We start from the raw sequence: 144,179 nt of genomic DNA, 5'->3' as shown, positions 1-144,179 counted from the left end.
AGGTCATTCAATCATCCAAACTGTTGGTGCTGCAACTACTGAAAAGGCAGCTACCCCTTTTCAGGAACCATAATTGTGTCTTGCGTCTGAATAGATACCACACCGTTGTGGTTGCAGCTACAGTACTGCTGTCTGTATCGCTGAGGCACGAAAGCCCTACCACCAACGGCAAGGTCCTTGCTTAGTGTGTATGTGGGGGGGGGGGGGGGTTGATGTTGTTTCACCAACTACGGCGGGCATTAATTTCTAGTTTCCCATACATACATCTCCGACAACAGTTTTAACTGCCACATCCTGAAGATAGTTGTTTTTCCGTTGCTCTGTTTTCGAGTTGAACAGGAAAGAAAATTACTAGTAGTAGTACAATATACGTACACTACTGGCCATTTAAATTGCTACACCAAAAAGAAATGCAGATGATAAACGGGCATTCATTGGACAAATATATTATACTAGAACTGACATGTGATTACATTTTCACGCAGTTTGGGAGCATAGATCCTGAGAAATCAATACCCAGAGCAACCACCTCTGGCCGTAATAACGGCCTTGATACCGCTGGGTATTGAGTCAGACAGAGATTGGATGGCGTGTTCAGGTACAGCTGCCTATGCAGCTTCAACACGATACCACAGTTCATCAAGAGTAGTGACGCGTATTGCGACAATCCAGTTCATCGGTCACCATTGACCAGACATTTTCAATTGGTAAGAGATCTGGAGAATGTGCTGGCAAGGGCAGCAGTCGAACATTTTCCTTATCCAGAAAGTCCCGTACAGGACCTGCAACATGCGGTCGTGCATTATCCTGCTGAAATGTAGGGTTGTGCAGGGATCGAATGATGGGTAGAGACACGGGTCGTAACACATCTGAAATACAACGTCGACTGTTCAAAGTGCCGTCAATGCGAATAAGAGGTGACCGAGAAGTGTAACCAGGGGCACCCCATACCATCACGCAGGGTGATACGCCAGTAGGGCGATGACGAATAGACTCTTCCAACGTGCGTTCACCGCGATGTCGCCAAACACGGATGCGACCATAATGATGCTGTAAACAGAACCTGTATTCATCCGAAAAAATGACGTTTTGCCATTCGTGCACCCAAGTGCGTCGTTGAGTACACAATCGCAGGCACTCTTGTTTGTGATGCAGCGTCAAGGGTAACCGCAGTCATTGGTCTCCGAGCTGATAGTCAATGCCTTTGAAATCGTAGTCGAACTGTTCGTGCAGATGTTTGTTGTCTTGCAAACGTCCCCAGCTGTTGACTCAAGGATCGAGACGTGGCTACACGGTCCGTTACAGCCATGTGGATAAGATGCCTGTCATCTCGACTGCTAGTGATAAGAGGCCGTTGGGATCCAGCACGGCGTTCCGTATTAGCCTCCTGAACCCATCGATTCCATATTCTGCTAACAGTCACTGGATCTCGACCAACGCGAGCAACAATGTCGAGATACGGTAAACCGCAATCGCGATAGGCTACAATCCGACCTTTATCAAAGTTGGAAACGTGATGGTACGCATTCTCCTCCTTACATGAGGCATCGAAACAACGTTTCACCAGGCAAAGCCGGTCAACTGCTGTTTGTGTATGAGAAATCGGTTGGAAACTTTCCTCATGTCAGCACATTGTAGGTGTTGCCACTGCCGCCAACCTTGTGTGAATGCTCTGTGAAGCTAATCATTTGAATATGACGGCATCTTCTTCCTGACGGTTAAATTTCGGGTCTGTAGCACGTCATCTTCGTGGTGTAGAAATTTTAATGGCCAGTAGTGTACGTAAATTGTATATTTAGAAAGATTGGTGAGCGTTGTGGTCAGTAAAGGTCGATATGTTTTGATCCAACTGAACATAAAACGATTGACAATGTATTTCATATGGTAGCATTCTCAAAGGCAAATTAAAACGGGACGTCAAACTCAATGTTTCTCGTCATGTACGGCGCAAATTCTCTTGCAGAAATGTAAACCAACGGTGGCTTGTCATGACGGGTAACAAAACGGGGCGTAGAATATCGTCGACCATGTCTGCGCTGTAAGGGTGGCGCGGATGATATGAAATGGTACACCAGATCATCTCTCCTTGTTCTCCAGCTGTACGGTGGGCGACAATCACGTTGGTATGCAACAATTCACCGGGGATCTCCAGACACGTTTTCTGGCCTTCGGGGTCATTTCGAAGCCTTAATTCATCACTTAAGACTACTCCAGTGAAAGAGATTTCAGGTCGAATGTGCTCGACACCACTGTAAATGGACTTCTTGTTGTATACAGGTAAATGTATTCGGCATAAATGGCTCCTTGACCTCACCCCCGTTTCTGTAAGCCGCCTACTAACGACGGTGATAATGATGAATCCGTGGCTCTGAGGGCTTCTCTGATGATTGCTCGGTCCTTAAGTCCTGTCGTCTCTCCACGCCAGCCGCTTCCATCTTGACGCTGTGTTCGGCCAGGCTTTCGCTATTCCTGGCAACATCGCTGAGTACTGGTATCGCTCCTGTTCAGAATTGGAGCGATTCGGCGATTACTCCACCGGCTTCTTTGAGCCCAACTAAATGTCCTCTCTCAGATGCTGTTTCAGTTTTTCACGCGCCTGTTCAAGAGTCATAATTACTGTCCCAATGAATACGCGAAATAAAATTCACAAAGACTTTGTGCCCTGGTATCGACATGTCCCTTGTTTATTAGCATTGTCAGCTGCGCGATGAAGCTGCACTGCAGCACCGGACATTCATCTACTGGCCTCCAAAATCTACAGTTTTGCATTTTCCGTCGGTACCTGTGTGGATATCAGTTTGTGATCAATTTTCATAGCTCCTTCTTGGTGAGTCGTGTTTTCTATTTTATTTTTTATTCTAGTGTGTAAGCAAAAACGTTACAAAGAACAGCAAGTGAACCGTTTGTGAAATGTGATTGAGAGATGCCACTAACTCTAAGATTTTAATATTGTCCAATTTATTGAATATGTATTCGAAATGTAAACTTTGCGTCTAAGTCCCCAATGGGCTCAAATTTCTCCCGTGCTCTAATTTAACGACAAATACAATGAAACATCAGCATGTTTGACTTACAATTTCCTGTAGAGTCATCTATCTTTAAGGAGATGTCCCACGTGTCAGCCTAGACTCTTAATGTATCACCGTACTCGTCTTTGCAGTAAATTATGTATTCATTCAAACACCTCCGGTCAGTTTGTGCTGCTTGACGAGACTGTACAATTCGCTTTTCCAGTACTTCAATCGTATCTACAGAAATATTATACACGTCATTTTAGGGATGGTTCCAGAATAAAGTAGAGATGAGATTGCCCTGGAGGACAATGCACAGGTCCTATTTGACCTATCCACCTCAATGCGTTAGACGTCATTTTACTTCGGAAGCAGTGCCCCGTCATGAGGCAATACATTCAACTAACGCTGACCATTGATAGCACTTGAGAAAAATCGAATGTGGACTTAACCTGAGAGTTTACATTAGAAATAAATTTGTATCAAGTGTTATAATATTTCATACTGAAGTCAGTGGTGGTTCGTAACCACATATTCTCACGTCCGGCAGCTGTATGAATGCATTGTAACTGATTTACTCTGACACCAGCAGATCCAGCAGAAGCGCACTGGAAAAGTAACCAAAACGTTGGTGATAATATTTGCAATATCTTTATTGTTATTTTAGCATAATTTCTTCCATATTACTAGAAAAACTAATAATACGTAAATCCTGGTTATTGCTACATAAAAACATCCTATCAGGGAGTAGTGCCATTTCCATGACTCTGTTGATATTTAATGGCACGATGAACAAGAACAGTATTGCGCATTTTTAGCAAACTTTGCAGTTATGATTAATTTCCGTGTCGATCTAATACACTTACAATTTAATATATCAGATTAGTCTAAAATCTCAGTGCGTAGCTATTGGCCCAGTCGCATCAATGATTGCCATTTTGTATTACTACATTTCCATAACAATGGTGTAGCTGCTAACTCACTAATTAACGCATACACGGAAATTTTTCGGAGGAGCTCAACTTAGACGAAATGTGGCGGCTATCTTTCTTACGGCAGAGTGTCCTGTCGCACAAACGGAGACAAAACCAACGTCGGACTGAACGGTGATTTTCCCCTGCACTCGCGTAGAAAAGATAGAAGTTATTTTGCTTAGTCCGATAGCTGGACTTGCAATAATTTACGAGTAACATGTGTGGTTTTCACTTTGTAGCTGCTAACTCACTAATTAACGCATACACGGAAATTTTTCGGAGGAGCTCAACTTAGACGAAATGTGGCGGCTATCTTTCTTACGGCAGAGTGTCCTGTCGCACAAACGGAGACAAAACCAACGTCGGACTGAACGGTGATTTTCCCCTGCACTCGCGTAGAAAAGATAGAAGTTATTTTGCTTAGTCCGATAGCTGGACTTGCAATAATTTACGAGTAACATGTGTGGTTTTCACTTTGTTTGCGTTCATCGAGATGATGGTTCGGGCTTGCGATTTGCGTATAATTGGGTTTAGGGTACTGTTTCTGAACGCTGAAGTTGGACTTAGATTCCACTGCAAGCGGCTCTGGTGAATTTTTTGGCTGATTTGCACATATTTTACTGTCGACTGTCACCTAGACCCCGACAGAAAGCATTAATCAGCATTTTATTTGTTTCGATGGCTAGCCGTGAACTTATTAACTACTTACCACTCACTCCGCCTTCAGGCTACGAGTGACCTACCGGGACCATCCGACCGCCGTGTGGAAGGTGCGGATAGGAGGGGCGTGGGTTCAGCACACCGGTCTCCTGGTCGTTATGATGGTATTCTTGACCGAAACCGCTACTATTCAGTCGAGTAACTCCTCAATTGGCATCACGAGGCTGTGTGCACCCCGAAAAATGGCAACAGCGTATGGCGGCCTGGATGGTCACCCATCCAAGTGCCGACAACGCCCGACAGCGCTTAACTTCGGCGATCTCACGGGAACCGGTGTGTCCACTGCGGCAAGGCCATTGCCTTAACTACTTACCAGCCTTCATTTATTTCCTAAAATTTTATATAGGGAGTTTGCCTGCCGCTACATTGTGCGAAAGATAACTTTTCGAAAGATTACCGGAGTTTGTAGTTTCCATCAGTCTTGGTGCTGTGTCGTCCCAGTAAGAGACAGCCAGGTCAAAAGCACCACGGGCAAAAAGATGGGAGCTGGTTGGTGTCATAGAGATTGTGCGAGTTTTCATCAGAGCCACGGGTGGCGCTGATGATGAAGATATCCACTTCGCCTCGGCCAGTTTCCAGCCGAGTACAATCCGCCAATGACCGGAAAACAACGGACACAAGCCTACTCGGAAGAGAAAAGAGCATCTCTCGCCCACTTGGTTGTACATCATCGTCCAGTGCTGACTTAGGGAATGTCGTGTAGTGAATCCTTATAAGTGGACAGATAGTTGTTGTAAATTGCATTTGCTGTGTACTGTGAAGTTTACTTAAGATTATTTGCACTTAGCGATTGGGGGCTCTTTTGGCGCTGTATTACATGCTGTGTTGCAGTCTTCACTATTCGACAAGTCCCAAAGATGAGTAAGCGTGTTTAACTCATTTGTGTGACTTTGTTACTAATTTGTTGGAGTGTTATAGAATCTTCATTCTCCTATCCTGTTACCTAAACCTGCGGCATAGCTGTGTCATAGTGGCAGGGAGAAATTGTCTTACCGGTGTGCTGCACCAGAAACCGTATCACGAACTCCCATTCTCGGCCTGCTGTAACAACAATGGACACTCGGCCTCCATAGCAGTAGCAACGAGGCTTTTACGAAACTTAGAAGTTATATGAACAGTCATTGTGGTTGTTGTGGTCTTCAGTCCAGAGACTGGTTTGATGCAGCTCTCCATGCTACTCTATCCTGTGCAAGCTTCTTCATCTCTCAGTACCTACTGCAACCTACATCCTTCTGAATCTGCTTAGTGTATTCATCTCTTTGTCTCCCTCTACGACTTTTACCCTCCACGGTGCCGTCCAATACTAAATTGGTGATCCCTTGATGCCTCAGAACATGCCCTACCAACCGATCCCTTCTTCTAGTCAAGTTGTGCCACAAATTTCTCTTTTCTCCAATTCTGTTCAAAGCCTCCTCCTTAGTTATGTGATCCACCCATCTAATCTTCAGCATTCTTCTGTAGCACCACATTTCGAAAGCTTCTATTCTCTTCTTGTCCAAACTATTTATCGTCCATGTTTCACTTCCATACATGGCTACACTCCATACAAATACTTTCAGAAACGACTTCCTGGAACTTAAATCTATACTCCACGTTAACAAATTTCTCTTCTTAAGAAATGCTTTCGTTGCCATTGCCAGTCTACATTTTATATCCTCTCTACTTCGACCATCGTCAGTTATTTTGCTCCCCAAATAACAAAACTCATCTACCGCTTTAAGTGTCTCATTTCCTAATCTAATTCCCACAGCATCACCCGATTTTCTTCGACTACATTCCATTATCCACGTTTTGGTTTTGTTGATGTTCATCTTATATCCTCCTTTCAAGACACTGTCCATTCCGTTCAAATGCTCTTCCAGATCCTGTGCTGTCTCTGACAGAATTACAATGTCATCGACGAACCTCAAAGTTCTTATTTCTTCTCCATGGATGTTTCCACCTGGTTAATGCCTAGCAAATAACTACCTCTCTGGTTAATACAATTATGAGTAATTCATTTCGTAGTTTTAGTTACTAACACACTCTAGTAGGAAAGTAGGCTGCAGAAGACATCATCATCCTCGAGGAAGACAACGAGAGTCGCCGTTTTTAATTTACATCCCCTCATTTTTTTGCCGTTTCTGATTGCATAATTCTAAAGGGCAGTGCTCATTTTTTGTCTAGTGCTGTCGAGCTGCCAGAAACCTTAAAGATCTTCTGTACCAGTGGCACAGGCCTCGCCTGTTTATACCGACGAGTCGTCGAAGTATATTAATTCCGCGCTATTGTCCGCCGTTTGCTCTCGAACAGATAATCTAAACTTGGCCGCATCGCACGCCCGTTTCGCTGGAGAGAACGTCCCCACAACGAGAAGGGCATCGGGCTTGTTGGCGGCCTGCCCAGGGCCGTTTCTGCGGTGAGAGCACTTCCGCAGAGTCAGCTGTTGGGGGGCGCTCAGTCAGCTGATGGCCTCCCGGGCCTGCGTGGGAGTAACGATCGCGTCACTACCACCTCCGCGTTGGCGAGACGGCGCCCACGCACGCTTATCCAGCGCCGCTCAGCGATCAAACTTTCCGGGCGGAGCAGCCACCGCTGTTTTCGCCGGCGCCAAATGCCAACTTACGACGCATGCAGGCACCAGGCGATCGCCGGCAAATGACGTGGCCTACCGCCAGTGGTCGTGTTCTTCCAGGATTACCTCTAACTCCGGCAACCCGCGAAGCCATCGCACAAGTATTCCAAACCACAGGAGACCCTTAAGGATGGTGATAGAGCATGCGTAGCAGCACCGTACTCTCAAGCGAAAATATGAATGTCATCGCCAAACTCAGAAGTTACCATACAATGAGACAATCATACTACCTTCAATATTATACGGGAGTTCTTCGTGGGGCAGAAGCTGCCCATCAAAAGTAAAGGTGTTTCAGGTAATGCCAAACAGATGTCTTCGGCTAGTGTTGAAGGTGCCATGTTGGACCATAACAGACGAAATACATGAAGAAACTACACATGCCTACTTTTAGCAACATCATACGAGATCCACTCCAAAAGAAGTGCACACTATGTCTTTAAAAAAATCCATCTTTTACTCTACATGTTTGAAAGTCTTACAGCGTGTAGATACATCCTTTAGGAACAATATTTTCATTTCTAAAAATATTTTCCTACCCTCTCAACTGCCTTACACCGTCTTGGAACCAGCACCTGTATACCTGCACGGTAAAATTCTGGACCAACCTGTTGGAGCCACTGTTTGACAGCGTGCACAAGGGAGTCATCATCTTCAAACCTTGTTCCGCGAGGAGAGTCTTTTAGTTTCCCCAAGAGATGATAGTCACATGGAGCCAGGTCAGGACTGTAAGGCGGGTGTTTCAGTGTTGTCCATCCGAGTTTTGTGATCACTTCTATGGTTTTTTGAGCCACTGTCAACATCATGGGAACCCACCTGGCACAAACCATTTTTAACGCCAACACTTTCAGTATTCTGCAAACGCTTCCTTCCACTACCCCAACGTAGCGTGACAATTCGTTCACTGTGATGCGACTGTCAGCAGTCACCAATTCGTTAACTCTCTGCACATTGTCTGCCGCTGCGAGAACAATCCCCGCTTTCATCACGTAACCTGCTTGCCCATCGACTAACTGTACTGGGATCGACAGCAGCATCTCCATACGCCTTTTTCTACCTCTTGTTGATGTTTCCCACTGTCTCGTTTTCACAGGACAGGAATTCTATGACAGCACGTTGCTTCTGACGAAAGTCAGGTGTAGCATCCATCTTGAAGACATGCTGTGACGGCGCACTCACGGGAACAGGTTGAACTAAGTTTGAAAACAAGCGGGAAGGATGTATCTACACACTGTAAAACTTTCACACATAAAGAATCGAAACTGTATTTTTACAAATATAGTGTGCATTTCTTTTGGAGTGAGCGTCATACAACAACGTACAACAAACTAGTGGCAAAGTGAAATTGCTGATACCGACGTCAAGACACATGGAACACACTGTCTGTCACCATTAACCATGAACGCTGGCATAGGGTGAGTGCCCCACGATCAATAATGGAGAACTCCTTATAGGACATATAGGAATATTCGCCATCTCAACAAGGCAAAACGATTGAGCCCACGTCCTCTTAAAGAGAGACAGGATGTGAAATTATTAAAAGACCAGAAAAGAAGAAGGCCAGTTGTCAAAGAAGAAGTACTTGTGACCGACATTTACAACAAAAATAAAGAAAGGTAATAGCAACGGTATGCGATAAGACTTTGCTTCATATTCGCACACAACGATTACCAAAACAGCGGCAGGCCTGTGGAGAGCGCTTTGTCAAGGGCGCAGATTTCTCAGTGGTTTAAGACATTTGTCAGCTGATGATCAACGTCCCAGTGGGTGGCCTACACTTTCAAGATCTGATGCAAATGTAGATAGAGTGCGGGATATCGTGCGTGCACGTCATTGGTTGATAGAATGATTGAGGCAAAGTTGATTTTGAGTCACTGAGTCACACAGATGTTTATCAGATGCTGACCACTAAACAGGGGACGAGACACATCTGCTAAAACGTGTTCCCAAAAATCTCACACACGGCCAGCAGGATATGGGGAGGTAGAGGTGCAACGACTTTCTGGAACCCAATGAAAATGATACGAATTTTCTGGTACACGTTATTACCGGTGACGAGACTTTGGTGTTTGAGTATGATCCAAAAATCAAACGTGGTGGCACATCCAAGCTCTCCTACGTAAAAAAGGAAAGCATGAATGCGGAACCAAAGATTACATACATGCTGATACACTTTTTTAATAGCAAAGGAATCATTCATATTTACATCAGCGCCAAGAGGTTAATCAACACTTTTACTATAGCTCATGTTCCTGGTGCTAAGAAGGCGAGTACACCGTTTGTTGTACATTTGTATGAGCTTCAAATGGGAGTGACTGCAGTAATGGGTAGAAACTGAGACTGCTGTGTACAGATGCGAGCTGAGTTCGCGATCCTCTCTCACAGCTCCAGGCTGCGTTGGCTTCTGTCAGACTGCTTGTGGCTGCTGCCAAGGGTCGTCACTGTGGGGGGTCGGACACAGGGACGCTAGACTCGTCCGGCACGTCCCATGTGTCCCCCATTGGGTCCACTACTGTGGCTGACCCGGGTACTGCCTGCACTGAGGTTGACCCCTCACTTGTGGTTGAGTGGGAGATCATTCCAAAGTCTGGCAGGCAGCGAAAAACTTTCCGAGAGGCCGATCATAGGGCCTCTGCAGTACGTTTGACGAACAGGTCTCGGGCGTTATCTGTGGCTATCCATGTCTCTGAACTGGATTCAATCATCCACACTGTTCCAGAGGAAGCTTCTCGGCCAGCAAAGTCTGGGCATACACAGAATTAGGGTTGCCTGGTAGTTGGGAGCTCCAACGTTAGGCGCATAATGGCGCCACTTAGGAGCATGGGTGCAAAGGAGGGGAAGGAAGCCAGTGTGCACTCCATGTGCATACTGTGGGGAGTCATTCTGGATGTGGAAAGACTGCTTCTGGATGCTATGAAGAGTACAGGGTGCAGCCAACAGCAGGTAGTGGCTCATGTCGGTTCTAATGACGTTTTTCGCTTTGTATCTGAGATGATTCTCTCTGGTTTTGGATGGCTAGCGGAAACGGTAAAGACTGCCAGTCTTGCTTGTGCTCACCGTCTGCAGCATCGTCGATAGAACCTACTGTGGTTCTTTAGTGCAGAGCCGAGTGGAGGTTCTGAATCAGAGACTCAGGATCGTTCTGTGCCCGTGTAGGCTACAGATTCCTTGACTTGCGCCATCAGGTGGTTGGTTTCCGCGTTCGGCTTAATAGGTCAGGAGTCCTCTATGCACAGGAACCGGCTACAAGGGTAGCGGAGGCTGTGTGGACGGACCTGGACGGTTTTTTTAGGTTAGAGGGCCTCAGGGAACCACAGAAAGGGCGTCCGTCTAAAAGGAGGCAGGTAAAACACAGCAAGTTAGTTTTAGAAACGATCGGTATTGTAGTTGTAAATTGTCGTAGCTTTGTTGGAAAAGAAACAGAGTTCCAAGCCCTAGTAGAAGGAAGTGTTTCTCAAACAGTTATAGGTACGGAAAGCTGGCTAAATCCGGAAATAAGTTCAGCAGAAATTTTTCCTAATGATCTAATAGCATTCAGAAAAGATAGATTAAATACAGTTGGTGGTGGAGTATTAACTGCTGTCAGAAGTAATTTGCCTTGTGGTGAAATTGAAGTAGGTAATTCCTGTGAAGTAGTACGGGTAGAGGTTATACTTGGCAATCGGACTAAGCTATAAATATAAATTGGGTCGCTTTATGTACCCCCCCCCCCCCCCCCGACCGAGAAGATATAGTTGCTGAACACTTCAAAGAAAACTTGAATCTCATTTCAAATAGGTACCCCACTCATACAATTATAGTCGGTGGTGACTTTAATCTACCCAAGATAAGCTAGAAAAATTATACGTTTAAAGCCGACCATAACGAAACTCTGCAGAAAACTAAGAGAGATCCTGGTAATACATAAAGCATACCGGCGATAGCAAAAAAAAAAAAAGGCTCAAATGGCTCTGAGCACTATGGGACTCCACTGCTGTGGTCATCAGTCCCCTAGAACTTAGAACTGCTTAAACCTAACTAACCTAAGGACATCACACACATCCATGCCCGAGGCACGATTCGAACCTGCGACCGTAGCAGTCGCACGGTTCCGGACTGCGCGCCTAGAACCGCGAGACCACCGCGGCCGGCCCGGCGATAACAACGGCGAAGTCACTGATGAAAGTGCCACTAAAGCAGAGTTATTAAACACTGTTTTCCGAAACTCCTTCACCAAAGAAGACGAAGTGAATATTCCTGAATTCCAATCAAGAACAACAGCCAAGATGGGAAACATAGAAACAGATGTCATCGCTGTCCTAAAGCAGCTTAAATCACTTAATAAAGGCAAGGCTTCCGGTAGAGATTGTATACCAGTCAGGTGCCTCTCAGAGTATGTCGATACAACAGCTCCATATTAATAAAATATACAGGGTGTTACAACAAGGTACGACCAAACTTTCAGGAAACATTCCTCACTCACAAATAAAAAAAAGATGTTATGTGGACATGTGTCCGGAAACGCTTAATTTCCATTTTAGTTTCTTCCACCTAAGATCAATGGAGCACGTTATCATGATTTCATACGGGATACTCTGTCTGTGCTGCTAGAACATGTGCCTTTACAAGTACGACACAACATGTTGTTCATGTATGATGGAGCTCCTGCACATTTCAGTCGAAGTGTTCGTACGCTTCTCAACAACAGATTCGGTGACCCATGGATTGGTAGAGACGGACCAATTCCATGGCCTCCACGCTCTCCTGACCTCAACCCTCTTGACTTTCATTTATGGGGCATTTGAAAGTTCTTGTCTACGCAACCCCGCTACCAAATGTAGAGACTCTTCGTGCTCGTATTTTGGACGGCTGTGATAAAATACGCCAGTCTCCAGGGCTGCATCAGCGCATCAGGGATTCCGTGCGACGGAGGGTGGATGCATGTGTCCTCGCTAACGGAGGACATTTTGAACATTTCCTGTAACAAAGTGTTTGAAGTCACGCGGGTACGTTCTGTTGCTGTATGTTTCCATTTCATGATTAATGTGATTTGAAGAGAAGTAATAAAATGAGCTCCAACATGGAAAGTAAGCGTTTCCGGACACATGTCCACATTACATATTTTCTTACTTTGTGTGTAAGGAATGTTTCCTGAAAGTTTGGCCTTACCTTTTTGTAACACCCTGTATACAACCACTCGCTCTCAGAAAGATTCACACCTAAAGACTGGAAAATTGCTCAAGTCACATCAAAGCCCAAAAGGGAAGTAGTAATAATCTGCTGCACTACAGGCCCATATCACTAACGTCAATTTGCAGTAGGGTTTTGGAACATATACTGTATTCGAATACTGTATTCGAACATTACTAAGTACCTCGATCAAAACGATTTATTGACAAGTAGTCAGCACGGATTCAGAAAATATCGTTCTTGCGAAACACTACTAGCTCTTTATACTCATGAAGTAATGAGTACTATCGACAGGGGACGTCAAATTGATTCCATATTTTTAGATTTCCAGAAGGTTTCCGACACCGTTCCTCACAAGCGTTTTCTAACCAAACTACGTGCCTACGGAATATCGCCTCAGTTATGCGACTGGATTAGTAATTTCCTGTCAGAGAGGTCAGAGTTCGTAGTAATAGAGGGAAAGTCATTGAGAAAAACAGAAGTAATATCCGGCGTTCCTCAAAGAACTGTTATAGGCCCTCTATTGTTCCTGATCTATATTAACAACATAGGAGACAATCTGAGTAGCCGTCTTAGATTGTTTGCAGACGATACTGTCATTTACCGTCTTGTAAAGTCATCAGATGATCAAAACGACTTGCAAAATGATTTAGATATCTGTATGGTGCGGAAAGTGGCAATTGACCCTGAATAAGGGAAAGTGAAGTTATTCACATGAGAGGCAGAACACTTAGAAGGTGCAACAGATCTACTAAAGAGACTGCTTACACTACACTTGTCCGCCCTATTCTGGAGTATTTCTGTGCGGTGTGGGATCTGCATCAGATGAGACTGACGGAGGACATCGAAAAACTACAAAGAAGGGTAGCTCGTTTTGCATTATCGCAAAGTAGGGCAGATAGTGGTACAGACATGATACGTGAATTAGAGTGGCAATCAGTAAAGCAAAGGACTTTTTTTGTTGCTACGGAATCTTCACATCAGCAGTTTTGTGCTCCGATTGCGAAAACATTTTTTTGGCACCCGCCGACGTAGGGAGAAATGACCATCACGATAAAAGAAGAGAAATCAGCGCTGGCACAGAAAAATTTATGTGCTCGTTTTCCCCACGCACCGTTCGAGAGTAATCATGTAGATGCATATGTAGATGTATTCTGGAAAGATTAGGCAAGAGGGTCTTGCATGTGAGGCCAAATATGGAAAACAACCACGTTTTGCATCATGACAGTGTTCCTTGTCATACAGAAGCTTCACTAAACCCTTGTTTGGGCACTAAGAACAGTCTTGTGTTTCCTCAGCCTCCTGATTCGCCCAACCTATAACTTTTTTTTCATTTTTCCGAGATTTTTCATATTACCGGCTTTGCCAAGCAGATGTAATCCCATACTATCAAATCAGGTGGTGTACCTGTATGATGAGCCTTCACACACTGTCATGTCCCTCATTATGCTGTACGCAAAACTTCGTCACACATGGAAAGATTGCCGGAAGTATGGCCGCCCTGCTAAGAATATGCTGCGCTTCACACGACGACACTGCTCTGTTCACAAGGATGCTTGTCTTCTGCTGCAGAAACGCCCATTTTTTGACTGAGGATGAGTTTCGCGGCTGTATTATTCTGCTCACCCGAGATAACTGCACGTATGTACTCTCGGTGCGCTGGTTGTGTGGAACTGTTGATATTCAGCATGGCTTTCAGTATGGGTCTCCTGGATTCGTCGACAGTTGTCTATACGTTCGTTATGGTGGAAAGATAAACTGCAATTCCCATAGTTCATGATCTTACCACTGTCAAAATCAGACACTTCCTGGTCAGCGTTACTCCTTCTTACGTATGGCTCAAACAACCAATATTAATATGCGTTTTCTTAACTAAAAACCACTGTATAATCGTTTCATTGATGCAGAATGCCTATAGCGTTAATTCTTCCTGCGCTGTGTGGTTGCACTGAAGTGATAATCACTTGAATACCGAACTGTACTAATTTGACACGTGTTCAGTACTATCTCCATGGCGGTGCAATTACGAACGTCAGCTGTTTATATACACCTGTCGGTTAAACCGGTCGGGACTGGTTAAACTAATAGTTAATGTCTTAATGTACCAGTGGGTGTGCGATATAGTCTTCATTTTTATCTTCATCGTGTACCGAGAAAGGATACTTTGTGTATTAGGGTAAAAGGATTCACTATACTGCTAGTAAATAAGTTTCTTTGTAGACCAGTTCAGGAACACTGCAGCTCCATTTCAGTGGAAACAATTCGTCTGAAGCAATAGCAATCGTATAACAAAGACATATACCGATCGGTAGCCACCAGAAAGATTATTGTTACGTATAAAAATGGCATAAAAATATCCAGTTACACACATTTTTCACTCTGCATTGGAATCCGCTGATCCTGTAGCTGTAACTGCTTTTGCAGGTCGCGGCTCATAATCGTCAGCGAAGCGAGTAAAATTCTTTTCAATTCCGAACCACGTCATGTTACAGTGTCCAAGAAAAGTTTATTGAAAATATGTGAATTAACTACATTTAGAATGGGTATCGGAGATGAAATCACAGCCAGCTGCTAGGCCACCATGCAGTGGAGCATCTCCTGAAGACAATGAAACATTTGAGGGTCGCTTCCCACGATATCTACACTTCTGATCTATGTTTCATACCTTGGCTCATTCTCTGCAAATCCATCAACCTAGTTACCTCCTTTCTGGCCACTATGAAACAAATATACTCATCTTAGTTCTAAAGAAGAATACTCCATATGCATTATTCCTTCTCACATAATTACAATAACTGTAACAGTTCTGACAACTGAAACTGGAGATTAAATATTGCAAAATATATAACAGTGGTATATGCTGCAATAAGGAACCATCATCACAGTACTAGAAATAATAAAACACTACCTAAATTAATTCTGTTTAACACTCGCGGCTCACCATACCCATGACCCTACCCAACTACGTCGTACAAGGAGTGACAATTTTAAAGTGAATTTCCACAAATTCTAAAATATTGCTCTTTTTTAAAACTTCAGTACTCAACAGCATTAAGAGACTAATAGTACCTGACTCAGTTCAAAATTCCAAGATTTTACACAAACAAAATGAAGAAACAGGTCTTTGATCCCAAGAACATCTCCATAATCTTCAAAAGCACAGGAATTAAAATAAATTACGTAGGGTTGTCCACCGAAACAAATACAATCAGCCAAATAATTTAAAATGCATAACAGGCTCAAAATACGCTGTTCACTAAGCTAGATGGCAAAACTGTAATGAGTCAACACCATATACTCAGAAACAGACGAAATAGAACAACAAAACTCAGTAAGCACGCAATACTGAGTGGTCATTAGACTAGAAACATGTGGACACAGGATAACTCTGCTCTCTATCAGCACACTGCCAACTGCGCTGGGGAGATAGTTAACAATCCCTTGCAGCATAAGTTTAGAAAAGCACTGTACGATAACACACAAAGCCCAATACGCCGTCTGAAATTTGCCTTCCAGGAACATGCAAGAAGGACGGCTCCGTGGCAAGCAACACTGGGAGTGCCGTGTCACAACAGTTCGTCCAGCACACTCTTCTTAACGTTTTCGACGCAACCATAGCGGCCCATGCACGCGGTGAAATCCACTCACCCCACTCCTTCGGCGGTGCCTCCAGGTTGCGCTATCTTGGTCACAAAGTGGCTTGTGCTATTTCTCTAATTACTATGACTGAACGATGGCCCACATATTAACAATTAAATACTCAGTTCAAAAGCTTTTCTTTTGTGGCAGTTAGACAAAGACAAGATGCAAAGTAAAAGAAATAAACATAAAGGTAAAAAGGTAGATTTAGATCTATGGATCGTACTTGTGCGACACTGAAAGCTTACAATCAATGTTGTAACACCAAACCCGTCACTTATCTGGTTTTGGCGTGTGTTCACCCCAGCTAAATGACTAACAGATCAACAGAGAGTGCAAAACTACCGCAATATCGGATAACCCAAAGAAAGTAATAAGCCGCTGTGACTCGATGTTATATTCAGCTATTGAACACCAGATGCAAATGTTGAACATAAAATTTACTAAAAAAGTGACTTGGGATTTCAACTACTTGATCCAATCATTACATTACATGACTCTCCTAACGGGCAGTGGAAATAAATTGCGTTTAGATGAGGTAAATCGCGATAAATCAAAATTAATTCCTATCGACTGACCCAGGTGTAATGGGAAGTGGGAGGAGAATTCCACAATACACGGCCCATGAAATCCTCACAGAAACTTTGCCGACGTGATCCAACAAATTAATCAGTGCCTAACTCAAGCCAGAGTGGGTGCAATATCACCGAATTGAGCGTGGTGGGGCGTCGTCGTTGTGCGGACATCGGCTGGCCTCGTTTTGCTGCAAGGCTGTGCTCATCTGTTCACTCCTAACTATCTTGCTCAGTACATAGCTGGACCAAAACTTTCTATTAAGCTCAATCGTTCTGTTTGCTAAGTCCTAAACTGCAGAGATGCTCACTCTACTTCAGGCAAGCTGAGTAAAGAACGCCATGTCCACACTCTAGGCAAGACGGGAATGGAAGACCTCTACGGAGACTTCTGCAAGTCTGCTCTTCACATCGATTTCCCCTCCAGCAAAATCACTTACCCCAATTGCAGCACAAGACACGTTAATTGTGTGTCGCTTCCCAGAGCCTGCTCTGGGAAGTGAAGAAATTCCCACAAAATTTCCCTTCCTCTCAACTTCTCCTATTTAGCTCATCCCAGGCCACCCATCAAGATTAGCGTCTGCACAAAACACCAATTTTTCCGGAATTCTGAGTCCCAGGAGTGTACATCAAATTCATTGGTCCTACATTCCCATCAGAGGCCAGCGTATTTCATTCTGTCACTCTTCACCTGATTTACTTCTGACTCTGTGGACCGTAAATTCAGTGTGAATTTGCTATAGTCATGAACACACGTATTTTGGCCTCTGTTGGACTCTCCACTGTAGCTTTGCGTGGCTTCCTCGCATGTTTCACTGAAAACGGGATGATGGACATTTATCAACAGGTGTACAAGTTCTTCATCTGCTTCCTTGTACACCAGCATGGGGTCAACCACCCACTCACTGTCACTCATGATAAGGCAGCTGGAGGCCGCGCCCTGTTACCGCTTTCTCAGAGCTTGAGCCACTTTAAGCTTCCCTTCGCCGCTCCCCAGCCGGCCACAGTCAACTCTGAATACTTCCCTGGGATAAACTAGCCTGCAGTAAATCGACGTGTTTCTACATAGTTTTCATGTCATGCGAATTACTTTAAAACCATCACCCAAGATTAATTATTCCAATACATCCATACTATACACTCTACAACATACATTGGGCCTTGTCAGTCATTTTTGTTCAGCCCTACTGTTCGCTCAACGTGAGTTAGGTGATCTTTAATGACTTCAGGTAAGGGGCATAGTTCTTGCCATCTTGCAATGTGAATTACCAGTTGTGACTTATGACAGTGAAACATGGACTTTTAATGCCAAAAGTATTCAGACTGAAAGTTTCCCAGTGAACACTGAATACACTGATGCAGAGAATTGTTAGAATGCTCAGGAATACAAAAAGGTGGAACAATCCACGGGTAGAGTGGCAGATGTAACTACTACCATAGTGAAAAAGGAGGATTGTCAGCTCGCCATAATCGCAAAGTAACATCATCTGATTTCCCATAACATATACCCCATCCATATTCGACTTTTTTTTAGTCATGTCTTCTTCCTGGTTTAATAAGGTCCTCCACGAATTCCTCTCCCGTGTCAACCTCTTGGCCTCAGAGTAGCACTTGCAACCTATTTCCTCAATAATTTGCTCGATGTGTTGCACTCTCTTCTTCTTTTAGAGTTTTCAGTCTCTACAGCTTCATGGAAGGTACCATGGAAGTCATCCACTGATCTTGTAGCAGATGTCCTACCACCCTGTTCCTTCTTTTTGTCAGTGTTTTCCGCATATTCCTTTCTTCACCGATTCTGTGGGGAATCCTCTAATTTCTTAGCTCAAAAGTCCACCTACTTTTCAACATTCTTCTGTAGCATCACATCTCAAATCTTCAATTTCTTTGTGTTCTGGTTTTTGCCGAAGTCCGTGTTTCACTACTCTATAAGGCTGTGCTCCACAAGTATATTCTCAAAAATTTCGTCCTCAGTTTAACGCCTATGTTTGATACGACCGTGCTACTCTGCTCTTCACGTTCTTGCTCTGTCAGTCATGGGTTATTTTGCCTCTCGCTGTTTTCGGTTCTGTTGCTTTTCATTACATTTGTATTTCTTCGAATTACTCTCAAGATATATTGTATACTGATGAGACGGTTCGCTCCATTCAGCACATCCTGTAATTCTTCTTCACTTTCACTGAGAATAGGAATGTCAGGAGCAAAACTTACCACTGATATCGTTTCACCTTGAATTTTAATCCCACTCGTGAATGTTTCTTTTATTTTGTCATAGGTGCTTCGATGTATGTTTTGAACAATAGGGCAAAAGATTACATCCCCGTCTTACATTTTTGTTAATTGAATAAGTATTATATTCGATTTTATATCTCCCTCAACTTCAAATAGCAAATGAGATATTCACCGCTGGTGGACAGGGCTGCACATTTCAATATCAACATTACGCCCTCCATAATCTCAGCAAAAAACGTCTGCGTTTATGTAGACGTATGAGTAAATTGCGCCCTGGAACAAGTAATGAGTTCCGCAAAATTTGCAGAACAGTGTCACCCACGAGAGTGTAAGGTAAATAGTCGGAAATAGCGAGTCCTGGTTTAACGCAAACACAGTGGGCACAACAGCAACAAGTTCCCTGTGCAGCCTTTTGTGTGCTCTTTGATTGCTTGCGGCAAGTGAAACGTTGGTATTGATCCTCTGCAATTGCTTATACGCGTGCGGGAGCAAACACACGCTAAAATTCACTGGATTGTTGCTGTAAGTGATGGAACAGTGGTTTGGGAATGAAGTACAGTAACATGGAGAGGTGCTAAAGTAAAATCTCTATCTACTCTGTCCGGTTTCATTTGTGAAAATCCGTAACTGTTCTTCAGACTCTCGTTCACTCCACAATGTTTTAAATTCTATCATCTGGTTGTAGTTATATCCGTAGTTAGTGGACACTCAATATATCCACGATTCGTTCGACGAGACTTTGCAGAGTCGTTTTTGTTTTTGGGGATGAAGCTTCGACAAGTAAATTATATCTCAAAAATGGTCATGCAGCAGAAGAACAGTACGCATTTACCAACGTAATGTAATCACCAAATGAATGAGCTACATACCAAAACTATAAATCACTGTAGACATATCTAAAGCCAATGCTTAGATTTCCCATCTTGTCACTATTCTGTCGTCGATTACATTGTCAGTGTATGTTTTTAGACTGTAAGGAGACAGCGACGAGCGTCTTCCCAAATAATACTGTGGCCGTCATTTCCTCAATATATCAAGTTATTACACTTAGAAACTGAGCAGATTAGTGGCACATCTGCCACTGAGTGCCTCTTTGATGCAAAATGTTTCGCCCTCGCTGGCTGAAATCGGAGGAGCGAGGAGGGCGAGTTAACTGGCGGAGCCGGCCGCGGTGGTCTCACGGTTCTAGGCGCTCAGTCCGGAACCGTGCGACTGCTACGGTCGCAGGTTCGAATCCTGCCTCGGGCATGGATGTGTGTGATGTCCTTAGGTTAGTTAGGTTTAATTAGTTCTAAGTTCTAGGCGACTGATGACCTCAGACGTTAAGTCGCATAGTGTTCAGAGCCATTTGAACCATTTTTAACTGGCGGATCTCGCTGCAGCAAGACGATTGGTGTCCGCTGGCTTCACGAAGTGTTGGTGGCATGGAAGTTTCTTGTCTGAGTTGGTTTCGACATACGTCAGCGCTTCCCCAGATTTGATGGCGTAATCTGCTTGTGGAGATGTCTGATAACTGTGGCCTCAGGCGGAGATTATTGGTCTTACTTGAGGGAGCAATATGGTGACAGATCTACGTCCAGCAAAATAGGGATGCGGTACGTCAACTTGTATGTTCCTACGGCCTATACATAGGCCTTGTTCAATGCCCGTCTGCTTTTACGGTTGCTCTAGTCGCGGTTTATACCAGTACTGGACAAATTATTCCACTTTTTAGATTCTTGCCTTCGAACGGTTGTGACTGCACCGCTGAATAGATTGTACTGGTAGCAGGTGTTGTTAGTGTACAACTTCAGCTCGTGTTTGATGCCACCACAGCTTTTCTGAGTGTTATGAATGCCACAAGCCACTCCTCGGCGGGCTCATAGTGCATGTAGTATTTTGTGTGCGGCACAAGCACGGCGAGTCTGAAAGACTGCATTGGCGAGCATACCGTGCAGATGTACACAGAAAGTCGTTTTTGCGTCTTCATTGTTAAATTAACTGGAAATTTACAGAAGTGACTGCCGTTAGCATCTAACGTGTTTTGATCAAACTCTGTACGCTGATACTCGTAGGACCTTCTGTAAAAGCAGTGATGTTACACGATTACGTAACTTGAAACAGAGACAGCTTTGACATTACTGCAGTAAATTAATTTAAGGAAGAAGTCATCCTCGTCAATACTGCCATTGTAATTGTCATACGTTTTGGTAATTTCCTGTGGCTATCAGCTGTTAGTGGTGTTTCTTTCAAGGAATTATGATTATTTCCAGGTTAACGAAAGATATGTGTCTCATACTAGGTGTTCTTCAATGGGCGTTTAGTGAATGTTCTCAGTACAGTGAACTGACGCCATTTGCCACGGGGTGGCGAGTGGTGGCTGTTAACGTTACCGGCTCTACTGCTGACTGAGGCGTCTCGGCTGTTTTAACCGAGCTTCGATCATATGAAACGACATTACTGATTGTTAAGCCTTTGTTATTTTATCGAAAGCTTTTAATTATTTTCACTGTTATTTGAATGTAGGACAACTTAAAGGACTTGCTTTTCTTGCGTGCAACGTGTGCAAATAGTGTTACCCAAACTTTGATTTTTCATTAATATCTCATCGGTTACAGAACTTGAAGTCTGCTACACTGTCTGAGTTGTTTAAATTTTATTGTTATTTGTAAAGTCTCCTCACCAGAAAATTTTAGGAAACCTGAAGACTAAAAGGTATCAGTTGTAGTTTTGAGTTCAAGATCTCTGTGAATTGTTTTAATCTAATGTTTCCTTTATTCGTCGGCTTGGACATAAACCTGAGAAGAGTGTACTTAACGTAGATGGTTAATAATTTATTGTCTGTGATTCTCTTGTTAATGGTTAGTTTTACTAAATATTTGAAAGTCTAAGTCTGCCTTTTAATATCCAGTAGTCGCTCCAACTAGTCCTTTGATACACAAAGTTACGTATTGTATAAGAAATCGGTTATGTAAATGAAATTACAACATAATTTCCACCTATAAAATTCAGTTGCAATGAAGGTGTAATAAACAGTAGCAAAAGAGTTGCATCGCTTTGAGAAGTAGCAACTCAAGGAAGTCTGAATAAAATATGTGGACAGGCAAGTAATTTTTTTGAATATGTGGTAAGTTCTTATGGGACCAAACTGTTAAGTTCATTGGTCCCTAGGCTTACACACTACTTAATCTATCTTATACTAAATTACGCTAAGGACAACTCACACACCCATGCCCGAGGGAGGACTCGAGTCTCCTACCGAGGGACGGTAAATTCAATAGTCTGGTGTAAAAGATATGGTGTAAAAGAGGAGAGAAAGAAAGATATAACTGGTAGTGGAATCATGACAAAAAAAATGTAGTAAGAAAGTAGTACGCCTAAGATCCATTTAACACGTTATATTAATAACCATGAAAGATGGAGATACGCTTAGAAAGAAAAGATGGAACAGCATAGAATAATATTTCCTCATTGTTAAGTACTACAGGTATAGAGATAAAATAAACAAGAATGTAGAACAAAAACGACCCGAGCTAGGAAAAACTTAAATCAAATTTTTCGAAGAAACCACCGAAAAACTAAATGAAAATGGTCTGCCAGGATGCGTCCACTATGTAACACTATGCACCTCCATGCTATGTACACGAAGAGTATGTACATCTACTTAAAAGTATTTCACTGTTAAACTCAGGGCCTCTGCGAGAACATGACCATCAAAGGGTTCGTGAGTCTGCATGAAATAGTGGCACCAGTACAAGGGTAAAACTTTGACATAGTTTTGGAAGACATGTAATGGAACAAGAAAGAAGGTATGAATAATATTCCTTAGAAATTTCTAAATGAATTGATTGAAACTGCAACCAACAATTATACAAATAATTATATAGGTACTCTGAGATTACAGACGTATCATTGGATTTGTGGAAAAGTACCCTAATCACAATCTCCTAGGATAAAGATAAATGTGAGAACGGAAAATTAGCTTTACAGCTCATGCAGCCAAGTAACTGATGAGAACGGTAGGTCCTATAATAGTGAAGCTGGATTAGAATAAAAAGGTAACGAAAGTTTGACGTAATAATTATTTATAAGTGAAGTGCGATGGCGACAGAAACATGGCCTTCGGTCAGGTAAGTACTGAGTCATCGACATTCATCGTATAGGGGTACAACTTAGGAGCAGGCGTAATAGGAAGTTAGTAAAGTTTCTGAGACACAAAATAAAGAATTACTACAGTTGTACATATTAAATGCTTACCAGCTGCGCAGATGACGCAGAGACTGCATGCATGATGAAAGAGCACAAATTATTGAGCTCGTTAAAAGAGAGCTGCAGTATGACAGTCGGAAAATAAGGAAAAGGGAAAATAGCAGGGTGGTATGAAATTGATTGTTTAAGGAGACGAAAATTTGATTGTAATGACGGACTGGAATTTGATATAATCAAAGGAAGAAAAATGGTAGTGGAGCGTGGACTGAGGGAAATGAATGAAACAAGAAGCCACCAGGAAGAAAGTTGCGTGGATCACATTTCCATTATTGCTAATTTTTGGTTTAAGAACCGAGAAATACTTTTGTGGTTACGGAAGAGACCTGAAGACATCGGAGTATTTCATGTAGTTTACACAGTGCTAAGACAGAGAGCCTGAAAAATGCATTTTAAAAAAAATGTATTTCGCATTTGCTACTGTCTCCAGTGTCAGCATTTTTAGCACTCGCATTGCGGAGACGATTGTAACATCGGTGGTCTCCCTGTTGTCCGCATTATGCGGAAATCTTAATTTTCAGTAATTATTTGGGAAACAGAGTAACGTAAAGCGCACAGAGAGTTATATTATTATTTCACAGGAGTTCTAAGATCTGACTGCCACAAATATTTTTCTACGAATGTATAGAACTGATGTAAGTGAAAAGTCCAGAATCGATAACGACTTGGCTCAAAGCTTAAGGTTAAATAACTAATTTTCAATTTATGCTGGTGTAAGAGTGAAAGATATTGTATCTTAATAACATTAATGATATATGAAGGATATTTTGCAGTTCTGAAACTATGTTTTATGGTGTCTAATCCGCACTTTATGCCCACGTAGCTACAGCTACCTAACGTTGCGAGTTTGTTTTTCTTGCGTAGACAGACTAAATTATTTTCACTTGTACAAGAATATTTTTAAAGACTTAACCTCCAGTTACTTTCAATGGAAAAAGTACTGAATACAAATGTGGACAGATAAGATTTCCGTGGCCTACGCATTATGCAAAAATCTACTAACAAGAACCCAAGCAATTACTTTCACGTTCATAGACGAAGCATTAAACTTTCGGATTTTGAAGAGTATACAGCCTCTAAACATTTGTAACGTACACCACTTCCAAAAATATTTGGTGTCCATAACAATAATAATTTCTCCTTCCAAAAGACACTAACTAAATAACAAACAAACAAAAGTAGTAAGATTTTCCATTAAGACACTACAACGACATTTCCCTAATCTGGCTGCTGCCAGTCTCTGATCAGTGGTATGACGCAGCAGAATGTTGCAGAGAGTCCGTCACTTGTTCCCCGATGGCTGGCTCAGATGTGAAGGGGTTGCCATGTGCTTGGTACACGTCTTCCTTGTGGTGGTCAGACGCGATCGCCTGGGAACTTGACAGCAAGTACTTCTACTCTCAAGTTCCCACGTACTCCCACACCGGCCCTCTGTAACATCCGAGTGTCCCACAAACTTTGATATTGCACGTTTCGACCAGATGGCCTTCTGGAGACCCACAATGACCCAAAATGTAGATCTATTTTAAGCTATGTCAGCTGCTGGTAACCCTGTCTCAGACAGTAACGCGGGATTTCCATGTCCTTCGCCGTGATCTCTCATCGTCTGGCTTTTCACGACCCTTATATACACTATGTCATCAGACGTATCCGGAGACCCCAAAAAATATACGTTTTTCATGCAATTTTGTCGTATGATGACATGAGGAACAGCGTGGCTGTTGTTTGCAGGCAAATGTTGGTGGTTTAGGACAGCAACCAGCCACAAATTTACTTTCAGTTTCTTTAATTAAAAGGGTACCCTCACTGGTTTCGAATCGTTGTGATTCATCCTCAGACGGTTTACACACTTTCTTTATAACATGTGGTGTGTTTTTTACAGATTAATTGCCCTAAAATATAAATAATACATAATTATAAACATGCCACAAACAGATGGTTGCGTTACAGATTTTCGTTGCATGTGACTTACGGTTTGGAGTGTTTGTTCTCATAACGTTCATCCAACAGAAGTGAATACATTCCGACTGCATTCTTATTGTTATACACGTAAATTGTTCTCACTGAACACTTCAGATTTGTCTTAAATATGCTACTCTCCCATACATAGGCCCACTTTCATACCAAATAGCAAACTTCTTTAAAAAGTAAAATATAACAACCGGCTGTTCCACAAATAATAAATTACAACAAAAAGTAATCCATGATGCAAATACCTCCAAGAGTCCCTGCCGTCAATCAGGAATATACAAACTCAAATGCGATACATGCCCAAAATTCTACATTGGACAGACAGACAGAGGTTTTGAAATTATGTGTAAAGAACACACTGATGCTTTAATACTTGGTAACTTAAACAAATCCGCATTTGCAACCCATATTGCTGAAGAAAACCATTCAGTGAGAAACAATGAGGCCATCTTAAAAATTTTACAACTAGCAGAAAAAGGAGCCAATATAATTTTATCAGAAAAAATAGAAATACATTCACATACAAAAACAGCACCCCAGACTATATCTTTAATGAACAAACGGCGTTAGCTAACTCCCCTTCCTGAAAAATTTCCAAATATTATTTTCCAACCTCCAAGGCAAATAATTTTAGTACGCTTATGTGCAGATCAAGTAGCAAATTTATATGTTACTATAATTCTCATGATGCTAAATATAGTTAAATAATGCACTACGTTACCTATACATTACTATAAAAAGACTTTATAATTCATGTAACAATATCAACTCAAAAAATCAGTGTCTCTGTACTAGTGTAAAAGACATTACAGATGCGTAAATGAATATATGATACTTTCCAAACATAGGACATCATCGTCAAATGTTACGATATATCAAAGCATCTATGATACTCATATGTTTGTAAGCTCTTAGTATGTATCAAAACCGACATTCCACGTGTCACATGCAACGAAACTCTGTAACGCAACCGTATGTGCGTGTGGCATGTTTATAATTATGTATTATATATATTTTAGGGTAATGAATCTGTAAAAAACACGCCACATGTCATAAAGAAAGCGTGTAAACCGTCTGAGGATGAATCACAACGATTCGGCACTCTTTGAATAAAGGAACTGAAAGTAAATTTGTGGCTGGTTTGCTGTTCCAACACCATCAATATACGTTTTTCATATTACGTGTATTGCCACCTACATCCAGGTACTTCACATCAGCGATCTCAGTAGTCATTAGACATCGTGAGGGAGCAGGATGGGGCGGTCCACGGAACTCACGGACATTGAACGTGGCCAAGTGATTGGTTGTCACTTCCGTCATTCGTCTGTAAGCGAGATTTCCAGCTCCCAGACATCCCTAGGTGCAATGTCTCCGATGTGATAGTGAAGTGGAAACGTGAAGGGACATGTAAACCGCAAAAGCATACAGGCCGACCTCGTCTGTTGACTGAGAGAGACCGCCGACAGTTGAAGAGGGTCGCAATTTGTGATAGGCAGACATCTATCCAGACCATCACACAGGAGGTAAGATAACTTGGATTTCAAGGTCGAGCGTCTGCTCGTAAGCCACACATCACGACGAACGACGCCTCGCTGGGTGTAAGCAGCGTAAACATTGGACGATTGAACAGTGGAAAAACGTTGGGTGGAGTGACGGATCACGGTACACAATGTGGCAATCCGATGGCAGATTGTGGGTATGGTGAATGCCCCGTGAACATCATCCGCCAGCGTGCGTAGTGCCACCAGTAAAAATCGGAGGTGGTGGTGTTATGGTGTGGTCGTGTTTTTCATAGAGGGGTTTGCACCCTTGTTGTTTTGCCTGGTACTATCACAGCACAGGCCTACATCGTTGTTTTAAGCACCTTCTTGCTTCCCATTGTTGCAAAGAAATTCGGCAATGGCGATTGCATCTTTCAACACGATCGAGCACGTGTTCATAATGCACCTCCTTTGCCGGAGTCGTTACACGACAATAACGTCGCTGTAATAGACTGGCCTGCACGGAGTCCTGACTTGAGCCCTATAGAACACCTTTGAGATCTTTTGGAACGCCGGCTTCCTGCCAGGCCTCACCGACCGACATCGATACCTCTCCTCAGTGCACCACTCTGTGAAGAATGGGCTGCCATTCCGCCAGAAACCTTCCAGGACTGGTTGGACGTATGCCTGCGATAGTTGAAGCTATGATCAAGGCTAAGTGTGGGCCAACACCATACTGAATTCCAGCATTACCTATGGAGGGTTCCACGAAATTGCAAGTCATTTTCAACCAGATGTCCAGTTACTTTGTTCATATAGTGTATATCCAACCAGAGTAAACAAAAATGGTTCAAAAGGCTGTGAGCACTATGGGAATTAACTTCTCAGGTCATCAGTCCCCTAGAACTTAGAACTACTTAAACCTAACTAACCTAGGGACATCACACACATCCATGCCAGAGACAGGATTCGAACCTGCGACCGTAGCTGTGGCACGGTTCCAGATTGTAGGGCCTACAACCGCCCCGATACTCCGGCCGGTCCAGATTTAACATTAAGGCAAACAATGGACAACACTACTGCAATGTGGAGGCCGTTTTACCTGTCACAGAGAATTGCAACTCTAATTATTTACATAGCCAGTGACGGTGCCTATTTGTGAGAAATTACCTTGGCAACCGAACATGTCTTCCTAGTGATTTATTTTCTATTCTGGCGTTATACCCCAGGCCCGGCCATAGCATACCGAAAATCACCTGGGCCATGTGTGTGAGCCGGCCGGAGTGTCCGTGTGGTTCTAGGCACTACAGTCTGGAACCGAGCGACCACTACGGTCGCACGTACGAATCCTGCCTCGAGCATGGATGTGTGTGATGTCCTTAGTTAGGTTTAAGGAGTTCTAAGTTCTAGGCGTCTGATGACCTCAGAAGTTAAGTCGCATAGTGCTCAGAGCCATTTGAACCATGTGTTCGAATGACGTGCGGGCCAACGATCAGCCATCCCGGCTTTGCTCGTTCCTTGCGAGAACTACTTTGTACAGCACATGTCATTTAATACTACTGCTGTGTGGTATTTTTCGGTCGGTACAACACCTTTCACTTCGGCAGAATCGAGGTGCCCACACTGTGTACTCTTTGTTATTTGTTTCATGTTACGAAGGACGTTCACAGGTCCAGTGGCTGTTCGCACACAAAAAGAGCAGTATACCGATGTATGGTCATATGCCTTTAAAACGGAGTGGGAATGGTTCAAATGGCTCTGAGCACTATGGGACTCAACTGCTGTGGTCATCAGTCCCTAGAACTTAGAACTACTTAAACCTAACTAACCTAAGTACATCACACATATCCATGCCCGAGGCAGGATTCGAACCTGCAACCGTAGCAGTCGCACGGTTGCCGCCGGCAATGACAGAAGAGAGTGATTAGAATTTTCACTGTACATTGTTTAGTTGCGTAATGACACGTAATGCATATTTGCTATGGGCGCCATTGCAATTCCATGAAGGTTTTTAAAAATTATGTTGACAATGAAAAAGCAATAAATTACGACGATCGACGGGCGGGATTCATTGTATTGTACATTAAGAACAACTTTATGCTACATTTGCAGGCATGCAGAGCGAGAAGAAATTCGTCGTGTGGATAGTAATATTTCTGAAGTCGCACGCAATTTTCGATGAAACTGAACGAAGAGTATGGAGTCCTCATATACACTCCTGGAAATTGAAATAAGAACACCGTGAATTCATTGTCCCAGGAAGGGGAAACTTTATTGACACATTCCTGGGGTCAGATACATCACATGATCACACTGACAGAACCACAGGCACATAGACACAGGCTACAGAGCATGCACAATGTCGGCACTTGTACAGTGTATATCCACCTTTCGCAGCAATGCAGGCTGCTATTCTCCCATGGAGACGATCGTAGAGATGCTGGATGTAGTCCTGTGGAACGGCTTTCCATGCCATTTCCACCTGGCGCCTCAGTTGGACCAGCGTTCGTGCTGGACGTGCAGACCGCGTGAGACGACGCTTCATCCAGTCCCAAACATACTCAATGGGGGACAGATCCGGAGATCTTGCTGGCCAGGGTAGTTGACTTACACCTTCTAGAGCACGTTGGGTGGCACGGGATACATGCGGACGTGCACTGTCCTGTTGGAAGAGCAAGTTCCCTTGCCGGTCTAGGAATGGTAGAACGATGGGTTCGATGACGGTTTGGATGTACCGTGCACTATTCAGTGTCCCCTCGACGATCACCAGAGGTGTACGGCCAGCGTAGGAGATCGCTCCCCACACCATGATGCAGGGGGCTGGCCCTGTGTGCCTCGGTCGTATGCAGTCCTCATTGTGGCGCTCACCTGCACGGCGCCAAACACGCATACGACCATCATTGGCACCAATGCAGAAGCGACTCTCATCGCTGAAGACGACACGTCTCCATTCGTCCCTCCATTCACGCCTGTAGCGATACCACTGGAAGCGGGCTGCACGATGTTTGGGCGTGAGCGGAAGACGGCCTAACGGTGTGCGGGACCGTAGCCCAGCTTCATGGAGACGGTTGCGAATGGTCCTCGCCGATACCCCAGGAGAAACAGTGTCCCTAATTTGCTGGGAAGTGGCGGTGCGGTCCCCTACGGCACTGCATAGGATCCTACGGTCTTGGCGTGCATCCGTGCTTCGCTGCGGTCCGGTGCCAGGTCGACGGGCACGTGCACCTTCCGACGACCACTGGGGACAACATCGATGTACTGTGGAGACCTCACGCCCCACGTGTTGAGAAATTCGGCGGTACGTCCACCCGGCCTCCCGCATGCCCACTATACGCCCTCGCCCAAAGTCCGTCAACTGCACATACGGTTCACGTCCACGCTGTCGCGGCATGCTACCAGTGTTAAAGACTGCGATGGAGCTCCGTATGCCACGGCAAACTGGCTGACACTGACGGCGGCGGTGCACAAATGCTGCGCAGCTAGCGCCATTCGACGGCCAACACCGCGGTTCCCGGTGTGTCCGCTGTGCCGTGCGTGTGATCATTGCTTGTACAGCCCTCTCGCAGTGTCCGGAGCAAGTATGGTGGGTCTGACACACCGGTGTCAATGTGTTCTTTTTTCCATTTCCAGTAGTGTATTACTGCGAAGTACACTGGTTAAGTAAGGCGGCGTGCCTGGAAAGATTTTTTGATTTAAAACAAGCTCGTGTGGAATTTAATCCGTCCAGATAGCTGAGTGCTCACCTCGGCGGTCTGTCACGCTAAGGGGCCCGGGTTCGATTCCTGGCTGAGTTGGAGATTTTTCTCCGCTGAGGGACTGGGTGTTGTGTTTACCTCATTATCATTTCATCATCATCAGTGGAAGGCAACGGAAAACCGCAACTAGAATCATTTCCCTAGAGACTCATGCGGTTGACCTCTCTGCCGACGCTTCCCCCATGTCAAGACCTGCCGTAAGGCAGAACACAAAGAGTAACGCAACTACACACTGCCCGCATTGTGACACTTCAGTGTTAGAAAAAATTCCTTCATGATTTAATGCGGATATGTTTCCAAAAAGAAAAAAAAAAATGCGTTATAGAAAGGCCACGTTCTGACAAACACTGTCTAGTTCCCTAAACTCTGACGTTAATGAACGTGTAAAGTTTGAATAACCCATTGTGATATAGAAAGAATTACAAGGACAGTTTCTTAAATCTATTCAGGAGACTGCCAATCTTACATCTGTTTTCGAGCCGTTTCCCAAACTGTTTGCCGTTTCATTTGAAAACGCCCCTGTGCATGTGCAGATGGAACTGACCGACCTGGAATGTATTTCCCATTTTAATGACGAATCACATTTTCTCTACGTCCACATCGTTTTTCTCAGATAGACTTTCCACATCTTCAAAAAGTGCTACAATATTTCGATCAAGATTTGTGCGTGAAAGAGATTTTTTTATTATGAAACTACATAAGCCACGAATATATGGTAGGCTGAGTAAGAAATCTTAGAAATTGCGTCTGTCTGTGTACCGACAGTTTGTACCACCAAAAATAATTAAATAATAAGGAAAATATGTGTCTTTTGTGATGTATGTTGTTGTGAACGGTTAAATACGAAACCAAGTCGTATGAGGTGTGACTGCACTGCCATTTGAATGAGGCGCGTTCGTACTTCCCCCCTCCTCCCACTTCTCGCACTGTATCAGCGCACCTTGATGATGGGGAAACGTGCAGAGTGGCTGAGCGCTATGGTACTCGTGTCAAACAGAATTTTAGGCCTCCTTTTGTGTATGCTGTAAAACATGAAGCTTAACACAATGGCTTCCTGTGTCCTGTCTGTAATGTTGGTACCATCTAACCCTCCTCCTACATTAAGCTGATAATATTTATTGACCTGATAGTACATAAGATTGAAATTATCCGAAAATAATATAAATCATGAATTTAAAAGACTGTGAATGTTTTAAGAACACTTTGCTACATTGGTAGATATTCTGAACATACACTGTACTTTCATGGACCGGTTATTCACCACACGGCTTATTGCCACAAGTAAAGTACATTTGCTACGCCAGTGTTTCCATACGATGAAATACAATTCCACAGTGGGACAATTCGCTCTTGCGTTGTAAGCTGCTTCCAGGAACGAAAACAAGCGGAGGAAGCATTAAGGCTGGTGCTCCGCCCCACGGTCAACAAACAGTCGGCAAGCGCTCCCCGAGGTGACATCTGCGGCACAACGAGCACTGAACTGCCGTGACTGGTCTGTGGAGATTTTCCTTATCGTGATGAAGCACTCAACGAGGCGGCATTTTTCCTCGACCTCCTTTTCCTTCCTCTGCCTGTGGGCCCGGCGGCGTCATACATCAGCGGCTTAGGTCAGCTATTATCTGCACCGCAGGGACGCCGCGCCCAGGGGACGATGCGGAACCACTTTTTGCCGTGTAGCTTGTGTGAATTTGTCGGATTCTGCAGTAGTCGGTTGCTGCATGGCAGCATTAAACCTCAGTGTTTCCAAATTTTTCAGGTACATCTCATTCATAAATAAAATTACAAGGAGGTTGCGTCTACAGGTCCTAACTTCTAAGCATTATTTGATGTGTTGCGGATGATTCATAGTGTACTAATGTGTTACCGGGAAGCTGTGGGTTCCCCTGTTAACGAACCTAAATTTCTTTAATTTGAGAGTCATCGTCACTAAGTGAAATATACGTTTTCGAACGACATTTTATGATCACTGCCCACTGCGAGATAAAGTTCCACCTGGCGGCATTGCTGGGACGTGGCGCAGTAAGCAAAGTATACACTGTGATTCCATGATGATGGAGAACTGGGGAATGGTAAATGGTTGCTTGGTTGGCTTAAAGATTAAAGGGACCAAACTACAAAGTTCACCTGTCCCTTCTTTCATAAACACACTGAGCATATTTAAACCATTGACCAGTCAGGCTGAGCACTAAAGAAAATAATAATAATAATAAATAAATAAATCCGGGAGAAGAAAAGCCCCAAGGTCAACAGTAGGGCAACATGGAAAATGGAGCACAACATATAGAAGAAAGGCAGATAGAATTAAAACTGTACAGCAGAGAACGGTAACTGGCTGATCACGAAAATAAAAGGATGAGCCAGCCACTCTGCAAACGTTAAAACCGCCAGGCTGGAAGACTACGGTGGAGTCGAATTACAACACAAAACAAAGTAAAATATACACCAAAAAAGAGGGCGACAAAATAAAATTAGACTGACCTATAAAAGCCGCTTGCGCGAATTAAGCTTAAAACCCGATATGCCTAGACACACTGTCACCTAAAAGAGATGATAAATCGCCTAGGAGATTAAAAGTTCGCCTGAGGCCGATTAAAAGAGGACATTCCAACAACGTGTGGGCCACCGTCATGTTTCAATGAGGGGTGTTCTCTCGACGCAGCAGATGACCAATACGGAGCCTACAGACAACAACAGAATGCCTGCGAGAGTCCCACATGGAGGACCGCTACACAGGCGTGGTCTCCTTTACTCGCCGCAGCTTGTTGGGTGCAGACAGAGTGCGCCATTCGTCTCCCCACTTCCCACGTCCAAACGGCGCAACACCGATCGAAGATCAGTTGCCGGGAGGCCGATCTCCAGAATCAGTTTGCGGGTAGCCTCTTTGGCTAACTTGTCGGCGAGTTCGTTTCCCGCTATTCCAACGTGTACCGAGGCCCATATGGACACTACCGAATGTCAACGCTGTTCAAGAGCGTGAACGGACTCCTGGGTGGCAACAACAATGGGATGGCGTGGGTAGCACTGGTCAAGAGCCTGCAGACTACTGAGAGAGTCACTGCAAATGACGAAGGACTCTCCAGTGCTGGTACAAGTACGCTCAAGGGCACGGCAAATGGCTGTTATTAAAAGAGGACATTCCAGCAACATGTGGGCCTCCGTCATGTTTCAATGAGGCGTGTTCTCTCGACGCAGCAGATGACCAATGCGGAACCTACAGACAACAACAGAATCCCTGCGAGAGTCCCTCATGGAGGACCCCCACACAGTCGTGGTCTCCTTTACTCGCCGCAGCTTGTTGGGTGCAGACAGAGTGCGCCATTCGTCTCCCCACACCCCAAAGACCAGACGGCGCAACACCGATCGAAGATCAGTTGCCGGGATGCCGATCTCCAGCGTCAGTTTGTGGGTAGCCTCTTTGGCTAACTTGTCGGCAAGTTCGTTTCCCGCTATCCCAACGTGTGCCGAGGCCCATATGAACACTACCGAATGTCCACGCTGTTCAAGAGCGTGAACGGACTCCTGGGTGGCAACAACAATGGGATGGCGTGGGTAGCACTGGTCAAGAGCCTGCAGACTACTGAGAGAGTCACTGCAAATGACGAAGGACTCTCCAGTGCTGGTACGAATACGCTCAAGGGCACGGAAAATGGCTGTTAGCTCTGCGGTGTAAACACTGCAGCCTTCCGGCGAGGAGCGCTGGTCTACATAGTCCGCATGAGCATGAGCGAACCCCACACAGCCATCAACCATCGAGCCATCGGTATAGATGATCTCCGAGTCACGAGATGCGTCTAGTCTAGGAGAGCAAGAAATTGGCGGAGCAAGACTGCAGGAGGAACTGAATCCTTTTGCAATCGTGAGAGGTCCAGCCGAAGTTGCGGCCGACGAATACACAAAGGTGGTGTATCAACTTGAGGTAAGGAATGTTTTTGCATCATTAGTATTCTGACTTGATGCGGCTCATCACTAATACCCCTCTTGTCCCAACGTCTTCATATCAGAGTAGCACTTGCAACCTATGTCCTCAATTATTTGCTGGATGTTTCAATATCTGTCTTCTACTACAGTATGACCCTCTACAGCTTCCTCTAGGATCACATAAGTTATCCCCTGATGTCTTAACAGAAGTCCAGTCATTCTGTCCATTTTTCTTGTCAGTGTTTTCCATGTATTCCTTTCCTCGCTGATTCTGCGGAGAATCCCTCATTTCTTACCTTATCAATACACCTAATTTCCAACACTCTTCTGTAGCACCTCATCCCAAAGTCATCGATTCTCTTCTGTTCCGGTTTTCCCACAGCCCATGCCCCACTGCTATACAATTCTGTGCTCTAAAAGTACATCCTCAAAAATTTCTTTCTCAAGTTAAAACCTATGTTTGATACTAACAGTTTTCTCTTGGTCACGAATACACTTTTTGCCATTGCTAGCCTGCTTTTCGTGTCTTCTTTGCTCCGTCCGACATTGGTTATTTTGCTGCCTAGGTGGTAGAATTCCTTTGCTTCATCTACTTCCTGTCCTTCAGTCCTGATGTTAAGTTTCTCGCTGTTTTCATTTCTGTTCTCATTACTTTCGCCTTTCTTTGATTTACTTTCAGCCCGCATTCTGTTCTAATTAGAGGGTTCATTCCACTCAACAGATCCTGAAATTATTTTTCACTTTCACTGTAGGTAGCAATGTCATCGCCGACCGGTGTGGCCAAGCGGTTCTAGGCGCTTCAGTCTGGAACCGCGCGACGGCTACGGTCGCAGGTTCGAATCCTGCCTCGGGCATGGGTGTCTATGTGGTCCTTGGGTTAGTTAGGTTTAAGTAGTTCTAAATTCTACGTTACTGACGACCTCAGATGTTAAGTCCCATAGTGCTCAGAGCCATTTGAACCAATGTCATCAGCGGATCTTATTATTGTTATCTCTACACCCTTAACTTTAATACCACCCTTGAAACTTTCTTTTATTTCCCTCTTCGCTTCTTCCGTTTATAGATTGAAAAGTAGGGGCGAAAGACTACTCCCCTCTCTTACATCCTTCTTAACTCGAGCACTTTGTACTCGGTATTCCACTCGGACTGCTACCTCTTGATTCTTGTGCATATTGTATCTACATCTAAATCTACATCCTTTCTCCGCAAGCCACCTGACGGTGTGTGGCGGAGGGTACCCTGCGTATTTCTATCTCCCTTCTATTCCAGTCTCGTATTTTTCGTGGATAGAAGGATTGTCGGTATGCTTCTGTGTGGGCTCTAATCTCTCTGATTTTATCCTCATGGTCTCTTCGCGAGATATAAGTAGGAGGGAGCAATATACTGCTTGACTCTTCGGTGAAGGTATGTTCTCAAAACTTCAACAAAACCCCTTGCCGAGCTACTGAGCGTCTCTCCTGCAGAGTCTTCCACTGGAGTTTATCTATCATCTCCGTAACGGTTTCGCGATTACTAAATGATACTGTAACGAAGAGTTTGACAGAGCACTGAAAGACCTGAGTCGAAACAAGACCCCCGGAGTAGACAACATTCCATTAGAACTACTGACGGCCTTGGGACAACCAGTCCTGACAAAACTCTACCAGCTGGTGAGCAAGATGTATGAGACAGGCGAAATACCCTCAGACTTCAAGAAGGATATAATAATTCCAATCCCAAAGAAAGCAGGTGCTGACAGATGTGAAAATTACCGAACTATCAGTTTAATAAGCCACGGCTGCAAAATACTAATGCGAATTCTTTACAGACGAATGGAAAAACTGGTAGATGCAGACCTCGGGGAGGATCAGTTTGGATTCCGTCGAAATGTTGGAACACGCGAGGCAATACTGACCTTACGACTTACCTTAGAAGAAAGATTAAGAAAAGGCAAACCTACGTTTCTAGCATTTGTAGACTTAGAGAAAGCTTTTGACAATGTTGACTGGAATACTCTCTTTAAAATTCTGCAGGTGGCAGGGGTACAATACAGGGAGCGAAAGGCTATTTATAATTTGTACAGAAACCAGATGGAAGTCATAAGAGTCGAGGGGCATGAAAGGGAAGCAGTGGTTGGGAAAGGAGTGAGACAGGGTTGTAGCCTCTCCCCGATGTTATTCAATCTGTATATTGAGCAAGCAGTAAAGGAAACAAAAGAAAAATTTGGAGTAGGTATTAAAATTCATGGAGACGAAGTAAAAACTTTGAGGTTCGCCGATGACATTGTAATTCTGTCAGAGACGGCAAGGGACTTGGAAGAGCAGTTGAACGGAATGGACAGTGTCTTGAAAGGAGGATATAAGATGAACATCAACAAAAGCAAAACGAGAATAATGGAATGTAGTCAAATTAAATCGGGTGATGCTGAGGGAATTAGATTAGGAAATGAGACACTTAAAGTAATAAAGGAGTTTTGCTATTTAGGAAGTAAAAAACTGATGATGGTCGAAGTAGAGAGGATATAAAATGTAGACTGGCAATGGAAAGGAAAGCGTTTCTGAAGAAGAGAAATTAGTTAACATCGAATATAGATTTATGTATCAGGAAGTCGTTTCTGAAAGTATTTGTTTGGAGTGTAGCCATGTATGGAAGTGAAACATGGACGATAACTAGTTTGGACAAGAAGAGAATAGAAGCTTTCGAAATGTGGTGCTACAGAAGAATACTGAAGATAAGGTGGATAGATCACGTAACTAATGAGGAGGTATTGAATAGGATTGGGGAGAAGAGAAGTTTGTGGCACAACTTGACTAGAAGAAGGGATCGGTTGGTAGGACATGTTTTGAGGCATCAAGGGATCACAAATTTAGCATTGGAGGGCAGCGTGGAGGGTAAAAATCGTAGAGGGAGACCGAGAGATGAGTACACTAAGCAGATTCAGAAGGATGTAGGTTGCAGTAGGTACTGGGAGATGAGGCAGCTTGTACAGGATAGAGTAGCATGGAGACCTGCATCAAACCAGTCTCAGGACTGAAGACGACAACAACAACAACAACTGTAACGAAGCGTGCTGCTCTCCGTTGGATCTTCTCTATCTCTTCTTTCAACCCTATCTGTTACGGATCCCACACTGCTGTGCAGTATTCAAGCAGTGGGCGAACGAGCGTACTGTAACCTACTTCCTTTGTTTTCGGATTGCATTTCCTTAGGATTCTTCCAATGAAGCTCAGTCTGGCATCTGCGTTACCGAGGATCAATTTTATATGTTTATTCCATTTTAAATCACTCCTAATGCGTACTCCCAGATAATTTATGGAATTAACTGCTTCCAGTTGCTGACCTGCTATTTTGTAGCTAAATGATAAGGGAACTACCTTTCTATGCATTCGCAGCACATTGCACATGTCTACATTGAGATTCAATTGCCATTTCCTGCACCATGCGTCAATTCACTGCAGATCTCCTACATTTCAGTACAATTTTCCATTGTTGCAACCTCTCGATACACCACAGCATCATCTGCAAACAGCCTCAGTGAACTTCCGATGTCATCCACAAGGTCATTTATGTGTATTGTGAATAGCAACGGTTCTATGACACGCCCCTGTGGCACACCTGAAATCACTCTTACTTCGGAAGACTTCTCTCCATTGAGAACGACTTGCTGCGTTCTGTTATCTAGGAACTCATCAATCCAACCACACAATTGGTCTGAAGGTCCATGTGCTCTTACTTTGTTCATTAAACGGCTGTGGGGAACTGTATCGAACGCCTTGCGGAAGGCAAGAAAAACGGCATCTACCTGAGAACCCGTGTCTATGGCCCTCTGAGTCTCGTGGACGAATAGCGCGAGCTGGGTTTCACACGACCGTCTTTTTCGAAACCCATGCTGATTCCTACAGAGTAGATTTCTTGTCTCCAGAAAAGTCATTATACTCGAACATTATACTTGTTCCAAAATTCTACAACTGATTGACGTTAGAGATATAGATTTATAGTTGTGAACATCTGTTCGACGTCCCTTCGTGAAACGGGGATGACCTGTGCCCTTTTCCAAACCTTTGAAACGCCTCGTTCTTCTAGAGGCCCGCGGTACACCGCTGCAAGAAGGGGGGCAAGTTCCTTCGCGTACTGTTTGTAAAATCGAACTGATATCCCATCAGGTCCAGCGGCCTTTCCTCTTTTGAGCGATTTTAATTGTTTCTCTATCCTTCTGTCGCCTATTTCGATATCTACCATTTTGTCATATGTGCGACAATCTAGAGAAGTTACACTGCCGTCTTCCTCTGTCAGACAGCTTTGGAAAAAGACATTTAGTATTTCGGCCTTTACTCTTTCATCCTCTGTCTTAGTACCATTTTGGTCACAGAGTGTCTGGACATTTTGTTTTGATCCATCTACCGCTTTGACATCAGACCAAAATTTCTTAGGATTTTCTGCCAAGTCAGTACATAGAACTTTACTTTCCAATTCATTGATCGCCTCTCGCATAGCCCTCCTCACACTACATTTCGCTACACGTAATTTTTGTTTGTCTGCAAGACTTTGGCTATGTTCATGTTTGCTGCGAAGTTCCCTTTGCTTCCGCAGCAGTTTTCTATCTCGGTTGTGGTACCACGGTGGCTCTTTTCCATCTCTTACGATCTTGCTTGGCACATACTCATGTAACGCATATTGTACGATGGTTTTGAACTTAGTCCACTGATCATCAACACTCTCTGTACTTGAGACAAAACTTTTGTGTTGAGCCGTCAGGTACTCTGTAATCTGCTTTTTTGTAGCTCTTGCTAAACAGAAAAATCTTCCTACCTTTTTAAATATTTCTATTTACGGCTGAAATCATCGATGCAGTAACCGCTTTCTGAACGCTGATTCCCTGTTCTGCGTTAACTGTTTCTGTTTTTCACCAGAAGGTCTAATATGTTATCGCCACGAGTCGGTTGTCTGTTTAACTGCTCAAGATAATTTTCAGATAAAGCACTTTAAAAAATTTCACTGGTTTCTTTGTCCCTGCCATCCGTTATGAACGTTTGAGTCTCCCAGTCTATATCCGGCAAATTAAAATCTCCACCCAGAACTATAACATGGTGGGGAAACCTACTCAAAATATTTTCCAAATTATTCTTCAGGTGCTCAGTCACAACAGCTAATGAGCCAGGGGGCCTATAGAGACATCCAATTACCATGTCTGAGCCTGCTTTAACCGTGACCTTCACCCAAATGATTTCACATTTCCAATCTCCGTCAATTTCCTTCGATACTATTGCATTTCTTATCGCTATAAACACGCCTTACCGTTCACTGTCCAGCCTGTCTCTGTGGAATACATTCCAATCTGAGTTTAGGATTTCATTACTGTTTACGTCTGGTTTCAGCCAACTTTCGGTCCCTAGTACTATATGGGCGTTGTGACCGTTTATTAATGGGAGCAGTTGTGCGCCCTTTCTATAGACGCTCCAGCAGTTAACTATTAGCACATTAATATTGTTATTCCCTGTTGCATTTTGCCTACTGGTACCTTGCCGCTTCTCAGGAGGCGTCTTGTCGGGCCTAGGGAGGGTATTCTCTAACCTAAAAAACCCACATGTGCACTCCACACGTACTCCGCTACCATTGCAGCCGCTTCCGGCGTGTAGTGCACGCCTGACCTATTCAGGGCACCCGATAGCGGAGGTCGAGAAATTTGCACCCCCAGTTCTCCGCAGAGTCGTCTGAGCCTCCGGTTAAAGACTTTCACTCTGAATTAAACCAGAGGACCGCAATCGGTTCTGGGAACGATACTACAAATAGTTAGCTCTGATTCCACCCCGCGAGCGAGGCTTTCCGCCTTCACCAACTCCGCCAACCGCCTGTACGAACTGAGGACGACCTCTGAACCCAGACGGCAGGAGTCATTGGCGCCGAGATGAGCAACAACAGTCGGGTGCACCCAGTGCTCTCTATCGTCGCCGCCAGGGCCTCCTCCACATCTCGGATGAGACCCCCTGGCAAGCAGACAGAGTGAACACTGGCCTTCCTCCCCGACCTTTCCGCTATTTCCCTAAGGGGCTCCATCACCCGCCTAACGTTGGAGCTCTCAATAACTAATAAACCCCTCCCCCCGTGTGCCTGCTTGGACCTTGTTGAACGAGGGGCCACATGTCCACTCACAGGCAGAGCGGGCGATGCCACGCGGCCAGCCTCCACATTGACCCTCCGCCCCGTGCGCCGCGAACGCCGCTGAACCCGCCACTCCCCTTGGGGAGAGGGTGGCCCAACTGCGCCCGGTACCCGCGAAGATGTCTCGACAGCAGGGACAGTGGGTGAAGAATGTAAACCCTCGGGTGTACCATGCGACGCAACAGACTCCCCACTGCCGCTACACTCCGAGGCCGCATCCTGAAGACGGCTGACTGCGGCCATCAACACATTCAGTTATTCGCGAACACTGGCCAGCTCCTCCTGCGTCGGTACACAGCAGTCACACACCTTATCCATCCTAAGAACTGTAGAGAGTTAATCAACTTTTAGCTAGACTGCTAATTCACTCAAGGCGGCTGATTGATGACTGAACTGTGGTTTCTAGCCACATCTTGTAGAAAACAATGAAAATAGCACTACCTGTCTCTGGACTGTACTGAAACAAACACTAGCATTACTGGCACTATGGTTGACTAAAGAGACTCTCTTTGACTGTATTCAAAACAAACACGAAATCTATGGAACACTATTAATAACGCTCGACAATTAAAGCTTCCTAAAAGCAAAAACACACGGAAGAAGAAGTGACATGCAAGAAAAATACAGTTAATACTTAAATTAAGGTAGATCGCTGCACAGCAGACGTGAAGCAGAAGGCTTTCAATAAAGCTTATCCCGATTAGTCTCAGAAGAACTTACACCATTTTACATTGTCGCACACTTTTTACCGGAAGACAATCCAATGAACATGTCTTGATTTTTCTTCAGTCTTGCTTGCATCATCGACCGCAACTTCGGAACTCCCTTTCTGGTGCCTTTACCTTTCTTAAATGCAACTTGATCGTCATCTAACAGGTCCTCAATTTTATTTTCCATTATTATTAGTCCTGTAGTCAATTGGATGTATGAGCTGTGAAGCTGACCGTGCGGTAATTCTCGCACTTGTCTGATCTTGTAATCTTTGGAATTTCGTGGGTGACATTCTTCCGAAAGTCGCAAGATATATCGCCAGTCACATACAGTCTCGATCTACACGCAAACGTGAACAGCCATTTTGTTACTAATTCCCCCAAGAAAAGTTATCTGCGTCATCTGTCTTATTTCATCGTAAGTCGTACATAGCTCTCTTAATTTCTGATTCTACTACTGCATCCCCTATTTCCTCCCTGTAGACTCCTTGTTCTTCTTCTATCACATCATCATACAGGTCTCACCTCGCAGCGACCTCCAGTGTTCTCTTTCCACCTATACGATCTCCTTTCTGAATCTGACAGTTTAATTCCAATTGCTCTCTTAATGTTACCACCCATGTTTATAGCTTCACCGAAGGTTCGTTTGACTTTTCCATATGCTGAGTCAGTCTTTCCGACACTCACTTCTTTTCAGATTTTTTGACATTTATCATACAAACTATTTTGCCTTAGCTTTTCAGCACTTCCTACTAATATCATTCCTAGGTGACTTGTATTTCTGTATACTTGAATTTTCCTGAACATTTTTGCATTTTTTTCGTTCGTCGATCAGCTGATGTATTTCTTCTGTTATTAATGGTTTCCTCGCAGTTACCTTCCTTGTAGGTAAATACACTCCTGGAAATGGAAAAAAACAACACATTGACACCGGTGTGTCAGACCCACCATACTTGCTCCGGACATTGCGAGAGGGCTGTACAAGCAATGATCACACGCACGGCATAGCGGACACACCAGGAACCGCGGTGTTGGCCGTCGAATGGCGCTAGCTGCGCAGCATTTGTGCACCGCCGCCGTCAGTGTCAGCCAGTTTGCCGTGGCATACGGAGCTCCATCGCAGTCTTTAACACTGGTAGCAAGCCGCGACAGCGTGGACGTGAACCGTATGTGCAGTTGACGGACTTTGAGCGAGGGCGTATAGTGGGCATGCGGGAGACCTAGTGGACGTACCGCCGAATTGCTCAACACGTGGGGCGTGAGGTCTCCACAGTACATCGATGTTGTTGCCAGTGGTCGGCGGAAGGTGCACGTGCCCGTCGACCTGGGACCGGACGTCAGCGACGCACGGATGCACGCCAAGACCGTAGGATCCTACGCAATGCCGTAGGGGACCGCACCGCCAGTTCCCAGCAAATTAGGGACACTGTTGCTCCTGGGGTATCGGCGAGGACCATTCGCAACCGTCTCCATGAAGCTGGGCTACGGTCCCGCACACCGTTAGGCTGTCTTCCGCTCACGCCCCAACATCGTGCAGCCCGCCTCCAGTGGTGTCGCGACAGGCGTGAATGGAGGGACGAATGGAGACGTGTCGTCTTCAGCGATGAGAGTCGCTTCTGCCTTGTTGCCAATGATGGTCGTATGCGTGTTTGGCGCCGTGCAGGTGAGCGCCACAATGAGGACTGCGTACGACCGAGGCACACAGGGCCAACACCCGGCATCATGGTGTGGGGAGCGATCTCCTACACTGGCCGTACACCTCTGGTGATCGTCGAGGGGACACTGAATAGTGCACGGTACAACCAAACCGTCAGCGAACCCATCGTTCTACCATTCCTAGACCGGCAAGGGAACTTGCTCTTCCAACAGGACAATGCACGTCCGCATGTATCCCGTGCCACCCAACGTGCTCTAGAAGGTGTAAGTCAACTACCCTGGCCAGCAAGATCTCCGGATCTGTCCCCCATTGAACATGTTTGGGACTGGATGAAGCGTCGTCTCACGCGGTCTGCACGTCCAGCACGAACGCTGGTCCAACTGAGGCGCCAGGTGGAAATGGCATGGCAAGCCGTTCCACAGGACTACATCCAGCATCTCTACGATCGTCTCCATGGGAGAATAGCAGCCTGAATTGCTGCGAAAGGTGGATATACACTGTACTAGTGCCGACATTGTGCATGCTCTGTTGCCTGTGTCTATGTGCCTGTGGTTCTGTCAGTGTGATCATGTGATGTATCTGACCCCAAGAATGTGCCAATAAAGTTTCCCCTTCCTGGGACAATGAATTCACGGTGTTCTTATTCCAATTTCCAGGAGTGTATTTCTTTCAACTTCTGTGATTGCCCTTGATAGAGATAGGCTACAATCCGACCTTTATCAAACGTGATGGTACCCATTTCTCCTTCTTTCACGAAGCATCACAACAGCGTTTCACCAGGCAACGCCGGTAAACAGCTGTTTGTGTATGAGAAATCGGGTGGAAACTTTCCTTATGTCAGCACGTTATAGGTGTTGCCTCCGGCGCCAACCTCGTGTGAATGCTTTGAAAAGCTAATCATTTGCATATCACAGCATCTTCTTCCTGTCGGTTAAATTTCATATCTGTAGCATCTCATCTTCGTGGTGTAGCAATTTTAATGTCCAGTAGTGTATGTGGAATCGGTCGTCAGAACAGAGAGAAAGAAAATAAAACAATAAAAGTGGGAAAAATTTCCGATACAAATGAAGTATGATGAAATGAGCAAGAAACTACAGCTTTCAAGATGTTGGCACAATTTAATAAAGACAAAAAAGTATGGCTTAAATTAAGACCTTTCCAGAAAATGAGTAGTTGGATTATTCTCAATGTTTGTGGCAGTTTGTGAGGAAAATGTTAAAAATTCAGTTAGGGACAAGCTTGTTGATCTTCTTTTAATGGAATAACTATAGGCTACGTTAAAGTCATTAAATCTCATTGTGGAATTACTTAAATATGCGACGGACCTTTTAATCTTAAAATTCATAAATTTTGTAAAACTTACAGCTGTTACACCATTATTTAGAAAAGAATAGGGCCACAGGATATGTGGTAATTATCGAGTTACTAGACTTCCGACCTGTTGATAACAGATATATATATATATATATATATATATATATATATATATATATATATATATATATATATATATATATATTTCGCGATTACAGGCCCCGCAGACCATCCGCTGCACCCACAAACTGCTTCCATTCCTTCCTGTTGTGTGTCCGGTTCCTCCAGGTTTCTTCAATTCCCAAGGCTGCTAGGTCCTCCGACACGTTGTCTATTCAGCGCTGCCTTGGTCGTTCAATGGGGCGTTTGGTGTTTGGTTTCCCCGCTAGTGCCATCTTCGCCTGTCTTCTGTCTAGCATACGAACTACATGGCCCACCCATTGTATTCCTTTGCTCTTTATCTTCTGTGGGATAATTGGTTGTCGCATCAGAATGTATATTTCCTCGTTTTTTCTCCTCCTCCATTCTCCGTTATCTAAAACTGGTCCCCATATCTTCCTCATTACTCTTCATTCAAATATTAATAGTTTTTCCCTTTCTCGCATAGTCATGCTTCATGCTACTGAACCGTACATTACTGATGGGCATATCACTGTATTGTAGATTTTATTTTAGTGTTCACTGAGATCGATTTAGAGCCAAGCGTCTCTCTGAGTGAATGCATGCATTTCGTTCTCACTGCTGTTCTTTCCTTGTTGCCCGTGGTAAACCCACTATTTGAACTGGTCTACTCTCTTGAACCGCTTGCCATCTGTCTCAAGACATTCTACCTGCTCTTGTTTTCTTCCTAATTGCATGAGCTCTGTTTTGTCTAGATTCACTTTGAGCCTCACCTTATGTGCATTATTGTCCATTTTCTGGTACATTTCTTTCAACTCGTGCTTTGATTCACTTAATAATACTATGTCATCTGCATATGTGAGACAATTCAAGTTACCGTCCATCTCTACTCTGGCCCACTCCTGTTTTCTACACTCTTTTATTAGTTTCTCTAAGCTGACATTGAACAGAAGAAATGAGGGAGCATCCCCTTGTCTGAGGCCTGTCTCAGTCTCGAATGCTTCTGATGTGGCTCCCCGGAAACGTACTGCTGCCTTTGACCCTTCCACACAAGCTTGCACCATTCTCACAAGCTTCTCAGGGATTCTGAAGTCCCGCATCATAATTAATTAAAGAGATTATCAAAAGGTATTTTACAGAAGAACGGAATGGTTTCGGATAGTAAGGCAGTGTTTTTCCAGTCTGCCATATTACTGAAAAACACGAAGAATACAAAACTTCCTGGCAGATTAAAACTGTGTGCCCGACCGAGACTCGAACTCGGGACCTTTGCCTTTCGCGGGCAAGTGCTCTACAATCTGAGCTACCGAAGCACGACTGACTCCCGGTACTCACAGCTTTACTTCTGCCAGTACCTCGTCTCCTACCTTCCAAACTTTTCAGAAGCTCTCCTGCGAACCTAGCAGAACTAGCACTCCTGAAAGAAAGGATATTGCGGAGGCATGGCTTAGCCAAAGCCTGGGAGATGTTTCCAGTATTGCTAGGTTCGCAACATATCTCCCTCCCTCTCTCTCTCTCTCTCTCTCTCTCTCTCTCTCTCTCTCTTTTTGTCATCAGTCTACTGACTGGATTGATGCGGCCCACCACGAATTCCTTTCCTGTCCTAACCTCTTCATCTCAGAGTAGCACTTGCAACCTACGTCCTCAATTATTTACTTGACGTATTCCAATCCCTGTCTTCCTCTACAGTTTTTGCGCTCTACAGCTCCCTCTAGTACCATGGAAGTCATTCCCTCATGTCTTAGCAAATGTCCTATCACCCTGTCCCTTCTCCTTATCAGTTTTTTCCGCATATTCTTTTCCTCTCCGATTCTGCGTAGAACCTCCTCATTCCTTACCCTATCAGTCCACCTAATTTTCAACATCCGTCTATACCACCACATCTCAAGTGCTTCGATTCTCTTCTGTTCCGGTTTTCCCACAGTCCATGTTTCACTACCATACTATGCCGTGCTCCAGACGTACATCCTAAGAAATTTCTTCCTCAAATTAAGGCCGGTATTTGATATTAGTAGACTTCTCTTGGCCAGAAATGCCTTTTTCGCCATAGCGAGTCTGCTTTTGATGTCCTCCTTGCTCCGTCCGTCATTGGTTATTTTACTGCCTAGAAAGCAGAATTCCTTAACTTCATTGACTTTGTGACCATCAATCCTGATGTTAAGTTTCTCGCTGTTCTCATTTCTACTACTTCTCATTACCTTCGTCTTTCTCCGATTTACTCTCAAACCATACTCTGTACTCATTAGACCATTCCGTTCACCAGATCATTTAATCCTTCTTCACTTTCACTCAGGATAGCAATGTCATCAGCGAAGCGTATCATTGATATCCTTTCACCTTGTATTTTAATTCCACTCCTGAACCTTTCTTTTGTTTCCATCATTGCTTGCTCGATGTACAGATTGAAGAGTAGGGGCGAAAGGCTACAGCCTTGTCTTAATCCCTTCTTAATACGAGCACTTCGTTCTTGATCGTCCACTCTTATTATTCCCTCTTGGTTGTTGTACATATTGTATATGACCCGTCTCTTCCTAAAGCTTACCCCCACTTTTTTCAGAATCTCGAACAGCTTGCACCATTTTATATTGTCGAACGCATTTTCCAGATCGACAAATCCTATGAACGTGTGTTGATTTTTCTTCAGCCCTGCTTCCATTATTAGCCGTAACGTCAGAATTGCCTCTCTCGTGCCTTTACTTTTCCTAAAGCCAAACTGATCGTCACCTAGCGCATTATCAATTTCTTTTCCATTCTTCTGCATATTATTCTTGTAAGCAGCTTCGATGCATGAGCTGTTAAGCTGATTGTGCGATAATTCTCGCACTTGTCAGCTCTTGCCATCTTCGGAATTGCGTGGATGATGCTTTTCCGAAAGTCAGATGGTATGTCGCCAGACTCGTATATTCTACACAACAACGTGAATAGTCGTTTTGTTGCCACTTCGCCTAATGATTTTAGAAATTCTGATGGAATGTTATCTATCCCCTCTGCCTTATTTGACCGTAAGTCCTCCAAAGCTCTTTTAAATTCCGATTCTAATACTGGATCCCCTATCTCTTCTAAATCGACTCCTGTTTCTTCATCTGTCACATCAGACAAATCTTCACCCTCACAGAGGCTTTCAATGTATTCCTTCCACCTATCTACTCTCTCCTCTTCATTTAACAGTGGAATTCCCTTTGCACTCTTAATGTTACCACAGTTGCTTTTAATGTCACCAAAGTTTGTTTTGACTTTCCTGTATGCTGAGTCTGTCCTTCCGACAATCATATCTTTTTCGATGTCTTCACATTTTTCCTGCAACCATTTCGTCTAAGCTTCCCTGCATTCCTATTTATTTCATTCCTCAGCGACTTGTATTTCTGTATTCCTGATTTTCCCGGAACATGTTTGTACTTCCTCCTTTCATCAATCAACTGAAGTATTTCTTCTGTTACCCATGGTGCATTCGCAGCTACCCTCTTTGTACCTATGTTTTCCTTCCCAACTTCTGTGATGGCCCTTTTTAGAGATGTCTATTCCTCTTCAGCTGTGTTTCCTACTGCGCTATTCCTTATTGCTGTATTTATAGCGTTAGAGAACTTCAAACGTATCTCGTCGTTCCTTAGAACTTCCGTATCCCACTTCTTAGCGTATTGATTCTTCCTGACTAATGTCTTGAACTTCAGCCCACTCTTCATCACTACTATATTGTGATCTGAGTCTATATCTGCTCCTGGTTACGCATTACAATCCAGTATCTGATTTCGGAATCTCTGTCTGACCATGATGTAATCTAATTGAAATCTTCCCGTATCTCCAGGCCTTTTCCAAGTATACCTCCTCCTCTTGTGATTCTTGAACAGGGTATTCGCTATTACTAGCTGAAACTTGTTACAGATCTCAATTAGTCTTTCTACTCTTTCATTCCTTGTCCCAAGCCCATATTCTCCTCCAACCTTTTCTTCTACTCCTTCCCCTACAACTGCAGTCCAGTCGCCCATGAGTATTAGATTTTCGTCCCCCTTTACATACTGCATTACCCTTTCAATATCCTCATACAGTTTCTCCATCTGTTCTTCTTCAGCTTGCGACGTCGGCATGTATACCTGAACTATCGTTGTCGGTGTTGGTCTGCTGTCGATTCTGATTAGAACAACCCGGTCACTGAGCTGTTCACAGTAACAGATCCTCTGGCCTACCTCCCTATTCATAACGAATCCTGCACCTGTTATACCATTTTCTGCTGCTGTTTATATTACCCGATACTCATCTGACCAGAAATCCTTGTCTTCCTTCCACTTCACTTCAGTGACCCCTACTATACCTAGATTGAGCCTTTGCATTTCCCTTTTCAGATTTTCTAGTTTTCCTACCACGTTCTAGTTTCTGACATTCCACGCCCCGACTCGTAGAACATTATCCTTTCGTTGATTATTCAATCTTTTTCTCATGGTAACCTCCCCCTTGGCAGTCCCCTCCCGTAGATCCGAATGGGGGACTATTCCAAAACTTTTGCCAATGGAGATATCATCATGACACTTCTTCAACTACAGGCCACATGTCTTGTGGATACACGTTACGTGTCTTTAATGCAGTGGTTTCCATTGCCATCTGCATCCTCATGTCGTTTATCATTGCTGATTCGTCCGCCTTTAGGGGCAATTTCCCACCCCTAGGACAAGAGAGTGCCCTGAACCTCTATCCGCTCCTCCGCCCTCTTTGACAAGGCCGTTGGAAGAGTGAGGCTGACTTCTTATGGCGGAAGTATTCGGCCACCAATGATGATTATTTATCAAAATTTAGGCCCGGGACCGAAGAAGTTTTGATTATGAATCAAGGACGCTACCTTTTTTTTTAAAATCTCATTTTGTTCGCTGTTGTTCGTTGCATCTGCTCGGGGCGGACGTCGTAAGACAACCATTTATGTTCGTTTTTTTTTAATCGATTGACTCAGTTTTTTTTATTACAGAGGGCGCGTAACCCTCTGATCGAACACGCTGAGCTACCGTGCCGGCTGTCCCCTAGACCACGGGTACAGAAGTATCTAAAATTCATCAAAAAACGGTAATCCATGGTTACCAAGTCTGATGGTTTCTTTATAAGACATTGGCATTCAACGGTGACGAGAATTTAAGAGTGAAAATAATAATCGAACGATAAATCGCTAAAATCCCGGTAATACAAGAAAATATTCTTACACAGCTGCTAAATTCGATCCCGTATATTACATCTAAAGACCTAGAATTCACAACGCCAACATTTCAACGGTAAGAGGCCTCTCAGAAAAATCAGGAAAGAGACAGTACTATTGTGTTTAGTAATGTAGCGCCAGTATCAGTTCTAGTTAACAGGTTATAGACGATGACTGACAGCCAGTCAACGAAGGACGATTGAATCAGCAAAGATTATACTCTCAAGGTCACTAGCTGGTTACAAAATCATAAAGCGGTGAAAGAACAGGGAAATTAGAAATGAAGTGGACGTTGAAAATATGTTCCAGAAAATAGGAAAGTACAGAAAGAAATGGTATGAAAGGATTCAAAGTGTGTCAGAAGAACGAATATTTAAATAATATAGAAATATGTGTCTCAACGGTATGTAAATATTGAACACCTTCAGAAGAGGTGGGACGGTCAATTACAGTCTACTTCACATTGGACCAGGCAAGAATGCGTAACCTGGTTACGAAGAGCTCATCTGTAAGCAACGGTAAGCAACATGTTGGTTGGTTTGAGAAATTTCACAGAAAAGTTTCGATGATAGCGAATAAATAAGATATTTCAAGTAAATCCACTGACATTTCTTAAAATCGAAAATTCTGTCTAAAATTTTATTCTTAACTATAGGCCTACGTCACTGGGAACTTAACGTGGCCTACATGTAAACTTTGTGGATTGACTTACCACTATTTACTTGCTGGGCGAGTTAACGAAACATCACAACAATACATTTATCAATGACCCGAATCATTTTAGCTTATGATTATAAGATTTAAATTTAGAATTTTTGCAGTGATAAAGAATGAAAAGTTCAAATGTTAACTAGTATTTAGCACAAAATACAAAGAAGTGACAAAAGTCATCGTGCCGTGCCCGAAAGGCAGGGCGTTGGTAAAGCTACCATTTTACTTAGGTCCTTCATGTGAAAAGATTTCCGAAGTGATTGTGGCCATAATATGGAAACTAAGAGACTTTGAACGCGGAATGATACTTGGAGCTAGACGCATAGGACACAACTTAGTATTACTTACTTTCTCAAGCAGTTATTCACATCTACGTGGTTAGCCACAGCTTTTGAAGTGTTTTGCATTATAGAACATATTCAGGATCTTTGAGTCTTAATTATACACACCGTCCTCGTATGTGTACCAATCGTACCAGAAAAATATTTTCCTGACGTGACACCTGCACACGTTAGTGCAGTTGGCAATCATGTTTTTGACACAGGAAACTCTCTGTATACACGTCCCTCGACAAAGTTGTCATTAATGAGAATCTGAAATCAGAGATAGAGTTCCCTTTTCTCTTTTTATCTGGAACTATCAGATTATATGAATAAAGCACACCACACGCCATGAGATACGTATAACAACACGATTTCTCGAGTGTCCCTTAAGCTGTCCTGGTGACTCACTCCGTGGGACTTCCGCCTTCCACCATACTGCGAAGCTTGGAATGAGGAATCTGGCATGTCAGATTTTTCCAGCTTGGAGAGGAATAGCCGAGTCGCAATCTCGTTTTACGTCACAGAACTTCTACATCTACATCTACATTTATACTCCGCAAGCCACCCAACGGTGTGTGGCGGAGGGCACTTTACGTGCCACTGTCATGACCTCCCTTTCCTGTTCCAGTCGTGTATGGTTCGCGGGAAGAACGACTGCCGGAAAGCTTCCGTGCGCGCTCGATTCACTCTAATTTTACATTCGTGGTCTCCTCTGGAGGTATAAGTAGGGGGAAGCAATATATTCGATACCTCATCCAGAAACGCACCCTCTCGAAACCTGGACAGCAAGCTGCACCGCGATGCAGAGCGCCTTTCTTGAGGAGTCTGCCACGTGAATTTGCTAAACATCTCCGTAACGATATCACGCTTACCAAATGACCCTGTGACGAAACGTGCCGCTCTTCTTTGGATCTTCTCTATCTCCTCCGTCAACTCGACATGGTACGGATCCCACACTGATGAGCAATACTCAGGTATAGGTCGAACAAGTGTTTTGTAAGTCACCTCCTTTGTTGATGGACAACATTTTCTAAGGACTCTCCAAATGAATCACAACCTGGTACCACCTTACCAACAATTAATTTTATATCATCATTCCACTTCAAATCGCTCCGCACGCATACTCCCAGATATTTTACAGAAGTAACTGCTACCAGTGTTTGTTCCGCTGTCATATAATCATACAATAAAGGATCCTTCTTTCTATGTATTCGCAATACATTACATTTGTCTATGTTAAGGGTCAGTTGCACTCCCTGCACCAGGTGCCTATCCGCTGCAGATCTTCCTGCATTTCGCTGCAATTTTCTAATGCTGCAACTTCTCTGTATGCTACAGCATCATCCGCGAAAAGCAGCATGGAGCTTCCTACACTATCTACTAGGTCATTTACATATATTGCGAAAAGCAATGGTCCCATAACACTCCCCTGTGGCACGCCAGAGGTTATCTTAACGTCTGTAGACGTCTCTCCATTGAGAACAACAGGCTGTGTTCTGTTTGCTAAAAACTCTTCAATCCATCCACACAGCTGGTCTGATATTCCGTAGGGTATTACTTTGTTTATCAGGCGACTGAGCGGAACTGTATCGAACGCCTTCCGGAAGTCGAGGAAAATAGTATCTACCTGGGAGCCTGTATCTAATATTTTCTGGGGCTCATGAACAAATAAAGCGAGTTGGGTGTCATACGATCGAAGTTTCAGGAAACCATGTTGATTCCTACAGAATAGATTCTGGGTTTCCATAAACGACATGGTAGGCGAGCAAAAAACGTGTTCTAAAATTCTACAACAGATCGACGTCAGAGATATAGGTCTATCGTTTTGCACTTCTGGTCGACGACCCTTCTTGAAGACTGGGACTACCTATGCTCTTTTCCAATCATTTGGAACCTTCCGTTCCTCTATAGACTTGCGGTACACGGCTGTTAGAAGGAGGGAAAGCTCTTTCGCGTACTCTGTGTAGAATCGAATTGATATCCCGTCAGGTCCAGTGGACTTTCCTCTGTTGAGTGATTCCGGTTGCTTTTCTATTCCTTGGGCATTTATTTCGATGTCAGCCATTTTTTCGTTCGTGCGAGGATCTAGAGAAGGAACTGCAATGCGGTCTTCCTGTGTGAAACAGTTTTGGAAAAAGGTGTTTAGTATTTCAGCATTACGCGTGTCATGCTTTGTTTCAATGCAATCATCATCAGGGAGTGTCTGGATATGCTGTTTTGAGAGACTTACTGATTTGACGTAAGATCAGAACTTCCTAGGATTTTCTGTCAAGTCGGTACATAGAATTTCGAATTTACTGAATGCTTCACGCATAGCCTTCCTTACGCTAACTTTGACATCGTTTAGCTTCTGTTTGTCTGAAAGTTCTCGGCTGCGTTTAAACTTGCAGTGAAGCTCTCTTTGCTTTCGCAGTAGTTTCCTAACTTTGTTGTTGAAGCATGGTGGGTTTTTCCCGTACCTCACAGTTTTACTCGGCACATATCTGTCTAAAACGCATTTTACGATTGCCTTGACCTTTTTCCATAAACACTCAACATTGTTAGTGTCGGAACAGAAATTTTCGTTTTGATCTGTTAGGTAGTTGTGTTGTATGGAGTTAAACTTCATATTTGGTGTGTTTGTTTCACCACAGAGGGCAACGTTCAAGTATAAACTGTTTCCAAGCATCAGAAAATTGAGGATCTCTATAAAACCTTTCAGTTTAGCCACGATCTGTAATAATTAAAAGATTGGAAGCTACATATCGGAAAGTACAGGCTTCCTGTGTTTAGTGTTTCTACTAACTTGCTGCTATGTAAGTATATCGTTATAGTACTACAACACAATGGTGACCGATCAAAAGCCCGTCGTTTTGATACAGTTCATCATAGTTAAATATCAGATAATGATATTTGCAAATACAGACTTCAACTGATGTACACCATACCTCGAGATCTGGAGGCCATCGTAAAGTCGTAGGTGAACTGATTGCGTCTTTACCTATGAAGAGAAATGTCGCAGGTTCCTGTCTAGCTACTGACACTTTTTTCTTAACCTTTTGTTTTCTAAAAGTTTCTGGGTCTTTCTTATTAATTTGACACAGATATTACCAGCAGTATTCAATGTTGTTTATTACAAAAACATATTTTCTGCAATTCTTGTTGCAGACATCGACTGGAATGTTTCGCCAGTCACGTAGCTACCAGCCTGTTAAAAAGTAAAAACAAGTTACGCGCTGGAAGTTTTTTCACTTACTCAACTTTGTGTAAAATACTAAGTATTTGTTTTATGGACTACCTCATATTTGTATCTAGTCACTATATATTCTTTTCAACGGCGATGAGCAGCTTCAAAAGTGTCTCTTCTTCCATTCACATGAAATCACGAAACGAAACTCGATCTTGAATTCTATGTGGTAATTTACGTCACTTCAGACTAGTGGTAGTCCAAATCTTCAAATGTGTGTAAAATCTTATGGGACTTAACTGCTAAGGTCATCAGTCCCTAAGGTTACACACAACTTAACCTAAATTATCCTAAGGACAGACACACACACCCATGCCCGAGGGAGGACTCGAACCTCCGCCTGGACTAGCCGGACCTAGTGGTAGTCAGTGCACCGTCGAGAAAATGCGTATTATGCATGCGCAAACTAACATTAGACACAGTAACTATATTCAGTCTAAAATCATAAATGAGACGTAGATTCAGTTGCGTTAACGCATAAATTCTACTTCTATATATGTCAGATCGCTGTATAGCTTTATTCACTGTTCAAGTCTCCTTCGATTCCAGAATATTTATCGCTTTTTCCTCCGCTTTCCTTTGACAATCGCTAACAGAGTTATTGCACCTATTTTAGGCGTGTCTGTTTTCTTAAAGAGACTGTGTGATTTGCGTTCCAGGCTCCTAACCAGATGCCTCAGACTGCGGCTAGTGAGCGCTGACGGGGCAAATCACGTTAACCAGCTAGTCCGGTGTGCCGACGGAAATATAGGAGTATTTGCACTCTTACATCGGCCAAAAATCAAAATGGTTAAGTTACTTTAAATCTGTTCAAGATGTTATTCCTTAAGGTCAATTAAGTGCCTGTGTTTTGGCAGCCAGAACCTTCATCTACACTGTGCCACTTACTGCAAAGTCAGTCGCAAAACAGACATACTGAGATATACATGTACTTATCCATGCGTTATAGTTTATGATACTTGTTTCTCTGCTGCTATGGTTAAGTTTAAATGCAAACACCTATTGAATACGTGGATGAAAGGTATATACTTTATCTTATCACATACCTCTATAGTTTCATTGTTAAAATTGTACGTTAACAGAAAGTATTTCTATGGATATTTTTGCTACCTAGAAATCTTGAGATTTCAGTGTCTTAGGTTAACGGTCGTGTCTTGTCAGCTATAGTTCTTTTACCGTCATGGAATACAGATCAGGAACAATTGTTTAACTTAGTAACATTCTCCGCCCTCATACACAGTTCTGTTTTTATTCATTCAAAGTGTAATATTAAATTATTCAAACTATTGCAATGTTTCATTTATTCTGTTGTTAATTCCTTGAGAACAATCAAGAGATTTGCAAGAAGAGATTTGTACGATATTTTGAATCCAGGAAGTGATTTCTAACAGCAATGGCAATGGTATTGAAAAATTTGAGGTCATTGTTCGCGTAATTGCATAAATGTACACACATTTGTATGGTTGGTATCCTATGTCACCAACTCTTCATAAAAATTTAATGCATGGAGCTGAAGCCATATCTAAAGTAGTTCTCCTTGTAGGAGAATTGTTGGAGGAGGCACCTCAGGTCCATAAAAAGCACGTACGGGAATACAGAATAAATTTTGTTCGTAAATTTTCACATATAGATTGTACAGACATGTACTAGGCAGACTGTTACTAAGTTCAGACCCATATGTACGTTGTAGTGGACCAAAGAATCATACAAAAAGTGTCGCATTTTCGTAGGAGTCTATTAGTCTAACGGTCGCAAACCGTCTTTGCCTCTAGAAGAAAATGACAGCGACGAAGCGATAGAGTAAGACAAAGATGACGAAGAGGACTATGATCAAAAGTTTGAAACCGAATAAAAATATTCTAATACTAAGTATGTCAAGCTTGTATAACTTGTAAATAAACATATAATTGCGGTCAAACAATGTATTTTCTTTGTTCTCATTGCGAAAAAAGTATAAAGTTTTTGATCGGGTTTGAGTGCGAATGCTCCTACGTGGCGACTGCATTGTGTCTCGTCAGACGGGAAATGGCGTCCGCGTTCACGTCAGCATTACCTGCCTCGTCCCATGTGAGGACGGACTATTCTCTGCAGCTGAAATCTTATTATTATGACGGAATGTATTGGAAGGTTGTAGGTACCCCTATAAGCGTGTTGTCAGCACTGCAAGTCGATGTAGGATGCCACACTATTCATTCTCATGGCATTTGATTTAACTGCCGACATTATGAAAACGTAGTAAATAAAGGTTAAAGATGAGTGTGTCGGATGAGGTGATGAGAAATGAAACAGAGGGAAAAATTTTATATATTTCCCACTGCCTTTCTTTAGTATAGGAATAGCTGTGTTCCATTCGTCGGTACAGGACAGTTCATTCATCACATACTTAAAAACTGTGGAATCAAATTTATGTTACTTAGGAATAAGTTAAATAAATGCGAAATATAAAGTTTATGGGAAAATTCTTAATCAAAGGATACAAACTATTGCTGATGCAAAAATCTAGAAGAAAAATCTGGCTTCATAAAGGGACGTTCGTGTAATAACAAAACATTAATAACAAGACAAATTATTGAAAAAATCGGGATTTTTGGCTTAAAAACGTATTTAGCCTTTATTGATTTTGAGGAAGGCTTTTGATACGATAAAAAGACACTTTTATAAAACATCTTCTTAATAACGCAAAGAGCCTATATGTAAAAGCAAAAACAGTTAAATTCAGGTTCGAAAATGTCAGATAAAATTTTAATAAATTTAGCTGTTCTACAATGGTGCAGTCTCTCACCTACTTTACTTAAGTTACGTATTGACGACCTAGTTATGATGTGGAAAGGTGATGTACACTTAGGAATCAAAACAGCGTCCAGCTTACCATCATTCTCTTATATGTTAATGACCAGATAATTATGCAAGGAACAGATGATAATTTACAAAGAGAAATATACAGATCGAACCAAAATGCAATATATATTATTACTTAGCTATATCTACCTCCCTCCATGAACCATGGACCTTGCCGTTGGTGGGGAGGCTTGCGTGCCTCAGCGATACAGATAGCCGTACCGTAGGTGCAACCACAACGGAGGGGTATCTGTTGAGAGGCCAGACAAACGTGTGCTTCCTGAAGAGGGGCAGCAGCCTTTTCAAGTAGTTGCAGGGGCAACAGTCTGGATGATTGACTGAACTGGCCTTGTAACATTAACCAAGACGGCCTTGCTGTGCTGGAACTGCGAACGGCTGAAACAAGGGGAAACTACGGCCGTAATCTTTCCCAAGGGCATGCAGCTTTACTGTATGATTAAATGATGATGGCGCCCTCTTGGGTAAAATATTCCGGAGGTAAAATAGTCCCCCATTCGGATCTCCAGGCGGGGACTACTCAAGAGGACGTCGTTACCAAGAGAAAGAAAACTGGCGTTCTACGGATCGGAGCGTGGAATGTCAGATCCCTTAATCGGGCAGGTACGTTAGGAAATTTAAAAAGGGAAATGGATAAGTTAAAGTTAGATATAGTGGGAGCTAATGAAGTGCGGTGGCAGGAGGAACAAGACTTTTGGTCAGGTGACTACAGGATTATAAACACAAAATCAAATAGGGGTAATGCAGGAGTAGATTTAATAATGAATAGGAATGCGGGTAAGCTACTACAAACGGCATAGTGAATGCATTATTGTGGCCAAGATAGATACGAAGCCCACACCTACTACAGTAGTACAAGTTTATATGCCAACTAGCTCTGCAGATGACGAAGAAATTGAAGAAATGCATGATCAAATAAAAGAAATTATTCAGATAGTGAAGGGTGACGAAAATTTAATAGTCATGGGTGCCTGGAATTCGGTAGTAGGAAAAGGGAGAAAAGGAAACGTAGTAGGTGAATATGAACTGGGGCAAAGAAATGAAAGAGGAAGCCACCTGGTAGAATTCTGCACAAAGCACAACTTAATCATAGCTAACACTTGGTTCAAGAAACATAAAAGAAGGCTGTATACATGGAGGAAGCCTGGAGATACTGACAGGTTTCAGATAGATTATATAATGGTAAGACAGAGCTTTAGGAACCAGGTTTTAAATTGTAAGACATTTCCAGGGGCAGATGTGGACACTGACCACAATCTATTGGTTATGACATGTAGATTAAAACTAAAGAAACTGCAAAAATGTGGGAATTTAAGGAGATGGGGCCTGGATAAACTAAAATACCAGAAGTTGTACAGAGTTTCAGGGCGAGCATAAGGGAGCAATTGATAGGAATGGGGAAAAGAAATACGGTAGAAGAAGAATGGGTAGATTTGAGGGATGAAGTAGTGAAGGCAGTAGAGGATCAAGTAGGTAAAAAGATAAAGGCTAGTAGAAATCCTTGGGTAACAGAAGAAATATTGAATTTAATTGATGAAAGGAGAAAATATAAAAATGCAGTAAATGAAGCGGGCAAAAAGGAATACAGACGTCTCAAAAATGAGATCGACAGGAAGTGGAAAATGGCTAAGCAGGGATGGCTAGAGCACACATGTAAGGATGTAGCGGCTTATCTCACTAGGGGTAAGATAGATACTGCCTACAGGAAAATTAAAGAGACCTTTGGAGATAAGAGAACCACTTGTCTGAACATCAAGCGCTCAGATGGAAACCCAGTTCTAAGCATAGAAGGGAAAGCAGATAGGTGGAAGGAGTATATACTGGGTCTATACATTGGCGATGTACTTGAGGACAATATAATGGAAATGGAAGAGGATGTAGATGAAGATGAAATGGGAGATACGATACTGGGTGAAGAGTTTGACAGAGCACTGAAAGACCTGAGTCGAAACAAGGCCCTGGAGTACATTGCATTGGAACTACTGACGGTCTTGGGAGAGCCAGCCCTGACAAAACTCAACCATCTGGTGAGCAAGATGTATGAGACAGGCGAAATACCCTCAGACTTCAACAAGAATATAAAAATTCCAATCCCAAAGAAAGCAGATGTTGACAGATGTGAAAAAAACCGAACTGTCAGTTTAATAAGTCACAGCTGCAAAATACTAACGCTAATTCTTTATAGATGAATAGATAAATTACTACGAGGCGACCTCGGGGAAGATCAGTTTGGATTCCGTAGAAATGTTGGAACACGTGAGGCAATACGGTCCCTACAACTTATCTTAGAAGCTAGATTAAGGAAGGGCAAACCTACGTTTCTAGCATTTGTAGACTTAGAGAAAGCTTTTGACAATGTTGACTGGAATACTCTCTTTCAAATTCTTAAAGGTGCAGGGGCAAAATGCAGGGAGCGAAAGGCTATTTACAATTTGTACAGAAACCAGATGGCAGTTATTAGAGTCGAGGGACATGAAAGGGAAGCAGTGGTTGGGAAGGGAGTGAGACAGGGTTGCAGTCTCTCCCCGATGTTACTGAGTCGGTATTTTGAGCAAGCAGTGAAGGAAACAAAAGAAAAATTCGGAGTAGGCATTAAAATCCATGGAGAAGAAATAAAAATGTTGAGGTTCGATGATGACATCGTAATTCTGTCAGAGACAGCAGAGGACGTGGAAGAGCAGTTGAACGGAATAGATAGTGTCTTGAAAGGAGGATATAAGAAGAACAGCAACAAATGCAAAACGAGAATAATGGAATGTAGTCGAATAAAGTCGGGTGATGCTGAGGGAATTAGATTAGGAAATGAGACAATTAAAGTAGTAAAGGAGTTAGGCTATTTGGGGAGCAAAATAACTGATGATGGTCGAATTAGAGAGGATATAAAATGTAGACTGGCAATGGCAAGGAAAGCTTTTATGAAGAAGAGAAATTTGTTAACATCGAATATAGATTCAAGTGTCAGGAAGTCATTTCTGAATGTATGGAAGTGAAACATTTATGATAACTAGTTTGGACAAGAAGAGACAGAATATTTCGAAATGTTGTACTACAGCAGAAAGCGGTAGATTAGATAGGCAGATTACACAACTAACGAGGAGGTATTGAACTGAATTGGGGAGAAGAGGAGTTTGTGGCACAACTTGACTAGATGAAGGGATCGGTTGGTAGGAAATGTTCTGAGGCATCAAGGAATCACCAATGTAGTATTAGAGGGCAGCGTGGAGGGTGAAAATCGTAGAGGAAGACCAAGAGATGACTACTCTAAGCAGATGAGAAGGATGTAGGTGGCAGTAGGTACTGGGAGATGAAGAAGCTTGCACAAGATAGAGTAGCATGGAGAGCTGCATCAAACCAGTCTCAGGACTGAAGATCACAACAACAACAGCTATATCTACAAGTAAATCAAAGATAATGAGTCGCAAAGAGAAGAGTCCAGTCAAATCGAAGATAACAATAACTGAGAAAATTTTAGAACAAGTATCCCACTGCAATTATACAATGTCATATTGGTTTTAACTACAACAGAGACATTGAGAGGAAGGTTAATAAATTTCAAGCTATCTGCGCCACAATTGCATGAACTTTTGGATGAAAAACAAGAAATGAAATACAAATGAAATTCTACAAGACTGTGACTGTACCTATTCTTGTATATAGTTCCAAATCACGGACAGTAACAAAAAAGGAATGTCACGTATACAAGCAGCAGAGATGAAGATCATGAGAGATGTTAAAGGGACCCGGAACGTCCTATACCTCCAATGTTAAATGTAAGGAACATTTTCTTTTGAACTATTAACACCAGAATGATGAAACTTTTACAGTATAATATTACATATATTTAATACCATGTACCATATGTATTTTAATTTATTGATGTTTTTTGGAAGATATTAATTATTTTGTTACTGAAAGTAATTGACACATTTTTTGCCATAGTATCTTTGAAATAAAATCTTTTATCAATTATGTATCACAAAAAGGCTACGGTACAAAGTGTATATTGGCACTGTCTACATTCCTTGAAAATTTCAAGTCTTTATCTCTAATAGTCTAGCAGAAAATGTTCCTTATATGGCAAAAAATTGGACTTGTGGAAAACGAGTTTCAAAGTTTCACTAACATTTTAGTGGAGCCCAGCACCACAAGAGTGGTTTTCACTGTCACTAGACATCTCCCCATCTAGCCTTCTTTTCACACCTTTCATTCTTTGTCTGGCTTGCCTCTCACACTCCTTTTCTTTCCTTTCAGCATTCCGTTTCCTCTCATTGTCTATTGACATCATTGCACTCACCATGTACTTTCCGGGCATCACACCCAACTTCTGCAGCGCATTGCACTTTATAATGTCGCCTTTGTTGTACGTAGCAATGGCATCATATACTAAAAAATGAAGGGTATGAATTTCCACAAACACATTTTTTGGGATTCTGGTCCAAATTACACTATTCATACTCCCATTTTGAATTTGTGTACGTCCATTGAGACATTTTTTCAAAAGTTCAGTTGCAGAAAGATCTCTGAAAATTGTTTTTATAGCCTTCATGACAGTTTCTGGTAGACTCTGATGATGCTTGTATACACTTTCAGATCCCTGATATCTGTTGTACTTGCACCAGGAACTGGGTCCCTGTGTCCATCGTCCATGTAGTGCTTCCTCGTCAGTCGATAAGGTGTCGTAGTAACGTGGCATTACAGCCTTTTCCATTGCACTAACACTGTGAGTATTTTGTCTTATTGCCTGTCCATGACCTCTGTTGATTGCCTCTGTTGATTGCCTCGTCTGTCAATCTTTTAGCTCCACCCAAAGGTTTTCCATCACTGAGTACTTGGCCTCTCATTGTGGTCTTCAGTCGACGCTGCCTTGTTCCCAATACGTTTCTGAATGTGACCTATGCACTCCTATTTAGTAATGGTAACATCATTTCCATAAGGTTTCAGCTCAGATACAGCACCAAAAGACTTCAATCACCATCACCCAGGAACTGTAGGTATCCGACCTTGTACCACAGAAGAGAGCGACTGAAAATGTCTTTCACACCGGAAACTTGCATAGCCCCACTGTAATTCCTTCAATAATTTTCTGCATGCTCATCCTTCACTCTTGTAGGACACCTACAGCGCTTGGATCTAATTACAACATCTGTAACTTTCGTAGTATCAGCACTTGTTGCCGTTATTACCCAATTATGTGAAGTGTGCCCGTGCTTCTGCCACGTACCATCTAGTGCGACAGTCAGGTCCCAAGGACTCGGAACATCTGGAATTTCTTCATTCACCGCCACAGCCTTCTCCACTGCTTATTTCAAGGATTCTTGGGCAATATCTTCAACACAGGATCCAACAACTAAGTTATATTTTGAGAATTTCGTTGGTGGTGGTGGTAGATTCATTACACCACAAAACGTTTGACCAGCAGAGTATTCCTTACCGATTGACCTTAGAGCATAAATATATCTAATATTTACACCATATTACTTGTTTTTCTCACTATCAGTTTCACCTTGCCCTATTTCGACATATTCTGAGTAATGACAACTAGTACAATGGAGACAGATTTCTGCTGCAAGTTCTATGTGTCGCTTGCCATTGACTGACACACTCAATTTGCAACATTCCTTACACAGTACTGAACTCTCAATCACCTTTGAGAGCAATGAAATGTTAATTATTTCGTGCACATTTTCCTCACTACACTTCTCCAGTAAACTGCAGTATTTTTTAGTTGATCCATGGAACTTCTTGCTTGTGCTAGAGACAGCCGTAGATTTCACTTCATGAATAACCTCACTATTTTCAGAATCATTTCCCAAGGTCGCAAAAATTGTCACAGTTCCACTAGTGTACCTCGGAGGAGGCTTCTTGCTCTTGTAAAGACTGTTGCTAAATCGAGGTATAATTGATAAGTTCCAGTTACGCAATAGAAATACAACAAAAATCGTGCAATAACCACCAAATGCTCAATGTAAACAACAGTACCCAAAGACTACAATACGCAGACAAAACAAAGTATTGAAAAACGATGTTTTCAATGAACATGTATCCATGGAAATTCAATGTCACGACATGCCCTCTACAGCACATTATTGAAAATAATATTTCAACACTTGGGGTTAAGCTACAGGTAAGATTTATATGTCATTTTAAAGAGGAAGATCTGTAGTATTTTATTTCACAATGAACTGAAAACCCAAAATTTCATCATTTTTAGGTTCCCTTAAAGGCTTCATAAATTGATAAAATGAGGAATGAAACATTAAGATCAGATTTAAGAGTCTTTACAATTAATGCAGGGTAGAAGAGAACTCATTGAAAATGACTACGTTAGAATGAAAGAAAGTAAATTACCAAAAAACGTGATGAATTATCTGCTGACTCGAAAGAAAGAACCAGGTAGACGTCGTAAGAGATGTATGGATGACAGAGACCGGATCAGGTGATTACAACACCTAATCCTTGGAAGGAGATGAATTTCACATTGGATTTTGCAGGGTCTTCGGCAACTGCATCTCTGAAACTAAGAGCAACGATAGAAATAAAGTGGGGCGTCGCATGGCGCCGGTGGGCGCGCTTGCGTCAGCACGCCGTGGGTCGCCTCATCTGCGGATGACCGCCGCTCGGCGTCGATTGATTAACCGGCGGCGTCGGCGTCGGCGTCGGCGTCGGCACCTACGGCCGCAGACGCAGCCGCAGGCAGACGCGGACACGTGCCCCTCTGACGTCAGCCGGTGCCTCCCGCAGACGTCGGGCGTTTCCACTCGTTGGCAGAGGCCGCTATTTTTGCTGTGGTCGTTGGCCGTCGCGCCGCTGCGTCGCACGTTGCCATTACCGCGAGCTCGTTAAGATTCGTACGTCAGCACTCCATTCATACGGCGCGCTCTCTGCCGCGCCGTCCCTCTCCAACCGACTACCCTCTACGTAATTATCTCAATTTCAAGTTTTACATTACTTGGGGGAATTTTTGTCGCTCTGCTTTCTTTTATTTCTTTTTCGTCTCCCTCTACATTTTTTTTCTGCAGAACCTTAAATCTTTTCCTTTTCAATCGACAGGAGACCAATGTAACTTTAGCCCATGGTCTCATTACAATACAAGGTATCATCACAATCTATACAGGATGGTCCATTGATAGTAACCGGGCCTAATATCTCACGAAAGAAGCACGAAACGAAACAACTACAAAGAACGAAACTCGTCTAGCTTGAAGGGAGAAAGAAGATGGTGATATGGTTGGCCCGCTAGATGGCGCTGCCATAGGTCAAACGCATATCAACTTCGTTTTTTAAATACGAACCCCCATTTTTATTACATATTCGTGTAGTACGGAAATAAATATGAATGTTAAATTAGGGTTACTTTTTTCACTTTGTGATACATGGCGCTGTAATAGTTACAAACATATAAGTACGTGGTATCACGTAACATTCCGCCAGTGCGGACTGTATTTGCTTCGTGATACATTACCCGTATTAAAATGGACCGTTTACCAATTGCGGAAGAGGTCGATATCGTGTTGATGTATGGCTATTGTGATCAAAATGCCCGACGGGCGTATGCTATGAATGGTACTCGGTATCCTGGACGACATCATCCAAGTGTCTGGACCGACGCCGGATAGTTACGTTATTTAAGGAAACAGGAAGCGTTCAGCCACATTTGAAACGTCAACCACGACCCGCAACAAATGATGATGCCCAAGTAGGTGGTTTAATTGCTGTCGCGGCTAATCCGCCCATCGGTAGCAGCCAAATTGCGCGAGAATTGGGAATCTCAAAACCGTCGGTGTTGAGAATGCTACATCAACATCGATTGCACCCTTACCATTTTTGTATGCACCAGTAATTGCATGGGGACGACTATGAACGTTGTGTACAGTTCTGCCAATGGGCAGGGCCGATGACAGATTTTTTGCACGCGTTCTATTTAGCGACGAAGCGTCATTCACCAACAGCGGTAACGTAATATGCACTATTGGGCAATGGAAAATCCACGATGGCTGCTACAAGTGGATCATCAGCGACCTAGACGGGTTGATGCACGGTGCGGCACTATGGGAGGAAGGATGATTAACACGCATTTTGTCGATGGCATCTAAATGGTGCAAGGTATGCTGATTTCCTACGTAATGTTCTATTGATGTTACTACCAGATGTTTCACTGCATCACATAATGGCTATGTACTTCCAAAATTATGGATGTCCGGCACGTAGCTCGCGTGCGTTTGAAGCGGTATTGAATAGCATATTTCATGACAGGTGGATTGGTCGTCGAAGCACCATACCATGGCTCGGACGTTTACCGGATCTGATGTCCCCGGATTTCTTTCTGTGGGGAAATTTGAAGGATATTTGCTATCGTGGTCCACAGACAACGCCTGATAACATGCGTGAGCGCATTGTCAACGCATGTGCGAACATTACGGAAGGCGAACTACTCGCTGTTGAGAGGAATGTCGTTACACGTATTGCCAAATGCATTGAGGTTGACGCACATCATTTTGAGCATTTATTGCATTAATGTGGTATTTACGGGTAATCACGCTGTAACAGCATGCGTTCTCAGAAATGATAAGTTCTCAAATGTACATGTGTGACATTGGAACAACAGAAAAAAATGTTCAAACGTATCTACGTTCTGTATTTTAATTTAAAAAACCTACCTTTTACCAACTGTTCGTCTAAAATTGTTAGCCATATGTTTGTTACTATTACAGCGCCACCAATCGCAAAGTGAAAAAAGTGGTCCAACTAAAACATTCATATTTCTTTTACGTACTACACGAATATGTAATAAACAACGGGGTTCTTATTTTAAAAAACACAGCTGATAACCGTTTGACCTACGGCAGCGTCATCTAGCGGGCCAACCATAGCGCCATCTGGTTTCCCTCTTCAAGTTAGACAAGTTTCGTTCTTTGTAGTTTTTTGTTTGACGCTTAATTCGTGAGATATTTGGCACGTTCACGATCAATGGACCACCCAGTATATGTAAAGAAGTGTGTCCGTTTGTTTGTTTGATTGTAATTCATACAAAGCTACAAATTTAATTTTGCACACTTTACCTCCAGAGCAAGAGAAAGGTTAATGTCCACATAAGATTTCGTAATCTAACTGAAAACACGTATGTTGTAACATATTAAGGGGACAGGTTCATACCAAAAATCTTTAAAAGTTCTTGACTCATTTACTTTAAATTTCTACCCAATCCCCTAATGAAGATTTCGGATAAAGCTACGTTTTAATATGCAAAATATATAAATGTAAACTGTTAAAAGAAGAGAAGTTGTTACCAAACACGTCGAAAAGTACTTGGATCCTACAAAAATGTGCTTGGCCAGTGCCCGTAAAAATTGTCTGTTCAGGCCAAAGAATGATGAAAATCAATGACAAATTGAATGCCTAACAAACGAAATATATCTTAGTAAACTGACTGCAGTTACCATCGCGATAATAAATTACAACAGCATTATCTATCTTGAACATAGTACCACCGGACGTCACTAGCCCAACAGACGTGCGAAATCTCGAGAATTTAACACAAACATAATTTTAAACTCTTATTTAGTCATTAGTTGCCAATCTTACATATGACATACATCCTACAAGAGATTTTAGTCTGTGTCTCATCGTTATTTTTGATAATTAAAATTCGCAGTTCCATACAAACGCCAAGGCAGAACGTGGATATAGTACCAACAAAAGTCATTAGATAGTGGAATCATCAAAAAATAGAACAGAACCCGAGATTTCCCGAGTAGTGACATAAACTGTACGAGCAGTTCGAGTCGTGCTCAAACATCGCCCCACTTGAATCAGTGAAAACTGTACTGAAACAATAGAAGTCACATTAAAGCGATTGCAGTTTCCCACATGGCTTCCATTTGCTTTGAGTTTCGACTAGGTACACAGATAATCACTTTGTAAGGCAGTTATTAAACATACCGGGAAATGCCGCGCACTGCAGTTGGCAAATTAATAATAATCAAACGCAGTGAACGGTAGTGTAAATAATCGTTACAAGATCCTGGTGAAAAGCAATCCCTACAATTTCTTTTTATGTGAAAACTCTAAAAGCTTTTTAAGTAAGACCAATGCTATTTGTATTGAACATCTGTATCCTTAATGCCAACATATTTGCAGCCCTCAGCCCCTCGAAAACTCCGAATTGTAGCTTGTAACGCGGCGGAGTGTAACGTAACTATGTCGTTGCGTGAGAAACAGTGAGTTCTAATGAAGTTTCGGATTCGAAGAGTTGGTACACATATGGACCACCTTTTCCTTCATGATGACAAAGCCAGAGCACATACAACAGCTGAAACGTCAGCAACAATGTGCCGCCTTAGAATTACTCTCATAATCGATCTTTCTCCTTAGAGTCAAGACCTGGCCTCTTTTGATTTTATTTCAAAATAAAATCTTCACCGTTCGGTTTCAACAAACTGTTCTTTCGTTGAGAGAAGTGTGTTTGTCGCTAGTAGGAATAAATATGTAAATATGAAGAATAAAGACGTAGTATGTTAATAAAGTATATTTTATGTAAAAACCTTTAAGAATTATCACATAAAAATTTCGGAGACACTACTTTTCAGCACCCCTGCGTTTTGTAATGGAATATAAAATATTGATGTTCCACAATAATATTTAATTTATATAGTATTGTGACCTAGGTTGCGGCTTTCCACGCCATCGTCAGACAACCCCCATGGACTGGCGGAATGGGTTACACACTGAGGTGACGAAAGTCATCCGCTCAGCGATAGACTTAAATACAGGTCGTTACAAGAAATGAAAACGCTTCATTGCGTCGAAACGGGTAGTGACAAAATAAAACAAAATCACAGGGACGGCTTTACGTGTTTTTATTTCTTGCCACGATAGTAAACGGCTGTCGTTCCAGAGACAGCCGGCGGAAACGATGATCATACGAAAGCTTATATATAGATGGGGGTAATATTGCGTGTACAAGGTATAAAGGGGAGTGCATTGGTTGAGTTGTCATTTGTACTCAGGTGATTCATGTGACAAAGTTTCAGACGTGATTATGGACGCATAACTGGATTTAACAGACCTTGAAGGCGAGATGGTAGTTGGAGCTACACGAATGGGAAATTCCACTTCGGAAATCGTTAGGGAATTCAATATCCGAGATCTACAGTTTCCAGAGTGTGCCGACAATTCAAACTGTCAGGGATTACCTCGCACCGTGGATAACGCAATGGCCGACAGACTTCACTTAACGGCCAGCCGGGGTGGCCGAGAGGTTCTAGGCGCTACAGTCCGGAGCTACGGGACCGCTACGGTCGCAGGTTCGAATCCTGCCTCGGGCATGGATGTGTGATGTCCTTAGTTAGGTTTAAGTAGTTCTAGGACTGATGACCTCAGAAGTTAAGTCCCATAGTGCTCAGAGCCATTTGAACCATTTTGTTCACTTAACGACACATGGCAGCAGTGTTTGCCTAGAATTGTCAATGCTAACAGACAAGCAGCACTCTATAAAATGACCCAGAAAACACTGTGGGACGTACGATAAACGTAAGCCCCTAGGACGGTGCTGCGACATATGGCGTTAATGGCCTATGGTAGCAGACGACCGACGCATGTGTCTTTGCTAACAGCACGACATCGCCTGCAACGCCTCTCCTGGGCTCGTTACAACATGTTGTTGCTTAGACGAGTGGAAAACGGTGGTCTGATCAGCTGAATATTGATTTCAGTTGATAAGAGCTGATGATAGGGGTCGAGTGTGGCGCCGACTCCACGAAGCCATGAACCCAAGCCATCAATGAGGCACTGTGCAAGCTGGTGGCGCCTCCATAATGATGCAGGATATGTTTACACAGGACGGAGTGAGTTCTCTTTATGTCCGACTACTTGGAGACTATTTGGAGTCACTCTTGGACTTTAATGAAATTTTAATGGCTGACAATGCACAAGCTCACTGGGCCTTATTGCTTGCGACTGGTTTGTCGAACACTCTGAACTATTAGAGGGAATGGTTTGGCCACCCAGGTCGCCCGACAGGAATCCCATCGAACATTTGTGGGACATAATCGAAAGGACAGTTCGTCCACAAGATCCTGCACCGACAACATTTCGCAGTTGTGGACAACTATAGGGGCAGCATGACTCAATATTTCTTACGTTGGACTTCAAGCGACGTGAGTCCATGTCAAGTCGAGTTGCTTTACTGCTTCGGAAAAAAGGAAGTACGAGACGATATTAGGTGGTATCGCACTACTTTTGTCACCTCAGTGTAAAGTTAGAAGTATTAAGAACATAAATAATGTCAGAGTGCAAAATAAAGTGTTGTAATATTATTGTATTGAAGTTTCAAAGTCTTCCACAGGTTAAAACACTTCCTATACATTGACACTACTAATTTAAACATTGTAACTACAAACAATATTAAAATATGAAACTTCCTGGCAGATTAAAACTGTGTGCCTGACTAATACTCGAACTCTGGCCTTTGCCTTTCGCAGGCAAATGCTCTTCCAACTGAGCTACTCAAGCACGACTCACGCCCCGTCCTCAGAGCTTTGGTTCTGCCAGTACCTCGTCTCCTACATTCCAAAGTGGGCGTGAGTCGTGTTTGGGTAGCTCAGTTGGTAGAGCACTTCATCGCGAGAGGCAAAGGTCCCGAGCTTGAGTCTCGGTCCGGCACACAGTTTTAATCTGCCAGGAAGCTTCATATCAGCGCACACTCGCTGCAGAGTGAAAATCTCATTCTGAAAATATTAATACATTTTATTTCTTTCTTTCCATGTTCAGCAGACGTATATCTTATAATGGTCTCATGTTGCTTTTAGGTGTTACTTTTTTCATTTATACTATTACAATTTCGGTGGTTACGCTACTTTCAAGCACCTACACAATATACTGAAGCGCCAAGAAAACTCGTTTAGGCATGCGTATTCAAATACAAACACATGCAAACAGGCAGTATACGACACTGCGGTCGCCAACCCCTATATAAGACAACAAGTGTCTGACTCAGTTGTTAGATCGGTTACTGCTACTACAATAGCAGATTATCATGATGTAATTGAGTTTAAATGTGGTGTTATAGTCGGCGCTCGAGCAATGGGATACAGCATCTCCGAGGTAGCGATGAAGTGAGGATTTTTTCCCGTACGAACATTTCAAGAGTGTACCGCAAATATCAGGAATCCGGTAAAACATCAAATCTCCGACGTCATTGCGGCCAGAAAAAGATCTTGCAAGAACGGAGACGATTGGAGAGAATCGTTCAACATGACGGAAGTGCAACCCACATTTCAATGCTCGACCATTAACAAGTGCCAACCTGCGAACCAGTCAACGAAACGCCATTGATGTGGGCTATCGGAGCCGAAGGGCAACTCGTGTACCCTCGATTACTGCCCAACACAAAGCTTTACGCCTCGCCTGGGCCCGTTGTTACCTGCATTATCGGACTTTTGACGATGGAAACATGCCGCCTCGTCGGGCGAGTCTCGTCTCAAATTGTATCGAGCGTTTGGACGTCTACGGTTATGGAGGCAATCTCATGAATCCTTGGACCCTGCATGTCAGCACGGGACTGTTCAAGCTGGTGGTGTCTCTGTAATTGTGTGGGGCGTGTACAGCTGTAGTGATATGGGACGCCACATATGTCTAGATACGAACCTTGACAGGTGACACGTACATGAGCATCCTGTCTAACCACCTGGACCCATTCATGTCCACTGTGTATTCCGACGTACTTGGGCAATTCCAGCAGGACAATTCGACACCCCACACGTCCAGATTGCTACAGAGTAGCTCCAAGAACACTTCTAATCCAAACCCTTACGCTATTCACCAAGGTCCCCAGACACGAACATTATGGAACATACCTGGGATGCCATGCAACGTGCTATTCAGAAGAGATCCCCAACCCTCCTACTCTTACTGATTTATAGTCACCACTACATGATACATTGTGTCAATTCCGTCCAGCACTACTTCAGACGTTAGTCGAGTCCATGCCACGTCAAACTCTAGCACTTCTGCGTGATCGCGGAGCCCTACACGATATTAGGCAGGTGTATTAGTTTCTTTGGCTCTTCAGTGTATAATTCAGCGTACTGAGAACGGTCTAATCTGGGATTAACAATGCGTACAACAAATTTTTCAGTTTCTTGACATTCAAAGATTTACAAGGCTTTTACATATAGATTGAGCTTTCGGGCAAAATTACAACATAATATGAATTTACATCGATGAGTAACCAGCAAGAGCAGATTTTAACGTTTTGTACATTATATTATGTTTTTTTATCAAAAAAAATTATTGTATGTTGTAACCACATGAATTAGCCGCCTATTTATGCACCTCACACAGAAACTTTTTGTTATTACTTCATTACGTCTTGGGAACGTTGTACTTTTCCCTTCTTGTTTGTTTCATCATCCATTTTTTTTTGTTTGCAAGCACTGGTCTTTTAGCTGGAGGTCGTTGGTATTCATCTTCTTGTGTCGTTATCTTCGCCAATCCGTGTTTGACCGATTTGGGTAGGCACGTTGTCGCTGCTGTCTTGTGTATAAATGGTTGTATTATCTGAACTTCTGGTTCTCATAGGAACAGTCTAGTGGCCCTAAAATGTTCTCATTATTTCTGGTAAATATTATTTAGCATTTATTCCAGAAATGTCCAGAATACGGAAAACGCACCGGACCACCGTCTTGTTTTCCTTGACATGAAGTAGGTGGAGCACATTCCATTCAGTGTATCGACTCCTGTTTTTATGAAAAGGTGATAGTTTCAACCTTTTTTTATCTCTGCTGTCAATTGATCTATTTTATTACTGCAGGACGTAGGTGGAAGAAATACGACGTTTATGTTCTTTTTTTTGGCGCATGCAAGACATAACAGTAATCACTGTGTATTTCAGTTCTCAATATGTTTATGTTAGTCTATGTACGGAAGGAATATTCAACGAAAGTAGGAAATTTATTTAAGAAGAATGTATAATAATGCCTTCGCTCGCTAAAAAAGATTGTGACTGAAGAATTTTTTTTCGTACTTCCAATGTGGTGAGTAGTCGTATCCAAACTACAAAATGGCGGTAAAACAAGATTTAATAAAATTTGTTCTTGCCATTGCATTAAAGTCAGTCTTCTGGAACATCATGAATAATAAACGGCTCCACATTTGCAATAGGATACGTAATAAAGTATAGAGTGGTCCCATCTTTCTAACAACGAACTTTCGAAAAGCTCAAAAACTGAAATATCTCAGAGAATAGAACAAATGAACTAATTAAAGACTGTTGCCACAACTAAAATTTTTGGATAGCTTACCAATGCTGAAAGAACAATTAAAACAAAAAAAAATAGCTGCCAACAAATGCAAAAATTTGATGATTCGGGCGTTCCATGCGGCTTGGCCTGCGTGTAGCTTAATTGGGATCCAAACAGGCAGGTTAGGTAGTGTCTGGTGGAATCATCTCACAGAAATAACCACCCATGGTATGGTACGTCGGACAGACCTAGCGTGGTTTTAAGGCCCTTTTCCATGAGCCTTTGGGCCAATGGTGTGCTGGTCCCCAATCTGCACATCGGAAAATACGATTCACAAGCAACACAAAATTACACACAAAACAATGTTTGCGTGGTTCAGGGACAGGTGGCGCGCAGAGATTCCCTACCTTAGATTAACTGTGCCGACAGAAAGGGCATCGAACCACAAAGTAAAATAAAGATAAATTTGGCAGGTCGCGAAAACAGCTGACAGCATAGGATGGGCTACAACCTAGGAAGGAGAGGCAGCCTCTACAGGTAAATACTTTCCGATACTGAATGAGTGATAAACAGAACGGACTAAGAGCATATATGAAAGAGTCATCATGTTAAGTTTCAGCTGTTTGAGAAAGACGGATACGTAAACAACGTGTTGACGATAAATAATCCAAGACTCTTAACGTCTTTGATCCATGCAAAGAGAATGTGAAAACCAATTTATTCCATATTTTCCGTATTTAAAATAAGTAGCAAGTAAAGGACTCGGAGTAAGATATTAAATTCAGATTGCTGGAATAAGAGAGGAGGGTATTGGAGGGGAATGTGAAATTCCTCTCTAATTGGAATCTGTCTCTACGTTAGGGACAATCGTGTGGGGAAACAGTGCGAGTCACACTCTAACATGACTGACCCAGTTAAGCGTCCACACTATGCATTGTTAGTGTAGTGGTTGCTGAAGATGATTTGAATTTCGCCATTTAAATTGCAGTCCTCAAAGTCCAATAATATGGAGGCTGTGATGACCATCGTCAGTAACACACTATAGTTTGCCCAGATTCCAGACGGTGGTGCGACACGTCACCACCCCCTTGCCATCTGTTTGCGCTAACGTGTGACTCTACATATACTATGCACTTACATTAAAGGCATAAAACGTTCAAAGTTGCACGGTAATGAATAGCCCAAAATGAAAAAAATGCTATTTTATTAATAATTCCAGAATTAGTCGAGCAACAATCCGATTTTTTAAAATTTAGCGAATGGATAAAACTGACACACAGTTAAAACACATAAAATGTATAATTCTGCAAAACTAAAACACAGGATCCAGAAATTAATATTCAAGTTTTTAATCCGTTCAAGGGCTGCCTCTGTCACTTCAAAGATATATACTATATTTCCAGGATTAGCTCGTTTGCTACAGCTTTTTAAATTGCGTTTGATGACCTGAGTTTGTTGTTACACACACATTAAGAAGATGAAGAATATTCACATCGGCGGAGGTTTTCTGCATAGATGCCACGGCCTGAACGAATCCTTTTAATTTCCTTAAATGTACTCCGCTGTAATTGAGTGCCGTTCGGTCTAGTAGCAGGCCTTATGAGGTCAGTTCTACTCCACATTTCTGATTATTTTCTGCTGTTCTTGAAATCCATTGCTTGCTGCGTTCCTGTCAATACAATAGATAACTACGTGGGTTTCAATCAGCTCATTCTAAGGTCAATGTATTAGGAGTTGGTAACTTTTAATTAATTTTCATATTCCTTGAGAAGGGCATTCTATCTTTGAAGCTCTGGTGGCACAATATGGCTTAGAGTTGGTAACCAATGAAGAGGATTAGATGTGATGCAGTCTCTTATTATCCTCATTGTTGAATTTAACGGAACACTGATTGTTCTAATATGTGAACTATTAAACCATACTACTGCACAGAATTCAGCAGGACAGTAAATGATTCCTAAGGAATAAGATCGTAGTGTTTTAGATCTTGCACCCCATGAATTACCACCCAGATCCTTTATGATGTTATTTCGCAATCTCATCTTTGCGGAGGTGTTTTCTATGTGTTTCTTGTTTGACAAGGTTCTGTTAAGAGTAATTGCCAAGTATTTAGAGAAGTCTTGGTAACAGAGGATTTAACTATTAAAGGTGACAACGGGTTTCGCGTTGGCTATGAAAGCAATTAACTTCGGGCTTTGATGGATTTTGTGTTAAGCTCTACTATTTGATGTATTCATGCATTTTTGAATGACAAGGCCAAATCTTTCGCATAAACGAACATCCTCGACTCTGTTTCAATGAGATCATACATATATAAGCTAAACAGAATTGGTGCCAAAACTGAACCCCAGAGAAAAAAATTATTAAGTTTCATCTACGTTGATTCCATAGGACGAGTTGGAAGTATGTCTCAGGTAACTAGCTGTTTACGATATGCACCTATAAGTTCAACAAATTGTATAATGAAGGGACACTCCCAAGACTACTCACAATTTACCCAAATCGTTAGTGAAATTGAGACAAAAAATAAAGAAATAATAAAGATAACAATTACACTGAAAGAGGAGCTGAGATCATGCCATTAATTACACGACTGAAACTTCCTGGCCGATTAAAACTGTGTGCCGGACCGAGACTCGAACTCTGGACCTTCGCCTTCAGAGGGTAAGCGCTCTACCAACTGAGCTTCCCAAGCACGACTCAGGACCCGTCCTCACAGCTTTACTTCTGCCAGTACCTCGTCTCCTACCTTCCAAACCTTACAGAAGCTCGCCTGCGAAACTTACACAATTCATTATAAAACACGAAAATAGGAATGTTTGGTATTTCGTCTTTGATGGTTGGAAGTATGAGTTAGTGACATATCTGACTTAATCCCATTTTCTTTTTGATTATAAATTTTATTTTGAACAACATAAATGTTTTCATATTATCTTTGACCTTACAGTAACTATTGAACACAGAATGATCAATTCCGACATTATGATCACTTACAGTTCCGGATGCTACGGCGATGGATTCTGAGCCTTATGATGACAGAAACAGGTTGTGTGGAAGGATGTTTCAACATAGCTGCTGAGTGCGTTTCCAACAAGACATTCTTTAAAAAGTAATATTGTTTTATTTCTACGGTTGACAGTTGAAGTGGTTCAAAAGGCTCTGAACACTATGGTACTTAACTTCTGAGGTCATTAGTCCCCTAGAACTTAGAACTTCTTAAACCTAACTAACCAAAGGACATCCCACACATCCATGACCTAGGAAGGATTCGAACCTGCGACCGTAGCTGTTCCAGACTGTAGAACCGCTCGGCTACCCCGAGCCGGCACGGTTGACAGCAACCAGACACAAAATGTTCGCATTCTCAAGCGAACCAACTTCTAGTGACTCAAAAGGAGGGAGTTAGCAATCCTTTGATTCACAAAAATACAGTACTTGCCCATTAACTTGATTGATTTTAGATGGAGGTACAGGAAACTAAGCTGGTTTCATAACTAACGTTTGTCCCCACTGTCGATAGTACGTTATATTATCCGAGGAGTAATTGTACGTATACATCGAGATGGACAGCTTATCTTAGCATACATGCAGGCCGAAGACACCACAGTTGAAAGATACACGGAATACAACGATAGTGAACGTGGACATGAATCTCGGTCTATGATAGTAAAACATAAACGAAGAACCAAACGACGTTTGAGCGTGATACGATGTGCAATGGCTGAGATCAAAACAAATATGAACAATTTAGAGATAAGAGGTACTAGTTGTCTGACGTATTATACCTTCGTTTAGAGAAATGCCAACGAAATTTAAATATTATTTAAATTAAAGACATTGCAAATTCAGGCTTTGGAATTACTAGAAAGCGCACAATTACATCATCATACACGATTCGTTTTATTGATATAAAACCTCGTCAATGGCCTGCAGTAAAATATGTTTACAATTTTTGGTTTATTTATAGATTTTATAAACATTCATTTTAAAAACATTCCATTATAAGAGATACTGAAAGGTGATCTGAAAGTGTCATCTGGTTGCACATTTTTGAAATATCCCTTCGTTTGACACTTATGTTCCTACACTCACACCATTTTGCTTGACTACACATTTCTTGATAGTTTGTCATATGTGTAGATGTCGTTTCAGTTGTGATTATAAGTATTTATTCGGCGTAAGTGAAACGAACAAACGATTTGGAAGTTGAAGATTTAAATGACGAGCAGGTGGGAAGTAGGCGGTAGTTAAGATGAGTGAAAGTAGTGAACAGTGAAGGCAAAGGTTGAGTGAGTTGAGGAAATGACAAGGCAGAGGTGAAATGAAGGGGAGAGTGTGTGTATGAGGGGGGGGGGGGGGGGGGGTTTGAGAGAGAGTTAGAGAAAGAGAGAGAGAGAGAGAGAGAGAGAGAGAGAGAGAGAGAGAGAGAGAGAGATGAATTGTATTTTTCTCATTTGATGTGTTCCACGATTTTCTACAGTGTCTGGTTTCCAATATGTATCTAATTATTTAGTAGCTGTTTATTGCATGTTAGTGCTTGGCGGATGTGACAGTTTCCTTGAAAAGTGAGGGGCGAATTTGTTGAATTGATTTTTATGATGCTCATATCTTTTTCTATTGTTTTCGGCCTGTGATACTCCTGTTTAAGATCATCTGCAAATGCTGAAGGTTTATGTCGTATTTCCATGCCAGATTTCCTGTCACCACAGTATCCTGTCAGCAGTGGCAGCTCCTGACAAGTTTGACGCTCGTCGGAGAGGAACAAAGTTCAGATTCCAGTGGGGCCTGCAGATCGAGGCTCTTCGTAAATGACTTAATTCACACCTGATACTCTTGATTTTCGAAAGACTGAGAGAATTTCCTCCTCATTCTTCACCAGTGTAAGTTTGTACCATATTTATATTGAGTTGGCCGTTGATGGGACGTTAAAAAGTGAATTTTATTCTACAGTGGAGACAAAATGGTCAGAGATATGTTGCCGTAAGATAACCAGCAGATTGTGCAAAATCGTCTTGTGCTAGCATGTATCTCTATCATTGTCACCAGACGATGTGGTGCAAGATAATGATGTTGCATAGCCGCTGTTTTCTTCGACGTATTACAGTCTATAGCTTCCAAGTCTTTGGGCAAATAACAAAAAAACAAATTCGCTAATGAAGACGATGCCATTGGGAAATTAAAATATAGTTTTTCAGACGTTTACTGTCGGGGGCCAATGTGCGATAAGCTCCGTACGTCATGGTCAAAAAATGGTGCAAATGGCTCTAAGCACTATGGCACTTAACATCTATGTTCACCAGTCCTCTAGAACTTAGAACTACTTAAACCTAACTACCCTAAGAACATCACACAACACCCAGTCATCACGAGGCAGAAAAAATCCCTGCCGGGGATCGATCCCAGGAACCCGGGCGCGGGAAGCGAGAACGGTACCGCACGACCACGAGCTGCGGACGTCATGGTCAGATACAGTCTCTGAGCGATATGGAACTCTGACGTGTGCGGGAAATTCTTTAACATCACCAAGAAATAATGTGGAAAATATTAGAATATTAGAAAAAAAAAGGTTCTCCTAAACACCTTATCAATACTGTAAAGAGACAATAATATGTCAACACCAAAAAAGTTGTAAGCTCAGGTTAGAAAATATGGGATGAACGCTTTTTTTCTCGGCCAATTTCGGTTGAAAAACTGCGTAAATTTTTGTGGGATATTGTGTAATATTTCCGCATCAGCCCATTTTGTTAAAGTTTGGATAAGTGTCGGCCCTTTACATACCCTTCAAAGCAGCGTCTGTAACTGAGGTGGGTTCCAAGTAGGGAGCTGAGTTTCTTTTTCTGGAAAAGAAGAGCATCGCAGATGTTGATAGATGCTTAAAGAGATCGGGCAATTGAGTAATTGTGCGTGACGTCTGTCATCATCACAACCAGGTCGTACAAACCCGTCCGAACTCGCGTGTGCGAGCCGGCTTCACACAGCTGTAACTCTTGCAGCGTTGTATCATGCGGACACTCTGATCCGAGGTGATGACTCTCAATCAACACCTCACTGCTTAATTAGATCTCTCTGCCGGTAGTGCTCAAAGGCATCTGCCCACTGGATATTTCTCTACCTAACGGAAGACTTCCATATGTTTGGCCTAAGGAAGGATGCACTCCGCAGGAAGTGGTACGTGGATGATACGAAGATTATTGATGAAGCAAGACGTTATCTCTGACATCGACCATTATAATAGGGTTTTGTAGCCAGACCGGTGGGGAATAATATAGTGCACTGGAATCCTGAATAATACCAAACTGCTTTCAGAAAAAAAGGTTTGCCTTACTTATTGAACGCCCCTCATACACACCGACGACCTACTTATGGAGTGGAAAATGAGATATAGTTAGGAATTGAAATGGGATTTAGTACACCACGCTGGTGAACAGATGATGATACAGGAAACCCAAGATAAAAGCAGTACATGGATTGAGCCAAAAAGCAGTATAGTGCAACCTAAATTTATCTACAAATAAGGCAAAGACAATGGCTCTCGAAGGGAACAATCCATCAAATCGAAAATAATAATAAATGAGTTAAGTTTAGACCAAGTACCCCACTTCAGCTAGCTGTACCTCCTCCTGTACATTGTTCAGAATCGTGGACAATTACAAAAAAAATCGCGTACACGAGCAGCAGACATGAAGTTTATGAGATACGTTATCAAACGGATGAAATAAATGAAACAGTAAGACCAAATTTAAAAGTCTTTTCATTTAGTGACCAGATGGAAGGGAATGGAATAAAATGGATGATTTTGACACAATGATAGAAGACAGATTACCAAAACAGATAATGAATGTTGCAAAAGAGATGGATGGACGATAGGGACCGTAACAGATGATTCTAACACCTTTATCAAGTACCGTGTGACTGTGCCAGCAGAATCTACGTGGTCAAGGCGCGACTCAGTATATAATTTACAGAGTACTAATTATGAAATTTATAAACAAAGAAACTGAGAAATTAATAAAACAAGAAGTATAAGTGAGAGTATACTAATCGATAAGAAATTACGGAGGAAAGTTCTCAACTACAACGTGGAACTCCTGTACGCAGCAGAAGACGTCTGTGACAAGAAAGTCTTTCTACTTAGATTTGATACTTGAGGTTTATCGGTATTTTCAGTTCATCTTGAAACCTATGGGAAATGAAATCTGCCGAACAGTAAAGTGTCAGCATTGACGGAGAGTAGTGTCTGAAGCGCTGGAAACTTCTGTACGGGCGACAGATATCGCCAGAGATTCTGAAGTCACCAGCTACCACAAGCTTGATAATTAGTGAAAACAACATTTTAGCAATGATACATATATTTTGATTGTAGCTATGATAGAAATAAATGTCTTAATACTTATTACTGCACCTGTAGTCCAGTACCAGCAATAACCCCATTATATTCTCAAATTCATTTCTTGTTGGGTTTTACATCTCTATCATTGAAACACAGTTTAGGTTTTGATAATTTCGCAGTTGTCCCGCTGATCATTTTTTTAATACTTGTAAAATTATGAATTGTTTAGCCTCAAAATTATTCATAGATATGAACACACATTTCCAAAAATTTTGACATCTCACTTCTTCTACAACGGATAATTAATGTACGACAAGTAACTAACTGAGTTATTAGTGTGACATCTTGGGGCGCTCACCAGTTCAAAGATAACTTTACACCAAAGATACGTATTTGAATATTTATGTCGAAGTAAATGATATCTGTATATTACATAGCTGTCCACCAAATTTGTATTCATGCAATAATTGTTTCATTCTGTTGATTCTACTTTATAAAATGTATGACTTTATTTATAACTAGCTGAGTACGTGGCGTTACCTATTAGTCAATACTCCTTCTCTTTCCTCATCCCCTCTATCCCTTCTCTCTCTCCATGTCCAACACCCCCACACTCTGTCCACCTCCTCCTCTCCCCTCTCTCTGTCCATTTCCACCTCCACTCTCTCTGTTCATCACTTCCTCCCTCCAGATCTGTGTTCATCTTCTCCTCCCCCCTCCCAACTTTATAAATCTCCTTTCCCCCCTTCTCTCTTCAAGTTGTCACCATCCACCACAATAGCAGACAGATGGGTCTTACCTCTAGAGTATTTTTCTGCAGATTGTAGCTAATACGTGTGCTAGTTTTGATAGAAATCGTTCCAAAGGTTTAAGATAAACCCTTCACCAATGTTTTTGCACATGTACTGATACATTAAATAGATATCACATTTATTTAAAATATTTCTGTACAAACTTCAGCTGTATCATTCGCGAATTTCAACCTGCAGTTTAATTTTCGCGCAGCTCAATATTTATGTCGTTGTATTTCCGGAACTACGTGTCGGACAATAGTAACTTTTACAGGTACATCTTGTGGTGTGTGTGTTTACAGCGTGCAAAATGTGTTGTGAACAGAGTTAGTAGTAAAAAACTAGTACAATAAAACGTCGTGACTGATGTGGCAGTTTTTCACACATCTCAGTATTTGACGTCGTATGTCCTGATCTATCTGTCGTATAATGTATATTTTTGTAAGCACGTCGGGCAGCGTATGTAGATACTGTCTGCGAAAAGTGTTGCGAACAGAGTACTACAACTACACCTACAAACACACTTCACAAGCTACCGTACAGTGCCTGGCGGAGAATCCCATGTACTCATTTCCTTTCCTGTTCCGCTCGGAAACACAGAGAAGGAACAACGTCTGTCTGTATGCCTCAGTATGAGACATAATTTCGCGTTTCTTATCCTTCTGTTCGTTACGCGGAATGTATGTTGCCGGCAATAGAATCTTTTGCTGTAAGCTTCAAATTCCGGTTCTCAAAAATCCTCATTAGTGTCGCTCTAAAATAAAACCGCCTTCCTTCCATTATTTCCCATTTGAGTTCCCGAAGCATCTCCACAATGCTTGCGAGGTATTCGGACCTAAGGGGAACAAATGTAGCTGACCGTCTCTGAATTTCTTCGATGTCTTCCTTTAATCCGACCTGCTGTGAATCCCACTTACTAACGCAGTACTCAGGAATAGGCTGCACTAGTTGTGGTATATGTGGTCTTCTTTACGGACGAATCACATTTACCCAAAATTCTATCAGTAAACAGCAATCAAACATTCACCTTACCTATCATACTCCTCAAATGCCCGCTCCATTTCAAAACGCTTTGTAACTTTACGCTCTGATATCTAATCGACTCGACCCAATGAACCGGGACACTACTAATGCTGAATCCGAACATTGCGGGTTTCTTTTTCTACTTTTAGACCTAGCTGTCATTAATCACAAAATAGCACTCCGTCTTCAGGCCACAAGCGCCCCATAGGGACCATCCGAACGCCGTGCCATCCTCAGCGAGGATGAAGATAGGACGGGCGTGAGGTCAGCATACCGCTCTCCCTGTCGTTATGATGATTTTTTGTGACCGGAGCCGCTACTGTTCGGTCGCATAACTCCTCAATGGGCATCACGAGGCTGAGTGCACACCGAAAAACGGCAACAGCGCATGGTGGCCCGGATGGTCACCCATCCAAGTTCCGGTCACACCAAACAGTGCTTAACTTCGGTGATCTGGCGGGAAGCGGTGCATCCACTGCGGCAAGGCCGTTGCCTTGCCATTAATCACATCAACTATAATTTTTTTCTAAGTCACCTTGTGTGATTCCATAGTCACTCAACTACGGCACCCTTCCACTACAGCGCAGCTTCATCAGAAAACAACTGTAGACTGCTGCCCAACGCGCCTGCCGGATTATTTATGTTATAGAAAATAACAGCTGTCCTATTGTATCTCCCTGGAGCACACGTGACGAAACCCTTGTCACTGATGCACACTCACATTGAAGAACATACTGGTTTCTATTACTTAAGAAGTCTTGGAGCCATTCACATGTCTGTGAACTTACTTCATATGTTCGTATCTTCGTTGACAGTGTGGAGTGCGGCACCGCGTCAAATGCTTTTTTGAAATACAGCTATATGGAATCTGCCGGTTGCCTTTATCCATAGTTCAGAGAATATCGTGGTAAAAGGGCAAACTGAGTTCCGCAAGTGCGATGTTTTAAAAAATCGTGCTGATTCGTTCGGATGAGATTTTGGTCCCAAGGATATTTATTACATTAGAACTCGAAATGTGTTCAAGAATTCTGCAGCAAACTGATGTTAAGAATATTGGTCTACAATTTTGCGGGTCTGTTCTATTACCCTTCTTATATACAGGATTCACGATAAACGCAAGCTAAGTAAGGGGCCAGTGACATGGAGTACTCTTTAAAACCGAATTGGAATTCTATCATCTGGATCTGGCGACTTATTTGTAATCAACTCTTCCAGTTGTTTCTCTGAGTCAGGGATGCTTATTACAATGTCGTCCATGTGGGACTCACTGCGATGGTCAAACGACTGTGTGTTTAAACACAAACGATTTCTTAAACGAGAAATTTGGAAAAATTTGGAAGTTCGACTTCCGTTTTGCTGTTTTCTACTGCCACACTAGGAATGACTGAATGGAAGCCTTAGACCCGCTTAGCGATTTTACTTTTATTTTCTTGATTTCTCGGCGAAATCTTTGGCTAAGGTACGACGGCGGTAGTTGTATGCTTCGCACATAGCTCGTTTTACAGACGCACAAACTCTACTAACCTTTGCCTGTCTTCATGTGCGTGTTCTCTTTTGAATTGAGAGTACAATAGCCTCTGCTTTCTCAGCATTTTTGAATTCACGGTGGGTCTTTTCCGTCCTCAACTCTCTTTCTAGGCACATAATTCTGCAGAGCACGATTTACAGTCTGTTTAAACTTTGACCAGAATTCTTCTGTGCCCATCATACTGGAACTAGGTGACGTCAGTTCACCGTCTAAGTGAGGTGCTAACATTTGCTTATCTGATATTTCTAGTAGAAAAGTTTCTCCCAGCCATCCTGAGTGATTTATGAACATTCCTAATCATAGTCGCTATGATAACATCACGATCAATAATCCATGACTCTATACCGACACCATCAATAGGGACCAGGCTGTTTGTAGTAACGACGTTTAAGATATTTCCACTGCGTGTGGTTGCCAAACTACACGCTCAGGACAGTTTTCGTAAAACGAGTTGAAAAGTACCTCGCAAGACTGCCTGTACTCCCTGCAATGAATCCATAGATGTCCCAGTTTAAACTCCCTAAAATAAAGTCGCCTCCAATTGAATATTTACGCACTACTAAACATAGACTTTCTTTGAATGATTATAGAAATATCACAGCGGAATCTGGTGGCCTATGGAAACGTCCAACACTTGATTGCAGCTAGCTCCGTTATTCGCAGCAAGATTACTATCACACTCAAATTCCACTTCAATAGAGACAAATTTTTGTTAACCGCAATATACACTCCACCTCCCACGACATCTGATCTGTCTTTTAGGTGTACGTTGCACAACCCACTAAGTACTTCGAGTTTCAGCCAGCTGTCCGTGCCAAGAATGATTTGAGCGCTAGAACTTCCTGGAACTTTGTTACGAATACTTCGACACTTAGTTGGTAAAATTTCGACAGGTGAAATGCCTTTACCCTAACCGTGGTCTGATTTCGCTGTCTGTTTATCTACTGGGCAGCGAGTACCTCAGATTACCACGTAGCCCAAACAAAACCTACATGTGCTCTCCATAAGTACTCTGCTATCCGAGTAGCTACTTCCTCTGTGTAGTGCACAAACGACCTATCACGGGGAGTCCTACAATTTTCCACTCGATGACGCAGATCCAGATATCTACATTCGTCAGAGTAGATGAAGCCCTTGGTTGAGACCAACCATTCGGCTCCAAACCGATGGACCACGATCAGCTCTGGGAAGAAATTCTGCAAATTGCCAACTCTGCATCTCGCGGGCGAGGCCAACACAGCCTTCACCACTTTCGACATCCACCTGACCCCAGAACCCACGTGACAGGCAACACTGGTGCCGACGTGAGCACAACCTACAGACAACTGCACTCCAAGGGGCTCCATAAACACATAAACAGCGTAGCTCTGGAGCTCCTGGTAACTAGTAAGCCCACGACCACGTGTGCCTGCTCGGACCCTGCTGAAGTCATGGCCACCCGTTCACTGATAGAGCGAGCATTCGAGGTCAGGCGTCAAGCCTCCACATTGGCCGTCCGCCTCGAGCTACGCGAACGCGCTACCACCCACCACTCGCCCTTCTAGGAGGGCAGATGCACCACGTCGGGTACATATGGAGATATATCGACAGCAGAGCCTGTGGGCGAAGCAAGCATCACTTCATATGTCGCATGCGACGTGCCAGATTTCCGCCACCGCTACGCCCCAAGACAGCAGCCTGAAGACGGGCTGCCAATAGCCAAAAGCTCATTCAGCTGTTCGGGAACTGCGGTCAGCTCCTATTGCATCCGTACACGGCTCGTGCACATGCTGTCCATTTTTGCAAAACTAACTGAAGGAGTAAACTATAAAAGCTGACAGAATTTTAGATACGCAATTTGCTACCCTCCATTGTCGTCAATGGATGCTGCTACCTTAATGATCTGTTCGGGGGACATTAAAACTGCGCTACAGATGGCGTGAATTTACACTTTAAATTACAAAGGCGATATTAAACGACTTGAACGGAAAGACACACACGAAAATTAAGAAATATACTATTAGGAAAAGGAAAGAAGATCTAAATACGTTATGTGAGTCTGTAGGCTTTCGTGGCCATTGACACTGAAGTTAAAATCTTCTGGGTTATAAGGCCACGGAATGTTCCCTCTGAAATGTTCCACGTTTCGACCCCTCTACTGGGATCTTCCTCGGGATCTTTTAGTGTCCACTACTGCTTGAACACTGTCAGAGACGAGTGTTGCGTCCACTTATGAAGGGGGAATTTCTGGCGTTCGTGCTGGACAAGTGATAGTATTGGTTAAAATACATGTGGCTACCATTGGTGGGCCGTTGTCATAGGCTAATACAGAAGAAGGGGCGTTGGTAGCTCATCTCCCGTGGAAACCATTGGCGGTCATCGTCGTTGGAGAGAAAGGCACTGTTCCACACTTATGCTAGAGAAGGGCTATTGGTTGAAATTCCTGCTACCACTATTGGTTGGTCGTCATCAGTGGCTAGATTCGAAACGGACAGAGCAAGAGAGGGGGAATGTTTACCCAAAATATTATTGTCCGCCGAGGTGACTTGCAGCGCGTTGTTTATGCCGCTCACACACGGCGGCCGCGTATTTACTTCCTTGATGGCCGGGAGCCACGATGACGGAAGCCTATAGCCGTCCTCTGTATTAAAATTAGATGAATTCTTAGAAATTGCAACCTGTCTTCAATAAATATTTGTTTCTTTAGCCAGTACGCATACGTTATTAAAATCGATGTCAGAGCAATAGTTCTCGAGATGTTTCGCTACTGCCGATTTTGCACTTTGATTTAGCCGCATGTGCCGTTCGTTTTCCTTAATGCGTTCTTTAACAGTTCTTCCCGTTTCGCCTATATACACTTTACCGGAGCCACATGAGACTTGATAGACGCCTGCAATGTGGAGGTAATCAGGTGCATCGTTTTCCGTCGGAAAAGGACTTTTACTTTGTTTAGGCTAAGGAAAGATGTGTGAATACCATTTTTCTTTAAAATTATGCTTATCCGGTCAGTGACCTCAGAAACGAACGGCAACCTAACGGAGTGAGAAGGCGGTTCCTCGTCATTCTTATTAGAGGTATAAATATTCCGCATAAAAGCCCTGTCGATTGAGTAACTATCATACCCATTTGCCTTCAATGTCCTCTTTAAAAAAGTCAACTCCGATTCTAAGTCGTCGTCATCGCTGATACCGGAGGCACGTGAAGACAGAGTGTTGAGTACTTCTTGCTTCTGGTCTGGATGGTGGTGCGAAGTGGCATCTAAATACCTGTTTGTTAGTCTGCTTCCTGTACACTCTGTGACCTAGAGTGTTATCAGACGTTCTGTATACCAACACATCTAGGAACGGAAGACCGACCTTCAAGAAATTGTGGAACTCATGAAGTTGTTCTTCGCCGTGTGGCCATATAACAAATGTATCGACCACGTAGCGGAGCCAACAAGAAGGCTTAATGGAGCACTACTTAATGCCTGTTGCTCAAAATGTTCCATAAAAGGGTCAGGTGCAACTGGCGAAATGGGTGAACCCATTGCAAGGCCGTCAGCCTTTTCATAGAATTCACCATTGTACTTAAAATAGCTCGAGCGAAGACGTAATTCAATTAACTCACAAACATCTGGAGCAACATTCTCTCTTATGATCTCCATTATATCTGATACTGGGACGTTAGTAAATAACGATGTCACATCGAAGCTGACAAGAATGTCACCTCCTTTATAACTGGACGCGACACTCGTCTCTGACAGTGTTCTAGTTGTAGTGGACACCAAAAGATCCTGAGGAAGATCCCAGCAGAGGGGTCGAAACGTCGAACATTTTAGAAGAAACATGACGCGACCTAATAACCCAGAAGCTTTTAACTTCAGCTAAATACGTTGCTTGCCGCTCTGGAATTGTGAGCAGGGGACAGATGAAGTACTGTTAGTAGCAAATGAGTAATAAACTTAGGTTTATGTATCATGTGCCAGTTCTTCACAAATTTCAGCGTTCATGACGTCATACCTCCTGAGCTGTGTGTTGTACAGTGACGTAATTCTTCTGGTACATTAAGTGTTATACGTGTATACTGTCTGAAAAATGTGTCACGAATACAGTTGTTGGTAGTAAAGAAGTAATAAATTAAAACGTCACAGTTCATGCGGCAGCTTTCCTGCATGAACATTGAAAATGTAAGTGATAAACCTGTGTGCTTTCATAGTTTTGTGGGGTTACCAGCGAGACAATGATTTGTAAAGGTTTGACATTATCTGTAATAATTGTTAGAAGTCAGTAAGTGCTCTCATTCACAAGTACTGGATGACTAAAGTATGGATATTCGCAAGTCGTGGGCTACACTAGTTTTCACCCCCACCACATTGATAAGTGGGTGGTTTTTTCCCGCATAGTGATTCTTCCTAGGCAGTAAGTGATATGTGTATCAAGTATGGTTGAAATCGGTCCAGTGATTTAGGAGGGGATGCGGAACATACATACACGCATACATACTTACTTATATCCATTTCTACATCATGTACGGATGTATGGATAAAACTAAACGTCAGGATGATTTGGTTCAAATGGCTGTGAGCACTATGGGACTTAACATCTGAGGTCATCAGTCCCCTAGAACTTAGAACTACTTAAACCTCGCTAAACTAAGGACATCACACACATCCTAGCCCGAGGCAGGATTCGAACCTGCGACCGTAGTGGTCGCGCAGATCCAGACTGTAGCGCCTAGAACCGCTCGGCCACATCGGCCGGCAAACGTCAGGCTTCCTAGAGCTCAAGTACCATAGAATTAAAAGCAGGCCGAATTTTCTCATAATTATCTAAAAGGAAAAGAAAATCTTCACAACAAATAAATGCAATTAAAAAACCAAGCCCCCAAGCAAATTTGCCAAACCGCACAAAGCCGACCAAAAATAGTATCGGAGGATTCATAAGTGAAGATCGACTGAATCTGTAAAAATAATAACTGCTTAGCATTGTTCGGGGAAGCTATACATCAAGTTGATATTGATATGCAGAAAATGGTAAGCAAATATGACACTCTTAACTTTGTTGTAACATTGATGAAAATAATCTACCAATATGAAATGAATTATTGTAGTTGTTTGGCAAGACTTTCCTCAAATGATTTGCCGAGGGTACTCTTCCTCATGTCATCAATAGAAATGCATTCGCTACCACGAAATCTGTTCAATTAGCTAAAGACAACAATGAAAGTAAAAGGAAGCTCTGGCAACATTCATGGGAGGCTTCGAGAACATGAAAAACGTAATAAACCTTTCATTCATAACGTTGATCAATGGGAGTGCAGAAAGTTCCCTACCAGCTCGCTGGCTATACATCTTTTGACAGGGTGAATGAAAAGCGTTTTAACGTTGCTCGCGCTGTCTCTTGTCTCGGAAAGAATGATGGCTCTCCAGTAACTCAGTTCGCGTAACCCCGCTGTGCGTCCGTACGCAGTATTAACGAGCACCATTAATATCGGTTATTGGAAGCAGCCGTAAGTATTGATCGACCGTAAACCATCCAAAGGCAGGCTTCTAACAGGTCCTGCCTGCTTGATGAGCTATGATGGCGGACAAAAGAGCCCACACTGTGTTGCATGCTAAAGAAATACATTGTCAGCGGGACAAACACGCGAGGAACTCCTGTAATTCCGGCTGAAGAAGTTTTGATCAACGGGGACAGCAGATTTTATTACCAAGTACTGCAGAACCTCTGTCATACCATCGCGATACATCAACATATAGGCAGCATTCATTCTCTGACAGGTGCCCATAATGTACAAAACATTCTTTTTTATTTTTCTTGTCATATCGTACCTGTCGATCCAAAATGTTTCGAGACTTGAAATTAAAAACACATGAAGGATGGTGGTTTTTAATGCCTCAAGTATGCTACTCTGTCTCTGCCCTTATTTGAATAATGCACGAAACGTTCACGTGAAACAGTGAGAAAGGCCTTTCTATGGAATGTTGTTCAATTTGCACCTTACACCGACTTGAATGTCAGTTATGTCGTCAAAAAAATGTTCATTTATGAAAATTTCGTACTTTGTGGTTTTGTTATCAAATGGTTCAAATGGCTCTGAGCACTACGGGACTTAACATCTGAGGTCATCAGTGCCCTAGAACTTAGAACTACTAACACGTAACTACCCTAAGGACATCACACTCATCCATGCCGGAGGCAGGATTCGAACCTGCGGCAGTAGCAGTCGCGCGGTTCCAGACTGAAGCGCCTAGAACCGCTCGGCCACACTGGCCGGCCGTTTTGTTACAGTTTCTTATTAATAACATCAAGGCTCATAACCCTTTGGATACTTTCCAGAAAAGTACTACCACGATTTTGCATTTCAATTAAGTCTTGATAGGCGCCCACACACTGCTGCCTTTGTTCGCAGTCCAGGTGTACAGCATAAGCTTTTCACATAGTCTTCTCTTCTTTAAAACATTCTTCAGGATGTTTTGAATACTCGACTTAGATTAATTAATGAAAAACCCCTAATATTACTCTGTAAAGCCTTATTTTGCCCACCACGCGCTTCAGCCTTTATATTAGAACATTTTCAACTAAGTCTAAAAACTGCTGTATGATAGATAAACATGCATACAACTGAAGATTAGAAAATGAAGCAACTTCTGGTTATGAATATCTTTTAATAAAACAGTCTCTGTTACGAAATTGTTTTTATTAATAACAGTTATGCGTTTTCCTCTTGTAAGCTATGGCCAGATTATCTGGAGACAGCAGAACAAAGATTAAGGTGACAGAATGGTGAAGGGAATAAGGCATCTTTCCTAAGCTATGCATCCATGCATACAAGGGGCAGTAACATATTCATAAACTCATACAGAAATGTAGTGAGATTAACCTTATTCGTCAGTTGCCGCTTTAGGGCATTAAATAAGAATAACAAGCGTCTGGACATTACATGTCTTATCAGATACGTAAAATACCTAAATGGGAAGAAGAAGTAGAAAAATAAAATTAACCAAGATACATGATGGATGGTGGAAGACATGGGAATCTAAAATACATAACATAATTAACCCCTTTAGGTACATTAAGTATCTCAGCTCAAGCTAAGCATGGTATTCACAGAACAGAGTCACGTGTACAGCATTTGGTTATCCAGCAGTAAGGAAGTTTGCTCAGTACAAGAACAGGAATGACTATGAGCCACGTGACTGCATATATCGCGTTAGTATCGAGGGTATCGGCTAGATGGCGTAAAGATTTTATTAGATTACGCTAATTGCATTGCTTAATGTTAACAATTTAAACATATTAAAATACATGAGATTCTATTTTTTTAAAAAATACAAAATTATGCTTACAAAACTGTAAAGCACTAATGGGAACTTGCTAATAACAGCTGAAAGTAATAGATGCATAAAAATACACAGAAAATGTAATAGTGAAAGATGAACCAGTGCCACATCCAAGAATGATCATAATAGAAAGCTAAATAAAAGTACAGCTACACTAATAAGACAATTGCAAATACATAAGAGCAGCTTATGTGTCCCCCCATATTATTAGCATTTTTGGACCTGACACTGATTCATCTTGGGTGACACTGATTCATCTTGTACTATCGTATTTTTGTGAATTTTTACGTATCTGCTAAGCTCAACAGTTATTAGTAAGTTTCCGTTAGGCTTTTACATTTTTGTAACTGTGAGGTGACTTCATCTCATTCGGCTGCGGTGGCCGAGCAGTTCTAGGCGCTTCAGTCCCATAGTGCTTAGAGCCATTTTGGAACTTCTTCTCATTTCAAGTAGTAATACATTTAAATGGCCGACATTAAGGAATGCTGTTAGTTTAATATGTTTGAGTGTGCCCAGAAAAACATGGCCGGCAGATGTGCAATCGGCACTGCAAGCATAAGGAGTGTGGTAGCGATGATGGTTGTGGGCAGGCAATTAGGGGAAACCCCTAGCGCTGGATGCGAAGAGCCATTCTGAACTGAAGCCTAAGCTCACAGTTTTCATAAATATTAAGTGAAACCCCCTCCACGCCAAACACTTTCATGCCAACCATTCAAAAAGATCTACTATCACATCTGCAATGGTTCATGAAGTTCATTAGGTTTGGAACTGAGGAAAAGTAATGTCATTAACGTATGTACAAACACATCCTTAGTACAAAAATAAGCGAGTAAGGTCTTCAAATATGCTGTTCCAGAACCCAGAGTATTTTTCATTTAACCAGGTATCGTTAGACGTTAAAAGTTACACCCTTTCATTGAAAAAGTCTGTGGTTATTGGAATAATACAGCAGATAAAAAAGTATTGCGTAATAACATTATGGCTTTGATTGCTGCCATTTGCCAAAATCTGTTTTCTATATCTCAAACCGTTTATGAAACACGAAGAATGTTATGGCTATTTTATTCTGGCATTTCCCTTGCATGGATGATCGCAAAGGAGTATGCTACATCAGATCAATTTTCTCGAGACAGAGGCCGCAATTGTGGGGAATATTTCTGTATGGTAGCTTAATTTAATATCCAACAACAGGTGATGTAGTATGCACCAAACACAAAATCATATCGACCTTTATTTTTCATTGCAAACTTTTCCGAATTCTGCACAGTGTCGTACTTATATCCAAATATCATAGTAACTATGATCATATACGAAACGGTTGGTATTTCATAATGAAGCTGACACATAAAACTGTAAATAACGCAAAAATGAAGTTTATTAACAAGTAGTTTCTGCAAACATTTTGAGAAAGATTGCCAGGTATGCGCTTTGATTCTGTAATTGCAGTGCGAAGCCAACTGGCTGAAAGTGGCGAAACGCTTGTCGCCCTCCTCTTATGAACAAACGAATGAACTCGTCATTGCGCATTGACCACAGTACCCTGAATGGATCTACCCTTTTGAGTCTTTGTGCTATGTAGGCCATTCCCATGATAATAGCTGGGCATATGATAGTTATGTTCTTGTGCTGGGCGAACCTGGTTAGCCGATCGTTTTCTGCTCTACATCTACATGTACCATTCACCGTTCTGAGTTGCGTGCACCATGATACCGAGCTTGCTTCAGCAGACTTAAGGCACCTAACTAAAGTAACATGTTATCTGGTATTACAGATACCTATGTCGACCACCAACCAATAACGGTTAATTTTACTTTCTACTTGTACTTCCCATTTAGGTCCTTTACGTATCTGAAAAGAAATTTGCCGATCTTATCTAAATTCCAGATGCTTCTTTTATGCCCATAAGCGGCAATTTCCCCCCCCCCCCCCTCTAATTGACTATGAACCTTGCCGCTCGTGGGGAGGCTTGCATGCATTAGCGATACAGATAGCCGTACCGTAGGTGCAACCACAACGAAGAGGTATTTGTTCAGAGGCCACACAAACGTGTGCTTCGTGAAGAGGAGCAGCAGCCTTTTCAGTAGTTGCAGGGGCAACAGTCTGGATGACTGATCTGGCATTGTAACATTAACCAAAACGGCATTGCTGTGCTGGTACTACGGACGGCTGAAAGCAAGAGGAAACTACAGCCGTAATTTTTCCCGAGGGCATGCAGCTTTACTGTATGGTTAAATTCATTTGAGTAAAATATTCTGGAGGTAAAATAGTTACCCACTCGGATCTTCGGGCGTGACTACTCAGGGGTACGTCGTTATCAGGAGAAAGATAACTGGCATTCTGCGGATCGGAGCATGGAATATCAAATCCCTCAAACTGGTAGGTAGGTCGTAAAATTTAAAAAGGGAAATGGGTAGGTTAAATTTAGATATGGCGGACCTTAGTGAAGTTCGGTGGCAGGAGGAACAAGACTTATGGTCAAGCGAATGCAGGGTTATAAATACAGAATCAAATAGGAGTATTGCAGGAGTAGGTTTAGTAATAAATAAGAAAGTAGGAGCAAGAGTAAGCTACTACGAACAGCATAGTGAACGCATTACTATAGCCAAGACAGACCCAAAGGCCACACCTACCACAGTTTATACGCCAACTAGCTCCTCATTCGACGAAGATATTGAAGAAATGTATGATGATACAAAAGAAATTATTCAGATAGTGAAGGGATACGAAAATTTAGTAGTCATGGGGCACCGGAATTCGAGAGGAAAAGGAAGAGACGGCCTCTGTGGCCGAACGGTTCTAGGCGCTTCAGTCCGGAACCTCGATGCTGCTAAGCTGCAGGTTCGAATCCTTCCTCGAGCCTGGATGTGTGTGCTGTCCTTAGGTTAGTTAGGTTTAAATAGTTCTAGGACCAAGGGACTGATGACTTCAGATGTCCCATAGTGCTTAGAACCATGTGAACCATATTTTTAAAGCAAAATTGTAGGTGAATACGAAATGAGGTTAAGGAATGAAAAAGGAAGCCGCCTGGGCGAATTTGGTACAGAGCATAACTTAATCATAGCTAACACTTGGCTGGAAAATCATAACAGAAAGCTGTATACGTGGAAGTGGCCTGGAGACACTGGAAGGTTTCAGATAGATTATACAATTGTAAGACAGAGATTTGGGGACCAGGTTTTAAATTGTAAGACATTTCCAAGGGCAGATGCGGACGCTGACCACAATCTGTTTGTTACGAACTGTAGATTAAAACTGAAGAAGCCGCGAAAAGGTGAGAATTTAACGAGATGGGATCTGGATAAACTGAAAGAACCAGAGGTTCAGAGAGAGCACAAGAGAACGATTGACAAGAACGGGGAAAGAAATGCAGTAGAAGAAGAATGGATAGCTTTGAGAGATGAAATAGTGAAGGCAGATGTGGATCAAGTGGGTAAATAGACGAGGGCTAATAGAAATCTTTGGGTAACAAAAGATATATTGAACTTAATTGATGAAAGGAGGTAATATAAAAATGAAGTAAATGAAGTAGGTAATAAGGAATAAAAACGTCTCAAAAAAGAAATCGGCAGGAAGTGCAAAACGAATAAGCACCCTTACAAATGTAACGATGCAGAGGCATATATCTCTACAGGTAAGATAGGCACTGCCGACAGGAAAATTAAAGAGACCTTCTAGAAAAGAGAACCACTTGCATGAATGTCAAGAGATCAGATGGAAACCCAGTTCTAAGCAAAGAAGGGAACGCAGAAAGGTGGAATGAGTATATAGTCAGTCTATACAAGGGCCATGTTCTTGAGGACAATATTATAGAAATGGAAGAGGATGTAGATAAAGATGAAATGTGAGATATGATACTGCGTAAAGAATATGACAGAGCTCTGAAAGACCTAAGCCGAAACAAGGCCCCAGGAGTAGACAACATTCCATCAGAACTACTGACAGCCTTGGAAGAACCAGCCCTGACAAAACTCTACAATCTTGTGAGCAAAATATATGAGACAGGTGAAATATCCTGACTTCAAGAAGAATATAATAATTCAAATCCCAAAGGAAGCAGGTGTTGACAATTGTGAAAATTACCTAACTATCCGTTTAATAAGGCATGGCTGCAAAATACTAACGCGAATTGTTTACAGACGAATAAAAAAAACAGGTAGAAGCCGACCTCGGGGATGATCAGTTTCAAAGTGGGGCCGAGGTATTTTAAAGTGGAAATCGTTTTAAAGTTTCATTGAATTGTGGAGAAGAGAGTTGTTTTAGCAATGCATATGTATAAAACTGTCTGGAAGACTGTTGTGGATTTATTTTAAAATTTAATCTGTATTTACCTTCGTTAGATGCGATCTGATCCTGAAAATCGGTCATATTGTATCATAAACTAACGTTACATTTCTGCAGGCATTAGTAAGAGCGAACGATTCGACGATTTGGTTGTGGCCGCAGCTCGACAATTTTCAAATTCGTCATAGTCGCAGAACTATGACGTGAAGGAAGGAAGCCATTATAGCACTAACGAAGCAGCGGAAACTTTATTTGTGATTTATGCAACCCGCAACACGAGAGTGGTAATCGCTTCGTTTCTGACCTCTAAAGTGCTCGTCATTTATGACGGCGGCGAGTTTAGGTTCGTTCTGCGAATCTGACGTCACAAAACACAGTCAGCCAATGAACAGAGAAAGACGTTGCCAGAGCTCGATTGCAGTGCAGAGCACGGACGCGTGTCTTCAGTTTTAGAAACGTTCAGTCATAAATAAAGTAATTGAACAAAAGCAATGTGTTGATAGCAGACTTTCTTTTATAGGAAGTTTGGAAAAAGCATTCTTTATACCAATTGCTTCATATTCTTTTAATTAATTAATAAAAAAACAAATAATAAGCCTCCTAATTCAGGTGACAGCAAGGAAAGGTTTTTGTATCATTCTCACTAACCAGTTTTTCGCAATAAAGATCAGCGGTAATTGTTTATTTCCTATTGTATTTCGACGAAACGTGAGTAATTGATAATCGTAACAACAGTGTTTGTCAGTCTTTTGTGTGATATTTTAAAGTCCTCCGGGAGATGTGTCGAATGATGAGCTGCATTAGTGTAATGTTTAAATTGTATGGCTGCTAAGTGAAAGGTTCTTTGTTCAAACCTTTATCGGTGCTTAATATTTTCTTTATTTAAAAACAATATCGAAGTGTCATACTTCATGAATTTTATTCGTTTGAATGTAATTTTTTGAAATTTCTGGTGGCAACTAAAGTCGACCATACGGAAAGTATACGCTATGGACTTTTACCTCTGCAAACTCTTCAAAATTTCGTGCAATGGTTCACTACATCTAATGCTGCACAACAACTGCGTTGAACATTGAAACAAAATTAAGTCATTTATCGGGGGAAAGTAACAGTCAAGAAGATACGTAAAAATCAAATTTTTTGTGAAATCGAATGATAAAGTGTGTCAAAGCAGTCGAAACACCATGTGTCTGCACAGGCGAGCAGTGCATGATGACAAAGTAGCGCACATCGCGGAATGCGGGAGCACGTCTCCGTAGCAGCGAAAGGGTTAATGCGGCCGTGGTGGCTTTACTTCATAAGTTGCGCGCTCCTCCCTAAACGTAAGTTTGCGAACTATACTACGGCGTTGCTTCTCTTGGCGCGTACAACTGGCAACACAGCAATTTCCCGCGTCTGGGCGGGCATGCGCGAACCGCCAAGATAAAAGAATTGAACTATAGTTGTACAAGGAAGCAAGTCATGGCGGTCGTATCCATCCATGAGTCTAATGACTGGTGAAGTCCCTCTCCCCAACACCCGCACCAAAGGAAGAAAGACTCCGTGTCACGTGAGGGCAGACGTCGCCGACCTCTGCACAGTGGGGCTCTGCCGTACCGCATCAGAGCCATCACTGACCACAGACCGGCGCCCCGGGCGCCGAGTGGACTGCCGCGTCGGCACATTACCGCAGCCCCCTGCCGTGCACCGTCAGTGACCAACCCAACTCAACGCTGCCGCGAGGTGATTGTAACCCCCAGGAGACTACAGTTTGCTCTGTCTTGCGCCCCCCTTCTAACAGCCGTGTACCGCAAGTCTCTAGAGGAAGGACGGTTCCAAATGATTGAAAAAGATCACAGGTAGTCCCAGTTTTCAAAAAGGGTCATCGAGCAGATGCGCAGAACTACAAACCTATATCTCTGACATCGATCTGTTGTAGAATTTTAGAACATATTTTTGCATGTCGTTTCTGGGAACCCAGAATCTACTCTGTAGGAATCAACATGGATTCCGGAAACAGCGATCGTTCGAGACCCAACTCGCTTTATTTGTTCATGAGACCCAGAAAATACTAGATACAGGCTCCCAGGTAGATGCCATTTTCCTTGACTTCCGGAAAGCATTCGATACCGTTCAGCACTGTCGACTACTAAACAAAGTAAGAGCCTACGGAATATCAGACCAGCTGTGTGGCTGGATTGAAGAGTTTTTAGCAAACAGGACACAGCATGTTGTTCTCAATGGAGAGACGGCTACAGACGTTAAAGTAATCTCTGGCGTGCCACAGGGGAGTGTTACGGGACGATTGCTTTTCACAATATATAGAAATGACCTAGTACGTGTAGGAAGTTCCATGCGGCTTTTCGCGGATGATGCTGTATAATACAGAGAAGTTGCAGAATTAGAAAATTGCAGCGAAATGCAGGAAGATCTGCAGCGGATAGGCACTTGGGGCAGGGAGTGGCAACTGACCCTTAACATAGACAAATGTAATGTATTGCGAATACATAGAAAGAAGGATCCTTTATTGTATGATCATATGATAGCGGAACAAACACTGGTAGCAGTTAGTTGTGTAAAATATCTGGGAGTATCCGTACGGAACTATTGGAAGTGGAATGATCATATAAAATTAATTGTTGGTAAGGCGGGTGCCATGTTGAGATTCATTGGGAGATTCCTTAGAAACAGAGGGGGTGGCTTACAAAGTACTCGTCCGACCTACACTTGAGTATTGGTCATCAGTGTGGGATCCGTACCAGGTCGGGTTGACAGAGGAGATAGAGAAGATCCGAGGTATAGCGCGCGTTTTGTCACAGGGTTATTTGGTAAGCGTGATACCGTTACGGAAATGTTTAGCAAACTCAAGTGGCAGACTCTGCAAGAGTAGCGCTTTTCATCGCGGTGTAGCTTGTTGTCCAGGATTCGAGAGGGTGCGTTTCTGGATGAAGTATCGAATATATTGTTTCCCCCTACTTATACCTCCTGAAGAGATCACGAGTGTAGAATTAGAGAGATTAGAGTGCCCACGGAAGCTTTTCGGCAGTCGTTCTTACCGCGAACCATACGCGACTGGAACAGGAAAGGGAGGTAATGACAGTGGCACGTAAAGTGCCCACCGCCACACACCGTTGGGTGGCTTGTGGAGTATAAATGTAGATGTAGATGTAGATGTAGGTCGGCGCAATGTGGAACGCGATTACGTGACTGATAATTTCTTCAAATAATGTGTTCATCTCAATTGCAACGACGCTTTCTTTTCACGAAAAAAAAGCAAAATTTTTGGCTATTGTTGTAACATTAGCTTTTATTAACCAAGGAAGTCGTGAACGAAGTCGTCAGCTGTCTGGTGTGGTGAACCTCATTCAAAGTACAGAACACACTATAATAACAGAATAATTGTGATGCAAGAACAGAAAGCCTGAGTTACAACTAAAGTGGATGTTTATTTAGATGAAGAGCAGTTTCGTGCTATGCCCATTCTCAAATCAAGCAATGGTTCCCAATTTAAATGTCCGTCCAGACTCACAGTAGATAAAGTGGGTAGACGTGTGTATGGTCCCAAATACATGTCAAAACAAAGACATATATAATTATTGCTCGTTGGTTGGTTGATATGAGGGAGGGGACCAGATAGCGTGGTCGTCATTCCCATAGGATTAGGGAAGTATGAGGAAGAAAGTCGAAGGCCCCCTTTCACAGGAACCATCCTGGCATTTACCTGAGGCCATGTAAATCGGGATGGCCGGACGCGGGTTTGAACCGTCATCCTTCGAAATGTGAGTCCAGTGTGCTAACCACTGCGCCACCTTGCTCAGTATATACTTATTGTTTATTGTTGCTATTTTGTACTCAGTATGACGTTCTTCATCACGATTGAATGCAGTAGGCTCCTGTTATTATTAATAAATGCGAAACTTGTTTATGAGTAACACAAGCATGTTGCATGTAAGTTCGACAAATTGCTGAAGCAATGTTTGATATCCTTTTTTGGGTATTATTTTATTTTTCCTTTCTGTTAAGGAAACTGTGTATTCTAGCTATATATGATAAATTTGTGTTGTTTTCTTTATTTTTACTAAAATTCCTCTTTTTCACGTTACAAATGAACAATTTCCCAATAAAACGTGATTCAAATATTAGTAATTTCTGTTTTTCTATAAGAAGTATGTAGGACAAAAGTGTTCCAGACGTTGCCCACTCCTTTTTATATCCTCAATCTGTTTCTAGAATGTTCACCGCTTCCGATTTTTAGGGGAATTTAGTAAGACACTGATCGCATTTATAAGGAAAGTGATCGTTATGAGGTACAGCCCGATAGATAAGCAACATACTCAACATATAAGTAACATGTATATGATCTTAACCGCAAAAGTACGGCAGTCTACGCTCGCATATGGTAGTCTAAGGTAGCCTATGGTAGTAACGCGCGCTAAATAATGTATATGTCCAGTAGTTACAGATTTTCTCTTTCTTTTAGCAAATTCAACACGTCTTAAAGCTGTGCATAAATCTTCGCTGGAAATAGTGTTAAATACAATTCTGGATATAGATTTCCATTTCTGGTGTATTTTAGGCTCTTACTTAACGTCAAGTAAAGTCTTATGCCATTGGGAGAACAGGCGTCTCGTTGATTACTACGGTTTAGGGGTACATGCATCTCTGGGCCAAAACATTAACGGTATCGTTTCAAAGGTGTCAACATGCGAAAGAAAAAGTGTTTTAGTAAATGTGAGCGCAAATTGTGAAACCAGCTTTGGTGAGCGAGCGGTTCTAGGTGCTAGAACCTGGAACTGCGCGACCGCTGCTGTCGCAGGTTCGAATCCTTTCTCGGGCATGGATGTGTGTGATGTCCTTAGGTCAGTTTAAGTAGTTTTAAGTTCTAGGGGACTGATGACCTCAGAAGATAAGTCCCATAGTGCTCAGAGCTTACGCTAACGTCTATATTGTGCTACGAACCACGCCACAAGACGACAAACCATACGTTCTAGGTTTACGACTAAGTCTTCCCGGTAATTTCTTTACAATTTTTACTTTCTTTTGTTTGTGAAACAGAACTTTGCATCCTCACTCAGATCTTTTTTTCATACAGAGCTCTCAATATGATTTAGGAGTCTATAGTGAAATAGAGACACACATTGTGTCACCATTATCAGATTTTAGATATCTTTATTATTGCTGACCATGATCCGGCATAGGAAGTTTCTCAAATAAAGTTTTTTTTTAAGATCTTAAGGGACCAAACTGCTTAGGTTATCGGTTCCTAAGCTTACACACTACTTAATCTGACTTAAAGTAACCTACGCTAGGGACAACACACACACACTCATGCCCAAGGGAAGACTCGAACCTCCAACGGGGGGAGACAAGTACACTTCTCTGTGGTTATGTACACAACGCTGCATTCTATTCCATGTAACACTGCATGCACCGCAGTGGGCGAAAAGAAGAATGAGAAAGGAAATGGCAGAGGGTAATTCAAACTATGAGCTGGTTCAGTGTCCAGTGCTCGTAAAGGGTCCGTTGAAGATGGGAGAGCGACAGAATGAAACATAATCATTACAATTATTTCGAGATAGGACTCTGAATTGATCGCTACATAACTACACTGGTGTCCAAAATTAATGCAACAAACGGAAATTTTGCAATTTTGCGTTTATTTTTCCAGAAAACCGCTGATAGTAAAGTAGAAACAATGTAAAGAATATTGAACGTCATCCGAAATGGAAGAAATGAATCGAAGTCTGCAAAGATGTACGAGGAATGTCTTCGTCTAAGACGCAAAGTGAATGCTATTTGTGGAAATTTGCATTAAAATCTTATGCGACCGAACTGCTGAAATCATCGGTCCCTGAGCTTACACTCTGTTTAGTCTAACTTAAGCTAACTTATACTAAGGACAATACTTCATGTTCTGCCCGAGGGAGGATTCGGACCTCCGACGGAGAGAGCAGCGCGGCCAGTGACAAGTTGCCGCAGTCCGTACGGCTATGCCGCGCGGCAAGTGATTGCAATGGTTCTAGCCAAATAGTTGGTGACACAAAGAAAATTTGAGGGGAAGTATCACGTCATGTGAAAGAACATTAATCAAAACGCACCCATAATCTTTTCAAGAGTTCTAAAATAGTCACAACAAAATGTACCCAGTGATCCAGGATGATACATCACGAAGGAGTTATCAAAATGGGGCGGAAACGGATGTGATGTACGGATACGGACAAACAAATAACTACAATTTCAGAAAAAAATTGGAGTATATTATTAAAGAAATCGGGATTTACAAATTGATATAGTCAGTGATGGGTTGGTCAAACTCTGGCTTGCTATGAAGGGAAACCAATTGCGGCGAGAATATCGTCGACACACCGCTGTGGTGTAAGGGCGCAGCGGATGACAACCAAAGCGGTCCTGACATGAAAATAAATGGCAACCCAGTCCACCACTCCTGACTGTCGGTTCATATGGTTGCGACATTCAGGTTGGTAACCCGCTGTCTGGGGCGTCTCCAGACAAGACTTCGGTCTGGAATTTCACTGAATGGAATAGAATTGTCTTCAGTGATGAATCCCTCCTCGAATAGCGCCCCGATGACCATGAGTGATGGTCTGGTGTGCCATACCATTTCATAGCAGCATTCCTTTGTTGTCACTCGTGGCATCTTTATAGCACAGCGGTACGTCGAGTATATTCCACGCTTCGTTTTGTAGCCCTTCCTAGCAAGCTATTCTGGGATTAAATTTGAGCTAGGTAATGCCCGCCCGCACACGGAGAGTGTTTCTACTACCTGTTTTCATGCTTGCCAAGCCCTACCTTGGCTAGCACGATCGTCAGAAATCTCCCCAGTTGAAAACGATGGGAAGGTTATGGGCAGGGCCCTCCAACCAGCTCAGATTATTGACAATTTAATGCGCCAGTTGAATATAATTTGTCATGATATCCCTTAGGAGGACATCCAGCAAATCCTTTAACCATTAGCAAGCCGAATAACTGCTCGCACAAGGGCCAGACGTGGACCATCGCGTTACCGACTCGCTGAGTTTGCGAAGCCCTTTCTCTTAGTAGAGCATTCAGTTTCTCTGAAATAGTAATTATTTCATTGCCTGACATGTATATCACATCTATGGATTTCTATCCTATTCGGATAATTACTTCATGATAACACTTTTCTTTTTTTCTTGTTACTCCTTTGTGTATATTTGCACATTTTGTTTTTTGAGTTACGGATCAAAGATATTTCTGTATATATTTCAGGTCATGATTTCAGTCAGTAATGACCACCTGCAGACCTCAGTAGTGGAACACCAAGTTTTTTACCATACACTTGGCATATGTAAATATGGTACAGTCACAATAAAGAGCCAGAGCCAAGCAACTTCTTTCCCTGTTATTGTGACGGCACTATTTTCATACATGCCGACTGGATATTGTTATGTTGCTAATCCATGTCCACTGAGAAACTGGTAGTACGTACCCAGCGTCCAGCACTCCATCCTGAAACGACCACCCTGGGCTATACACTACTGGCTATTAAAATTGCTACACCAAGAAGAAATGCAGATAATAAACAGGTATTCATTGGACAATATATATATATTGACACGCGATTACATTTTTGCGCAATTTGGGTGCATAGATCGCAAGAAATCAGTACCCAGAACAACCACCTCTGGCCGTAATAAGGGCCTTGATACGCCAGGCCATTGACTCAAACAGAGCTTGGATGGCGTGTACAGGTACAGCTGTCCACACGATACCACAGTTAATCGAGAGTAGTGACTTGCGTATTGTGACGACCCAGTTGCTCGGCCATACGTTTCCAATTGGTGACAGATCTAGAGACTGTGCTGGCCAGGGTAGCAGTTGAACATTTTTTGGTATCCAGAAAGGCCCGTACAGGACCTGCAACATGCGGTAGTGCATTATCCTGCTGAAATGAAGGGTTTCGCAGGGATCGATTGGAGGGTAGATCAACGGGTCGTAACACATCTGAAATGTAACGTCCACTGTTCAGAGTGCCGTTAATGCGAACAAGAGGTGACCGAGACTTGTAACCAATGGCACCCCATACCATCACGCCGGGTGACGAATACATTCTTCCAATGTGCGTTCACCGCGATGTCGCCAAACACGGGTGCGACCATCATGATGCTGTAAACAAAACCTCGATTCATCAGAAAAAATGACGTTTTGCTATTCGTGCACCCAGATTCCTCGTTGAGTACACCATCGCAGGCGCTCCTGTCTGTGATGCAGCGTCAAGGGTAACCGCAGACATGGTCTCCGAGTTGATAGTCCACGCTGCTGCAAGGGTCGTCGAACTGTTCGTGCAGATGTTTGTTGTCTTGCAAACGTCCCCATCTGTTGACTCGGGGACCGAGAAGTGGCTGCGCCATCCGTTACAGCTATGCGGATAATATGTCTGTCATCTCGGCTGCTAATGACACGAGGCCGTTGGGATCCAGCACGGCGTTCGGTATTACCCTCCTGAACCCACCTATCCAACATTCTGCCAACAGTCATTGGATCTCGACCAACGGGAGTAGCAATGTCGCGATACGACAAACCGCAATCACGATAGGTTACAATCCGACCTTTACCAAAGTCGGAAGTGTGATGGTATGCATTTCTCCTCCTTGCACGAGGCATCTCAACAACGTTTCACCAGGAAACGCCGGTCAACTGCTGTTTGTGTATGAGAAATCGGCTGGAAACATTCCTCATGTCAGCACGTTGTATGGATCGTCACCGGTGCCAAGCTTGTGTGAATGATCTGAAAAGCTAATCGTTTGCATAGCATTGCATCTTATTCCTGTCGGTTAAATTCCACGTCTGTAACACGTCATCTTCGTGGTGTGGAAATTTTAATAATCATTAGTGTAATACGTAGTGTCAGCGCAACTACTGCCACACCTGTGTATTGGGTCCAGTGTTGGTACTCCACCGCGTTAGCCGGCCCTTTCACGACGCTCCTCACAGAAGTTTAATTCTAACCAGCTTTCATTAAACGCCGCAGTGTTTGTATGCGCAAAACCACAGGCGACTGCCGTGTGGACTTTGCTACACCTACCCCGCAAAAAGCAAGTTTTAATAGCGTCGTAAGAGAGACGTAATGCGGAAGAAACTCGTGCTGCAGCTTCGTCAAAAAGTATCCTTAACGAGGCAGAGTTTCTCCGGACATCCGTCACAAATGCATTATCCTTGATATAATGAGATTTCGCTTTCCCCTTGAAAGGAGATAATTACTTTCTTTGCAGAAACTGTCGGCAAAAGAGACAAGGATATGAAGGAAATGAAAAGCTCTTAACTCTGAGCGATTAATCAACCTAACATTTCGTTGTCGACTCAGAGTAAAGGAAACATGACCTATATCCAGAAAAATAACGGGGTTTTGTCTTTATGAGTTGTGACTGTCACTAGCTACGGTAGAACGTTGTACGTAGAGGATAATGTACACAGAAACACAAATGTTTTATTTGGTTGGTAGTTAAGTCTAGCGACTGATTTTAGAAACACAGTGGTGTAATTCGCACTAGAAACAGCCGTAAGTAGTTTCCGGCACTTTTTACAGTTTTTGTTTTTGTCAGACAGTTGGTTGTGTTTTGTGCAGTATTTGTGAATGTTTCACATTCTACACATTTAAATCGTATATAATGCATTACAGTAATTTGGAATATATTGTTAATTCTTCAGGTCTAGAATTTCATAGTGAGTAAAATCTTATATGTTTTAGGACTATTTGAATAACATACGGTAAGGTCATTCTTCGTCGTTCATGCACCATCTTGTACTCTGAAACAGAAAAAGATCTTTTAACGTGTAAAATGTGAGTGAACTGCGCTTCTTTAATGTTTTACCAGTTTTAATTGTCTCGAACGTCGAAATTTATATTTGTTGCAGTGTCTTCTATTTCGAAACGTATTTAATTTGTAACTTGTTTTTGATAGTATTTCTGCTTGAGCTGATTTCACTTGCTTGCTATTGTTGCGTAGTGGAGTCCTAATGTTACAGATAGATTACTAAAAGAATGTTGACAAGAATTTCGCGATTGCAACGCTTTCAAATTTCTACCTAATATCTGTTTTGAGTACGTGTTCTACTCCTGTGCCAAACTCTTTACTTGAGAGTAGGACTTGCAACCTACCATCTCAGTTGTTTGCTGGGTGTACTCAAATATATGCCTTCCTGTATAGCTTCTACCCTCTACAGCTTCCTCTAATACCATGGAACCCATTCACTGATGCCTCAGCAGATATCCTAACATCCTGTCCATTCTTATTGTCAGTATTTTCCACATATTCCATTCCTCGCAGGTTGTCCGGAGAACCTTTTCGTTCCTTACCTAATCAGTCCAACTATTTTTCAATACTCTTCCCTAGAACCACATCTCAAATGCTTCGATTTTCTTCTGGTTTTCTCACAAATCATGTCATACTACCGGACAATGTTGTGTACCAAAAGTAAACTTTCAGAATTTTCTTCCTCAAACTAAGGCCTGAGTTTGATAATAGTAGATTTATCTTGACCAGGAATTTCCTTTCTGACAGCCTTAGTTGGCTTCTTTCGTCCTCCTTGATCCACCAGTCATGGTTTATTTTCCTGGCTAGGTAGCATAATTCCTTAAGTTCATCTAGTTCGTAATCACCACTGCTGTTGTTAATTTTCTTGATGCTCTGTTTTCTACTAATTCTCATTAATTCAGTCTTTCTTAGATTTACTCCTAATCCATGTTTTGTACTCATTAGACTTCATTACAATCAGCAGAAACTTCAATTCTTCTTCACTATAACTGAAGATGGCAACGTCATCAGCGAATTATATCATTTATATCCTCTCTACACTTGGAACTATATTTTATTTCCCACAATGTTTCTTCTGTATATAGAATCAACAGTAGAGGCGAAAGACTGCATCCCTGTTTCACAGCCATTTTAATCCGAACACTTCCTTCTTGGTCATCCACACTTATTGTGCCCTCTTGCTTCATGTAAATATTATATACACACATCAAAAAAGTTTTGCATCACCCCTGATCCCAGAGCTCCTGAAGATTGACGTTAATTATTGATATTGTACCAGAGACATAGTCCGTTTGACTGTTAAGAGATGTCACTAAACACGCCCATAGATGTAAACACTCATGCATGAAGAGCACCTATTAGACAGAGGCGCAATAGGCTGTAAATGCTTAGCTTCACTCCAGACGTCCATGGCAAGGTCCATCTTTGCAACTACGACATCAAGCAGCGCGGTACAGACAGGCCCAACAACGTGCCGAATGGACCGCTCAGGATTGGCATCACGTACTCTTCACCGATGAGTGTTGCATATGCCTTCAAACAGACAATCGTCGGAGACGTGTTTGGAGGCTACCCGGTCAGGCTGAACGACTTACATACACTGTCCAGCGAGTGCAGCAAGGTGAAGGTTCAATGATGTTTTGGGGTGGCATTAAGTGGGGCCGAAGAACGCCGACGTTGGTCATGGAAGGCGCTGTAACGGCTGTAAGATACGCGATTGCCATCCTCCGACCGATAGTGCAACCACATCGGTAGCATATTGGCGAGGCGTTCGTCTTCATGGACGACAATTTGCGCCCCCATCGTGCACATCTTGTGAGTGACATCGCTCGACTATAGTGGCCAGCATGTTCTCCAGACATGAACCCTATCGAACATGCCTGGGATAGACTGAAAAGAGCTGTTTATGGACGACGTGACACACAACCACTCTGAGTTCCGGCCGGAGTGGCTGAGCGGTTCTGGGTGCTACACTCTGGAACCGCGCGACCGCTACGGTCGCAGTTTCGAATACTCCCTCGGGCATGGATGTGTGTGATGTCCTTAGGTTAGTTAGGTTTAAGTAGTTCTAAGTTCTAGGCGACTGATGACCTCAGAAGTTAAGTCCCATAGTGCTCAGCGCCATTTGAACCATTTGCACCACTCTGAGGGATCTATGCTGAATCGCCATTGAGGAGTGGGACAATTTGGACCAACAGTACCTTGAAGAACTTGTGGATAGTATGGCACGACGATTACAGGCATGCATCAATGCAAGAGGACGTGCTGCTGTGTACTAGAGATACCGTTGTATACAGCGATCTGGACGACCACCTCTGCTGTATGGTGGTACAACATGCAACGTGTGGTTTTCACGAGCTATAAGAAGGGCGGAAATGATGTTTATGTTGATCTCTATTCCAGTTTTCTGTACAGGTTCCGGAACTCTCGGAACAGAGGTGATGCAAAACGTTTTTTTGAAATGTGCATATTTCCCGTTTTTCCATGAAACTCATGCCTATTTTTCTCATAATTTCGAATACCTTGCACCGTTTCACATTTTAGAATTATTTTACCAGGTCGACAAATGCTTTAAACGTGTCTTGATTTTTCTTGAGCCTTGGTTCCATTTTCAACCGCAACGTCTGAAATGCCTATTTCGTACCTGTATCTTGCCTAATGCACATCGTTATTTAACACATCTTCAATTTTCTTTCCCATTCTTCTGTCAGAAACTTGGATACATGAACAGTTAAACTGATAGTGCGATAATTCTCGCACTTTTCGGCTCTTGTGTTCTCCGAAGTTTTGTGGATGATGTTTTTCCGTAAATAAAATTGTATGTTGCCAGACTCATACATTCTACTCAGCAACGTTAACGGTCGTATTGTTGTCACTTATCCTAATCATTTTAGAAATTATGTTGGAATGTCATCGATCCCTTCTGCGTTATTCGATCTTAAACTACGTAAGCTCTTTGTGCTTGTGATTCTAACACTGGATCCTATGTCTATTTTGTTTCTTCTTCTAGCACATGACCAGACAAGTCTTCCACCTAATGCAAGCCTTCAATGTACTATTTCCACCTCTGCGTTCTCTCCTCTGCATTTAACAGTGGTATTACCAATGGACTCTTAATGTTACACACACGCTTTCAGTTTCTCCCAAGGTTCTTTCGAATTATCCGTATGTTGAGTCAGTCCTTTCGACAATTATTTATTTTTCGATTCCTTCACTTTTCCAAGCAGCCGTTTTGTGGTAGCTTCCCTGCACTTACTGTTTATTCCATTCCTAAGTGAACTATATTTCTGTATTGCTCAGTTACGCTGAGCATTCTTCTAGAGTAATATTTGAATGTGGAATAAAAAATTCTCTTACGAGAGGTGAAAAATGTGAAGAGTTTCGCAAGGCGTAACACTCTTCCATATTGTTACGCAAAGAAAATTTATAGTAATTTATATTTCTTTTCCAATCTACCCACCTCAGTCCTTATCTTATATTTTATGAATGGAATATCTGTACTGGTTTTCGAGGCCCAGTTCTCGACGAAATAAGTTAGTTTAACTGATTTAACAAAATTGATAGAATTTGTCAAAATTTAAAAGTTGTTCAGAGTGAATGCATTTTACACTATAAAATAACGAAAATATCAGCAATAAGCCGAAAACATAATACACTCCTGGAAATTGAAATAAGAACACCGTGAATTCATTGTCCCAGGAAGGGGAAACTTTATTGACACATTACTGGGGTCAGATACATCACATGATCACACTGACAGAACCACAGGAACATATACACAGGCAACAGAGCATGCACAATGTCGGCACTAGTACAGTGTATATCCACCTTTCGCAGCAATGCAGGCTGCTATTCTCCCATGGAGACGATCGTAGAGATGCTGGATGTAGTCCTGTGGAACGGCTTGCCATGCCATTTCCACCTGGCGTCTCAGTTGGACCAGCGTTCGTGCTGGACGTGCAGACCGCGTGAGACGACGCTTCATCCAGTCCAAATCATGCTCAATGGGGGACAGATCCGGAGATCTTGCTGGCCAGGGTAGTTGTCTTACACCTTATAGAGCATGTAGGGTGGCACGGGATACATGCGGACGTGCATTGTCCTGTTGGAACAGCAAGTTCCCTTGCCGGTCTAGGAATGGTAGAACGATGGGTTCGATGACGGTTTGGATGTACCGTGCACTATTCAGTGTCCCCTCGACGATCACCAGAGGTGTACGGCCAGTGTAGGAGATCGCTCCCCACACCATGATGCCGGGTGTTGGCCCTGTGTGCCTCGGTCGTATGCAGTCCTGACTGTGGCGCTCACCTGCACGGCGCCAAACACGCATACGACCATCATTGGCACCAAGGCAGAAGCGACTCTCATCGCTGAAGACGACACGTCTCCATTCGTCCCTCCCTTCACGCCTGTCGCGACACCACTGGTGGCGGGCAGCACGATGTTGGGGCGTGAGCGGAAGACCGCCTAACGGTGTGCGGGACCGTAGCCCAGCTTCATGGAGACGGTTGCGAATGGTCCTCGCCGATACCCCAGGAGCAACAGTGTCCCTAATTTGCTGGGAAGTGGCGGTGCGGTCCCCTACGGCACTGCGTAGGATCCTACGGTCTTGGCGTGCAACCGTGCGTCGCTGCGGTCCGGTCCCAGGTCGACGGGCACGTGCACCTTCCGCCGACCACTGGTGACAACATCGATGTACTGTGGAGACCTCACGCCCCACGTGTTGAGCAATTCGGGGTTACGTCCACCCGGCCTCCCGCATGCCCACTATACGCCCTCGCCCAAACTCCGTCAACTGCACATACGGTTCACGTCCACGCTGTCGCGGCATGCTACCAGTGTTAAAGACTGCGATGGAGCTCCGTATGCCACGGCAAACTGGCTGACACTGACGGCGGAGGTGCACAAATGCTGCGCAGCTAGCGCCATTCGACGGCCAACACCGCGGTTGCTGGTGTGTCCGCTGTGCCGTGCGTGTGATCATTGCTTGTACAGCCGTCTCGCAGTGTCCGGAGCAAGTATGGTGGGTCTGACACACCGGTGTCAATGTGTTCTTTTTTCCATTTCCAAGAGTGTATTAAACCCCCAACAATATGAAAAGGATGACACTATGATCTGAAAATATAGGTCTTTGCTAAATGTATCTGCAGCGTTACATCGAAAAAATAAATATCTCTGTAATTTTGTGACGAAATAAACAGTTATTTGATAGTGTAGGCTATATTAGCCTATTACAATATTTTCTTAACACATCCAATTCCAAGGTAACTAAGACACAATGAAATTAATGACAATTAGCTGGAAGAGGGCTTCGATTTACATAAATGGATAAAGCTGAAAAATTTTAAGGCACCTTCCTGGCGCCGAAGGAATGTGTGAGGGTAAAGTGAGCAGGGGTGGCAATGCGAGGACTGGCCACCACGTCCCACTCCCACCCTCCAGGAACCAAGGAAAACGTAAGGAACTTGGAGTAGAGGTACAATGAATATCGATGATTTATTTACTTTTTTAAAATTAAAAATAATGTTATCTAGAACAGCAGGAAACCGGTGTCGCTAGGATGGAGGCGCAGCGAGACGTCAGACTCATTGAGACTATGGACCCATAGTTTTTCCGAGAATATATCGTTTCGGAGTATGGAAAAGGCGAAGATCAACTCATCATGACAGGAACACCACAGCACTGCGGTACATTAAGGAAGACACTGATAAGGAAATTGGAGAAAAGTTGAATGTAATTTGGATTGCGAACAATTACACAATGGCGCTCATTAACGAATTGCCGAAAATCAATCATCTTTTATTCACCATCAGCAAATAGGTAGTAATCTGTGTCGTCTGAACAAGACACAGCCAGGGCAGAAACACTACAGGCGCAAATATGCGAGCTGCTGCTACCGCCATAGAGACTCGCAACTTGCGTGAGTTCCAACACTTGCGCGAGTTCCACCAGAGCCGCAGGCCGGCAACAGTCCACCAATGACCGGATGACAACGGACAGAACCCTACTGTGAAGGTAGAACAACAGCTTACACCCACGTGGTTACAGATCATCGTCCAGGGCTGACTAACACACACAAGGTCGTGTAGTGAACTCTTAGAAGTGAACAGACAGCTGTTATAAATTGCATTTACTGTGAAGTTTACCTACGATTATTTGCACTTAGCCTTTGAGGGCCTTTTATTTTATATAACAGTGGCAAATCGGCCTCCCCACGAATAGCGACGAGGTCTTTACAAAAAATGAGAACCAGAGTTTACAAAAAAATCCACTTCGTCTTCGCTTCCGGGAAGTATCTCTTGACCGAAAAGAGTAGCAGTTGGGGAGGTATCTGATGAGTCGTCGTGCTGATATTCAGGGACAATATCTGTCGCACCAATACCCATGTATATATATATATATATATATATATATATTGCCGATTTGCACGCCAGGCGATGCTCGTCTGTGTCCAGAACACTACAGGTGACGCTCAACAAGGTGTCTGTGGGGTGAGTCCCTTGAAGGCGCGACCGGAATACCTGCTTCCCATTGACAGTAAGGTACCATGCAGAGCGGACCTCAGTGTCAAGTCGATGCCTGCACGCCGATTGCCAAATGGCACGCCAATCGAAGTGGGGATGCTTGAACATATTCGGTGTGCTATGCTGCCGAAGAAAGCCATAGATCGCCTACGTGGATGTTAAGTGCGCTGGCATTATCGCAGTACGGACGTAGCTCAGATCAAGGAAAAAGTGGCAGAAGTGAAAGAAGGGCGGCGTGGCGTCCGAAAATGGCATAAGCACATGATACAGACCTAAATCGCCCCTGCACTGAGGGAAGGTGAAGGTCTCGTACCTTGCCTTGAACATCAAGCCGTGTCAAACAAATGAATCCAATGCCGCTAGCATGCAGCAGGCCATGGATGACGGAATAGGAAATGTCAGTGCCACGTGGGGAATAAGTAACGTCTATTTATTTACGTTCTGACACCACGCTCCTCTTCAGGTTTGTCAGACTTCAGCAAAAACACACTGTGAGTGAATAAGAGCCCATTCCTAACCCCATTCTATAGGCGCTAATGCAATGACAGAGCATATCGGTGATTAGCCGTACACAATTTGCTTAATTTCAGAATTATTTTCAAAGAAGTAGATGAATTTACATAGATTGTGACATGCCAATGTCAGGATTACTGTCAATATAACGTATTACGTCCTGTATAGTAGAAATAACCCTGAACACAACAATATAAAATGTAAATAGAAGGTTCTCTGCAAAATTATTCTTACTACTATACCCAGAAGTTGGCCAATACTACGACAAATCATCCGAGTCCGGTTCTAAGTTCAGTGCTATTTAAGATGACAATCGAGTCTAATGAGGATAGTTAGTTATTGGGACAAGATTAACAAAAGATTATTCACGGATGCTCGAGTTCTCAGTGAACGCAAGCTGGTGAACCAAGAAGTTATCGCCTCTGCCAGCGGCAATTATCTTTTAGCTGCGATGTGCTGTCCTGCATGGCTGCTCTCACCCTCTGAAAATCCTATAAAAAGCTAATCAAAATCTTTATGATTTTATCAGCTGAAACTGTCCTAAATTTGTCGTTAGGATAAAAACATGCACCCAACCCTCGTCTGGAAAACATGGCGATATACACGTGCTTAGATGGTGCAGTGTATATACGTCAATGCCCTCTCAGTTCTCGCAAGAACAGTTAACTAGGTGGCTGTTTCATGTCTCTGCTATTGGAGCTCTATTTATAGCTGAATGTCAGCCAAAATGAACGCAGTGTTTACTCAAAATTGCTGTTTTGGCGTCATAAAGAGCGTGATGCGCCCTGTTCTATACTTGACACTGGTTGAGAGGAGAGTCCTCAAAGGTTTCGATATTGTGTCTTTCGTAGCAAACTGTCCCCCACCTGTGTCTATTCACGCTTTACGTCACGGCTTTTTCAGACCAATGGAAGCATTCCTTTCATCTGTGAAATCTCCCTCTGCCATTATACTGCTTTGAAATATGGCCCCTTTCTACTCCTTTAGAGCTTATTTCAACCAACTGGACATTTTGTGTCCGCTCCTTATACCTAAAAGTGAAACGTCCCCTTAGAAAAATTATTACAAGACTGTGCTTAAACTGACACACAATAGTTTTTAGCGCAACGCAATCTGACTTTCAATAATCCCTATAAGAGAATGGCCCTGACTAACATTAACCTATATGTTTCACAAATCACTTACCTCACAAAAATCTTCATTACTCGAACTGCTGCAATACAGCGAGTGCCACTACTGCCAGCTAACTAAAAGATTCAAACTACAGAAGTCACTAACTACTGATAGGCACAGTTAGCAAATGAAAGATTTTAATAGAGAACAAACAATGTATTTACCTTTATAGTCATAATATATATAGCAGTTCATGACACCAATTCTTACAAATTTCAAAACTCCGCCATCTCTCTCCCCACGTCCACCACTGCTGGCGGCTCACCTCCAACTGCGCAACGCTACGCGCTGTTGGCATCCAGCTGCCGCTGCCCAACACTACAATGGCAGACAACAATGCAAACCAGCCACAGACTGCACAAGGCACAGCCAGTGATTTTTATACAGAGCGCTACGTGGCGGCGGCGTTACCAATAAAAAAACCTGAACAGCCTACTTACAAAAGTTACACATGTACGTCATGAGCGTACCACGGGTTTTTTACGTGATCAACTGCGTCGATGGTCTGTTTGTATCCCTCTGGAAATTCCCCAATTCAGTTTTTTAAAGAACGTTCCTGTAACAAGCAGCGCTGCGCCACTACCTGCTCCCCTCGCTGTATTGGCCGGCGCGTTCGTTCTCTCTCTCACTGCAGGTCACCATGACCAACCCCTTTTTAGAAGCATTCCCTTGTACTCGGGACATGATGGCGCAACTCACGTCTGCCCCCAAACAAAAACGTTTCCTCCAGCAGCTTATTTCAACCTTCGCTCGTTGACGTGCATGGTTTGGGTTCGGTGTGTTAATACTGTCAAATCGATGGTCATCCCTTTGCATTGCCTACTGCATGATTGGTTACAGATAGACAATTCCGGTCATTATTGTCAAAGTAAGCCAGGTCTACTCGTTACAAGGTATAAAATCTCTTCCATAAGGCGCAAAATTGTTATTTATTCAAACTGCCACCTTACAACAAATTGTGTGTTTCTGAAGATCGAGTGTGCCAAGTCCGCACAGCTCATAGTTGGGAAGGTATGCACCGGCTGTTGACTGCGCCATAGATTATTTGCGAAATTGAGTCCTAAGCATCAGGTAGTATCAGCTACATACATAGGAGCAGCGCTGTCTGCAGGAAGTCTTACACCTATCTGTAGTCACGGTGCTCGATTTGCGGACATGCAGGCAGCTACCAGGAGCTCACTGTTGATGGTAACTCATCCAACCATCCAATGGAATCCCTGACCTCAGAACCGCTATGAAGAACCGTGACAAGATCGTCTGCATAAGCAGTGCATCTGAATGCATGATCACTGAGAGACATTCCAGAGAGACGTTGACAGAGGCCGCAATGCAATGGTTCCACGGCGAACTAGTACACGAGATGTAGCTCCACGAATGAGATGCGTTACTACGTTGATGGTAGTATCAGCGTAGCCCATACTGGGGAGCACCCCTTCCAGATAGTCGTGATCGACACACTCGGATGTCTGGCTGAAGTATAGAGCTCAGAAAAATTCAGGCATACAAGGCGCATGAGCAAGAGAGATTATATCCCGATGGTGACAGAGGGCAGTCTGGATGTTATTGGCTACCCACAAAGAAGTTTGATCAGGAAAAACCATGTACTGAGCCTTCCGTTTAAGCCTCACAGCCAACACCCAGTTAAGATGTTCGTGTCACTATTGAGTAATGTCAAAGAATGGTAAGGGCATATCTGCGAAGTACTCAGAGGCTTGTGGATGGGAAAGAGACAGCAATCTAGAAAAATGTCTGGAATCGACAGGAAAGATATCAAGTCCTGAAAAATTTCCGTCCACAATGGCGCCAGGAGGGGACAAAATGTCTCTCGTGGAAAGTCATCAGGGCCAGGCGATCTGTTCGTAGAACCCGCCTGAATAGTATTACGGACTTTGTCCTCCCTGACGTTACCAAGAAGATCTGTCGTCGCATCAATGGGAACCGAGCCAAAGGAGAGTCTGGAGACCACTGTAATGTTGCTGGGTGGTGACGTTGTTCAGAGTACAGCACAACACAATGCGCATGGAGGGCAGACCCTATATACCGTTTTGTATCAAAACGCCGCCCATAACTACTTGTAAGAATATTAATCAAACTCCTGCGACGATGGCGTCGGTCCGTTATGAAATGTTACACAGATGGACGCTCTTGCACTAACCAGACATGTGTGCGCACCTTGACCACAGCTTCTTCAAGGTGGAGGCGAGAGAGGGATTTGAGTTAAACCTTTGGATTCACCATCGCCTGGTGCTCTGGTGAACACTACATCACAGTACATTCCTGGAGAATGGAGTGGTAGAATTGCAGCCACGATGAGCTAGTGGCAATCGGTTATAGGATGGTGGATCCAGTTCAGTTTCCATGGTCCACGGCCGCGCCACAACTTTGCAGGCAGAGATTTATGGTGCAGATTGATGCATCTTGGTCAGAGCAAGCAATGGGCCAGACTTCAGCAGCCTGCACGCCACTGACAATATCATGGAAGATGTAAGCACGATGGAGGTGGCTGGAAGAATGGCTACTGAAATACGTAACACCTGGATCAGCACCACGAACATGACACCAAGAATCCACAAGGCTGAGGTGCTGCACAATTATTGCTAGCACCGTGCATGGAAAATGATGTGGTAGTTGGTCTTTGGGTGCCTGGGTGTAATTACAATCGGCTATCTGCCGACCCAGAAATAGAAATGTGACTGTCTCTGAGAAGAAGTTGCAACGTTCATGAGGATGACCCGAACCAGATTGTGTATAGAAATTGACGATCCTGACGCTAGTACTAAACGTGAGATCCAGACCTATGGCATCAGGCAGATAGGCAACAGCATCAACGAGGATACCGTCACATAAGAGGATCGACATCGCACTACCAGTAGGGGAAGCATGAAAGACATGTGTTGCAAGACCATGATGGATAGCACAGAAAGTTGCATCGTGCACCTCCTGCAGCAGAGAAACTTCAATATCCACAACATAGAGTGTGTGGAGAATGTGAATGGTATTGACATTGACCTTGGCTATGCGATAAGTCTGGAAACCGCCATTAGGACGGGCGATTCAAACGTGGGGTTAGCACTCAGAAATCCATGTTAGGCCCCCATGGAAAGGCACATCACAGTGACGGGAATGGAGCCGACTCCACCGAGGCGGTTTCATCATTCTGTACATCTCCAGAACGTCCATCCTCGAAATGAACCGGTTCAGTGTAAGAAAAATACCGGAGATACGTCAACAGGTAGCGTCAGAAACAGCAAGGGAGGCAACCGCATCAGACGAAGCAGGGGGAAGGTCGGTGTCTGAAGTGGACGCGGACTGGACGTCGAGGCCTGAAAGGACGTCGCCGGGCGGGGTGGCCGAGCAGTTCTAGGCGCTACAGTCTTGAACCGCGCGACCGCTACGTTCGCAGGTTAGAATCCTGCCTCGGGCATGGATGTGTGTGATATCATTAGGTTAGTTAGGTTTAAGTATTTATTAGTTCTAGGGGACTGATGACCTTAGAAGCTAAGTCCCATAGAGCTCAGAGCCATTTTAAACATTTTTTTTAAAGGACGACGTGTCGTCAGGTGTCAGGGTGGCAGAGGACAGCGAACTACCGTAGCAGGGTCGTCAACCTGTGCACATATCCGATGGAGGCAGTCATCCGACATGTGGCTGGGTGCCAGAATAGCGGAGAATGGTAGAGCTCCATGACCATCAGCCATGGAGTCGGGACGGAAAGCTAGTGCCTGCTGACATCGTTCATTTGTATTGCCTCCGGCAGGCATATAGGAGAGAAGGCACAACGTCCATTGCGTCGTCAAGAGGAGTCGCAGCAGGTACCGATTGATTCCAGAAAGGGTGCAGCAGGCAGCAACGCCACAGACGGGTAAGATGTGGTAACACAGTGATGGCTGCAGGAAGAACGATTTCACCGATAGGCGTCTGAGGCTGTCTATGTCGGACATATTCAGAACGGATGTGGCTTTTCCAGCTACAACCGGAACAGGCTGGTCATCGTACATGAAGACAGCCCTGAAGCTGGAAATAACCAAGTTGGAAGGTACGTGTTTTCATACACTCCTGGAAATTGAAATAAGAACACCGTGAATTCATTGTCCCAGGAAGGGGAAACTTTATTGACACATTCCTGGGGTCAGATACATCACATGATCACACTGACAGAACCACAGGCACATAGACACAGGCAACAGATCATACACAATGTCGGCACTAGTACAGTGTATATCCACCTTTAGCAGCAATGCAGGCTGCTATTCTCCCATGGAGACGATCGTAGAGATGCTGGATGTAGTCCTGTGGAACGCCTTGCCATGCCATTTCCACCTGGCGCCTCAGTTGGACCAGCGTTCGTGCTGGATGTGCAGACCGCGTGAGACGACGCTTCATCCAGTCCCAAACATGCTCAATGGGGGACAGATCCGGAGATCTTGCTGGCCAGGGTGGTTGACTTACACCTTCTAGAGCACGTTGGGTGGCACGGGATACATGCGGACGTGCATTGTCCTGTTGGAACAGCAAGTTCCCTTGCCGGTCTAGGAATGGTAGAACGATGGGTTCGATGACGGTTTGGATGTACCGTGCATTATTCAGTGTCCCCTCGACGATCACCAGAGGTGTACGGCCAGTGTAGGAGATCGCTCCCCACACCATGATGCCGGGTGTTGGCCCTGTGTGCCTCGGTCGTATGCAGTCCTGATTGTGGCGCTCACCTGCACGGCGCCAAACACGCATACGACCATCATTGGCACCAAGGCAGAAGCGACTCTCATCGCTGAAGACGACACGTCTCCATTCGTCCCTCCATTCACGCTTGTCGCGACACCACTGGAGGCGGGCTGCACGATGTTGGGGCGTGAGCGGAAGACGGCCTAACGGTGTGCGAGACCGTAGCCCAGCTTCATCGAGACGGTTGCGAATGGTCCTCGCCGATACCCCAGGTGCAACAGTGTCCCTAATTTGCTGGGAAGTGGCGGTGCGGTCCCCTACGGCACCGCGGCATGCTACCAGTGTTAAAGACTGCGATGGAGCTCCGTATGCCACGGCAAACTGGCTGACACTGACGGTGGCGGTGCACAAATGCTGCGCAGCTAGCGCCATTCGACGGCCAACACCGCGGTTCCTGGTGTGTCCGCTGTGCCGTGCGTGTGATCATTGCTTGTACAGCCGTCTCGCAGTGTCCGGAGCAAGTATGGTGGGTCTGACACACCGGTGTCAATGTGTTCTTTTTTCCATTTCCAGGAGTGTACTTCAATTTTTATCTGATGGACACCACTGAGGACACTGTACGTTTCAAATGTGTTCCACGTTTCAGCCACGTGACTGACGACGTTGACATAGGGTTTAAAGACGGCCATCACAACTTCTGATGGGAGGCCAAAACCAGCGTGATCAACTACGACACACCCTACACGTCCGTCAAAATACCAGAACTTGAAAGCGTTAGCGTGGCATCGCATAACGTATGCACATAGCTCGTCACTCGCCAGCTTTATGTGCACAGTAGTAGTGAGGATCGAAAAGTGTATTCAGACAGCATGGGGAGACGCATTTCATTCCGTATAAAGCGTTCTACTTCATACACCGTCGGTTATTCGTGATCCGAAGGAAAAGTTAATGTAATTGTGTTTTGGCGGTAGAAAAACGCCATGGTGATCGATGAAGTTGCACGCCGAGACAAACCGCTGCGCGGAGGTAAACAAACGCGCGCTCGCTCGAAGCATCCCAACAGGCGAGACGCAAACAAGCCGTGCGCCCCTCTCCACTGCCGAAGGCAGACTTCTGCCTCTAAGCTATACGGACATAGTGGTCCCTGCTACTGCACGCCCTCCGTTAGACCCAAACTGTTGGCATATTCAGTCACTACTGACGTAGTGCATCTGGCCATTGTCCTCATTACTCGCGGCGTTTCGCCGATTCCCGTAAGAGTTCGAGCTTAGTACACATCTGCACTGAAGAGCTCATTGACAGCCTCACCTTAGCTACATATGTGGTGTCTGCTCTTTTAGACATGTCCGAAAGAAATGATACCATTTTGATCCTGTAGCTTTTATGAATCCAGACACAAACCAATTAATGACATTTAACTGCTACTGGGCATTGATTTATATGACTGGAGCCAGCTGAAAATTTGTGCCACATTGAGATTCGAACTCGGATTTCCTGCTAACTAGGCCGATGCTCTAACCACTAAGCCATGAGGACACAGTGGTCATAGCAATTTCACGGAAAACCCTAGTACGCTTCCCCTCAAATTAAAATTCTTAACTTCTCTCTCACCAATGACGTAGTGCGCCATCTGCACACAGTAGTCATAGCCTCCCGAAAGAGGGGTTGGCTGGCTAATGATCCCGTCAGTGCAGAGGCACACCTCTCTCGAAATCGTACCGGAATCGGCGAAACTCCGCGTGTAGTGAGGGAAATGGATAAGGAGCACAGCGTCAGTAGTGTGTGGATGGGTTGAAAAATTGTGTCTGACGGCAAACATGGTAGGTGGTGGTGGTTAGTGTTTAACGTCTCGTCGACGACGAGGTCATTAGAGACGGAGCGCAAGCTCGACTTAGGGAAGGATTGGGAAGGAAATCGGCCTGCCCTTTCAAAGGAACCGTCCCGACATTTGCCTGAAAGGATTTAGGGAAATCACGGAAGACCTAAATCAGGATGGCCGGAGACGGGATTGAACCGTCGTCCTCCCGAATGCGAGTCCAGTGTCCTAACCACTGCGCCACCTCGCTCGGTAAATATGATAAGGTACACCGTGCAGTTGCGATGACCGCTGTGTCCGTATGGCGCAACAGTCAGAGCATCTACCTAATAAGCAGGAGATCTGGGTTCGAATGTAGTTCGGCACAAATTTACAACTGTCGCCATTGATTTAAATTAAAGGTCACTAACTTGTTTCGTAACGGCTGCAGGATTAAAATAGTGTCTGTTCTTTGGTACATGTCCGAAAAATCAGACACCATATATTAAAAGTAACTAAAAACAAACTGAAATTACCGTTATTTATCGAAGACATGCTGACACTGTGATAAGCAGCATTGTCTGTGGAGTTACTGGAAACACGCAGAAACGAAAACAAGTGATGTAGTGAATGCATATGATATACAAACAGACACAGAAAATTTATTTTATTCTCTGTGACAGAAGAAAACAAAATTAGGATGTAGGTTGTATGCCACACATGAACTGAGGAAGATGCACTTATCTTAAGTCTACATATTTTCCAGTGAAGCATTTACCTCCTTCCCCCAGCTCCATGTGGCTACGAAATCCGCCCCCAAATCTACCCACCTTCCCGGTTCAACACAAATCTTCATCTTCATGTCTGAGGTCTTCTTCCTTCTTCTCTCTCCCCCTATTACCATTCAAAAACCTTGGTTTTTGGTCTCCATTTTTTTCCTCTCCATGTCACGGCTCCTCTTCCCTCACTGTGCCACTTCCTTACTCCCCTCCGGAAAGCTCGGTTCGAGGGTCCCTTCTGCAATTTTGCTGCCCCACAGCTTTTTCAAAACGCTACTGGTCGAACAACATTCGTAACATACTAGTCATTTCGTGTGAAGTGCTGCCTTTTATACTTTCTCATGTACTTAAAAAGACAACGTCAATATATTTATGTCTTCAATGCATTGTCACTTATTTTTAACTTTTTTTGAAAATTCGTGGTCCTCAAGCCATAATTTTCTTCTATATTTCATTGTGTTCTATGTACCAAATAAGACTGTCTTTTCAGCACAGGTTGTTGGTTCCAATGGAACGTGAACCACTGACAAATTATCCACTATGCTCTCGCTGTGTGTAGCCAATACGTATCCTGGGAGAGGAGTCTGGTGTTGAGTGCTGGCCACCGAGGCTCGCAGGTAGTAAAGGCGTGTTTTGTTCCTAACAGTTTCACGCACTTTACTTCCTCAATGATAACTTACCCTTCTGAAGCATCACCTCTTGCTCCTGCCTTGAAAACCAACCTGGGCGTACCCAGCTGTGCCGTTTATAAGAAATAAAGCTCCATTTTCTTCCTAACCATCTACGTTTTATGATGTAGCACCCTCTAATGATAGCCACAGTTCATTTCCTCTTTCTCAGAATTTCGAACATCTTGCTACATCTTAAACTGTGGAATGCTTTTGCTATATTAGTTAAGATCGCATACACAATCTATAATCATTGTGATAACGTAGGAACTAGGGCATAAGCCCGATGCCTGCTAGAGTGGAATACTGAGCCACAGTTTGAGGTCACAGTAAAAAGAGAGTTTTGTGTGACAAACCCAAGATGAAAAGACTGATAGCAAAACAGCTATATCATGAGGAACCGGTGGTACACTCATGGTTGCAGAATTAATTAAAACAAATTAAAAAATTACTATGCATTTAAGCAAACAATTCCTGAAGGCGAGCAAGATAAATAGACTTACCGGCCTACAAATTTAATAAAAACAGTATTGCTGCTACATATAATTAACTACATAACTAAAATAAAAACAGTTACCTAATGATGTGATCCAAATAAACCTAGTCAATATGGCAGTCACTTACGAACGTCAATACGGTAACACAGTTTACAGCAAGCTAGAAGGCTTCAAATATTCATATGTACATTGTCTTAAGAGCAAAGGTCTCTATCAGAATTGAGCAATCTGTTTAGCAACCAAATAATCTGCAGTTTACACAATAAAGTATAAAAAGAAATATCGGGTGATCATTAAATAATGCAGCAGCCCGAAAAGAGCAAACATAAATTAGCACACTATTGACCTTTGGTATTCAACATCGGCCACGTGTCTGCATTTCGTGCGCGAAACCCGACCGGAAACAACAACCAGCACGATCTGTTCACTGACTACAGTTTCTATAACACGCACAAAAGCAACATCAATATAACATTCACTGAAGCAAAGCACCACAAAAATAATATACAGGACCATGAAGGTAGGAAACAAACAGAGATAAGATTCTGCTCAAAGTTTCTTGAATTCAGTATTGCGTAATAAACTGCAGCTACAGTTGAATTAATTCTGCCATTAAAACAATTTGAATCAAATTACCATACGTAAAATGTAATCTACAGAGCCACTCAGACATCGATCTTGTAAAGGAAGGAAATCTTAACGCAGTTCTAGCTACTGAGAATACCGCTTTTCAACATCACAAGGTTTTCACCGAGTTACAGCCGCCCATAGGCAGAAAGTGGCACAGCGAAATCTAACTGAACTTGAAAGTTAACCTTTACCACGCAGCCGAGGAATTCGTTGACAAATCGTGAAAGTAGGAATTCATTCAGATAAGACACAAATTCGCTGATTATTGATCACAGCTGAAGCAAACAACAACTAATACGAAAATCAACTAGGGCCACAACTGACAGCAGTCAAGAACTGATAGCAAAATCAACCTGGGAACATGTCAATTAATTCTACTCGCGACTAATAGTGCTGCAAGCTCAACATTAAAGCAATTTAGAAGACTACTCCTCGAACAAACAGAGTTACTAAAAGGAGAAACAACTGTTTTAAAACGATCTACCAGACAATTAGCTCACCATTTGAAAAGTAATCCAGGGAGCTGCCATAGATCTACAAGCCAGGCCCAACTTCACACGTCTCCTCACAGCACCTCCCAAGGCGGAACGACTCTTGAACAGAGTCTGTGTTTATTGTTCACTGCAGCCACTCTCCAGTTCCACTCGCCAACGGCCACGGGCTCCGCAATGACAACACAGTGAGGAATAGCAGTACAACACGAGCCAAGTGATCCCCTTCGATGCCCTGAGCTGGCTTACACTGTAGTCCTTGCTCCCTGCAGAGCGATGGGGCCCGCATATCAAGGGGGCACTCGCCAACCAAAGCGCTGCAAAGCACATCGTTTAGTCATAGATAACTCCGCGAAAGCAAGCATTGCATGAGGTTACGGCACAGATTGATAACTGCACAGTTAGCCATCTTCAGATCAAACAAGACAAACATTGCTGTGTCTAATCATCAAGCTGGTAGGAGACACGAGTAGGAAGCGTATTCCACCAGGGTGACGATTACACACAGCAAATTGTTATATTTGATCGGCAGATGGCTACCTGTTTTAGCCGAAATCAGCTATCGATAATATAAACAATTTTTTCGATCTTCACTAATAAAGGATTATTGAAACAAGAATGCAGTAACTTGCAACTTTCCATATGACTTTACTCATTTCCATTGCTCCCAGATTGAGCATTTGCATTTCTCTTCTCAGATTTTCTAGACTCTCTGTCACATTCAAATTTCTCATATTCCACGCTCTGACTTACCCTTTCGTTGATTATTTAAAGTTTTCTCTCATGGTTACGCCCCTCTTGGCATATCCTTTCCAGACATCCAAATGAAGGATTAATCAGGAATCTTCCTTCCAGTGGCAGGAGAACTAGACATTTTTGTTGTCTGAGGCCATATCTCCTGTGGATATATAACACTGACGGGAAAGAAATAGCAGCACCAATCAACAATGAATGTAGAGTAATGCAATTTTGGAAATACATTGGTGTAGTTAACACATTTATGTGATTAACATTGTAAAATCACAGTTAATGTAAGCGCAAGATAAGCCGTTGCAACATTAATAAATGGTGTAGCCATCAGATTGTTGAATACAAGCATGCCAGTTTGTGGGATGCAGGTCCGTGCCTGTTGCACTTGATCAGTCAGCTGTTTGTGGGTGATGCTGGAGTTGTTGTCTGAGGATGTCTCATATGTGCTGGATTCGACACAGATTTGGTGATCGAGCAGGCCAAGGCAACACGTTGACACTCTGTAGAGTATGTTGAGTTACAACAGCAGTGTGTGGAGCAGCGTCATTCTGTTAGGAAACACCCCCTGGAATGCTGTTCATGAATGGCAGCACAACAGGCTGAATCTCCAGACTGGCGTACAGTTTAGCAAAATTTGGAAATTTGTGGTAAGGTGTTATGGGACCAAACTGCAGAGGTCAACGGTCCCTAAGCCTACACATTACTTAATCTAACTTAAACTAAATTACAGTATGGACATCACAAACACCCATTCCCGAGGGAGGAGTCGAACCTCCGATAAGGGGAGCCGTACGGACCATGACAAAGCGGCCATCCGCCCGGCACGGTTTAGCAGCAGGTGTCTTAGATAACCAGATCATAACTCCAGGTGTAGGTCCATTGTGTTTACCACGTAGACAGGTTGAGTGCAATCTCCAACTAGCATCCTTCTAACCAACACAGGCACCGAGGCAGAACTAGATTTCTTCAGAAAACGCAACGGGCCTCCACACTGATCCCCAATGAGCTCTCGCTTGATACCAATGAAGTCGCAAATGGTGGTAGTTTGGGACCAGTGGAATGCACGAAACAGCGTCTGGCTTACAGCTGTCCTTCAAGCAGCAGATTTTTAACAGTTCGTTGTGTCACTGTGGTGCCAACTGCTGCTGAAATCGCAGCTGCAGATGCAGTACGATGCGCCAGAACCGTACACCGAACACGGTCCTCTTCACTCTCGGTAGTGCCACATGGCTGTTTGGGCTCCGGTCTTCTTGCGTCCGTACATTCTCGTCACCACCGCTGCAAGTAAATATGTACAGTAGATACGTTGCTGCCAAGTTATTCTTCAGCATCGCAGAAGGAATTTTCATTTCTCGTAGCCCTATTAAACGAACTCGACCAAAGTAAGCTAGATACTGATAACGTTGTCTTTCATATGTCAAAGACGTTCTCGACTAACGTCAAGTTTCGAGGTCCAGTTTCGAATGTAACCAATGCTCACGACTTTTAAAGTGGATATTTAGTGTAAACCTGATTTGAATTCTAACAGTGGCGCTATTGACACTATTCTAATGCGACTGAAGCGAAATTATTTATGATGTTTCAGATGTAGAAATATGCTTACCAACTTTATGTCACACGCCACCTCCTTGGTCAGTTTATTAAGTGCGTTTGATGCAGTGGTTTCCGTTGCCTTTTGAGTCCTCATGGCGTTGGTCACTGCTGATTCTTCCTCCTTTCTGGGGCTAACCCACTGTTTCCGGGAATACTGTCTCTTCTCCAGCCTCACTAACAAGGCCTTTTGTGCAATGATGGTATGCCAGAGGTCTTCGGTCGCACTTGCTGATGATCTTTATTCAAAATTTACACAGTGCCCACTAATGAACCCAATTGCTGGGCTGTTTTGAGTATCAGACTAGAAATTAAAACTTTTATTTAACTTGTACCTCCGATTCCCTCAGTATTAGTTTCACACAATAATAAAAGACACTGACTGCGAAAACTCGACTACATCATACACACATCAAAAAATTTTGCTACCACCTCGATTCCGAGAGTTCCCGAACCCGTACAGATAATTTGAATAGAGATCAACATAAATTTCATTTCCGTCCTTTTTATTCCCGTGAAAACCACACATTGCAGGTTCTACCACCATTCAGCGAGACCTTCAGAGGTGCTGGTCCAGACAGCTGTACACACAGGTACCTCTAATACCCAGTAGCACGTCCTCTTGCACTGATGCATGCCTGTAATCGTCGTGGCATACTATCCACAAGTTCATCAAGGCACTGTTGTTCCTGATTGTTCCACTCCTCAATGACGATTCGGGGTAGATCCCTCAGAGTGGTTGGTGGGCCACGTCGTCCATAACAAGCCATTTTCAAGCTAGCCCAGGCATGTTTTGTAGGGTTAATGTCTGGAGAACATGCTGGCCACTCTAGTCGAGCGATGTCGTTATCCTGAAGGAAATCATTCACAAGATGTGCACGATGGAGGCGCGAATTGTCGTCCATGAAGACGAAAGCCCCGCCACTATGCTGCCGATATGGATGCACTATCCGTCGAGGGATGGCATTCATGCCGTTACGACGGCTTCCATGACCAGCAGCGGCGTACGTCGGCCCCACATAGTGCCACCCCAAAACAGGGAACCTCCACCTTCTTGCACTCCCTGGACAGTGTGTCTAAGGCGTTCAGTCTGACCGAGTTGCCTCCAAACACGTCTCCGACGATTGTCTCGTTGAAGGCATTTGCGACACTCATCGGTGAAGAGAACGTAATGTCAATCCTGAACGGTCCATTCGGCACGTTGTTGGGCCCAACGGTACGCGGTGCATGGTGTCTTGGTTACAAAGATGCATCACGCCATGAAAGTCGGGAGTGCTCATCATCCAGCCTATTGCGCACAGTTTGAGTCTTAACACGACGTCCTGTGGCTGCACGAAAGGCATTATTCAACATGGTGGCGTTGCTGTCAGTGTTCCTCCGATCCATAATCCTAGGTAGCGGTCATCCACGGCATCAGTAGCCTTTGGGCGGCCTCAGCGGGGCATGTCATCTGCAGTTTCTGTCTCTGTGTATCCTCCATGTGAGAACAATATCATTTTGGTTCATTCCGCGACACCTGGACACTTCCCTTGCTGAGAGCCCTTCCTGGCACAAAGTAACAACACGGACGCGATCGAACCACGGTATCGACCATCTAGGCATGGTTGAACTACAGAAAAACGAGGCTTGTACCTCTTTCCTGGTGGAATGACGAACTGATCGGCTGCCGAACCCCCTCTGCCTAATTGGCGCTGCTCATTCATGGTTGTATACATTTTTGGGCGGGTTTAGTGACATCTCTGAACTGTCAAAGGATCTGCGTCTGTAATACTTTGTCCACAGTCAACGTCTATCTTCAGGAGTTCTGGGAACCGGGTTGATGCAAGACCTTGAATTATGGGCACACGATTTCCCCTGAAGTTTTAAGAAAACTTTCATTTGGCACCGCAATGGTTTTATAGCATCAAAGTGACATTCATATTCGGCACATAATTAGAAACTAAAGTTAATCCACTCCACTCTGTGTGTTCCTCACATTCAACACAGTAGTAACGTCATTGTTTCTATTTTACCAAACGTGGGTGACTTTACTCCAACAGCCAAAACAAGGTGGCATCAATATAAATAGAACATTACCTAGAACAGCTAAAACCATGATAGAAATACGTTTTTCGAATCATTAGTCTCATGACTGTCACGAATTTCTCTCGAGAGGAAAATTTTTCATCTCAGATGTGTTTCAGTATCTGCCTCCCATTACACTTTTCACCCTCTGCATCTCCCTCTAATACCACTGGACTTATTTCCTGATACCTTGTCAGATATCATATCATCGTGCCTCTTTTTCTTGTCAGTGTTTTCCATTTTTTTTTCTCTGTGATTCTACGGACAACCTTCTCCTTCCTTACCTTATTGCTGATAAGGTAAGGAAGGAGAAGGTTGGCGCCGCAAGGCACCTAACTTTCAGCGCTCTTCTGTAGCGCTACTACTCACTAACTTCGCTTCTCTTCTCGTCCAATTTTCTTACGTTCATGTTTCACTACCATACAATTCAGTGCTCCAGACGTACATTCTCAGCGATTTCTTCTTGAAAAGTGAGGTTTTTTTTGCTGCTCTTAGCTTCTCTTGGCCAGGAATTCCATTTTTATGAGTCCCAGTCTGCTTTTTATGTCCTCCGTGCACCGTTAGTCACAGGTTGTTCTGCAGCGTAGGTGGCAGAATTTCTTAACTTCACCTATTTCGCGATTCCGCACTATGATGCAAGTTCCTATCTGTTCTATTTTTGTTATTTCTCATTGTCTTTGTCTTTTCTTGATTTACTCTGAACCCATATTTGGTATTCATTAGACTCATCATTCTATTAAACAAGTCGTGTAATTCTTCTTAACTTTACTGAGCATGGCAATGACATCAGGAAAACTTATAAATGAAAACCTTGAAGTTTAATCCCAAGCTTGAAGCCCTTCTTCGATAATAGGTTGGACTGTTGGGGCGAAAGACTACATCCTTGTCTATAACCTTTTGAATCCGAGCACTTCGTTCTTGATCTTCCAGTGTTACTATTCCCTCTGGATTCTCTTACATATTGTGTATTATCCGTCTTTCTCTACAGCTTACCCACATTTTTCTCAGAATTTTAAACATCTTGCACTATTTTACATAACTGGATTCTTTTTTCCTGGTCGACAGATCCTGCGCACGTGTCTTGATTTCTCTTCAGTCTTGCTTCCGTTAATAACGGCAACGTCAGAATTGCCTCTATCGTGCCTTTACCATTCCTAAAGCCAAACTGATAGTTATCTTAACGTATATTCAATTTTCTTTTACATTCTCCTGTGCACTATTCTCGTCAGAAACTTGGATCCATAGGCTGTTGAGCTGACTGTGGAATAATTCTCACATTTGTCGGCTTTTGTTGACTTCGTAATTGTGTGGATGATTTTTTCCGAATGTCTGATGGCACATCTCACCGATTCTACACACCAACGTAATTAGGTGTTTTGTTGTCACTTCCATTAATGATTTTTTCTACCTTATTTATTTTTAAGTCATTCAAAATATTTTAAATTCTGATTCTAACATAATTTCTCCTATCTCTTCTTAGTCGTCTCCGGTTTTTTCTTCCATCACCTTTCCAGACAACTCCTCCCTCTCATAGAAGCTTTCAGTTTATTCTTTCCACCTACCAGAATTCTCTCATCCGCATTTAACACTGGAATTCCCATGCACACTTAATATTAGCGCCCATGCTTTTAACTTCACCTAATGTTGTTTTGACATTTCTCTATACTAAGTCAGTCCTAACAATCATTTGTTTTAGATTTCACATGCTTAATATAGCCATTTTGCCTTGACTTTCCTGCATTTCCTGTTTATGTCATTCTACTTCAGTGTTCCTGAAATATTTTCATATTCCTTTCTTTGGTCCATGAACTGAAATATTTCTTCTGTTACCCATGGTTTCTTCGCAGTTAACTTTCTTGTTTTTCCTTCCTACCTATCTGATTACCTTTTTAGTGATGTCCATTCCTCTCCAGCTGAACTGACTTCGAAATGAATTTGTCCATAACGTTACCTAACTACAGTCTTCCTGTATTCCCCGGCCTTTTCCAAGTATTCCTCCTCGTCTCGAGATTCTTGGAGTATTAGCTACTACTAGTTGGAATTTATTGTAAAACACAGTTAGTTTTTCTCCTCTCTCATTCCTACTACGAAGCCCATTCTGTCCTGTAACCCTTTTTTCTGCTGCTTCCCCTAAAACTGCATTACAATCCCCCATAACTACCAGATTTTCATCTACCTTTACTCATTGAATTACCCTTTCAATGTCCTCATCTACTTTCCGTATCTCCTCATGTTCTGTTTGCGACGTTGGCTTGTATACCGTAACTATTTTGTGTGTGTGTGTTGGCTTGGTGTCTGTTCTGATTAGAACGCCATCACTAACTGTTCACAGTAACTCACTCTCTGTCCTAAGTTTCTCCTCATAACGAATATTGGTCCACCTCTATATAAATTTATACTGCTGTTAATGTTACCCTGTACTCGTGTGACCAGAAACCGTTGACTTTTTTCCATTTCACTTCGCTGATCCCTGCTGTACCTAGAGCCTTAGTGTGCTGGCGTACGCCTTCAGCAGCACTAGCAGACATTGGATAGCGAGCACTGAACTAGGATCGACTACGACAAGAGAAGACCAAGACACGACCCCAGGCCCCCAGGCTACTCACTGATAATGCCCCTCAGCAGCGTGCATATGAGCCGCCGCCGCCGACCGATCTGCTTCTTCGGCGGAACTCGTGGCCAGTGTCGCCATTCGAGAATTGTTGCCACAATTGTCGAAGCGCTAGGATTTCCAGCAGGTGCAGCAGAAGTCGACGGCACATGTCCAGCAGCAGCAGCAGCGACAGCAGCAGACGCAGTCCAGCCCATCGCCGCCCCTGGCAGCGGATTTTCCTCCTGCAGCCACCCTCCCGTCGGTGACAGTGGAGTGTGGCTTCGGCCCCAGCCAGCGTCCTCGTCTTCATCTTCATCTTCATGTGTGATTCGTCGCTGTCTTTGTCCTTTTTCTTCCATTTCGACTGTTCTGTTTTCCCTTATAACCATTACCACAACTACCCCCGCCTCCATGGCCACCAAAACTGCAATAGTGTAGACCTACCCACCTGCTGCCGCCACCACCATTACTTGGTGCGCACAGTCGCCCCCTCCACAATACATCCCCCCTCCTCACCCTTATAACCCCCACGCCCTTCCTTGCCCTGTCTCCAGCTCCTGCTCCTGCTTCTTCCGGCCCAGCAAACCCCCTTTGCATTCTTCTGATACTTTTCCTGCACTTCCACCCTTCCCCACCACTTCGTCAGCTTCTACAGCCCCCACAAAAGTCGTCGCTCGACTCGCTACTGCCCACGCCAACATCACTAGGACCTGCTTCCTCCCGCCATCTCCCGGTCGCTCCCATCCCCCAAACCTCCTCTCACCCCTCCAATGTGGTCAAGCGCCGCCGCGCCAACCCTACCTCCGCCAACCCTAACAAATCGCACCCTCTTCCTCCTTCCCCCACCATCTCATCCCTTACCCTCCCCTCAGCCTCCTCCCATACCTCTACCTACTGCTACGCCCTCTCCAATCCTGACCCATCCCTCCTGGAAGCCCTTAAACTCACAATGCTTCTCCAGAAGTACTACCCTGGTGCCACTATCTCCCTCGAAACCCCTTGTAGGGACTCTGTCCCTACCTACTCCCCTTACCTAGCCCTACCCTAAATAATGATATCCTGGCCAAAATCCCTGACATCCACTTTGGCCTCAATGCCTCCCTCACCCCTGCTCTTCTCATCCTTCTGACAGCCCCAACCCCACTCTGCCCATTGACTCCCCACCACTGTGATCACTCAGTTAGCCCGGTGGTCACAGAGGAGCACTTGTTGGTGTAGCTTAATGCCCATCTAAACTTGATATCCATGCAGCCCACAGCATCATTAATTCTGCAGGCCCCACCTTCCTCATGTGTGTCTTCTCTGAATCCGCCCCCTCCATTGACCGTCTCCTCAAAGAGGGCGCCCTGTTGTTCAACCTCCGCTACAAAGTCGACCCTTCCTGTTCTCATCCCCAGTGTGTTCGCTGCCAGAGGTGCCTCCAGTGCAACGCACACCAAACATCAGAGTGCCACGAGGCCCCCATCTGCTCTCACTGCAAACATGAGCATTTCCTCTGGCAGTGTCATAACCTCAAATCGCCTCCCACCTGCAACACCAGTAGCCTTCCTCACCCCACCTATCTAAAAAATGTAAGACCTGGCCCCCTTCTTTCTCTGCTGAACTCACTGTCCTTGTCCATACCAATGATGAACCCACCACTCCTGGTAACACCGTTCTCCCCCTCCCCAGAGCTGAGGACTTAATTAGGTTTGTAACCATCGTCCTTCAAAATACCCAGCCCTTTCAATGCCCCCATACCCTCCAACATATCTCTATAGCTGCTTGTTCCGTCTTTCATCTCAACACTGTCGCCACCTACTCCCATCACCTAGACCACTTTACCTTCTCCCGTCATGAAACCCTTGTTTAAACCCTACCATGGCACGACAGCACTGTATCTTGTTCAACAATGTCCACTCCCTTCCCATTAACAAGATCCTCCTAATGCATACCCTCACAACACACCACATGGAGGCCCTCCTCCTAAACAAAAGCTTTCTCCAGCCCCAACATACGATACACACGTGTCTCTACCTCCTTCACAGCTACGATAATCCCCTTCCGATAGAGCGTGATGTTGTAGCCATCAGCTACTACCACCAGCTCCCTGTCTGGCTCCAACCACCTCCTAACTGACACCATGGAACACCTGATCCTAAGTTTATTCTTCCCGAGCCTTACCATTACCTGTGCTACCATCTATATCTGCCCCTCGACCCCTATTCCTTCGACTTCCTTCCCCACATCAGTTGTACCTTCTCCTCCTGTGTTATTGCCGCCAACCTCAACATCCATAGTCGTTCATCCGCCCAGCTACGCCGCTGGCATCGGTTCCTTACCACCCTCCAAGGTGACCTCCTTCCCCTTCCCGAATACACCCGCCCTGAATCCAACACCACTCCTGGCGTTGTCCTGCCCTCCCCCAACCTCCTTAGCCACATCATGGTGGACGCCCTCGACCCTATTGGCAGTGGCCCTGTCCTCCTCACCATATCAGATGGTCGTCAACCCTGCCCCGACCCTCACATCAACCCTCCCTGAAATATGTCCATGACTGTTCCCATGCCAACTGGAATGCCTACCGGGATACCCTCTCTACCCAGATTGATAGCCACCCCATCGCCTACCACCACCCTGATGATGTTACCTGTACCACCTCCTTTTTCCAGCAGACCTTGTCTGAGGCCATGGAGGCACACATCCCTACCATCGCCATCCACCTGCACTGCCCTACCTTACCCCCACAGGCCATCCTTCTCCTTCATGAATCCCTTGTCTATAGCATGCATTTATTCACATTCAGTAAGGTTAATCATTTTGCTTCCTGCCTATCCAATAGCCTTACCATTCCTGATGATCCCCAGTTCGATTACACCCTCTTCCCTGATGTCTGTGATAGAAATGAACCTCTTTCCCTCCGCTTGGTCCTGGTATCCAGTACTTGGACAATATCCCACACACTGCACTCAACACCACAATCACCACTAAAGGTATCCTAGCTATATTATGTATGAAACGCAGCACTGCTCCCAGTATCGACTGTGTTATCTATTGTCACCTCAGTGAAGCTCCTGCCTCCTTCCTCTCCACTCTGGCTAGACTCTATAAAGTGGTCTTGTCCATTGGCTTCTACCCTGACCTGTAGAAAACCTCCCGGATCCTGATGTTCCTAAAACCTGACAAACTTCCTTCTGCTGTCTTGCCCTACTGCCCCGTCAGCCTTACCTTGGTCTTCTGCATGGTCCTGGAATTCATCAACACATGACATATTCACTGACACCTCTACCAGCACTGCCTCCTTCCCTCAACCCAATGTGACTTTTGACAATCCTACTCTGCCAATGACCTTCTCCTTCACCTCACTCAGCACCTCTCTGAACAACTCTCTCTCGACCTTGAGCATGCCTGCGACCATGTATGGCATTCCAGTCTCCTCTTCAAGCTCCAAACCTTCACCCTTACTATTACTACACCTGTCTGATCGCCTCCTTCCTTTCTCACCGTCCTTCCTATGTCACTATCCATAACACAGATTGCTACACTTTTCACCCCTCCACCGTTGTGCCCCAAGGTTCTGTCGTCTCCCCTCTTCTCTACGTTCCATATACAGCGTACATTCCACCAGCGTTACCCCCCCCCCCCATCCACCCCACGCCAATGACACTGCCTTCCTTGCTCTTGCCCCAACCCTGCAATGCTCCCAGCACCTTATCCAATCCCATCTTGACTGGTTCACCACTTGGTGTAACCAGTGGCTGCTCAAGGTCTACCCCTTCAAAATCCAGGCAATCATTGTATGCAAAACCACCCCTTCCTTCCAACTCCTTGGTTTTTGTCACCATCTATGGCGGTCCTATTCACCTTACCTCACCCCCCTCAACAAGTACCTTGGTGTCACCCTTGACAGTCACCTTTCCTGACTCCCCACTTCCAGACGATTCAAGCCAAGGTATGCTCCTGACTCCACCTCCTCAAACTCCTCTCTGGCCACACATGGGGTCTGGGCCCCTACACTGTCCTCTACACTTTGATTTATAAGTGCCCCATTCTCTGCTATGTCCATCCCACCTGGATTTCTATGCCCCCACCTACTGTAAGTCCCTCCAAATCCTTGAACGCCAAATGCTTTGCCTCGCCTATCGCATCTGTCTCCCATCCCCCAAGTGGACACTATTCCTTTTCTTCAAATGGATACAGATTCCTTACACCTTCCACAATCTCGACCCCCACACCCACTTGTCTCTCCTATCCTCACCTATCCCAGACAATGGCTGCACCTGTATTCACGCATCCCACCTTCTCTCCAACTTCACACCCTCCACACCCTTGCCCAAGGTGGCTTCCGTCAACTCCCCCTCCATGATGATGTTTCATCCAACTACCCCTTCTACCAGCTCTGACTCTCCCCTTACAATCCCCCCTTTACCCCCAGGGCTCCCTCTCTCCTTCCTCACTCTCCTTTTCCCCTCTCATTTCTCCCACGCCTCTCCCCTGGATTCCAACCCCTCCCCTCTCCCCTCCACTCACTCTCCTTTCTTTCTCCCACTGACTGCACCCCCCTGCTTCCTGCCTGCCTACCTACCTCTCCCTTCCACCTGGAGACAGTCCCCCCTTTCATCACTGTGTTTGTAAATGCTTCACTGATGATCGTTACCAGTGTTTCCATGCATCAGTGTTTCTCCATTGTGTGCTACAGTGTTTTCATCAGTGTTCTCCTACGTTCGCGTCTCCAACTAGATGTCTTCATCTGTTCAACTGGTGACACCATTTGTGTACAGTGCCTTCCGTCGAACGACTTCAAATATATTGTGTAATGTTCATAGTGTATTACCACGCTTATTTGTATATCTGTCTTCTATGTCTATCTGTTGTGTCTCTTGGCCGAAGAGCGGCGCATGTAGGCTGCTGCCGGCCCACCTCATCTGAGGCATGAAATAACAACAAAGGGGAAAAAAAACGAGTTGTCTCGGCTTCTCAATCTCAGTACCGCAGTACATCGCATGAGGACTCAGTTCATTGCATCACAGCACGTCGCACTGTGCTTTAGTCTTCCACAGTGATAGTCATCGCGTTGCACTTTGGCTGGCTGTGATGGGACGGTAGTAATTGTATATAATTGTGGTATGGACACAGACAAGAGTCAAGAATTAGTACATGTTATTTGATTGCCGTTAACCACCAGGTTGGACATCATTGAAGTTAAGTACTCAATTGGTTCCTGTAAATATTTTTACATTTTGCTGTAATTTTTTTGCGTTAGAATGGTTACCCCGCCCCTTACACCCTCGTCGTGTGCCTCACCGCAGCCTGTTCCCACTCTGGAACTAAATAAGAATTCTCAGTTTCAGAACCAGAAAACCGTCACATTGCTGTCTACTGTACAATAATTGCTTGCCGCACACGCTGCGCTGTCTGCCCAACTGACCAACCAACCGATCCAACAAGTGCCTCCAAACAACATTCAATCTTTCGCCATTTCGATGAGGAAGAAGAAGAAGAATGGCTCGAATATCTCATCTGGTTCCAGGCCCAGTGTCAAGTCCATCTAATTCAATGTACTGTGAAATCTCATAGTTTCCTCTCCGTCGCGGGGACCCTTGAGTTTCGCTTAGTTCAAAAACTCTTCCCTATGTATCCTCTCGATGCACTCTCCTATGGTCAAGCTGTAGGTGCATTAAGTCAGCATTACGAAGACCAGATTAGGGTCACGGCAGTCAGATTTCAGTTCTTTCGCTTTAAGATAAAGCCGGAACAGACGTACCGTTAGTGGTATACCGACTTGTAAGGTTTCACTAGGAAGTGTAAATCCAAGTGTAGTGGTGGCAACTTTTATAGTGACATAATGCGATCACATACAGTGTCCCAAATATTTAAGTAGTTCTAAGTTCTAGGGGACTGAAGACCTCAGATGTTAAGTCCCATTGTGCGCAGAGCCATTTGAACCATTTTTGGTCCCTAATAAAAACGTCCGCAGCTCGTGGTCTCGCGGTAGCGTTCTCGCTTCCCGAGCACGGGATCCCGGGTTCGATTCCCGGCGGGGTCAGGGATTTTTCACCTGCCTCGTGATGACTGGGTGTTTGTGTCGTCTTCATCATCATCATCAATCATCCCCATTACGGTCGGAGGAAGGCAATGGCAAACCACCTCCACTAGGACCTTGCCTAGTATGGCGGCGCGGGTCTCCCGCGTCGCTCCCCTACGCTCGGTAAACGGAGTATGGGACTCATCATCATCAACAACAGAATTAGAGAACAGAGTCTCAAGTACTCAGATCCTTCGCTCCATCAAGTGCTGCAAATATTAGAGCAATTCGACTCCGTGCATCCGTGCACCTTAGCCACCAATAAATTTCATCAGGTCCCGATTTGTCTGGTCGAGTCGCCTCCTAACCCCGACCGTCAAACGCAGCCGCCACGACAAGCGCGCGCACACAGACGCAAACACAGCCTAGTAAACACGTAGCCTTGGCTGTAAATGTAGCGAAGTCTTGCCACCTCTATTCAGCTCTCCATAAGCGGCATGACTGCCCATCGTGTAACGCGACATGTTACTCAAATGGAAAGGAAAATTAAGTCCAGGAAATTAGCTTCCAACGGCAACAGAACGCCAATGCTGCCCGCTCTTGCATCAACAGGTCTCATGCACATTCTGTGAATGCAGTGTTTTCAAACCCTCAGTAATTCGACTAAAGTCGTGCCCTCATTTCGCTCCAGTGCAGTGTGACGCCATTCCAACAAACTATTTGTAACACTGCAAATTGCTGGCCGTCGTGTTGACTTTCAATGGGACACAGGTCCTTCTGTAACTTTGCTTAATTGTGCCACCTACGAACAGTAAGGCTAACAACGCTTGTCAAAATCTAGCACTCGCCTCGCCGAACACAACGGACAGGAAATCCCCGTACTAGGACAACGTAGTTTGCCTGCCACTTACAAATCTCACGATACGACATTGAAATTAACTGTGTTGCAATCAAGAGACAGCGAAAATATTGTTGGCTTAGATTCGTTGACTTGTTTGGCCTTAACATCCAAGACGATGTAATTTTAGCAACTGCTTTTAATCCAAGATATAGTGTAGTTAGTTTGCTTAAGGAATTTCGTGAACTCTTTTCCAATGGACTTGTAGCTCATATTACCCTGTAAGATAATTCACAGCCTATGTTTTACCGTGCTCAGCCCGTTCCCTTGATTTTACGAGACAAGGTAACGAGTAAATTAAAAGAATTGCAAGACAATAATGTGATTGCTCCAATACAAGCTAGTAATAGAACAAGTCCATTGGTTTCTCCTTAAACGTGAATTTCTTTAACTATAAGCGGGTTTCGTGATATTTTAGTCTTTCTCAGGGCAGCTCGCCGACATTCCTGTTAATTCGGTTGTCGGTCAAACAATGAATGGAAGAGTGCTGCTCGTGTTCCAATGTGATCATTCCGTTTTGTATGTCCATAGTGCACTCCTTAGCAGTTTTACTTGACTGACGCTGGCGGAATACAAGGACACCACTTTTTTTTACATTTCATAAAAAGTAGAGTTTTACTTTGTCTAAAGATACGAGTCGCCTCCATACCACATCGATATTTTGTAGAGATCTAACTTGATTCTACTCCAATTTTTATCGGATAAAACTTGCTCAAAGATATTAACGGCAGAATATGCAAAAAAACTGGTACCGAACCCAATACCAAGTCATTAATGACCTTCTGGTCGCATTAGTATTTGTGATGACTTCAAAACTGCAGTCAATCCACAGACAATAATTGACACCTATCCACTGCATCGCCTGAGGAACCTATCGACAGGCTTGCCAGAGGCCATTACTTTTCTAAGATAGATCTGCTTGATGCTTGTTTGCAAATACCACTAGATGATGAATCACAAGAAGTGTTTGTTGTTAATACACACTTATACCTATTCAGATATTAACATTATTCTCTTCAGCAGTACGTCCACGCCCGCCATTTTTCAACGTTACTTGGAACAGACGACTGCTCAAGTGGCCAGAGCAACACATTGGCATTTTGCGTACTCTTTTCAGAGTGTTGTCAGATGCAGGACTCAAGTGTTGTCTCGAAAAATGACTATTTTTTCAGGCAGAACTACGGTACTTAAGTCACGTGATAAACATTCAGGGTGTGCACCTCCTCCAATCTCATTTGCTTGCAATCTGTGACCTGCCTGTTCTTCGCAATGTATCTGAACTGTAGTCAGTGCTACGAAAGTTGACATACTACATTCGTTTCATTCTAAGCGCTTTAGAGATCGCGGTTGCATTGCATGACTTGCGAAAGAAAAATGTGCCTTTAGTGTAGACTAAAGAGTGTCACTACACATTTCAGAAAGACAAAAATGCCATGCTCAGTGACAGATGTTTAGTACATTTTGATCGTGCCAAACTAGTGATTTTCCAGCTAGATGCCTTCTCTTATGGGATCGGCGCTATTATTACACACTGAATTGATGCACAAGGAAGCTGTATTGCTTTTGACTCAAAAATGTTGACTCAGAATATTTTCAGGGTGTTACAACTCGCCCGTTACCTCACAAACTGCACTAAGTTCGGTGGAAGCGGTGGCCGCACGGGCCGCTGGGCAGGCCGACCACGTGGTGGCAGACGCTGGCCAAAGCGAGAGGGGTCCAGCTGTGTGTCCTGGGAATTCCATGGTGACGCTGTGTTGATGTAGGAGACACGCCGGGAGTGCCAAATATGGTGAACTTCGTGAAACCTTAATGGCAGACATTTCACAGTTCATACAGATATTAATAGTAGCCAGATGAATCATGATACCTCAAAAAGAAACATGTACACTACTATTATTTGCACGATGATTCTGATGGTGTAATTAGATTTTCAATGTCTTTATTAGTTTAAAGTTAAGTATCTGATTGTAAATTATACAAGTAACACCCAGCAACGAATTTCTAAAATGTAAACGCTTCTTTCCGTTTCGTCGATCGACATGTATTCAGAAAACTATTAGTGTAAACTTAAATTGTTATAAATTACAGGCTTTTAACTTGAATAGTTCATGACTTATTGGGGGTCAAAATGGCTGATTACTATCGATCACGCCAGGCTGTAAGTACTGCACAGTTACACCAAAAAACGGTAGCAGCATGCTTATAAATATATTTATTCATCTTTGTCTCTGTTTATATCCGATATATACTATTCCTGAAGAAATTGGTTAAATATTTAATGTGTTTTAGAAAGCACAGAGACATTAGGCTACTGGCCTACCTTTTGTTGCTATTCCTTTGACATACGTTTATTTAATTTGTTTATGTATTTGATAATGTGTGTTACAGCGTGTTTATGGTCCAGATGTAGAAATATTTATTTAATTTGAAGTTCTTGTTGTTGTTGTGGTCTTCAGTTCTGAGACTGGTTTGATGCAGCTCTCCATGCTACTCTATCCTGTACAAGCTTCTTCATCTCCCAGTACCTAGTGCAACCTACATCCTTCTGAATCTGCTTAGTATAGTCATCTCTTGGTCTCCCTCTACGATTTTTACCCTCCACGCCGCCCTCCAATACGAAATTGGTGATCCCTTGATGCCTCAGAACATGTCCTACCAACCGATACCTTCTTCTGGTCAAGTTGTGCAACAAATTTCTCTTCTCCCCAATCCGATTCAATATTTCCTCATTAGTTATGTGATACACCCATCTAATCTTCAGAATTCTTCTGTAGCACCACATTTCAAAAGCTTCTATTCTCTTCTTATCCAAACTATTTATCGTCCATGATTCACTTCCATACATGGCTACACTCCATACAAATACTTTCAGAAATGACTTCATGACACTTAAATCTATAGTCGATGTTAACAAATTTCTTCAGAAACGTTTTCCTTGCCATTGACAGACTACCTTTTATATCCTCTCTACTTCGACCATCATCAGTTATTTTGCTCCCCAGACAGGAAACTCCTTTACTACTTTAAGTGTCTCATTGCCTAATCTAATTCCCTCAGCATCACCCGATTTAATTCGACTACATTCCATTATCCTCGTTTTGCTTTTGTTGATGCTCATCTTATACCCACTTTTCAAGACACTGTCCGTTCCGTTCAACTGCTCTTCCAAGTCCTTTGCTGTCTGTGACATAATTACGATGTCATCGGCGAACCTCAACATTTTGATTTCTTCTCCATGGATTTTAATACCTACTCCGAATTTTTCTTTTGTTTCCTTTACTGCTTGCTCAATACACAGATTGAATAACATCGGGGAGAGACTACAGCCCTGTCTCACTCCCTTCCCAACCACTGCTTCCCTTTCATGTCCCTCTACTCTAATAACTGCCATCTGGTTCCTGTACAAATTGTAAATAGCCTTTCGCTCCCTGTATTTTACCACTGCTACCTTCAGAATTTGAAAGAGAGTATTCCAATCAACATTCTCAAAAGCTTTCTCTAAGTCTACAAATGCTAGAAACGTAGGTTTGCCCTTCCTTAATCTAGCTTCTGACATAAGTCGTAGGGTCAGTATAGCCTCACGTCTTCCAACATTTCTACGGAATCCAAACTGATCTTCCCTGATGTCGGCTTCTACTAGTTTTTCCATTCGTCTGTAAAGAATTCGCGTTAGTATTTTGCAGCTGTGCCTTATTAAACTGATAGTACAGCAATTTTCACATATGTCGACACCTGCTTTCTTTGGAATTGGAATTATTATATTCTTCTTGAAGTCTGGCGGTATTTCGCCTGTCACATACATCTTGCTCACCAGATGGTACAGTTTTGTCGGGACTGGCTCTCCCAAGGCCGTCAGTAGTTCCAACGGAATGTTGTCTACTCCAGGGGCCTTGTTTCGACTCAGGTTTTTCAGTGATCTGTCAAACTCTTCACGCAGTATCGTATCTCCCATTTCATCTTCATATACATCCTCTTCCATTTCCATAATATTGTCCTCAAGTACATCGCACTTGTATAGACCCTGTATATACTCCTTCCACCTTTCCGCTTTCCCTTCTTTGCTAAGAACTGGGTTTCCATCTGAGCTCTTAATATTCGTACAAGTGGTCCTCTTTTCTCCAAAGGTCTCTTTAATTTTCCTGTAGGCAGTATCTACCTTACCCATTGTGAGATAAGCCTCTATATCCTTACATTTGTCCTCTAGCCATCCTTGCTTAGCCATTTTGCAGTTCCTGTCGATCTCATGTTTGAGACGTTTGTATTCCTTTTTGTCTGCTTCATTTACTGCATTTTTATATTTTCTACTTTCATCAATTAAATTCAATATTTCTTCTGTTACCCAAGGATTTCTACTAGCCCTCGTCTTTTTACGTACTTGATCCTGTGCTATCTTCACTACTGCATCCCTCAAAGCTACGCATTCTTCTTCTGCTGTATTTCTTTTCCCCATTCCTGTCAATTGCTCCCCTATGCTCTCCCTGAAACTCTGTGCAACCTCTGGTTCTTTTAGTTTATCCAGGTCCCATCTCCTTAAATTCACACCTTTTTGCAGTTTCTTCAGTTTTAATCTACAGGTCATAACCAATAGATTGTGGTCAGAGTCCAAATCTGCCCTGGAAATGTCTTACAACTTAAAACCTGGTTCCTAAATCTCTGTCGTAGAATTATATAATCCACCTCAAACCTGTCAGTATCTACAGGCTTCTTCCATGAATACAGCCTTCTTTTATGATTCTTGAACCAAGTGTTAGCTATGATTAAGTTGTGCTCTGTGCAAAATTCTACCAGGCGGCTTCCTCTTTCATTTCTTTGCCCCAGTCCATATTCACCTACTACGTTTCCTTCTCACCCTTTTCCTACTACCGAATTCCAGCCACCCATGTTTATTAAATTTTCGTCACCCTTCACTATCTGAGTAATTTTTTTTTATTTGATCATACGTTTCTTCAATTTCTTCGTCATCTGCAGAGCTAGTTGCCATATAAACTTGTACTACTGTAGTAGGTGTGGGCTTCGTATCTGTCTTGGCCACAATAATGCGTTCACTATGCTGTTTGTAGTAGCTTACCCGCATTCCTATTTTCCTATTCATTATTAAACCTACTCCTGCATTACGCCTATTTGATTTTGTGTTTATAACCCTGTAGTCACCTGACCAAAAGTCTTGTTCCTCCTGCCACCAGACTTCACTAATTCCCACTATATCTAACTTTAACCTATCCATTTCGCTTTTTAAATTTTCTAACCTACCTGCCCGATTAAGGGATCTGACATTCCACGCTCCGATCCGTAGAACGCCAGTTTTCTTTCTCGTGATAACGTCATCCTCTTGAGAAGTCCCCACCCGAAGATCCGAATGGGGGACTATTTTACCTCCGGAATATTTTACCCAAGAGGACTCCATCATTATTTAATCATACAGTAAAGCTGCATGCCCTCGGAAAAAATTACGGCCGTAGTTTCCCCTTGCTTTCAGCCGTTTGCAGTACCAGCACAGCAATGCCGTTTTGGTTATTGTTACAAGGCCAGATTAGTCAATCATCCAGACTGTTGCCCCTGCAACTACTGAAAAGGCTGCTGCCCCTCTTCAGGAACCACACGTTTGTCTGGCCTCTCAACAGGTATCCCTCGGTTGTGGTTGCACCTACGGTACGGCTATCTGTATCACTGAGGCACGAAGCCTCCCCTCCAACGGCAAGGTCCATGGTTCAGGGGGGTATTTAAATGTAAATGTAAATACTTAAATGTAAATATTTAAATGTAAATATAGAAGGTTTATACAAGGGCGATGTACTTGATGGCAATATTATGGAAATGGAAGAGGATGTAGATGAAGATGAAATAGCAGATATCATACTGCGTGAAGAGTTTGACAGAGCACTGAAAGACCTAAGTCAAAACAAGGCCCCGGGAGTAGGCGACATTCCATTAGAACTTCGGTGAGCCAGTCCTGACAAAACTCTACCATCTGGTGAACAAAATGTATGAGACAGGTGAAACACCGTCAGACTTCAAGGAAGAATATAATAATTCCAATCCCAAAGGAAGCAGGTGTTGACAAATGTGAAAATTTCCGAATTATCAGTTTAATAAGTCACGGCTGCAAAATAGCAACGCGACGTCTTTACAGACAAATGGAAAAACTGGTAGATGCCGACCTCAGGGAAGATCAGTTTGGATTCCGTATAAATGTTGGAACACGTGAGGCAATACTGAACTTATGGCTTATCTTATAAGCTAGATTAAGAAAAGGCAAACCTACGTTTCCTACATTTGCAGCTTTTGACAATGTTGACTGGAATACTCTTTCAAATTCTGAGGGTGGAAATGGTAAAATACAGGGAGCGAAAGGCTATCTACAATTTGTACAAAAACCAGATGGCAGTTATAAGAGTCTAGGGACATTAAAGGGGAACAGTGGTGGGGAAGGGAGTGAGACGGGGTTGTAGCCTCTCCCGGATGTTATTGAATCTGTATATTGAGCAAGCAGTAAAGGAAGCAAAAGAAAAATTCAGAGTAGGAATTAAAATCCATGGAGAAGAAATAAAGACTTTGTGGTTCGCCGATTTCATTGTAATTCTTTCGGAGACAGCAAAGGACTTGGAAGGGATGTTGAACGGAATGGAATGTCTCTTGACAGGAGGATATAAGATGAACATCAACAAAAGCAAAACGAGGATAATGGAATGTAGTAGAGTTAACTCGGATGATGCTGAGGGAATTAGATTAGGAAACGAGACACTTTCAGTAGTAAAAGGGTTTTGCTATTTGGGGAGCAAAATAACTCATGATGGTCGAAGTAGAGAGGATATAAAATGTAGATTGGCTATGGTAAGGAAAGCGTTTCTGAAGAAGAGAAATTTGTTAAGTCCGGTAAAGATTTAAGTGTCAGAAAGTCGTTTCTGAAAGTATCTGTATGCAGTGGTGCCATGTATGGAGGTGAAGCATAGACGATAAATAGTTTGGACAAGAAGAGACAGAATCTTTCGAAATGTGGTACTACAGCAGAATGCGGTAGATTAGATAGGTAGATTACACAACTAATGAGGAAGTATTGAACTGAATTGGGGAGAAGAGGAGTTTGTGGCACAACTTGACTAGATGAAGGGATAGGTTGGCTGGACATGTTCCACCGTGGGAGGTAAAAACACGATCGAGATGATTGAAAGAATGGATAGTGCAATGCATAAACACTGGAAGTTCACCATTAACGTGCTCCCTAGAGTTCACAAAGTTGAGGTGGAAGCATGTAAATCTGTTTTTGGCGTGCGCGAATGATGCTGACTTTAACCGTGGCATAGTTTGAAATGATACCATCGCCAGGAGGACGGGCGATGCAAACACTGTTGGACCCCCGAAGAAGGACACGTCACTGTGATGAGGAGCAAGCCGACCACGGCAGGGGTTCCGTCATTCTGTATGTCTCCACAACGTCCATTACTAGCATCGACGTTGTCCGCCCAGGAGAAAACGTCTCACTGGGCATGTTGAGTGGAACACTATCAGATGTTCTCCCATAGGTAGCGTCAGACACAGAGGTGAGGCTACCAGATCAGATGTTGGTGAAGATGGTCGCTGTCTGTAGATGGATGATGACTGAACGAGGAGGCGAGGAGAGACATAGCGTCGTCTGGTGCCAGGTCGTCAGAGGACAGCGCATTATCAGTAGGAGGGCCGTCATCCTGTGCACACATCGATGGAGGCAGGTATAAGAAGGAGTACAGCGTTTTCTCTTCCGTTTCCTCGGGGACCCTTGCTTCCTAACGTGTTGTTCAGTGTCTGATGTCGTCCAACGCGCGGCCAGGTGGCAGAAAAGCGGGGGTCGGAACAGCTCCATGATGAACAACTAACGGGTTGGAACAGACGGCTCGTGTCCGCTGACGGCCACCGTCCGTTGATACTGAATCCGACGCCAGTGTTCAAAACATAGGGAAAAGTCCATCGCGTCGTCTAAAGGAGTCAACGTCGGTGCCGACTGATTCAGAGTAGGCGCAGCAGGCAGTTCCTCTTCGTAAAACAGAGGTAACACACTGGGCGCCGCTGGGAAAGCGCTGTCTCCGATCGGCGTCTGAACCAGTCTAGGTCGGAAACATTCAGAACGGACACGGCCCTCCTGGCCACAGGTTGAGCAAGTGCGCTGCTGGGCATCGTACATGGCGACAGCTTTGCAGCTGGCAATAGCAGAGTAGGTAGCCATGTGTTTCCTCAGTTCAGTTTTTATTTGACGGACACAACTCACGACGTCATAGGTTTCCAACGTTTTCCACGTTTCACCAATGTGACTAAGGTTTAAAGGCGATTGGCTTGAAGAACAATGTGGATAGTTTGAGCGATCGCCTGATATAAATCCCATCGAACATTTATAAGGCGCAATCGAGAAGTCAGTTCCTACACTGGCAATACATTCTAAATAAAGGACTCCTGTAGAGGCAACGTGGCTCAGTATTTCTTCAGAAAATTTCCAACGACTTCTTGAGACCATGCCACTTAAGAGTTGCTATACGACGCCGAGCAAAATGGGATCCGACACGATATTAGAAGATATCACATGACTTTTGTCACGTCAGTGTACTTCCACAGGTGTGGCCTAGCCTTCTCTCCGCAATAACCTTTCTTCCAGCTATGCTAGTCCTGAACATACCGCAGAACTTCTGTGAAGTTTGGAAGGTAGGGGATGTGGTACTCTATGTGTAAATCTGCGAGTATCTTGGGTAGCACAGTCGATAGAGGATTTGCCTGCAAAAACAAAGGTCC

The sequence above is a fragment of the Schistocerca gregaria genome, chromosome 6 (genome assembly GCF_023897955.1).
Source record: "Schistocerca gregaria isolate iqSchGreg1 chromosome 6, iqSchGreg1.2, whole genome shotgun sequence".
Classification (NCBI taxonomy): domain Eukaryota; kingdom Metazoa; phylum Arthropoda; class Insecta; order Orthoptera; family Acrididae; genus Schistocerca; species Schistocerca gregaria.
The sequence above is the reverse complement of the archived record's forward strand: the minus strand, read 5'-3'. Positions refer to the sequence as shown.